Here is a 144,179-nt window from a genome sequence, read left to right as displayed (position 1 = left end):
ATAGATCTGTGCAGAAGCTACTGAATCAATTTCAAAAACTTTTATTCATGGGTCAATAAGTTTTCTGTCTCTGCATGTCTCTCACTTCTACCTCCGCCCCTCTCTGCTGGAATAGTCCTGACAAGCTGAATTGACACTGGTTTTCCAGCAGGGGTCGCTTTAACCGAATATTTTCTGTCATTGACTGAATTTTTTAAACAATGACTGAAAAATCTGAAGTCCGTACCAGAGCCCTGCATGTATCAGGTACCTGATGGGTGACCCACAAATTTAGATGAAAATGGGTGAAAAATACTCTACAGCGTAATTTGCAGGTATGGGTCATGTCGGACACATGCGGACCGCTAAGGCTATTTTTAAAACGCAATTTGTGAAAACGTAAAAATATGTATTTTTAGTAACACATCCACAACAATATGCCCACAATTCAAGTTATTAAAAGCTTTTTTAAATCATGTAGTTTATTTGTTCAAAATCACATCTGCTTACACTGCAGTTGTTGAAATGGATTGTAGAACCTGATAATGAAATAATTTCCCAATAATATATTTTAAAAAACTCATAACTCAATGAAAAAAGTAATAATGTTATTACAATATTGGGAAATCATTACATTATTAGGTTATGCAAAAATAAGGTTAACCCAATAATGTAATAACCTCCTGTTAATGTAATCATTATTATCATTGGTATACAGAGATTGTTACATTATTGGGAAATGCATTTTATTACATTGTCAGGTTTTATTACATTTTTTATTGAGTTATGAGGGTTTTTATTACATTATTGGGAGTTATTACATTATAGGGTTATTATTACATTATCAGGTTCTACATCCTGAGGAGTTGAGAAAAAGAGCAAGTTGAGATTGAGATGTCCAGTTGGTGGCGAGTGTGCATATTAATGAGCTATTATCAGTCTTCTCTTGTCTTTAGTTTCACGTGCACAACCTCATTGTTTAGGTGACTTTAGCCGTCTTTACGAATTATAGCTAAATGCCACGGCAGCTGAGTGTCTGAAGTTGCTTTAAAAAGCCCAATGATTATGATGGCATTGATAAACGAGGTGATAAATGAGGCACTGATGGTGGAGGATGCAAGCAACAGCTGATTACATGTGTTCAGAGAGGAATTGATGAATGTTCCTGCACAGGCGGAGACATGTCAGCAAGTTCTGTGGCATCACGCTCTCGCAGGCAGACTTGCAAAGCTTTTCAATTTTGCACATAGAGTACATCACAGAGGTAACTAAATCTATCAAAAAAAAAGAAAATCATAATGGCAGGTAATAATAGATTATGACAGAATTTTAACTACCCTGTCCATTAAAATGACGGACAATGAGCAAGTCTGACACAGCCGCAGGTTTCCAGAGAGGTGCAGCATAAACAGGATGCCATCTGCATGTCGTGTCCTCAAGTCAAGCAGCAGTATTCAGACCCAGCAGCATGACTGTCCTTGTTTCAGTCCCAGCATTTACATCCTGTACAGATGTTTGGACCAGTCTTGTTTTAGTAGTTTTAATTTGGGAGAAACATACATTTTTTTGGTTGTTAACAGGGATGGAGCCAGCAGCCAGTTCCAATTTAATTAGAAGTTTTTTTTTCTCTTTTTCACTCTGTTGTTGTTTTTCATCCGTTAAATGTTAGATCACATTGTTCCTAAATGCATGATCAAACATATTGATTTTTTGACAAACATCTCCGGCTTGTTTTACTCCAGAGAGAGAGAGAGAGAGAGAGACACACACAGGTGTATTGTATAGCTCCTTTGAGACATGCACCACACTATGAAAATGTGATCACAGTTTTTTATGTCCCGCTCATATCTGACTAAGTGCATGTGTTACTTTCAACAATCTAAGAGCAGTCTTACCAGGTCAGATAGTTTCAACACACACACTAAGATTTCTGATGTAAATGTATCACTTAACTATATGAGCTCGTATGCACAAAGAAACTAGAATCATTTTTATATTATTAGTATTAAAGTGATGAAACACTGTGAATGAGCCCATTTTTAATTGTCAGACAGATCAATAAAAATGAGTTTTTCCTTCTCAATGAGTCAAAAGGGGAGCAAATAAAATTCCAACTTGACTCAAATAATAATCAGACCAGCCGCGTCCCTCTATAAGGTTTCAGTTTTCATCCTTGCCAAGTGGACAGCAGAAGTCTCTTTCTAATAAATGATGATTTCATGAGAAAAATGATTAGGGAAATAACTGCCCAGCAGTGGGTCATTAATTAAGACTTTAATGGCAAAATAAGATCAGTTCCTTCATGGGATTCCTTTTTTAACTCGCTGCTTTTCTCCACTTGCTTGTGCACCATATTCCAAATATTCTACAAGCATTTTGTCCATTTCTGTAAATAAATGTCTGTCACAATGATTATCGACTTATCGTACAATAATGTAATTATCGACATCATCTTGTCTATATATGTACTTATCATATGATACATGGACATGACCTTGATCATTTTTTAACCTAAATAATGCGGCAATTCACATTATGGCTATTCATTATGACAGTCTGTGTTTTTACAGAAGCATAGCGCCCACTCTCCAATCCCACCCCCCACCCCTGAATTATTATGCTATTATATTATCATTATATCAGTGGTATAAAATGATTTTCAAATGACAATAATATCGTTTATCGCGATTATTTCTGGGACAATATATCGTCCAATAAAAGTAGTTATGGTGACAGGTCTAGAGTGAATAAAGTCGAATGACTGAATAACAAAAAGCTACATATTTTATGTAAAGCTAAGAATTCTATGTAAATATGAGAGAAGATATATAAAACAAGACCTTCCAAAACAATGAAGGTCAATAACAAGTAAAAAAAAACACGATCCAACTTTGTGTTGACACGCTTAAATTGCGTGCAAATGTTCCACCATTGCTGTCCAGAGGCCTGGGAACATTAATATGTGGTTACATAACTTTTGGAAATGCAGGTTGTTTTTTGCATAACACAGATTCCCTCCCTAAAAAAAACTCATGAATAATATTTGGCAGAAGTTTCATCGAAACATTAGACCGCAACGACCACATTTACTGGTTGCCGTTTCATATTAATACACATATTGGGGAACATTGCAAAAAAGCAGGTGCTGGTATCCTGCTTTCTTTATCACCTGTAAACAAACATACTGTAACATAAGCAGACTATTATGTTTCCATTTACCACACTTCCCCTCCTCTATAAAGACTATTCCTGCCAGCAGCTAATGATGGCAGTCACCAACTGAGCTTTCCCTTCCTGGACTTTCTCGCTCCCAGAATCACTCGCAGGGGAGCGGACAAGCTTCATTTCATGCCCTAGTTGTGACTTGTGTTTTGGGAGTGAATGGGAGGAGGGGGGAGCTAAATTAACATATCTTTCAGTTTATGGCTGTACCAATACTTCAAAGGCCAAGAACCAGTGAATTTTCATTATGGAGAGGATGGAAAAGCATTTTGAGCGCTGGGGCGACTCTCAGTAGAAAGTGTGGATGATAATCATAGAAAATGTTTGCATGTATTTGTGTGAAATGTTTGGATCTGGGTGAAGAATTAGAATCAGTTCGGAGTTTAATCAGCTCAGATATTTTACCCCTCGCGGTGATAGTCGAACCATGAATGTGACAGCCCCCCACTGCTGAATGAGGTCGCTGTATCACTCGGAAGTTCTGTGTGTGTGTGTGTGTGTGTGTGTGTGTGTGTGTGTGTGTGTGTGTGTGTGTGTGTGTGTGTGTGTGTGTGTGTGTGTGTGTGTGTGTGTGTGTGTGTGTGTGTGTGTGTGTGTGTGTGTGTGTGTGGGTTCGGGGGTGATTATAAAACCCACCCTCAGCCTGAACTATTGGTCTGTTTCCATGGTGAAGTTGAGAGCACTCTCAAGAAGCGGCCCCATCCCATAATAAAGGATGGTGGTCACATTGCCCGACATGGCAGTGATGATGGTGATGGTGGTGATGATGATGATGATGATGGGCCCTTTTCTCCCTCCAGCTCATTTCCATGGCAATGGGTGAATGAGTTTTTGGTAAGAGAGGGGTGGATTAGAGTGATAGGAGGGTAATTTATGCACATGAAATCCTATTTTCTCTCTCTCCTGTTCAATATATTACAGTGTGACTCACACCTGTCATTCTTGTCAGACCCCTAAAGCACTAATCATCATCATTACAGGCTTTATTCAGCGAGCCCTCTTTAACAGCAATTTACAAAGTGATTTAACAATCAAAATAACAGCCGAGCCTCACAAATGACACGCGGGCGTCAAAGGATGGATGGAGGGCGAAGAAATCAATAGTTTAAATTTTAGGGATGGAAGACGCCACAGTCAAAGTAATTCTTGGAAAATGAGTTTCATTAAGTGGTTTTAAAAAGGATGTCGAGTGGTCTTCCTCGCCGGCTCACAGTAAATGATTTTTACTTGTACCCCGCTGTCTGGCTAAAGGAGCTCAGTACTGTTCACACTTTAAAAGCGGCTAAATTATGGATGTTTCATCACTGTGGTTATATAAATGACCTCCGCTGCTCCCTGGCTCTCAAACACAGTTTACTCCCTTTTCCCTTTTCACATACTACACAACCCCTCCTCCTCTTCTGCCTTTCTGCCCCTCCATCACAGTCTCCCTCTCTGTGTCTACCATACAGTAGGACTGTACATTGTGTACTGGGGGGGGGGGTTTCTTCTTCAACGCCATGGAAACAGATCTCTGTCTGGATAACAGTCTCCACGATGATACTGTAGTTTAAACAACTTCAGGATAAGCTGGAATATTACCATACTTTTAATTTAGCTCATGTGTTTGAAGAACAAAAAGACAGTTTACCCATCAGAGATGACAAGAGGCTTAAGGTGTTCTTGGGAAGTAAGGAGCTTTTACTTTTTAGAACAGTAAGAGATTCACCATTTAGGCTGCAGTGTACAGTACTTTTAAAGGACTAGTTTTAACATTTCTGGGACATCTGATTACTTTTTATCTTTTAGCGTAGCTTAGCATGAAGACTGGAAACAGGGAGAAACCTTATCCATAGTCAAACACACTTTTGCTTGTATATTTTAAGTTAAGAGTAATTTCCTTAGATCTATCTGTCTATTTGTTATTAGCTATTACAGTCATTGTGTTTTTGGCATCCCTCATGTGTTGTAAAGCTTTGGCCAACTATCCTATATGTTTAATTCATATGACCAAATTGACCCGGTTTGACTGTTTATAAAGCACAAGGTATAAATTATCACCCAATTCTGTGTTAGACCTTTTTAACCTGCTTCATTCTGACTTATTAACACAAGGTTTTACACGTTTTTGGGAATCATGGTCAATGGGCTTCATTTTAAAGAAATTATACCTCATTTTTGAGTTAACGCCTGTTGTCCTCAGGTCTATTTTGACATGATGCTTACGTCAATTCAGTCTGTTAACATTAGTTTGTTCAGCTCTGTTGCGGTTCATACTCACTTTTACATTATGCTTTCTCATATTTGGCAAATTTGGCAATCAAGAGGTAGATAAAAAGAAGTTGGGCTCATTTTACCTGCACAAAAATCACATGGAAAAATTATCTTACCATTAATTTGTCATGTGATTTCAAAAGTTAACATCAGACTTCTTCACAGCAGACATTTGAACTTGTCAGAGCAGGAGACTTGCTGAGCTTATTAACAATAACGATGGCTCCGTTCCATCTAGATTCACCATGTTAGTGAGTAAACACACACACACCGAGGGCATCTGGCACGCCTCAATGGACTGCAGCCATCATTACTGTCATTAGCTACACCTGCGCTGCCATGACGTGTCAAAAATGTTTTGACACATGTGGAAATATCTAGAGGAAAAAAGGAGCGACTGGAGAACACTGATTCATTTACAGCTTTTAATTGTTTCAACACTGCTGCTGTCTTCATCAGAGGACATACAGTAGTTGGTTTTCTAGTGTCACTCTGACACCCAGCTGTCTAATCAACCCTCAGATTTTTACTGTTGTGGCCATTCTGCACAATGTTCTAGCTTGTCAATCACCAAGTACTTTACATATACTGGTAAAAAAAAACCCCACTCCATTATATCCTTCATTAACATATTGTCTATATGCTGAAATGTCCCTGTGGTTTAGTTCATGTCCAACAAACACAAAGCTGTGCAAAAACACACATCTGAATATAAGACTGCAACACCTACACAAAGCATGGATTATACAATTGCTGGACATTATACACAGACTAACCACGGCTCTGCAGCATCATTAAAGTTCTGGGGAATAGGAAAAAAAATCACCCTCTACCACCCTCTACTTAGAGGTGGTGACATCATCTTCTCACTGCTCCACGTATTGGATTCACACTCTGAACACAATGGAGCCCTTTGGCATGAATGAAGAAGTGAATTTGTCACGTTTCCTCTAATTTGTCACCCTTGACGGATGTTCTCTTGTCCACGGTTTGGCACTTGGACACCGTGGCATCTCCCTCCCTTTGCTTCATTATCCGATAGATTTGAAATCCTGTTCAACCAGTTATCCAATGACGTTTGTACGCCTGGTCTAGGTAGACTATATATGTTCCTCGCCTCATATCTTTGTCCACTTTGGCCCTGTTTACACCAGGCATTATCACGTGTCCCAGATGATCCGATCACAAGTGGACAGCCGAGACACATTGCTGTTCACGCCTGTCTTTATTATGTGTCTCAAGCTGGGCACTTGTGTCCAGATTTTGTTGCTACCTACATCACTTATGCTAGGTCAAATGGCCCGGCTTACAGTTATTACATCAGTCAGACAAGCGCCCGATTAGTTATTAGTGTGGTCTTAAGAGCTAATAAAAATGTTTTAAGAACTAATACTTAATACTAAATACTAATACTAAACTGTTCAGATTACTGCAACCACATACATCTGTGTTCATCTCCATTCTTTCAACCGTTAACCAAAACAAACATGAAGTCCTGCATTGATCGATCAATCAATCAGTCTTAGTTATGTAGCACCAAATCACAGCAAAAGTTATCTCAAGACTTTTTTCACACAGAACAGGTCTAGACTGTACTCTTTCATTTAATTAGATAAGAGATCCAACATTCCTCCATGAACAGCACTTTGCAACAGTAGCATGGAAAAACTCCAATTTAACGGGAAGACACCTCAAGCAGAACCGGGTTCTAGGAGGGTGACAATCTACCTTAACTGTTTGATGACATTTTTTTTTCTTTTACGTCCTGGTTGGTGACACATCTGGACACATCATTAGTGTTTACACTACAAAACATGTGGTCAAATGTGTCCCAGACCACCTAGGCAAGCGGTTTGAGTGATGGGATTACGATGTGTCTCGGAGGTCGTTTACACTTGTATTTAGTGCTGTCCACTTGAGATCAATTCACCTGAGACACATGTTAATGCTCGGTGTAAGCCAGGTCTCTGACTCTGATAAAGACTTAGTAATGTTGAAATGTTGGTCTGTTTATAGAGTTAAAGGCTGTAAATTAATGGGTGTGCTCCAGTCCCCTTTTTCCCTACTGGAAGTTTTCAGTCCTAGAGCAGAGAAGCATCTGCTGCATTTTGCCAGAAGATGCAGGAAGAACCCTGTTTCTACATCTTGAAAGATATTTCCAAAGCTTTTTTATAAGCTCTTTGACATACAAGAAGTGTCTTGTTAGAGTTCTACAATATTACGATCCTGTTAATCCAACTGAACTTTAATGAAAACGTCCAAAATTAAACCAGCACTGTGTCACCATGTCAAATACACCGCGTGTGCAATTACAGGCAATTAATTAGCAAGAAAGAGGGAAAAGAGGAGCGTGAATGAAGTCATTTTTCAACTTGTGAACGAGTGCAGTCATCAGAATTTTCTTGAGGATGTTCTCGTTAACGAGCGTGGTAATTGCAAATTAAACTTGGAAATGTGTGTGAATGCATAAATCTTAGAAATGCAGTTTGCATGTTTATGTACTGTAAAGGTCATATTTGATAATACCTCTTTTTGCCAGCTCTACATATTTTCTGTGTGTATTGACTGCCTTTCTGCATCTCACTCTATGAATTCACCTGACACTGAGTCTCCTAGTTACAAAATGTACAGAAGGTTATTTACAACGTTGGAATGTACATCTCAAGAGGACATAAATAATCACCTGCTAAATAAGAAAAAGGGATTATACAGGGATTATAGCAGGTGTCATAAATATGCAAAATTTACAGCAAATGAAACTCTTATTAGATTTTCTTGGTATTAAAAGAAATAAATCTAATCTCAGCAATAATAAAACATTCTCTGTGTTTCTCTCTCAGATGCTCCAGAGGTTGGTGGGAATGGCTCGGGCGGCGCTGCGCCAATCAGCGATGAACTGGACATCTTTGGGCCAATGGTGTCCAACCCTCTCCCCTCATCTAACAACACACAGCAGGCTCAGGTAACACACACACACACACACACACACACACACACACACACACACACACACACACACACACACAGGCTTTCATCATCTGCTTATCACTGCAGGCAGGCTGCAACACAAGGAGGCTCTAGTGGCTCCGTCGAATATACGTGCAACACACACACACACACACACTCTGGATCATACCAAATCAAACTGTCCTGGATTCTCCTGCATTGAATTAATTTAACTCCTGTCCTTTTAAGACAGAGAGCAGGTCTACAGTATCTGACAGAGAGGAATAATCATGAACTGTACAATCAAGCAGCTGGGATACGTAGAACTGTGGTAGAAACAGTAATACTTGTATTACATTTCTAGTGCTTATATTGTAATTCATTGTATTTGCCTGGTATTTCTTTACAATAAGATTATATAAAAAAAGTTGTGTTGTGGACGCACACATCTGGAATAAAAAACCAGGTGCTGTACCAAAAAGATAAATCTATAAATGCAGAAACAAGTCTGTGTGGTGTTGCTTATATTGGAAAAACAACTAGAGCACTCAAAACTAGGATCACAGAACACAGATGTGCCGTTCGCAATCGGGATATAATGAGCCCAGTTGCTGTCCATTTAAAAAAAAAGCCCATCACAACATAACCACTCTCTGATATGTTGGCATTGAAGCCATTAAATGCCCTCGTAGATGTAGAGGTCTAAATGAAGATTTTATTACCATTCCTGTGACTGTTAACTTATTGTTGTTATGAACTAGACTATGCTCCTGATTGTGTAATGTCTATCATATACTGTACTGTGTAATATAGTATATTCCTAAATGTGAGCTTAATTGGGCAATTTTTCTGCAGAAACTTGGCTCACTTATCAAGTTCACTGATTGGTTTGAAATGGAAAAAAACAAACTAGAAAAGCTAAATAAAATAAAATTATAATCAGCTCTTGTGATAGAATTTTTCCACAGTTTTGAGAACTGATTGAGGGTGATGATTGAGAACAAAGTGAAGTAAAATAAAGTTAAGAATCTGATGGAGAGTAGTGGAGATGGAGGTGAGTGTGTCCAGTGAGTGTCTGCAGACATTATGGATGATATTTTCTGGGTAAACAAAACAGTACAAACATCAGAAAGAACAAAAAATTATTTAAAAAATAGAGCCGATGACGCACATGACTGTATTCTCCTCATTCAGTTTTCCTTCTTTCCTCCCACTCCTTCACTGACTCGTCTCAGGGTGATGAGTGAGGTTGGGTGAATTAAACATTTTCATGGAGCAGCGTTGAGTCAAAAATGCTGCTGTTGTCCCTGAACCGTGGCTTTTGACCTCCAGCTTGACTGAGGACACATACAGTCATACAGACACACACATATATGTACCCTTTCTGTTTGACACACATACACTCAGAAGATGGAGGCGTGCGGTTGCATATTTTGTAGCGGTGGAATCAATATACACTATGTACAGAAAACACACAGTAACGTGATACGCATGGCATATAACTGTACACAACAGCACACACACACATACACATTTACAGTAACCCATACAGTGACTCATTCTTTCCCTTTCTGACCAAATCCCAGGTTTCAGATTGTGGATTTTACTCACACACTCACACACACACACATCTCTTAGCCTCCTGGGACTGGACCAGGCAGTGGCTCGCTGGAGACCCAGGCATGAAGAACAATTACGTGCTGCTTTAACTGCTTTCTCCCCCCTCTGCAACTACCAGCCTCCCACTTACCCTCTAATCTCCCCTCCATGCTCACCTCATCTGTGACTCCATCTACTGCAGCTCTGGGTCCGCCTCGCACCTCCTCTCATCTCCATATCCATTGCTCCTGCAGTCTCCTCCTTTTTTCTTCTCTGTGAAGCCCCAGAGCGGTGACTGGTAATGCAATTTAACATTAAACATGCAGTCCTCCTTTTGACCAATCAGTTGGAGCATGTTAATGACAGTATGTTCTGAGCTGTAGATGAAGCAGCAAAAACAGAAAGTGACAAATTAAGCTTTGTGACATGGTTGCTACCAGTGGTTGTAGCATTTTTGTTCATAGTGCAGCACTGGATTACATAAATTTGGTTGGTGTGACACAACTAATAGCTTCTTACATTTTGGAACGTTTGGTTTTCTCTGTTTCTTCAACAAAGTCCAGTTTTGGGACTGACTCCTGCCCCAAACAGAGAATATCCAATTATAGCTTAGAAACCATAATCAACCACAAGTTTCTGATTCCTCCATATGCCAACGTGATGTTCATGGGGCTTTAGTTGGACTGATGCCTGTAAAGGAGGTCTGATGCCTTTCAAAAAACAGAAATATATAAGCTGAAGTGTAATGCCATGTCGAAACAGGAGGCGTAGCTTGAGCAGCACGTTAGCAGAGCAGCACGTTAGCAGAGCAGCACGTTAGCAGAGCAGCAGGTTAGCAGAGCAGCACGTTAGCAGAACAGCAGTGTTTACACAGGAAGCGTTCAGGCACAGTATGTAGGTTACCCACATTTTGGAAGCACTCAGAGCCCAACACACAATCCTTGTCATATAAAACAAAAGAAAACCTACTTAAAGTGTAAAATTACCTTTCGAGTAACGTTTAGTGCGAGTGAAACAATGTAACTTGAATGTAAGCTGCTAACTTAACTAAGCATGCCTAGCTAACTAGCTTATTACCTACAGTAGTTACCTAGCTTTACTGTCAAGGACATGAGTTAGCATATCATTAGCATTATGTTTCGGGGTAACAGGTTACTTTTAAAAATGTCAAGCACACATTCACTGTGGAAGATGCTGTAAAACAGGTTTCCACCGTATATAAGAGTTTAGGTTAATGTTAGTGGTGGTAACCTGCTTTGTGTTTGACTTGTTTGTGCAAATAAATCTAACCTTTAGCTTTGGCAGTAGCTTGTCCAAGTAACTAATTATGAAATAAAGAACAGTTTGATATGTTTATACTTATAATACTGCACTACATGGCTAACTGGCTTTACCATGCACCCATTATTGAAGTTCATAAAGAGGTTGAATTTTATTATTTTATTTATGTTAATGCTAACAACAACATTTAGTACTCGCTGGCTACAGTAGCTGTATTCAAGTGTCAGTGTAATGTTGTAAAAGTCAATGCAAAAGCAGTGAAAGCTTCATGATTTACTAGCTTGTAGCTACAGGTCAGAAGGTTAATGATTGATGTATTGATGTATCATTCAAGTGGCTTGGTGTGTAAGATATATAATTCCTAAAAGGTATGTAAGTAAGTATTTATGCAACTAACAGTAGTTATTAATATTGCTACACCATAGTTTCATGGACTACATTCCCTGCTCACACTTGATACCCTTTTTACCTTCTCAAATATGATTTCTTTCCTCTCCTCTGCCTTCCTGTTCTTTATTTTTCGTCCCTCTCCTTTCATTCACTCACAAGAATATTTTTTCCCATGAATCTATACATGAATCTCCTGTTCCTCTTCTTGTTGCCCTTCACATGTCCTCTTCCCCCTCTCTTTTACACTCCTTTCCTTCTCGCCTCACCATCACAATGCTCCCACTTACATCTGCTCTTACCTTGATGTTAGAAATATTCAAATATATGTATAAATCAGACATACCGTACAAGCATTTCTGAGCAGAGTGTTATTTGTGAGCTCTGACTTGTGCTTACATGTGCATAAATTCTAATGCAGCCCAAAATCATGTAGGTCAGTTCAGTTCAGTCGGTTTATTATCCCAGATGGGAAACTTGACTTGCAGTAAGAGACACAAGAGAAAAAAAATAACACAAGTGCAAAAATCAAAAGTACAAAGATATTTCCTGTACATAAATATATATACAGAACACGACAATACAACAAAATAAAGAATGAATGTTCTCTTGTTTAGGAAAGACCAGTTATAACGACAGAAGCAAATGTTGAACTAAAAATAACTTACAAAAATATGTTAGTCACAGTAGTGTACAGTAGCTGAGACGTCAATAGCATGTAAATAATTAAAATCTTTTATCATAATCTGCCTAATTTATGCCCCTTTGCTTAAAACTGTTATGAAAAAGCTTAATATTGTTAGTAAGTGGACTGCAAATGGACTGAACCTTTCTGGTCCTCCAAACACTCAAAACACTCTACATGCCATTCACCCATTCACACACACACACACACACACACACACACACACACACACACTCACATACCCATGGCATAGCATTCTGGAGCAATTTGCGGTTGAGTATCTTGCCCAAAAACACTTCAACATGTGTACTGGAGACACCAGGGTTTGAACTGCCAATCTTCCAATTAGTAGACGACCCACTCTACCTCGGTACCCCCCTGGATTTCTGATGCCACTTGTTACACTTGACAAAGACACAGGATTGGAATTTCACACCATAAGCTGCTTTGAACCATAATTTCAGAGGCAAATAGATTCTCTACAGTGCTGCACAACACACAGTAGTGACAAAAAAGAAATATTCGTACAATTTCCAGACTTCCTACCAGCTTTTAATTACTATAGGTTTATCATCATTCAGCAGATAAATATGTTCAACATATATGATATATATATATTCATATTCATCTTTTTATGGCTAAATGGTTGAGAGTGACTCACAGCTCACTTGTGCATAAGAACTCAATCAGTCTCCTAGACAGATGTTCCCAGCTAGAATAGATGTATTCATTAGATTGAATGTTATTATTTATCACTGCATTAGAGCCTGGCTCTGTTAAGGCCTTGGACGGTTACACAACACTTCTTAGCCTGCAAGTCATTGTTCCATAGTGGGTGTTTAAAACCAGACAGGCTGCTCTCACATGGCCGTCCGCCTGTGGCAGCACTGCCTGTCTTGCAAGAGTGTATTATTTGAATGTCAAACAGTACTTTTTTATTTCTGCCACGGTCTATTCAGAAGACAGTGCTCACTGCAGATCTCAGGCACAGACAGGCCTTTTTTTTATATTTCTTTTAATTATCTACCAACAAGGTCCAAAAGAAGTTCTTGGTGATTTACCTTCAGACTCAATCGAAAGTTCTGTTTTTGTATCCGGAAAGATCTTTGCTTCTCTCTGTTTCCGGCCACGTTTAATTGAAGGTAGCTGACATTAACTGACATTTGCAGTAGCATTTAAAGAAAAGGTAGTTAGTTACTTGACAGTATGTGGATGATAATTGCCTCTGCCTTGCAGTGAAGGTTAGCCTGTGATGGCCTCTTTGTATTTGTTAGCCTGCAACCATCAAATCTGACAAACACCTTGTGACTTTTTTGTCTGGTGCCACCATCAGTCCAAACACTCAGATGCATAATGAGTGTTTCTCCTGATCAGACTCACTCCGACATAAAGTTAATGCGTAGATTCATACTCCCAAGAGGAAACACCACGTAGCATCAACATTGTCAACCGTTCTTTCCTCTCCTATACATCCAAGCTATACACAAGGACATAGTTTTGACAATCAATACATATCCACCCACTCTTCCACACACACACACACACACACACACACACACACACGCAAAGAGGGCTGAATTTGGGATTCAGCAGGCGGATATTGCTTTACAGCTGTGATTAGCTGGGTGCGTGAAGAAAGAGGAAGCCGGCAGCCTGCTGATTCGTGCGGCTATTAACCAGCATCGGGGAGCGCTCGCCTATCTGCGCATACGTCAATTATAAAAATGCGATTACAGCCTTGTAGGAGGGGAAGGATTTGTGTTATCCCCAGCTTTTCTTCTCTCACTCTCTCACTCTCTCTCTCTCTCTCTCTCTCTCTCTCTCTCTCTCTCTCTCTCTCTCTCTCTCTCTCTCTCTCTCTCTCTCTCTCTCTCATACACAGACGTGAACACTTTGCTTCTACGTCTTGTCCTCTGTCTCTCATTCACCCCGCCCTGAATAAGGAAATGACAGCTTTTAAATGGGTTTTACCAAAAAAAAAACCATAAACGAATGAAGGGGGGGAAGCATTATGAAGCAATAAACATTTAACCTGAAGTGGAGGGGGAGAAACAGGAGATAAGTAGGGGGAGAAAAATGATTCAAGGTGATGCATGCATGGAAAGAGGGCCGCGTGGGCGGAGAGCAGGTTAGGAGAGGAATGAATGAATAAAGGAAGGTGGAGGTTGAGGTCGGAGGACATGCAGGACGTGGAGCATGAAGTACCACTCGTTCTCAGAGGATGAGCTCAGAAACACCAAAAGCACTGACTTGAATCTCCCTGTTTCTGTCTTTACCCAAAGCCAGCAGATTTTTGTAGTATTCAGTGACATTTCTTAAAGAGGAAAATAATAGTTGGCATCATTCCACAGTCGCTAAATGCTGTCATGTTGTGTTTTATACAGTATTTTAACAACTAGTACCTGATATTGACGAAATCAGAATGATCCTCTGGGCGTAATTCTCACTGCTGCTGCGACTTTTAGGATGAAACATTCATCAAAGCATTAAACATTTCTTCCAGTTGTCTGTAATGATGTAATAAGGAGGTTTAATGAAGCAGTCAGGGACTAAATTGTTCTCCTGAGTGCTGCAAAACTATCCCAGCGCCAAACTGCAGCTATATTGAAAGTTGCTAAACGGGCAGTGCAACAAAAAGCTGAACACATTTTCATTTCAGACATCGAGTCAGCACACCTTTTGAACACCAGTATATCACGGCAACATGTTTTTTTTGAGACGTCTGCTCCCTAAACACAAAGACAACTGATCAAAGAGCGCACCAGTGGAGCGAAAGCACAATCAAAAGATGAGTGGCAGAGAAGCTTCTGCCAAGACAACAAAGAAAAGTCTAATCATCAAATCATATAAAATATCACCGGAGACTAGATGAGAACTCAGGAAGCAAACAAGAGAGGTTAATGCAGCTGTACGTAGAATATGAAATGTTTTACCTGTTTCAGTGTTAGTTTAACAGCAAAAACTCAATTTTTCATATTTTCAACCTGCATTCATTGATTTTCTTTTGGCCAAACACAACATTTCTGGCCATCTTTTGTATGTAGGCCAAATATTATCTCTCCTTTCGGCTCTGTTTGGGTCTCCACCAGCTCCAGAGGTTCTTAATATTTGCATTTTTGGCTGCTAAATGCTCGCCTGTTTACAGCCATTAGCATATAGTATTTTTATAAGAGCTTTGTTGGCTGAAAACACCTCTCTACACCTCTACATCACTGAGTTCACATTGCCCTGGGAGGATGCAGTGGAGGAGGCCTACGAGCACAAGAAGCTAAGGTGCGCAGAGCTGGCAGCTGATGTGAAACAGCGAGGCTGGATAGCAAATGTCAGACCAGTTGAAGTAGGCTGTAGACGGTTCATAGCCACGTCAACATCAAAACTACTCCAGGAGATGGAAGTGCGAGGGATGGTCCACCGGCAGGCAAAGACCTCCCAAGGACCGCTGATTAAGAGAAAGGACTGTGGCAGCTGTGGCTCAGGAGTTAGAGCGGCTGTCCACCAATCGGAAGATCGGCGGATCGATTCCCGGCTCCTTCAGTCCGCATGTTGAGGTGTCCTTGGGCATGATACTTAACCTCAAATTGCAGTGAATGTGTGTGAATGGTTAGTCTCCATCTCATGAGCAGGTTGGTGCCCCGCATGGCCACCCTTGACATCAGTGTATGAATGTGTGTGAATGGGTGAATGTGACATGTAGTGTAAAAGCGCTTTAGTAGTAGTGATCAAAAAGGCTAGAAAAGCACTATATAAGTACAGTCCATTTACCATTTACTCCACCTGGGCCCCCAAGTGATGGTATCTTAAGGGGTGAACCCTTGATGCCGGAATTCACTGCTTCAACCCTCTGGAGGTGTTGTGGGCCTATTTGCGAAACACAGAGGAAGGAGGACACCCATTTGACAACCCAGAGGATGCCATCACTCATTTGGCCATCCCACAATGTCCTGGTAGCAACTGTGCAACTAAGGGATCATAACATCTAGTCCTACACAATCGATTTGCTGGGTGAGGCTTAACCAAAGCAATGAAAATAAAAGATGTGGGCCATAAATCTAAAACAGCGGGCTTAAAAAAGCTAAAACACCTTTGCAGACCTGAGGAGGGTCATAAATCTCTGTGGATTTGGTACCAAAAGAGACACATTTCACATTTTGTGCAGCTTTAAATTGATGAGGGTTAGGGTTAGGTATGTTTTCTAATGTAACAGCCAAGTCCGGAACATACATCTATGTCGTAACCATTATTGAGGTCCATGAAAGAACTAGGACTCTGCATGGCTTTCAGTCCACTGCAGAAGAAAATACCTAAGACACTAAAACCTTACCAAGTGTCCACATGCTGCAAATGGTCTCAGTAAGTGGAAGTGTAGGCCATTATGCAAGGACTCTCTGTCTCTGTTTTTTCTGCACGAAACAGAATGAAAGAGAAAAGAGGACCGTGAAAGGACTAGGAAAGGATGCCATTGAGGAATGAGAGTGAGAGTAAGAGAAAGTGAAGGATAGAAGAAGGGAATAAAGGCAGTGGTGTGAGACAGGAGTAAGAAAAGAAAGGAAGGGCGTGCAGTTAATTGCTGAGAGGATGTAAGAGCTGAATGTAGTTTGTTGAGCAGAAGGAAAGGTTGAGAGAACAGAAACCAGCAAAGAACCGGTGAACGGCAATTGATTTGTTTCTTTGTTCTTTCATTCCTTCCTCCATTTCTTCTTTTGTTCTTTCTTCCCCTGTTTTTTTTTATGGCGCAGCCCTTTCTCTAATTCACATTTCCAAGGAAAGTGTTGCTTTTGATTTCAGTAAATGAGCACAAATTCTGCAGCACAAACAACACGGAGCCTGGTGTGGTTTTAAAGCCACAGATGGTCTATCAGAGGGGAGTGTATGAGTATTTCAAGCAGTGATGGAAAACCGTGCAGAGAAAGATAGTCTAGTTATTTTGTGTGTGTGTGTGTGTGTGTGTGTGTGTGGGGCGGTGGGGGGGCCGTGGAGGTCTATCAATAGCGACAGTGAGGAAAAGGCTGTCAGAGTGGTAATTCAGAGCTCTGGCTGCACCCATCAACACCAACATTGGGTGAGAAGAATGGAGCCTTGTTGAAGAGGCTTTCTATTACACAATGTGCTGCTAGGATCCCTGCAACACATCACACACTATGTGGCCTCTGTGTGCGTGTGTGTGGCTAGGGTATTAATGTCAGCGTGACCGGGAAAGACAAAGAAAAGGAGGGATGCACATGTAATATACTCTGCTTGAATTTCTCTTCCGTTAGATGTGAGGTTAGACTGATGTATCGCCACATTTCGCATTGTGTGCCACCTGTTTGGATTTGGCATGAATTCTCTTGGACTGCTTCACATTTTTTTTTCAGTGCAAATAGAGCTAATGCTGCTGGAGTGTCTGGCAATCACAGGAGATGGAGGAAGTGAAAGGGCAATGGAAAATGTTTGGTGTCCTCAGTCAAACTGAAGCAAAATGCATTCATGCCCTAAGATGCTGTGATTTTAAGAAGCACATAGTGAGGTTATCATCTTCACTGTCGTTTCCTAATAGTTCATTTCACAATTATATTTTATATTTTAAAAGGCAACAGTCTTAAAAGGTCAAAGTTCCAGAAACACTTTAAGTATACAGAACAAATCTATTATTAGACCAATGCATGTCGGTTCGTGGCCCTCGTTAGGGTCACCATGAAAGACATTACAAAGAGCTTTTAAATAGGGTAGTTAAGTAAAAGTAAGTAAAAAAAATATACAAAAAATAACCAATTATGTGCATATAGACGTATGATCCAATGGGTTATCTACCAAGATGGGTTGGGTTCATGGTCATGTGACTTCAGGCCAATAATTATCCCAGCAGGCAGAAGGGGGGAAGGGGGGGTATCCAATGCCTAAGGTCTGTAACATTTACCTCTGATAATGCAGTTTCATTGTCCACATACTGTATCCCAGATGATAGACTGGGTACATTAATTGTAGGATGAATGGTTCCTTCTTACATACTCATACTTTAAATGATTTTACAGTTCGGCTCTTCTAGACTTTTCAAATGTTCTCGGACCGAATGGATCAAATTCTGATAATGAAACGATAGCGAAACATCATTTTGTGCAGGTTGTGTCAAAACAATGTATTCATCACAGTGTAGGCTACTGTGGAGCCTGCGACGTTAGCCTCGGCCATTATCGGAGAAAACTAAACAAAAAAACGTATATTAATATTGTTATTATTTGCAGCCGTGTTTGACAAGTCTAAATGTCTAAAAAGGTCGAGTCAAGTTCACACCACTAAATCTACTTGAAGTTAAACATTGAGTTTTTTATTACATTTTTAATATTGGTTAGTTTCCTGAAATGTTTCATTTGTATAATTTCTATCAGGGCTTTCACCTTTTCAAAAAAAATCTGGTTCACACAAATTCAAACCAACACACTGTTTCAAATTAATTTGTACTCACATCACCTGTCCCGAAATACATTGTGACTCACACTGAATTTCACCCCCCATTAACTTCTGTGAGGAATGGAGGTGAATTTCAACTTTGTGGAACAGTGTTATCACACTAACCATGATAGCTTCCACAGTTGATGCTTTTTTTCCCCTTCCCATCTTCATTTTGCTTCATCACTTCGGTCAGTTTCACCTGGCAAAATGCGTTCAGGTCATTTAAGGCGCCTCGGCAGCCTCACGGTGACAGCCCAATGCTAAGACTCGCAGTCAGCTTAAAGGATGATTCTTTATTGCAACTCGGGGTCTTATTTTCCTGCAGTGTCCCCCAGATCTCAGTAATTACTGTACTTAGAGTACAATGTTATTACAGCTGACAGAAATAATGACCAAAACTCTAAAAAGAACCATTCCGTCGTCATTAAAGCTGTACACGGTGAAAAGTTACTCGCCGTATCTCAGCGCAAACTTAATTAAACTACCTCCGAGCAACTTCATCCAACATGTCGCTGCTCCCTTCCTTCCTACATCATCCTAGGTGACGGTCTTATCACTGAAGTTCAGAGACTCTGTGTGAGTCACGGCGTCCATCCTACAAATGTGTGCGGAAGCTGGAAGCTGACGGACCACGATTAGAGAAGTTTGTCGAAGTTTAAAGTCTTTTTTTTTCCTTCTTTTTTTGGCGAACAAGCTTAGCGGCAAATAGGCTTAGCTCCTTGATTGAGTCATGTTATATAGCTGGCTGACATCAGACGGATCAGATGAGGATAGTTCTCACCTTCCATTCACTGCTTCTTCTATTCAGGAGCCTGTATGATGCTAATGTGCTGCAGCTATTAATAGGAAGCTCCATCCTGCCTCCGTGAACACCTGACTCACCTTAACTGGCTTCACTTGAGAGAAAATGGACCCCTGCCTCTCCCTCTTCTCCTCTAAACTCCAGGTTTTTTTCTGTTTAACCCTAACCCCCTCCTCATTCTCTTCTTTTTCTGACTCCCTTTTTTTAGCCTTTCATCCCTCTCTCCCCCCTCTTTCTTTATCTTCCTCCCCTACCTCACTCTCCTCCTCTTCTTGCATCCTTCGCCTTCTCTTGCATCCTTCTCCGTCTCGCTTTATCCTCCCGTCCCTCCTCTTCCTCTCCAGCCGTGCCTCCGCTCTCCTCCTCCCTCCTTTTCACCCATCTTCCCCCCCTATCTCTTCATTCACCCTCCTCATCTCTTCCCTCCTCCCCTCCTCCTCCAGTCAAAGAAAGTCAGCAGAGAGAGACAGAGGGGAGCAGCGCTGCCTGCTAAGCAGTTGAGCACAAACACATTCTCAAAGCTTTTTGTGTGTGTGTGCGTGCGTGCGTGTGTGTCAGGAGCACGCACACTTGAGTATTAAGTTTTTGTTTGTGCGTGACTGAGAGAATATATAATTTGTGTGTGTACAAGTGTGGATGAAGTGTACTTTGAATTCATGGTGGGTTTTTTTCACCAAAGAGAAAGAGAGTGTGTGTGTGTGTTTGTATATGTGTGTGTTGCACTGTTTATCACACTCTCTCTCCTTATCTTATTCATGAAGTCCAGCTGACTATCGCCTCCCTTCTCCCCTCTCCATTCTCTGTCCTCTCTCACTTCCCTTTCTCTCTCTCTGTCTCTCTCTCTCTCTCACACACACACAAACACACACACACGCACACACACCTGTACCGAGCTTTTAAGCAGGTGTTACTTTTTTGTCAGCTCCATCCATTAGACATAATAGGTGTGCACCTGAAAGGTTTGTTTTTTTTAATAAAAAGGTGTATGTGAGCGAGACTTTGTGTGCGTGTGTGTGTGTGTCCTGTCTGCAATTGTTCAACTCTACCTCTCTTTGAAGTAGCCTAATTAATATCATCTGTCTCACTTACAGCGGCAACACTTCTCCTCTATTGTCTCCTCTTTTCTTCTCTTTCATTCAACTCATGCTCTTCTCCCTTTTCAGTTTTTTATCTTCTGTCTCTCACCTGCTCTCCTCACTCCTGTTTTCTTGTCCTGTCTTGGCTTTTTTTCACCCTGTTATGTACTTGATGTATGAGCGGAGCTGCCTCCGTATTGATTTCTACCTTACTGTACAAATTAGTGAAGCCATTTTTAAGCCATCGTGCCATAAATAAATAATGATTTAAACCTCAGATGTTATAAAATAATTTGTTCCTATATTTTGTATTGGCTCAAATATAAAGCGACCCTGATTATAAGACAAACTCTGCCTTTTCCAACATCTTTTTTTTTTTTTTTTTTTAAATACTTTTGGAATATAGATTACATCATAGTTTATTTGCATTCTCACACACTCTCCTACCATTCTATAGGCAGCGGTCAAACATTATCATCTGTGACAGTGATATTTGGCAGCTTGAAATATTCCGTTTCTGCAGTAGAAACGTTGAAAGACACTTATGATTATTTTTTATGATTAGTCAGTCAACATGAATTTATTTCCTATTTGGCAGAAAAACACATTAAACAAGCCTTCAGAAACTCATGCAAATTAAACCGGACTATCTAAACACTTTTAGTGCTGTCTGACTTTGTATAGAAGTCATTGTGTAGAAGATGTGATATTCTGAACACAAATATAAGACGACACTTTTTCAGGTGTACTTCCAGGGGGGGAAAAAAGCCTCATATACAGATATGCTAAACATTTCAAATGCATTTATTCCTGTAGTAGTCTATTCATTATAACCTCTATAGTCTACATGTCTATCTTCATGTCCTATGTCTCTAACTGTCTTAGCATGTCATTGAGCACATCATCTTTTATGTCAAGCCTGAGAGAATAACTACTGTCCTGTCACTTTGTCCGCTCACTCGGTGGTGAAATCAGTTTGATTCTGAGGTGTGTATGATGTGATTGTGTTACTGTGGTAATGCAGCAGCTCTATGTATGAGTGAATGTCTTTTCATTTCATTTCACTTCCAGTCTATCTGCAGGTTCATGTCTTACATATCTAGACTTAATGCAAATATAGTAAGCAAAATACAGAACAGCTGTTTGTGAAACTATAAATGAGCATGCATATTTACATAATATAATGTAATATATTATAATATAATTGTTAGGACCACCCTGTTACAATATTGTTTTTTTGGCACAGAATGAAATGTGTCTGTTTGAAATCATTTGAAAACTGTCAACAAGTGAAAGCTGGCATCGAATGTCTGGTCAGATTTTTATTCTAGTGAATAGGATGAATAAATAAATAAGAACGGATGAATAAATAAATAAATGCCAGTTGGATGACATATTTTAAATGTTTTACTCAGTCAGTGTTCTTGTGTGGATGCTTGTGTCTAGACAACATTTTAACATTTCAATTATGATGTCTGGATTTTTTCAGTTACCGGTAAATGAGAAAAAGCTTTTTTATTTTTATATGTTTATACTGCAAGTTCTGAAAAGACTATATTCAAATAACAGCCATTAATACAGCCTCTACTTTGCTGGGGATACAAACCAGAAAGTCCAGCTGTAACAGATGTGTGAATATGACAGCAGACCATAATACTATAGGATTTTAAAGTGGTTGTTGGTCTAAAGTTGGTCATAGTTTCATATCTTTGGAGTCACTTTAAGGCTTTTATTGTGAAACATGTCTTAATAGAGACCTTTTCAAAAGTTTTTTACAGAAATTACGGTATTTCTCAAAGTGAATTATCGATAGAAAAAAAGGATTGAATCCAACCCTGCACTGTATTATACTGTACTTACATGCATAACGTTACCCAGTCACGTATGACTCTGTAAGATCCAAAACACGCTTCGGTGAAACTATCAAATTGATGGCATTTCTTTTCCTTCTGTCTCCCTGACAGTCTGGTTCCAGTACAGCACCCCCGCAGCCGGACCCCTCCACTTCCTCCTCCTCTTCCTCCTCTACCTCCACCACCACCACCACGAGGGCGGAGGAGAAGAAGCTTTTATCTAAAGACTCCATCCTGTCTCTGTATGCCAGCAGCTCAGTGGGCAGTCAGCCGCAGAGCCAGCAACAGCCGGCTCCAGGACAAGGTAACACACACGCGCACACACACACATGCACGCACATGCACGCACCATTTTTATGAACCCTTCATCATCCAGGTTCGGTTACGAAGAAGCAAATATGTTTTAAAAAAGTAATTTACTGCAGTTTCTTTGAGCTGTGCAGCTTTACTCATTTATGACTGAAAACACAAAGTCTGTGTACACAGCAAATTGAACAGCAGTTATTGGGGCTGTGAACATATTCTCTTACTACAATTACAGGCAATAACCACAGTGTGCAAAGGCTTTTTGTTATAATGGTGCAGAAATAACAAAACCTGTCACAGTTTGCAGCGAGAGAGAGTATAACAAGCCACATCCTGATTTCTCATGTTTACGAGCTGTGACATGTTTAAAGAGCGATATTCTTTTACCAGGTTTCATTTGAACACATTTAAGATGGAACAGCGTAAATTATGAAAAATCTTATATATTTCGTTTTTCAGAAAAGCAAAGTTGGTTAAATTAGAGACAAATCAGAATACTGGTACTTTATTTGTCTGCATTTAACCCATCCTAAAACAGTGGGCCACCACTATGCAGCACATAGTGACCAACTCAAGTTCTATGTCAGTACCTTGGACATGAGTACTGACAGGAGAATTAACATAACATACATATTTTTGACAATGGGAGGAAATCCATGCAAACACAGAAAGGCCCCGGCCAGTTATCTAACCAGTGCTAACCACTGTGCCACAGTACCGCCTTACAATGGTTTGTTCCATTTGCACTCTGAAAAGTTCCCAAGTAGGAAATTTCAGCTGGAATGTCCCCAGAAGTTGGATTTCCGACTTGGAAGGTTGGAAGAACCTCACCAACCCCAAACTCGAAATCCAGGATTGCTGCAACAGTGTTTATTAGCAGTTTTGTCTTATTTGTGTCTCATTAAATCATTCGTTCACACAGCACTGTCCAACTTCTATCTGTGGACATGTTGCTGTGGTGTTTGTTACGCGTTTTTATCAACTGTTATTGCAATCAATGGCTAACCTGGCTAGAACGGGTTTTCTGACGTCATTCCCAGCTCCGACTTCCAACTTCTGAGATAAATGGGACGCAGCATAATAAACACATTTTGTACAGCGGATATATGGTTACATATTCCAGTAATCATCTCATGCCCTCCTAGATTTTTCCTGTGACCCACTGGAGGGGTCCTGACCCTCAAGTTGGGAACCAGTGATGTGGTATACCTCCTATTGACTGTTAAACTGTAAAAGAAAAAGTTATATATTGCTATTATATGGTAGTGGTTGAGCAGTGTTTTTCAGTGGCAGGGTTCTGAATGTATGGACTGGCAGGTCAAAGGACTCCGTGTGTTGTACATGTGGAATATAAACAAACACAATACCACAGCCTATCACAGCAGGGAAAATGTACAGAAGCACGAGGGCGCTCACACTCACACATAGGTGTCAGTACACAAACAGAAAAACACACCCACAGACTTTCACACACACACACAAACACACACATCAGAGCGAAGATGCATCATAAAAATGGAGCAGAGTGAAGGCAGATGGAAGGTCAGCGTGCTGGAAAGCAGGCAGGTCCACTCAACGCTGCATTTACCAGAGTCCCACTGCGGCAGTAAAAATAGAGAAGTGAGAGCAGAATCACACTCATCTCACAGTTATTATGTGTAAAGATTGAAGTGCCAGGACTGTTTATACGTGGATGTAGGCGGTGGTCCATACATAACACACATAATACCAACCTTGAGCATGTTCGGAGTGTGTGTGGGAAAGAATTACAGTTACATGTGGTGTGAATGGTGGAGAATAGCAGGCAGCAGATTAGCACAGGAGCCACATGTGCATATTGATTATATTCCTGCGTGATCATACTGATGTGTACGGAGGATTAGGATGGAAATCAGGATGAAGGGCTTTCTGCTGCCTTATTGTCCTCTCTGAGTCCAAATAAATGCTGATGGAGATCAAAGCCAAAAGAACCTTACCGGGCTAATACCCAAAAACGCTGACTTTTATCCTCTGAGTGCGTGTGTCCGTGTCCAGATTGTAACAGAATGGAGTGCATCTAATCACAAAATGATCCAAAATATTAAAAACAGCCCCTCTTTTCATGGCATACATCAATAAAGTGAATTTCCATTTTTACTAGTTGAGTAGATGTAGTGTAGATACAGAAATACTTCATCATCCAGTCGGCTGGTGGAAGTTTCCAACACTTTCTCCATGCTGTGAACACACCAGGCTAATATCAAAGGTTTTTTTAATTGAAATTTATAGAAGTTATCTCCTCTTTGCTTCTTCAGGTCTCTCCACTCAGTAAAAAATGCTGATAAATGAGTGTTTTATTTTGCCACTTATCACTTTCCCACAGCACAGTCTCATGCAGCGATAAACAAGCTGATGGTTGATATATGTTGATTAAAAAATATGACATTTTACAGCTTCAAATAAATCTTGAGGCTGCAATTAAGAAACAGTGTTGCTGTGTGTTAGAATTCCCCCGCAGCAGTCAAACTTATTTTTCAAATATCTTCTTTCCCACGTTTATATTTGATATTTGTCTCTATTTTTACTTCAAGCTGACTGTAAAGCAATTTTTTAAAAAGATGCCCAGACTCTGTTAACATTAAGGAAGGTCTTAAGTTTCACTGTTGGCAGGTTGTGTATTGCTGTGACAACAAAAAAAATAGTCGAACACCAGTTGCTTTCCAAATGAAGGGACACAAAATTGACATATTATAATTTAATGAAATCATTTAGGCAAACATGGAAGCAAACAGTAGTCAGTTTACACGTCTGGCTGACACTGAACAACATTAACATTCATTTAGAGTCTGTTTTTGCTCTCTACCAACTCCTGAGGGAAATATTTGTCTCTCTAGCTGCTAAAAGCTGCATTATGTTCACTAGCTAGTCGCTAACATTGCTTTTAGCGCTCGGTTTAAATACGCTGAATCATAAATAAATGACACACAAATGTGAAAAACGTTGTTGAAATTGTCTCATAAGTATTTACAATCTACCGTGAAGCAAAGTTTAGAGAGCACCTCGCTCTCTGTAGGCTCGTTAGCTTTAGCATGCTAAAAGCTACACTATGCTCACCAGCTAGTCGCTAACATTGCTTTTAGAGCTTGGTTTAAAAAGGCTGCCTCATAAATAAATGATAGAAAAATTTGAAAAATGTTGTTGAAATTGTCCCATAAGTATTTTCAATCTACGGTGAAGCAAAGTTGAGAAAGTTTTCAATCTCAGGGGAAAATCTTCCCCAAAAAATGCATTTAATTTTGCCTTGTGAGTGTATTTGTTTCCTACAACCATGTTTTTAAATGATGTGAATGAAATTTCACTCTACCTTGAGAGTTTTCAAAGTGTCTTAAACCAGCTTGTTTGGCTCCCCAACACTTTTTTTATTAGGTCGTTAAATATATTACTTCTCTATATTTCTTGTAGTGAATCAAAGCGACACTGCATTCATTGCCGTTTGTTAGAAAACCTTTTTATTTATCTTCACCCAGCTCTCTTTTCTTTTATGTTAAGTTTAAAAATATCCACAGTGGTCGGACAGTTACTAACTCTGTGCGTGTGTGTGTGTGCTGGTGTGTGTTCCAGCAGGTATGTACATGGGCCAGCCTCAGATGCCGTTCGCTCAGCAGGGTTTCGCCCCGGGCATGGGCGGTGCCGTCCCCCCCACCACCATGATGGGCGGAGGGACCATGGTGTCCGGCATGGCTATGCCCAACGGCGGCTACATGGGCATGCAGCAGGGCACCATGCCAGCCAACCAAGGACAGAACATGTACAACATGCAGCAAGGACAGCAGCAAGGACAGTGGAACATGAGCCAGGTAACACACAAAAAACATATATTATACACTTGGAATGCTGCTGATTAATCTTAATGTATTTGAATATATTTTAATGGTGATTCATTCATTTTAACATTCCATTTCAGTTTCTCTGCATATTAATCTTGCAGGAAGCCCTCAAATGTTAGCTCTATTTCTAGTAACCTAATGAACAATCTCATAAATAGTGTACTTTCCCTCTGCACCACCTGTGAAACAGCCACAGCCCTAACAGTTAATTTATAGTCTAACACAACGTTCTGCTCTCTAATTCTCTGCAATCCCCCTTCAGCAGTAACGACCTCACCCCATCAAGAAGAGCAGGTTTAATCAACGACTCAATCTTTTTTTTTATAACCAAGGTTATTGCACAATAATATTTAAAAATTCTGTCGTGTCACTCCCTTTTGTCCCTTGTCCCATGAAATGATTAGCGAGTATATAATGAACTCGGCAGCATTAGGAGGGGGGTTTGGTGATGCAGGGGGGGAGTGGTGGCAAAGTCATTTAAAAACTTGGAAGCAGCTCGGGGAGGGAGGCATAACAAGGTAGTGTAAAATAATACTGTTAGTTAACAAGAGGCAGTCAGTTTCATTCAATATGCGATTTAGTTTATTGTTCTTAACGTTGCTCTGCTCATCAGTTTTGTAGCCAGTGATAAAATATGTGACTACAGCCAGCAGGATTGGAACAACATACAGTATGGAGCCAATATTGGCCCTCTAGTTAAAATCCAATCTGCTCCAGTCAGTGCTGCCCAGTTCTGATATGACAGATGTGATGCAGTCTGACTGAGACCTCACCTCCCTTATTCACTGTTGGAACAAGTTGAGTAACAAACAGCACTTACAGAGTGTATTTACATTTGAAACCAGCTGACTTGTTGTTACAGCATCGCCGTCAGCAGGTCAGTCCGTGTCACTGTTTTATATTCATGATCCGTCTCTTATATCTGCTACCAACATGTGTATATACGTGGATAATGATGTCTGATGACCGGCCTCTGCATTTGCATCCGGTATTAATAAGCTTTCTTATTATCGCTCTGCCTGCATTGTGACAGGATGTCAATATGCAAATGAGGGTGGCGAGGCTGGCAGACAAACACGGTGCATTCCAGGTCAAGGGGAGTGATGCAGCTGTATGAGCACTGCTGAATAGTGTTTATTTAAAGACCTAGTTTAATTTAGTTTTAGTCAACTGATGAAAATGTACATTAGTTTTAGTCTCATTTTTATTATTGAGTGTTTTTTTTAATGTTTTCATGACATTATAATGTTGTTTTCGTCTCCCCTTTAGTCTCATTTTTGTCACGCACTTACATTTTTATGTCCTTTTAGCATTTTGAGACAACAAATGTCCACATCTTGTTTTTGTTAATTTACCATGATCACACGTGACACTCTTGTCCATTGCAAGGTTCATGGAAAAGGTTCATTCAAAAGCTGGATTAATTCACCTGTTCACTAAAATACTGCTCGATGTCTGTGTTTAGTTTGAGAGGATTAGCTACTACATTCCATTTTTTTTTTCAGCTGTCATTTAAAAATGTTCACAGAGTCACAGAGACTGCTGACATTAATCTAGGATCTGACTGATTTCTTCTGATTGCAACAGGAAAGGTATTATCATCCACAGCACTTGATAATATTACAGTAGCTTACCTTTTTATAAACATGGCTGTGCTGCTGGCATGTTTTCCTCATCAGTCCAGCTGTTTCGTCTCTGCTTGTCGTCTAATTCTCAGCAGATTGCAGATGAATTTAGTCCATGAGTCAGTTTCTTCCAGGAGAAGACCACCAGATGGTCCAACTGCAATCTGTTCATTGTCCTTTTCCAGATAAGATATCCATATACAGATCACTGATGTTAACACCAACGTTATATTAGCTCTTATTTCATACCTTTCATTTCAATCTGGTAATTAAGCCAAACTCTGAATGTTTTAACAGACTTAGTTTAAAGTGAAGCTGTGCTACAAATTAAAGAGATGCTGATTATTAACCCAAGTGGAACCATAACCTTCTTAATTAGAACATCAGCTTCTCTAGATGCTAAACAAAACAACTAGTTTGTTATTTAGCATGAGAGGAGGAAGCTTCTTTACATATGTGGCATATTCTTGGTTCATCATCTGAAAAATTATGTAGCAGCAGTTTATTCCTTCATTTAAAAAGACAAAAGGGACAGTAAGTAAAAATATGGAAAATATCCATAATACTGAAGAGGTTTGTATTAATAGTACTCCTTATTGTGACCAAACTCACCTGCACAGAGTGACACACAGCTGTATCTATACTGGATCAATGCTGAGACGCCTGTCAGCACATCTGTCTAAGCTTCCCCTTCATAACATACACACACACAGCTTATATCTAGTCCCTATCGTGTGTGTGTGCTTGCACTCAGAGCTGTTGTCAGCATCTTGACAACTAGGGAGGTTAATAAGGGTTCATAAATCACCACTGAAGCACACACACGCACAAGCACGCGCCCTCGCGTGTGCATGTGTGTGTGCGTATGTCACTGCCTTTGAACAGTCAAGGTGGGAGGTGGATGAAGAGTGTTTTTGTGTGAAGTATATCGGGGTGAGGCAAGACAAGAAGACGATAGTTAGGAAAGCAGTAAAGAAAAAAGATAAAAATAAAAGGTTAGAAGAGCGAGACGTGAATAAATGAAAGGAGAGGAAAGAAAAGAAGAGACAATAGAAGAAAAGCATTGTCGCTATAAGTGAGACCTATGGCATTAATTAGGCCACTGCAAAGAGGTAGAGATGAACCGTTGCAGACAGGACACACACACACCAATGCACACACACACAGACACAGACAGACACACACACACACACACACACACACACACACACACACACACACACACACACACACACACACACACACACACACACACACACACACACACACACACACACACACACACACACAGGCTCACTCACATACACTTTTTTATTTAAAAAAAAAAAAAAAAAAAACCTTTCAGGCGAACACCCATTATGTCTAATGGATGGAGCTGGCAAAAAAGTAACACCTGCTTAAAAGCTTGGTACAGGTGTGTGTGTGTGTGTGTGTGTGTGCGTGTGCGTGTGTGTGTGTGTGTGGGCCCGAACATTTTGCACAAAGACATAATGGAATAGTAAGTTGATGAATGAGCGCTCAGTTGCATGTATGTTCTGTCCTGGTGGACACATGTGCATAACCACACACGCGTGCGCGCTCACACACACACACACACACACACACACACACACACACACACACACACACACACACACACACACACACACACACACACACACACACACACACACACACACACACGCAGAGCTCTCAGATGACCAGATAAGCGTGGAGAGCTGCACCAAAGCACATTCATAATGGATAAGCCAGAATAGAAGGAGGAGGGCAAGCAGGGGAGCAGAGGAGGTGGATGGGGATTGGGGGGAGGGGGGCAGGTGATGAAGACTTAGGAAGAGAACGGGGGCGGGGTGGTGGAGGGCCTTTAAGTGCAGAGGAGAAGGTAAAAGTGAAGGATGGTGGTAAGGGAGTGGAGCTAAAGGATGGAGAGTCCACCCCTCCACACACCTGTCTATTTCTGCTCTGATGTATTCACACACTGTCTGTCCTCATCTCTCTGTCTTTCCTTCATTCTTTCTTTTTGTCTCTATTCCTTTCTTTTCCCACGCAGATGACCCAGCAGATGTCAGGTATGGCTATGAGTGGGGGAGGGCCGACGGCAGGCACTTTTAGCCAGCCAGGAGCCCCCGCTGCTGGTTGGCCCACCGCTCCAGCAACGGCTTCCGGCCAAACCCTTAGCAACCAGCTGTGGAAGTGACGAAGAGGTCCAGAGGGTGAGTGGAGGGAGACACGGAGGGAAGTCACGTGGCAACAAAACTGCCAAATGTGCTCCCGTACATCCATCTCCACAAATCTCCAGCGGATAGAACGCACAGTAGGCGCAGTTTAACTGCCCTCCTAAGCCCCCCCACCCCACCATGATTCCTTTAAAAAGCAAAGATGACATCTCACTAGAGAAAATCTCTTGCTGGATAAAAAAGAAAGATTGGCAGCTGTCGTGTCCCATCTTTATTCAAATTCTTTTTTTATTTCCTTTGTTGTTGTCTGAAGAGTAAGACAAACAGCATAACAGACAAAAAAAGAAAGCTGCTGGACTAATAAGTGTCTATTATAATAATGTTACAAATATATCATTACCCAAATGGATAGTTAGTGAATAGTCTTTCAGTACCTACAGTAGATATGGCTATCTTGTGGTTGGTCAATGCGACCCTGTCCTCACCCCTCTCTGCTGTGTATATTGTAACCCCTCCTCCCCTCCTCCCCTCTCTGTACACGAGCAGAGCCTCGTAGCAGTACTGTATTTATGTGAATATGATGTGAACCTCCCTTTTTATCAGAGCCATAGGAGAGTGGTCGATGCTTCGACTAGCAGTGACTTTTGTTTGGTTTTAGTTCTCTCCATCACGTGACACTCCATGAGGGAGAAATGATCCGGAGTCGAGGTTCTCCAGTTTACTTAAAAGTATCCTGTGAAGTTTAGTGTAGCTAAATAGGGTTTGACTGACTTGGGTTTAAAGCTGCTTATACAATAAACGTTATTTTGCACTGATAGTCATCATGACGAAAGTTTCCTACAAAGAACATTCCTAGTATTACATCAAATAATCGTCAAACATATCATTACACTCAGTTTTCTTCCTACAGTAGCTAGGGTACTATGTAGAGATTATAAGATGTTCACTGGTGGTTCCCAAGTTGTTGATCAGGAACCACCAAGGGACATCTGTGAGGGTGAGAAATGATTCACAAGATAAAGAATAAGAAGCCAGGCAATTATGGCCAAAAATAAAAGAAATGCATATTTGTTTTTATCTTTAAGTCATAAAAAAATCTTACAAAGCAAAGAATTCAGTTTCCTAAAAGAAAGGCCTACAAAGTCGTTGATTTTATACATACTTTGATTAAAACACTTATATTTTAAGACTTGCCTGTGAAAAATATTACTGTGAGCAAAAATAATAAAAGAATTACACCACATACAGGGCTTGACTTTAACTTTAGAGAGAGCCAGGCTAGCAGTTTCACCCCACTTTTAGTATTCATGCCAAGCTAATCATCTCTTGGCTCTAGCTCCAGCTGGCTTACAGACTTATTAGTGGTATCAGTCATCTCAGTAATATTTTTCATCACAGATTAGATAGAAACTCAAAGTCTACTCAATAATTTATCTGCCTCCGCAATTTGTGTTTCTTGCCATCAACATGATAGCTATAAGTAGCTTGCTAGCTAGGATAGCTACCTGACTAGCTAGACTGGTAGAATTTATACTCCCATGACTTTATCTCGTTAATAAACACAAACAAAGAGTGCAGATAAGTATTTAGAGTACTTTTTTTAGTCTAGCCCTTGCGTAGATGTGTTTGTCAGATTCACTACAAGATAGCTACACCCAGCTAGCCACACTGAGTCGCTACAACCCTGAAAGTCAGCTGTCACCTCAGTTACTTTTTAACTGAAAGTAACCTTTTGTGCATATTGTAATAAGTCTATTTAAACAATGTAGACATTTTTCACATGCTGTAAAAGAAAGAAATGGCAATTAAGGTGCGCTTTTCTGTTGTTCTATTCATTTTCAGGGTGCCTTTGTAACATCTGTCCAGGGTAGAGCTGGTTATCGTTTAAAATATTACAATACCAGTAGCGATCCAGGTACCCTTAATATGATTCTGATACCAATGGAGTACTTCATTCGATACAAATCATGTGAATAGAAGCATTAATTTGCAACTTCACCAACACAGATCAGTTGTAGCTGCTGTGGCAGTGGACCAATCACATGTCGCATTAAATTGAAAAATGTTTGCGTTGATTGGTTGTGAGCAAGTGCATACAAATAGTCATATTTTATAGCTCTGGGTGCAAAAAGGATCAATTGCAGGTTTAACGGGAGATGTTTCAATTTTACTTAGTATTTATTTCACTCGATACCTTAAAGGTATCAAGTACCGATACCCAGGGAGTACTATGAAAAACAGTCCCTTGGCTAACTGGCGCATTTACAGCAATGTTTATTAATGTGCACTGTCCCTGTATATTGTATCAGCAGACAAATATATATTTATCAGTCCAACCCTGTTTCTCAAACTGCTCGCTGATTAAAAACAACCCCAACCTTCAAATGTCAAGGATTCCCTTTAAGTAGCAGTATTTGCTGGGGGGCCCTCGGGTCCCCAGGGTGTCTTTGGTCGTCACTCTGTGGTGTTTTGAAGTCTTTTAAAACCATATGAGTTGGGTTCAGTGGAAACTGGGCTCTGACCCAGTTAAGAGTTGTTGGAAATTAGCCGTTTCCCCCACATTCCCCGAGGCAAATTACAGCACTACTGGAATCATAGCGGTTTGTCTTACTGCACTTTAAATAGCAGAGCAGGTACTGTATCTCTCGCTGTGTTGCGGTTTTGTCACTCAGATCGTTGTTGGGGAATAGCAGAGATAAGTGAGCTGTCACTTCACTTCCAACTGCAGGGTATATTCACCAAACCATTTTTTTTCTTACATTATTTTCCAATCTGGCCCATTGTGACACCCAAAATGTTGCTCCCTTCATATATGACGCTATAAACGTATGTTCTGCCATCCGCCATCTTTATTGTCGTGTTTTGTTGTGTGCAGTACAAGAAAAGCACAGTTAGTCTGCAGCAAATAAACCTGGACGACCAATCAATCAGAGGGCTAGACCGGCAGGTAAAGGATGATGAGGAAGAACAAGACTGGACAATGCTAGCAAAAAGGAGACCTGTATGAAAACGCTGGATGGGTCCCGTCATCACTGTCCAGTCCTTGTTTATTGCGTTGTACAAGAGAGAATGATGGACAAAGGAGCAGGAATAGAAATGAACAACACACAGAACTACAATCACACTGCCGAACGCCGATGCAGAGATTCATGCCCATATGTACAGGGTCCCTCTGCCATGCAATAACTGTAGAACTCTGTTACTCATGTGGTTAGTGTGAAAGACACAAACATATTCAATAAAGCTAAAGTCCTCCAGGTTTATTTCCAATGTGTTTACATTTTCTGGTGCCTAGTACAGAGGAAAAAAAGTGGTTTCCATGCAGTAAATAGCCAGGAATTTTTCTGTGTACATCTCTTTTAACTGTAAAAGTACTGTTTAATCTTTTGGGAATTTTATTAGTTTGCTCCTTCTTTTTCTGTTCTAAGTTTTACCAGAGGGTTATTGGGAATAAAGGCTGTTGAATCCTGGATTGAATTCTGTTTTTATTTCCTGTCTTTACATCATTCATACCACATATACTGTAACCTTCAATGTTCAGGACATTACTGCTGCTAAAACACAGTGATGAAAACAGTTCTTTACACATTTGCGCTTTGAAACTTGTGGCCTAACTGATGTGGTATTTAAATACCATCTATTCAGTACATTCCTTTTCATTCCTCCGCTGGCAGGTGCATTTTCGTGTGAGGTGAGTTTTCTTTGTTGTCGGCCCATAGGCTACATTATTGATGGCAGCTTGGCAGGAGAGATGTTACTTCAAGTCGACCATTTTCAAACCAGATCACATACACAGAGGAAGGCAAACTTTGCCCCAGTTCATTATATATGATCAGTTCAGGCTGATTTAAAGGAGAATTATGTAGCATTTAGGCATCGATAAATCATTACCACATTAGGTTTGAGACATTAATGTGATTCATTTAAACAAAGAAGATCAGTGCTGAGAAATCTAGCTGCCTCTGTTGGCCTCTGATTGATATCTTGCAGGTATGAGCCACCATGAAAATGTGTAGTGGGCCCTGTTTTTCCAGAACAAATTGAGCTAAAATGTTTGGCAGAGGATAAATGCAGTGAAAAATTCCCTTCCAACATTTTAGTTAGCTTAGTGAAACAGGTGCGGTCTTCCTAAATGTTTTTCTTCCAAAGAGTGATAAGAAAAAATAGGAATTTCATACCTGTACAAGAAGTATGAAGCTGGAGTTGGGATGTGTCGGCCTAGCATAGCTGAAGACTGGAAGCAGGGGGAAAGAACTGCTTTAATTTAAATGTCCAAAGTGCAAGAATGACCGTTAAAATCTCTAAAGCTCATTCTATGTTGTTTTAAATACACAAATAAAAATAAAACAGTATTTTGGGATTATGTGTTGTAACGTCGTGATGAACAGTTTAGCTTCTGTGCAATGTCTGCAGTGGGTTGCCAGATACAACCGTTGGTCACAGGTTTTGTTTTTTTCTTTCTGGACATGATGGTACCACCCCTGGCAAACTCACTGTGATGCTAAGTCATTGGGATACTGTGCCTGACTGTTGTTAGCCAAGGAACGTTACAGCACGTAACTCCCCCTAAAATAACACATTTTACATTTCTGTGTATGTACAGGTTTAAACAAATGAGATATAATGTGTTACTAAGTCCATTTTAGAGGTGTTGTTAGCAATACCTTTGAACTTTGGATAGAGCCATGCTAGCTGTTTCTTCCGGAATCCAGTCTTTATGCTAGGCTAGGCTAACATGTCCAGCTCTGTTCTCTTGTCCTAGTCTTGGAAAAGAAAGCACATAGATGTATTTCCCGGAAGGTTGAAAAAATCCTCTAACATTGTGAAATAATGAGACATAATGTGTTACTAAGTCAATCTTAGAGGCGTTGTTTGCCATATCTTTGAGCTTTGGAGGGAGCCATGCTAGCTGTTTACTCTTGATTCCAGGCTTTATGCTAGGCTAGGGTAACTAGTCCAGCTCTACTAAACATGAGAATGGTATTCATCTTCACGTCTCACTCTTTGAAAGAAAATAAGTGTATTTCCTAGAAGGTTGAAAAATCCTCTAACTTTGTGAAACACCAGCATTATAATACCATTTTAATAAGCAGTTACCAATTACTGTATCTGTACCAGGAGCCTTGATTGCTTATGGTAATTATGTCACGGTATCACAGTCTGAAAATGATGTGTTCATTATTCAAAATGACATTAATAGTTCAAAATGATTGACATGGCGCATTGAAATTCAGCAACATGTTTTTACATTAATACTTCACCTTTTTTTTTTTTTACACTGGCAAGCTGTGGGTGGAGGAAAATGAACAGTCCAAGTCATCCCAGTTTGTAAAACGAGCATATTCAGTGCTGTCCATTTCTCACAAAGCACGTATAACAGACAGCCAGAAGTCTTGAATCATGCAGCTTCTCAGAGGCTCCATCCATCGTGAACAGATTGTATTAACCCGATAAGGAAGGAAAGCAGGATGCTGTCATCAGTCCCGGCCAAGAGAGATGATGAGCAGCCAGATTCGGCTTCTGGATTTGCTCCTCGGCTCATCGTCTCACACCTCGATGACTACAGTGTCCTTCCGATGTTTGGGCTCATTTGCGAGGTGCGGTTTCTCTGTGCGAGTGTGCCAAACCAGCACCTGAAAAAGAGTCAAAGAAGGATGAATTAGACAATCTGCTGACAGTGGAAATGCAGGATACTAAAAAAAGAATTTACAGGCTTGGATAAATACAGCATAGATGCATTTGGATGGCAGTTTTCCTGATACAGTGTAAGACTTAAGATTTAATTTGGTATCTTTTGGATTAAAGCTGCTGATACTGGATATTGTGTGCCAGAGGTTTTTTTGTGAGCCTGTGAAGAAAAATCTTTTAGGAAAGTCACGGTACATTAAAGCTCTTAAGTCTGATTATTCAGTGGCTCTTAAAGGCTCAAAAACCTATTTTCTCAATCAGCTTCTTACTCCAGGCTATGAGGTCCTGCATGAATACAAAGGTTTCTGCTAAAGTTTTGGGGGTGTTTTACCTGACAGACTTTTGTATTTGTGTCTGTGCCCTTTTCACTGGTTTGAAGTGGGTGGGGATTTGTTGGAGAAAAAGGGTTATGTAACTTCTTTCCACTAAGGACTTGGCAAAATATGAATTCAAATGTGCTGATAGTTGTTGGATTGGATGCTTATTTTTCCACCATTATTGGCCACTGTCATTCATTCTGATGAAACAACCCCTTTTCAGCACTAATACGTTTTCTTGAGTGTTAAACATTGAGTAAAAAATATGAACTTTAACTTTTATTTCTGCCTAATTAGTGGTGAATATCTAGTATCATAATACATACTTTAGATTTGTTTTCAGGGACTTTAAAGGTAGGTTAAAGGATAATTCCAGAACTATTACTTTATTCTTCAAGTAAAAGGTCATGGTCCTATTTTGTTTGTATTTTGCACTTGCCAACAACGCCACATGAACAAGTGATATACATTTCTGCTAATGTTTTTACACTAATCAACTGAATGATAACGGTGGTAACTTATTAAGAAACAGAGCAATTCACCAGCAGAAAGCACAATAAGGCTGTTAGCTAGAAAGTGTGTAAACAACGAAGCTTTCAGGATATACGTTTAAAAATCAACTTTGCAAAAGATTTATGCAGGAAAAAAATGCATTCAACTCATTTGTGGGACATCAAGAATAAATATAATGCATTTTGATGGAAAACAATGAATGTGAACATAACTCCATAGTGTACCTTTAATTTTAGGTATGTAGCAGCATCATTAAGACATCCAATTGGTAAAGGGAAGCCAGAAGTAAGATATTCAGGCCAACCCTCTTGTTAATTAATTAAAATGATTACAACTGTGCAGTCTACTGACCAACTTGACCTGATTAGACTGATGAGGACCAACATGACTAGAAGACCTGGATCTTGTTTTGGTAACACTATGAGCTACAATACGAGAGTGTGACGCAAGTTGTAATAAACTGTAATTATCCTTCACGACAAGCTACAGAGCAGACCTGAAACAAAAAAAAAATGGAGTCACTTAAAACACTTTCTAAAAAAATAAAAAGCTTTCACTCCTTGATGATGCTCTGATGAAATATCTGTCAAATGAAAGACTGCTGTACTCTGAAGCTGCTTTGAAACAGATATTGCGTTGTATCGTCCTGCTGTTGGATGTGATGCTCGTCGGTCTGCCAGGAGGGATTCCACACACACACACACACACACACACACACACACACACACACACACACACACACACACACACACACACACACACACACACACACACACACACACACACACACACACACACACACACACACACACACACACACACACACACACACACACACACACACAAACACACACAAGAAGCAGTCTGAAACCTCCAGAAATGGATCAAATCAAAAGCAGCGCACACATCACTGCAGCTGTTTGTCTTGTGTTTGCAGCCAATTTCACAGCAATATACTGGTGAGAAAACACTGCAACAGATGCAAAGATTGATATTTTCCTGGAGCGAGGGATAGATTTCATTTCTCGCAGATTCAACTGAGGTTTTGAGTAAGGATGTGTTTCTTTTAGCCTAAAGCTAATGAACCTATAATTCAGGCGTGTGACATTTCTGTGTCCAAAGCAACACACACACACACACATACACATAGAGTCACATTGGCATGATTTATTGCTTGCTGTGAATCCTGCCGTTGTCTCTGGGCTTCTTCAGGTGGAACATGTCACTTCCTGCACGCTGCGCTGCTAATTGGCCCACTTTGCATATCTAACGAGGCTAATGTAGCAGCCACTAAAGCATCACTCCAGAGCTGCAGGGAAAATGGTACAGTATGTGTGTGTGAGTATGTGCATGTGTGTGTGTGTGTGCACACGCACCAATTATGCAGTCAGAGTTCCCTCCCCGTTCCCCTGGACTCACACTCCTCTCTTTCTCCTTCTGCACCAGTCTCTTTCTCCCAGTTTGCTCTCCATTTTTTCACATTCATCACATCACACTTTTTCCTCTTTTCGACTTTTTTTACCTCTCGTCGTCTCTCCTGCTCTCTCTTTCTCTCTCTCTGTTCCTCCCTGAGGCAACTTGGTGAAAAATTGCTTTACCAGGTTAGTTTTTTCTCCTTAATAGCACAAGAACACAGCCTTGTTTCAGTAAAGAGGAATCTGAGTACTGAAAGTACTGAAAAGACAGTTGTTGGAGGAAGTATTGTAACATCACTCCATTTAGTCCTGAATGAAACTACTGAACCTACTTAAGTAAAAGTACATCAGTATTATCAGTAGAATGCACTTAAAATAAATGTACTCATTACATCTGTATGATGTATGATATTATTAGATTAGCAGCATATTACTGTTGTAGCTGCTGGAGGTGGAGCTGGTTTGAACTTCTTTATATACAGTTAGTTAGTTTAGCCCAGTGGTTCCGAACCTGGGGATCAGGCCCTTCCAAAGGGTCAGCAGATAAATATGACAGGTCGGGAGATGATTAATGGGAGGGGAAAGACCTTTTTTTTTTTTTTTTAGACTGAATGGTTGCTTTGTTTAGAGAAATACTGGATAATTGTATATCATTGGGCCTCAAACAGTAAGGCGGAGATGAAATTATAGATATCTGAAACATGACAAGGTGACTAAACTATACACTACTTTTTTGTTTCCAGTTTTGTCTTGAAATCAACACAGATCTTGGATGAGCGCAGTTTATTTACAGTTTATTGCAACATGGATCTTATTTAGATGCATTATTTAGATTGCACAGAGTCAATTATTGTACTATTTTCATAACTTTGGGCCTGGATCTCATCTTGATTACTTAGAACCATGAACGTTTATAAAAAGAAGAAATCAGCTCTTAAACTGAATAGTTTGGATGAAAAGTTTGGCTTTCCATGGTGATTGGTTTAAAACCTACTCATGTTTCTTACATGTGTTTTAGAGATGTCCATGATGAACACAGTGTTATTATTACCAATGTAAGTTTGAAAGAAAATGTTACATTTGATCTGTAATTAAAAATTCACTGTCTATAAGAACAACAGGCCGCTCTGATCTTTATGTTGCTTTATCAAGTAAATGAGGTCTATACGGATCTCTTTGCTAATAACAAACAGAAGAAACTGCTGATTCGTGTTTAATAAATCTGTGTCAGCTTTTATTTGTTTGTTAAAAAGTGACATCTCCTAATTGAAATCGTGTCCAAACTGACAAAAACAATCTCACCACTTGGTCCATTAATAGCTGTTCTGTAGAGATTTTGATCATTTCACACAATCATCCTCAACAGAAAGCAGATATGGTTTTCCCAGCTGTCATAGAATAATAGATGTTCAAATCTCTGTTTTTCTGACCACTTTAAGGACTTGAGACAGTTTTCGTCAACTGCTGTTTCCAAGGTCAAGATTAAACTTTCAATCTTAAAGACCCAAGTTACATTAAAGCTGAATTATCCTTTAATGGGACAGACGGGAAAAAAATATTTCTAAATGCACTCTAGGTGCACGGCGGATCAGATCACCCAAACCAGACCTAGTAGTGGACCGAGATGCATTCAGGCGCATTAATGAAATAATAATTACATTTAGCGGGAACCCGAGAGCCGATGCAAATGAAATAGACGGCGGGATAGTCTTTCAGTGTGTGGCAGAAGACCTCCTTGTGTCCCTTTTCCCTCTGTGTGTCATTCGGTCCGTCTTCTTTTTTTAACCTCCACCTTCAATCAATCCATCTGCCTCTCCCTTTTTTGCCTCTCTACACATCTCCTCTCCTCCTTTTCTTCTCTGTCTCCTTTTCCTCCGGTGCTATCATCTGTCTCCATCTGTTCCTACCTCCCCCCCCCCCCCCTCCCCTCCCCTCCTTTCTTGTCCTGTCACTGCTGTCTGTTGCCATTACTCTCCCGCTCTAACTACATTACAGCTCCTGTCAGTCGTCTCCAGATACTGACCCCGGCCATCAGATGGGCATTTCTGCCCTACATTGTCAAGGTTGGTATTGAGGGTCTGTGATCTGATCCTAGATACCTTCCTCAAAGCAGACGGAGCTGCCTGGAGTTAGGGTGTGTCACAGCTGCTGGAAAAGGGCATCAATATTAAATCATTTCCATCACAACTGTTCAGACCAGCTAGAACCAGCCAGAAGGGGTCTGGATACATCAAAGAGTCATATTACATTTTTTGTGATCTTCTATCATTTTCATACTGTTGGATTCAAGTTTTAAAACTTGAGGTGATGGTGAAAGATGCTCCCTGCAAGTCAAAAACCAGGGTTTCAACACACGCTGAATGCTCCGTTTGTAAAGTACACGTAGCCTTGGTTACTAAGGTTGTTTGCATTGTCCGCTTTTGGATTCAAACTTGAACATGTACAGGTGTATTTGAGAAGTTGAGTAAAAGTATGGAAATTCTACTACTATAGTTGTTTTTTTTGGCTTTGTAAGCACCCGAGGAGGGGGGCCTTAAAGAGACAGGAGCTAAAACGGCCTGTTTCAGACAGAGGCTGAACTGAGGGGCTGCTGAAAGGGTCAGTACAAGATAAATAAGTAGTTGTTTTTTTAACTTTAAATCATGCAAAGATATTTGAGTAGAGCCCCAGAATATAAATATAGAGCTGGACATGGGCATGATATGTCTATGACAGTTTTGTCACTTAACTGATCAACAAAATGATTTGTGTATTGTCATGTATGTACATGAAAATAATATCACTACACTCTAAATGATGAGTAGTCTGCCTGGTTGTAATTCATTCCCTGGTCAGAAAAGCATTCAACATTGTGGGATATTCAAATATTTTCTTGCAGGTATAAGAGGACAGATACCACTTTCATGACTGTACAGTACATATATAGCAGCCAATTAACACCTCTAAAGCTCAACAATAACACATTATGTGTAGTTGGTTCAATCTGTTCAGAAAGCAAAGTGTAAAAATGACATTGTTGCTTTACATGTAGGGAGGCATATTTCCCTACATGTATAATGTGTACATTTAAACTTGGTCGAGGATATTATTTGTAAATGAGGCTGAAATGACATAATGTTTAAAAAAAATTATTATTATTTTGAATTTGATTTTTTCATCTTTTTTATTCGTTTTTTAGATTGCGTATTTTTAAGCTTAAAACTTACCTCTTCTCTTTAGTCTTTAATTAGCTTTCTATCGGTCATCTCCACACTGATGCACTTCTGAACTTCTTTTCAAATGTTGTATTTTACTTCATTTTATATATTGTATTTATTCTATTTTTTTAGCTACTTTTACTATGTACTATTTTAAAATTATTCCTTTTTAAAAATGTTCCATCTTATATTACACTCGTGTTTTTATTTCTTTATTTTTTGTCCTTTTTTAACATTGTTTCATGTTCCCTTTAGGCCCTTTTAATATGAAGCACTAGGTGTATGTGATTTCTTTTATTGTAAAGCACTTTGAGCTGCATGTCTTCCATGTGTATTATATTACACCATGTCCTTACAGCAAAGCAAGTGTCTAACTATCAGGTAACATCGGACGCTGTCTGTCCACACTGAATCTGTTAATATGCACTTCTGTTACAGCATGTAAACAAACCACATAGCTATCAGCTGTGCACTCCAGTAACCACTCAAGTAAAAGATGGGTGATTACTACTTTTGTTGGTACTTTTTAAACAGTAAACAGGTTTTATATTGTTATATTTGGATGTTAATTTACTAGAAATGACAAACAGTACAGCCAACAGCAACTTAGCTAGAAACCAGCTGCACTGTATTTAGGTTTCTGTAGTTAAATGAGGAGGAATAAGAAATAATAATGACAAATGAATCAGCTGTTCCTCTTCAATGACATGCTTTCAACACAGGTGACAGGAAGTAAACAGAAACAGGGCGTCCAATAAAAGTTCAGCTCATGGCCACTGGGACTCTCCAATAGAAAACAAAGACTGTGGTATTGCCTGTATAGTTATTTCCTGTATTGTTGTTGATATCAATTCCTCCTCACCCAAATCAGTTATCAGGGATGATGTCATCTCTAATTGCACAAGCACATTTCCTGATGTCATCACATTGTCTCTGTTATCTCTACTCCAATATGTTACAAGTCATGAGTTATTCTTTCTCACTGCAAATACATAAATGATAAAGAGTGATGTCATCGCTGCACACACTGTCACTCACAGCTCCTGTCCACACAGCAGTGACCTGATGAGCGATGATGTCACATCCTGCTGCTTTTTTAACTGTGACGTGATGAATGCTCAGATCGCATCCTTTTGTCGGTGTGGCGCTGGCTGATGACTGATGATGTCACAGCCCGTTAATGGCCTGTATTAATATCAGCAGCGAGGCAGCTCCATTATGGTAATGGGGCTGATAATGATGATGATAGTTTCAACACAGAGCTGTCTGCAGCGGCAGCAGCACCCAGCTGTAAATGATGATCCAGCAACACAGGAGGGTCTTTATCCTATTCCCTGCCGGAAACGTTTACCCAGAACCCACCAGGGACTTCCAGTGTGACCTGCATGCATATGGTAACCAGTGAAATGAGATTTTACATTTGTTGATTCCAGGTGAAGCCTCCTGCAGTCTTCTTTACAAAGAACTGTTTGCAATGTTATGAAGGATTAGATTCTACTGGCCCATGACGTCTTTCCAGCGCCCCTACCTGCTGCAATATTCATCAACCCCACCCCCCACCCCCAAAGCATGAAATGACTGGACCAAACAAACAACATCCTCACAGTTGGGTGTTGGAGCTTCACCATCAGCAGCACCATAGAACGAAACTAAAGCCCTGACCATCTGCTGCTCCACTGGACCCACTTCCCCTCTTAATACATCCACTCTCATCTACACATAACTCATTCAACAACTTAACAGAAGCTTAACTTAACTGTTGAAATGATTATGATTAATCAATTAGCCAACTGACAGAAAGTTAGGCTACTTTAATGTGATTATTTGTTGTTTTTCGCTGTTTTTTATCGTTTTAAATTGAACATCTTTGGTTTTTTGGAGCCATTGTTGGATCACCTTAGACTCTGGGAAACTGTGGTTGGCATTTTTATGATTTTTTATGAAGTTTAATTAAGAAATAAGATGATGTTAGCGAGCTGGCTTCAATCTAGATACAATTCTAAAACAGCACTAGATGATGTTGTTCACCCACTTATATTTTGAATCATTTATTTCTAAGTTGGTTTCTTTCTTTTCTCTCTTTGCCTGACCTTTTTCTTTTTCTTTTGGGAAGATATGATTGGCTGAATGATCTCGCCATCAACATTAGTATGATTACATCATGTGAGAACAGACTACTTTTGTCCAACCCATGTCCAGGAGTGGACTAAACCATGTGCATACTCTTAATCCTTTCCATTTTGAGAGTCTGGGTAGTTAGTTCCACTTTTCCCTCCATTGTGAAGCCCCTGAGCAGCAGTGGGAGCATACATGTACAGTCTCATGGAGATCTGCATATTAAATTATGTTTTGGGCAAAGTGTGAAGCAACTTTATATAAATCTGTCATATTCAATCCGGATTTGAGACACATTGGACCAGATGCAAGAACATGTTCGTATTTTTTTTTTTCTTAAATCTGTCGCACTTTTTTCGTGAGGTGGAATTTACGAGTGTGCCACGTCGGATTCACCAAACACTCGTATCACCAGGAAACAGTCGTAAATGACTTTCGTAAACATGATGAATCCCACCTGTTCTAAATGAACGTACAGTGTTGTTGTGGAGGTGTTATGCGTTCATTAATTGATTATCATATCTTGCCTATCTATGGATCAAAGTGTCTAACAGATCTAACCTTGTTCCAGACATCTAAATCACTGCCCACATCACACTGACATTGACCGTCTTCGATGGACCCAACAACACAATCACCAAAATAAACCAAAAACACATTCATGAAAGTCATTTAAAGCAGTTTTTCAAATAAATCCTTTTACAAGTGTTTGTTTGGAACAACTGGTGGGACGTGACATTTTTAGCTCATGCATTGTTTGAAAGATTAAAAAAAAAAAAGTAATAGAATCCATTTCTCACAAAAGTCCTTTATAGCGCCTCTGTGATGGTTGTCAAGAGGATGAGTGGCTTCATAAAACCAAGTGCCAACAGGGGCTGTGGTGATTCGAGATGAGCTGCATCGATCTGAGCTGTCTAAGCACAGAACTAGAATTGATAGCACTATAACGCCATTTCTATCCAATTCAAGCTGCAGCGTGTGTGTGTGTGTCTAAGTTTAGACCACGCCACCAGCTTTAAGCATTCATGCTGCCAATAGAGGGGGAAGAGATGCCCCATGGTTAGTCACTGCTGTGATGGGAGGCCTTTATTATGACTGCAGTTTAATATCTACACACACACACAGACACACACACACAGATTAAGACTGATAAATTGTGCTTTTATTAAACCCTAGTCTGTGTCATCCATCTTCAATATGCAGGTCAGTGTGATCCAACTACATTCTTATTATATAACTGATCTCTGCTGCCCTTTGTAATCAAACCACATATTCCTTTGTTGTTTAAATGGGCCTGACTGTCACCGCTTAAAAGATGAAGGTGAAGGCACGAGTGTGTGTAGAATATAGGCGTGTAAGACAAATCTACTATCTGAATAAAATATAAGGGTCAGTAACAAACAAGGGTGGGCAAGATGAGCAATTCAAAAATATGTTTAAAAATAGTTTTAAAAGCAGCATCAGGTTTGTTAAAATGTACATTTAGTATTTTTGTTGGTTTTATGTCATTTAAAATGACATTTGCACCATTGCTTTTTACCAAAAGTAAGACCGAATGCTCCTGAAAATGTCAAATGGTGTAACCACAAAAGAATGATAAATATTAAATATGTTATCCACCTACAGTGTATTTAAGTGTACTTATACAAATAATTGAGTCATTTAAAAAACAACTGAAATGGATTGGATTGACATGATTCCCCAGGTTAAATGTAATATTTAGAACAATTGTATTCCATTACCTTTATTTAATATAAAAAGTTATAATGTAAGATCATGCCAAACTAGTTGATATGGTGTTTTATTGAGAATGTAGTGTTTTTTAAGCAAGTTGAATTATTTGGTACAAATCTTTTATGGTTACACCACTTAGACAGTTTTGCCATAATCCTCTAATATATTCTCTCAAAATGGATAAAATGTAGAAATTTGATGCTGGGTCCACAAAAAAAGAATGTGTGCAAGTTATTCATACATATATTTTCACATTTTAAGCCCTTTAAATTTGACTTAACCACATGTACACAAAAAACATCACTGACCCATAAACTAAAATATCTGTATTTGAATCTATAGTAGGGCTTAAACTGGAGAATTTTAGAAACCTTCTAGACTGCTTAATTTTCTTTTTAAATTGTTTTGTGTTGGCATTTATACTCCTGTATGTATGTTTAGGTGCTCACCAAATATGCCAATTAACATATCATTTTAACAATGTTCCTAAATGAATCAAATAATACAGCATGATTTGTATTTTATTTAGTCTAAACTATAATTGACAGCTGCATTACAGTAAAGGGTCTGGATGGCAATGAATAATTGAAATAGAGCAGGAGGTTTTAACAGTGGTAATACAGTCAGAAGTGCATCACCAAAATAGGTCATGTAAGAGAGGCCACATGTGAATTGTGTAAGAAACTGGAGGGGGTCCAGATGAGATTAAATTAGTTTGAAGTGTACATAGAATTTGGAAGGATAGTGATGAAAAGCTCCCGTGGCTATTTTACTTGCACTTTTGAGACAGTCACTAACCAGCCTGACATTTACTGTTGCTGTTAAGTCACACTGTACATGCTTCAATGTTGATCATGAGGTAAAAAATAACACTTGTGTAGCATCAGTCAGGCTTTATTCTACATTGGCCAACTAACCACAACTAACAACTAACTAATCTGGTGGAAACTGATCAACAGGAATATCAGAGTTAAGGACAAAATCCTAATTTTTCAAATGTCCTAAACCAGCAGTCAGGTGTCCATATGAACAGTGACAGAGGGTTTCCTCACTGTAATCATCCCTCCTGTTCATACTGACTATTAAAAGATCTCCTTCAAATTTGCTTTCAATGGATGTGATGGAGGACAAAATCCACAGTGTGTCCACTGAGTCATTTAAAAGTAGATGATCAGCTTCTATTGAGCTTCAGCAGTGTGAGTTAGTCATATCAAGTGATATCTGACACATTTACAGTCTTTTTAGCATCAAATTCCCTCTTAGTGTTTCCCTGTTGAGCTGTGGTGGAAGTATAGTAACAAAAAGACTTTGGTACTGAAAAGACTGTAACATTGAAACATAGAAGACTTGATTTGACTCATTTGGACGACTGAAGCTTCATATCAGCATTAGATTCACTTTTAAATACATTTTTACACAGAAGGAGGACTGTGGATTTTGTCCTCCATCACTTACAGTGTAAGTGCATTATGAAGGATCTTCTAATGGTCAGTATGAACAGGAGGAATGATTACAGTAAGAAAAATAGGTTTCGATGCTCACACAACTGCATCATGGATACTTGCAGCTCCAGTTTGCATTGTACAGACATCAATCACCTGAATGACTTTGATACTGAAGAAAAAAAATTTGAATGTGATGATACTGAGCCAAGATTTGAAGATGCTGTCATCACTGTTGAGAGTGATTTAACAGTGTGAGTATGATGTCAGTGTGTTTAGACTTGACTGAGTGATCACTGAAAAGAAGTGTGATGTTTACACCAAAACTGTCTACATCAGGTCAGCGGAGGAAAAAAACCGAATATAATCACATACAGCATGTTCCGATGTTGCTTGTGTGTCCTTTCGGAGTACATTATCTGCTCATATTTAAATAATGCATTCACATTTGGCTGATAGACTATGTGTCTATAGTCTATCTGTGTCTGCATTATAAAACACAAACTGCAAACGTCCTTGACTCCAGCGTGAAGCCTTGAGCTGCTTTCATGATGACACACACACGCTCGCTCATGTCAAAACGAGGCCCTTGACCCGCATTGTCGCGCAGTTAAGAGTAGATCCAATCTGTTGCCATGGTAACATCCATGCCCCAGTTACTCACCCGGGTGCAGTTGTTGGCCTTGGGCTCTAACTCGGTGACCTTGGTAATCTGCTTGAGAAAGTCGGACTCCTGCATCCCCGGCTGGGAGCCTCGCCGCTTGAACTGCGCCCGCGGGTTGGCGAGGATCACCTGGAGGTTCACGGCAAAACCTAAAGGGAGTGGAAGAGGAGAGGGGAGAAAAAGGCAGAGAAAAAGGTGAGGAGGTTAGCCAGCATGCATTAAAAGCACATTATGAGACTATTATAATCACACCAGAAAATGATGGAGTGCGTTAGTGTATCTAATGACTGTGATATGGCTGATATGAAATTCATTTGCCACAGAGGTCTGCCATTCCCCTGTGATAATTGCACTGTAGATGAGAAGGAGGGGTTTAGAGAAGCAGGAGAAAGTCAGAGGGAAGTCAAAATGCTTATGATTGCAAAGCAGAGGTGGGTTTAAAATCAATCGGATTAGAAAAACTGGCAACACAATTACTATTAAAGCAAAAAGTACACTCAGTGTGACAGCCATTAATATGTTTGAAGATTGAAAAAGTATCTATTGCTGCAGTTAATCACCCAAATCATCATGTGTTCGATTTGGAGAATCAAAGACAGCTACACAAAAGCAAAAGCTAACCCCAAACCGCCCGCTGCTGCCTTGTTTTTATTGTGTGTGCGTGTGTGTGCGTGTGTGTGTGATGATGAAGACGTCATTCACACATCCGATGTGTTGTCTGACCCCGAGGACAGAGCTGTGGAGGTGACACGTGATGAGTCTCCTTTACATCTTTTTGCCTTCACTTTTGTCTAACTCTTACTGACAGAGCTAACTGTTCAGAGATGGATATGTTCATCATGCTGAGAAAAGAGAAACAATTGAAGAGGATAATAAACAAATGAATAGAAACACCTCATCAATGAACACAGAGTTAATATTGTATCTCTTTGTCTGGTTTCTATTCTTCTCCAGTCAGTCTGTAGTTTGTCTCTGTGGGATTGTTGTTGCCACATGGATTTCATTTTGCATTTTTTATTGTTTTGTGCTCTTGAAATGTGGATTTCCAACTGCTATCAGTTTTGAAAACACATACAATAGGTGATTGTCAGGCATCTTTTAAAGCTAACTAGTGCTGGTAATTGGCTAACAACTCCACCCAAAGTACATTCTCCCAGTATTTCCCAGTTTGCCCTCCACTCAAATGGCAACTACCAAGACTTGAGGCTGAAGTCAATGCAGAAGTCCCTTAAAGTACAATGCCACTGATGTGTAGATACTCCAACTAACACCAATTCAAAAAGCCTCAAATCCATCTCTAGAAATGCTAAAATAGCTACAGTAATCTACAGCCATGCTAGCAGCTCTGTGAGTTAAGACACAGCTATGCTTTGAGCTAAAATCTCACATCAGCAGCTAACTCAGCTAATAGCATGCTTTGTTTTAGCAGGTATAATGTTTAGCATGCTCACGGTTAGTTTAGTGTGTTAGCATGCTAACATTTTTGTCATAAACAAAAAAGTAAAGCTAAGACTAGTAGGACTTTCATTTGCATAGCACAAATTAGAATTCTAACCAGATGATGGCGCTACATTAGAAGTTATTGGATCACCAAAGTTATCAAAGTTAATCCTGATGGGAACATGACTGTTGTCAATGTATCAAATTTAATGTTACTCCATCAAATATTTGTCAGGATGTTTCACTCTGGACCAACAGATGTCGTTCCTCGTCTCTATAGCATGGCTAAAAATATCTTTGTATGCATATAGATGTGTCTTTCATTCTAAGTGTTGAGAACATCTTTGTAAACCAAAGGATGAACTGTAGGGAAACTAAAAGAGAGATTATTAATAAGCTTTACTATTCTAAACTGAACTTTGGCTTTTTACTCCCAGTCAACTTCCAGCATGTTGAAGGTGTTTCTGTTCATAAATAATCACCAGATGGTTTCAGAGATAGTCTACACAGTCTGTATGCTTTCTTGTCCTGTGTGGCGTTTCCCTTTAATACCCCCACACTCCAGCTTTGGGACACCCCCACTGGGATGAAAACAAATCCCATCAGCACTTTCTCTCCTTCAATCTGAGTAAGTCTCAGCCTTCCTGCTGAGTCAGTAGACAGGAAAGGGAACAGAGGAATAGACCTGCATTCACATAAATTTAACTTGAAATTAATTACCTGGGAGATGAGTTCTGCACCACTGAAACACCCAGGAGACAATTTTTATATTCATACTTCTGCTACATGGCTTGTGTTTTATAGTAAAAATATATCAAAACCTATTAGGGTGAATCCCATGAACAAAACATAAGAAAGCAGTTGTTACAGTAGTTAAGTAATCATTGCCTTGTTCTATCTTTTCTCACAAGTTGAACTTTGAGGCTTATACAGTGTAACATTACTGTAATATCAGCTGCTTAGCCAATAGAGCTAAAGTTCTACTATACTTGAACAGCACACTGATTTGTGGAGAATATGCCTGTTCTCATCTACTAATGTACAACATCACTGCATGTTTGAGCTCTGTTAGTTAGAAGAGCACTTAGAAGAGAAGATCGATACCTCTCTCATGTCAAGAGTGTTGAGAGCAAAGTTAGAAGCGGGAGGCGATTAGCTTAGCTTAGCATAAAGACTGGGAGTGCAAAGTTTTAAAACATATCTGCCTACCAGTACTTGTAATGCTTACTAATTAACATGGTATAGATGGTGTAGCCTAGCTAAGACACTTTCTCTATATATGTTAACCCTGTGATTGACTGATTGGCAACCTGTCCAAGGTGTACCCTGCCTCTCGCCCAATGTCAGCTGGGATTGGCTCAAGCTCCCCCGTGAACCTCTAGGGGATAAGTGGTTAAGAAAATAAATAACAATCAGTAATCTAAAAAATGAATTTGTCCTTTTAGGGGGAGTTACATGTCTTGTTGAACAGCTAGAAGTGATGACTTCCTGGGCTACTAGTCAAATGCTGGGCATTATTTAACACTATTTTACAATTTTCATTTTTATCTTTGTATTCATGTACAGATTAAACAAACAACACACAATATGTTAAACTGTCAGCTTTAGATGTGTTGGTAGCTGAATTTTTACATTTTCAGAAAGAGCCAATCTTGCTGTTCCGCTTTGATTACGGTCTTTCCACACTTCAATCACATCAACAGACACAAGAAATGAATAAGCATTTTTCCTCACATATTGCTATTTCTGTAAACCTGGAAGACAAGGATAAACAAATATGGACGTGTTGGAGCTCCACACTGGGTCTTGAATACATCAAACCAGAAGCTTTTTTAAAATAACATACATTTACCTTTTACAAACACATTGTAAGTTGGGGAAAAATCAAAGTGACTCAGTGAGTTTCTGTCAATCAGGTGTTTCTGCAAAATTCATTTTCTTACAAACTTAAATCAATGTCTGGATGGTAGGAACAGTATAGTGTAATTTACCTGCAATTTGTAGTAAATTGACATGTAAAAACACAGGTTTCAGTCCTTAAACACCACATCAAAACAGTAGAAATGAAAGTGTGGCTGCAGTCAGTAGAAGAGAATTTCTCTGCAGGAGCAGCAGAGATGCTGAAGTTTCTCCTTTTGAGTGTTACGGGAGGATATTTTCCTCCATGTGCACTGCCTCGGCAAATTACTGAATATTTATTTATGCAAATCGTTAGTGGGTGGCACACCTTGGCAATCAGCGCGTTAGTGTGGGAATTCAACCCCAGTAATTCACCATCCTCACCTCCTCTATTTTTCCCTCTCCCTCTGCCTGTGCAAGTGTTTTCTAGGCTGCAGCTATCCTGAGGTACTGACACATGGCTCGCAGACAGCGGTCCTCTGAGTAATGTGAGTGTCAGTGCGGGTCACACAGAGGGAAACTGTAGACATGCAAATGGGATCGGCTTATCGTCCCCTATATGCTTAAGTTTTCTACATTTTAAGCCAGGTCAGCCGTCACAGACACACCCTCCTCTTTACATCCTGTTCTCAGTTATGGACAAACAGACACAAACATACACATCAGGGTGAGGCTGACTGCCAATTTGAGGCTTCATACAGAAGCAGTGTTTATAGACTGGAGGTCATGTTGATTTTTGTGACATTTAAGGGTGTAAATGCCTCTAAAACTTACTCAAATACTAAAGGAGTTACAAAAATAAACACACAGAGAGCTTTGAATAATACCTATACAGTTAGTAGGTTACGCTGATATCCGGCTTATTACTGCTCTGTGTGCGATACTGCAGGCTAATCACAGAGATAAACGCAGCTCAGGTGGTGGAGCAGATAGATACGACAGCAATTACCAGATCTACATCTCCTGACCTGCAGCCAGCCTCAATGATATGGAGATCACAGCTTAAATAAAGCCATGTTTACCCAAGAGGGCTATTGTCCAGACTCTGCACTAACTTTGTCCCACTTTACTCCTAAACCTACGCCAGCTGACCAATATGACTGCATGTACTGTATCTATTGCATGCAGAGCTTATCCACAAAATACCACACTGCCATTTTTTGGAGAATATTTTCCTCCAGTTTATAATTACATAGAATTTTAAGTGTTTTTTACAACTCCCCTTGATGTGCACGAGTGGGCACTCAATTCCCACTTACACCTGTTATTAACATGCAAGATGCATCTAGTTATTTTATGGTGCATTTACATTTACAGCTGGTATTATTAAGCATTCAGCCTGCATTTCGATAGGATATTGATATGAAAGTGATGTAGGCGTAGCTGGTGGACGTATCAGCAAACACATTGTGGTCAAAGTCCACAGAAGCGATGCAGGGTAGTCTTGAGGGACCAGTTCAACCAGCGCTGTAGGCAGGATTTTTGAAATACTGAGGTCATGAATCCCCCCCAAGCAATTTTTATAATAACAATGCATGAGATGCCAATGTGTAATGTGTTGTGCATGGCTCTTCATGGTTAACCTAAAGAGAATAACAGAAGCTCTGCAGCTTCCCTCAGCTTTAACGAGTTTTAAAGTAGAGCTGCAGAGCTGTAAATTAGGACATCATAGTTCCTATACGATGATTGAACATTATATTGGAGGCCCCTTTAGCGACACCACCAGGTCAAAATAATCTATGAGTTGAATCTCAAAAAGTAATGTTTTTCAAATCCTGAAATGATTCACAGAGAATTGTTAATAAGGTTTTTAGGGATCCCCTGACTTTCCTTAGGCACCATCACCAGCGCAGAATTTACAGCTCTACACAAGAGAGATCAAAATTTGATGTCCGAGTTGTCATGAAATTTATTGGGCACCTAGGAGGATGATCATGTTTTTGAGCTAAAGGAGATGAAGGAGAGGAAATAAACATTTTACAGTCAAAAGTTTGGACACACTTTCTCATTCAAGGGAATTGGAGAGTGTGTCCGAACTTTTGATCGGTGCTGTAAATGGTCATACAACATAAACTCAGACATGGTATGAAACCTGCAGTACATGATAAGAAAATGGTAAATAGATTAAAAGGAAAGCAGTTTGAAGAAGAATAAATTAAAAATGGAATGAGATTGAAAACACTGCCTGGCTGACTGTGCTGTATTGATTTATCTTATTCTAGTGTAACCTGAAGCTTTTATAGCTTGAGGGAACCATAAGCTTGCACTGCTGTCTTCTAGGTTTACATGCATGCATGCAGCCAATTTAATTTGCCTTCCTCCCCTTATACTTCCTCTTTGCCTCTGTTGCTGTCCATCCCTCTGTGATTCATTTTCATTTCAGAGGCATTAAATTCAATCTGGCATTAAATCATACACCAAAACTAAATGAGCTGTTTAGGTAACCTCTATAAACAGTGGGATCAACTCCATGTGTTTGGTAGAGCCTCCAACAGACAGGCATCTTGTTTGTTTTAAATAAAGACAAGGACAACTGAAAACCCAAGGAGAGAGGTGTCACAGTGCCACCCACAGTTTGATTGACAGGTGACCGCTGGGACATGCAGTGGAAAAACACCATGGCAACATCACCTGGCACCGACAACCGAGATAAAATCAAGCAGGAACCACATCAGAGTAGTGAAGCCAGTATTTATCTAATGGCCACGAGGGTATGGGTCCAAAAAATCACTTATTGTATTGAAATCTATTTAAAAACTGCCCCAACTTCTCTCTGAAGTCACTTCAAAGGGTCCCCTTAGCAAATTTTACATCTTTAAATGTGTCTGTGTGGTGATTCCAAAGATCTTTTGCTCCTTTAGCTTAGCTCCATTCAGACTCTGGATTTAATAGCTCCAGGATGGTAGAAGGTAATACAACAATGCCCCTTCAGAAACCTAGAGGCGACATGACAGACACTAAATCTGTGTTTTTCTACAGCGTACATGGACTGTACTTATATAACACCTTTCTAGTCTTTTCGACCACTCAAAGCACTTTACACTACATCTCATTCACACACATTCACACACTGATGGCAGGCAGCTACCACGCCAACCTCATCAGGAGGAAGCTACCCATTCACTCGCATTCGTACACCGTTGGCACAGCAACGGGAGCAATTAGGGGTTAAGTGTCTTGCCCAAGGACACATCGACATGTAGACTGGAGGAGCCGGGAATCGAACCGCCAATCTTCCAATTGGACGACCGCTCTACTTCCTGAGCCACAGCAACATGATGTAAAATGAAGGAAGATTCTTACAGATTTGATTCAAGTATCTCAAGATTTTGTTCTCAAGTGAGGGTAAGATCTACAGGTGGACTGATGAGGCATCAGCAGTAATGGGGTGCCTGTAGACTACCGTAATTACTGTAGAAGCAGCACAACTAAACATTTCGATTTTGTAACTTGCTCAAATTTAGTTGATTTGCTCATTTTCTTTCAGATTTTTGTACTTCTATCGTCTTCATCTGTCCGTTTTATTCGTGTTTGTTGCTGAAATACGATCAGGAGGTTTCAGGTCGTGAGTCCTTGGAGAATATTGGTGTAAAACAGGTTGTTTTATTTTAACAGTTGGCCGGAAGTTGTATGCTTATTCTGTGTCTGACTTCCTTTCTGGTGCAATTTGATCTTTTGAACTTGACGCGACTTTGAAACAGTTCCGTCAAAAATAGACCCGCCGCGAAACCATACTGCTGCGGCGCGGAGAACCACTTCTGGGATGCTGTTGAAAGGTGCTGCGGCGCTCCCGGTGAGGTCACACCCATTGATGAGAGTAGCAGCGATCAGCTCTGGTGATCTGGTAACAGACCCAGTGGAAATGAACCTTTAAGCATAGTAATTTGTTCTTAACTCAGGTCTACTTACTACATTTTTTGTATCGCCACATCTCAACATTCTATACTTCGGCCATGGGATGTGGCTTAAAACTCTGGAAGAAATGTACTAATGTAATGACTTAAGATTTGCCGCACATTTTTCATCTGTTTACACTCACGCTGACCTCAACATCCTTGCTGCTTCACCAACAGCTTGCTTTCAACATTAACTCCCTTCGCTCTTCTTGCTTTCAGTTGTTGTAAAATGTTGAAGGTTTCCGTCCATCTGTTTTTGTGAGCTCAGGGACAGTCTGTGTCAATCCTGCTCAGATTTGTTCCAGAGCATCGCACGAGCACAGACAGAACAAAATGCGTCTTGTTGCGATAAACACTTTAAGCCCTTGATATGAGTGTTCTGACTGAAATACACCAATATTCTCCAAGGACTCACGACCTGAAATTTTTAGTTTTCTGTTCGGTTGAGCTTTGCTAAACTGAGCTTACAGTACTTGAGCACAGGATGATAGGTATTTGCTTTGTCTTTAACTGCTCCTGCACACTGTCTCTATCCTCCTTCTCTCTCGCTCTCATCTAGCCATCTCAGGAGCAGGATGTAAGCACCGGGGGTTACTGGGGGTTAAACACTTTCATGTCCCCCTTCTCAGGAACACTCCTGAGGCACAAGTACCACTTCAACGAAAGTACAACCATCTTTACATTGGTGTGTATATCGTGTGTGCATTTTTGTGTTTGCTGTGTGTATTGCTTTGCTTCTAACGTGCATTTGGAAAAAACTGCATGTAGGCATGTGTGTACATGTCTGGGAACATGTAAGCTTGTCCACTCAATTCAAGTGCTGGCAGGTGTGTGCTATCCAATAGATGCATGATGAAATTGTGTGTGTGTGTGCGCACATGTGCATAATCACAGACACCACAAACACTGAGGCGAATTGTACTCCACACCATCATTGTCCTGGCTCCATTGTGTCTGGCTAAATGAGACAGAGCGGTAGATGGGAGGCTTTAGTGGTCCGCTAACAATACAGCGCTGTATAACACAATACTATTAGGACACGCACTGGCACTCACTCAGCACTCGGCAGACACCCCATTGTAAATCCTATGAATAATAATTTAAGAGTGAATAAAGTTTGGGTCGTTTGCTGGGTACAGCCATTGTTGTTCTTGTGGGATTTAAAGCAAAAAAAATAAAGCTCCGTAATATCGTAGTGGCAGTAAATCTTACTGGTGCAAATTGACAGTGTAATTATATAGCGTGGTGTGTAAAAGTAAGGCTGATAATTACAGTGTGTCTATGTGCATGTGTGTGTGTGAGTGTGTTTGTGTGTGTGAGAGAATGAGATTAGGTGGAAGGGGGTGGTTGGGGGGAGGATGCAAGGATGAGATCTTGCCCGTGGTGGAGCGGAAAGGTGGAAGAGAGAAATAGAGAGGCTAACTCTTGATATCACGGTTTAATTAACAATAATCCCAAGGGCAGACCTGTGCATGTGTGTGTGTGTGTGTGTGTGTGTGTGTGTGTGTGTGTGTGTGTGTGTGTGTGTGTGTGAGAGAGAGAGAGAGAGAGCAAGCGCATGTGTTCTCAGCTGTTTTCAACATATGTGTTTGGGAAGATACGCAGTAGGTTTGCAATCATTCGCATCTATGGTAAAAAAAAAAAAAAGGAAACTAATCTACATTTAGTACTGTTTACTAACAAAACAGGCTGAATTTAATATGTGTGTGTGTGTGGGTGAAGTAGAATAATGAGTGCTGACTGACAGGGTATTATTTGGTTAGTGTGATGAATTATTTTCTCTCAGGTCAGAGGGAACCCTGGCGCTCAACACTCCTCTGATTGGATTTTTACACTGGAGATATGGAGATGTAAATAGATTTATGATGATGTTTGCTCAGTCTTTACTCTCCATTAGGACGGTAATAACTACAAGACAAATTTGGACACCATCTCAAAAGCTGGCTATCCTGACCACATGCCTTAATATCACTGCAATATCTTTGTGGAGTTTGATTTTAGATTCACCCTGTCCTAAAAGTTGGTCACAACTTGTAGAAATTTGGTTTTGTTTGAGTGTGAGCATCTTTTGTTTGCACTGCCCTTACAAAAAATGATTCATATAAGCTTTTTCCTAATATGTCACCTCCATTGTGAAGGTTTGTTTAAGTTGAGGCAAGTAAAACTACTTGTTTAAAGGAGCGTTAATAGATTTTCACATGATTGTCACAACTGAAAATCATGAAAACATTTTCCTTTCATAGATCCAGTCGACATAAAGAAACATTCACTTGAAGTCTTTGTCTCAGTTTTGTACTTTGTCTCAGTTTTGGTCCCCTCCAGCCTTGACGGAAATCTGGCTTTTTAGCTGTAAATGCTGCACTATGTTCACCAGCTAGTTGCTAACAACAATCAGCTGAAAGTTGCTAAAATGTTAAGGGAAATTTCAAATTTGGTCATTTGATTTATTGTTCATACAAAACATAATCAGTGCAGCTTTATGGTTAAGGAGAAAACGTGGTAGTGGTTTTGTCTCCTGCCAATATTGACTAGGTAGACAATGGCGTCTCCTATGTAGAAGTGGATGTTTTGTACACCAAACCAGCCTCACCTCCTCAGTTTTGCAGCTGTATAACAATGTCGCACTTTACCTCTGAGTGGTCAGTTATTCTCAAGACAGCGGGTCACTTACCAGGAAAACCACAGGTCATGTTAAGCCTTGGACCAAACAATACAAATGCTGTTGTATTTCTACTGAGAACAGTCTCAATAGAGCACATGTAACTCTCCCCTGTACATCATGGATCACATTGATGCAATTCTAAACTAATATGATACTTATGGCTATGGTTTTGGAAGCATTGGAACACATGTAATGTGTTTTAACCAATACTGCCATGACCCTGTATATATCGGTACTGTTCTGTCCTTGTAATTGTAATTTAATGTTTCAATTTTTCTATTATTTCTTATATTTATTTTATTGATATGGACCTGTGGATGTATCTGAAATAAAGTTTTCTTCGTCTTCTTCTTATGTAATTCATTTCTACAAATAAACCAAGTGGCTATTTGTCAGCTTTCCTTATTTGAAGCCATGCTAGTAGTGTGGCTGGATTGCAGTGTCTCTCTTCCTTTCTGTTGATTGGTCCACTACTTTGGTTTCAGACAGAAAAATCTCAACAGCTATTGGCACAACATTCTATGGTGAACATCGCTGCATTATACATATGTTTTTTGCACTAAGCACCACTATACTGTTGCCACATATAAGCCATCAGTAGGTTTATTGGGTTAATTTAACGCTAATCGTCATTTCTGGTAAATACCCAACAGCCATGTTTGATTTGAAACAACACTATCCTGTTGAAATGTGCACACTACACAAGTAAGTACTGAGTGTACACACAGTGTACTATACAGAAGTGCACTAACAGAAGTATGTGATTTGAGACACACTGGTTACATCAGCCTTTTAGCATTGTCACTGTGAGCGTGTTAGCATGCAGACATTAGCATTTATGCTGATGTTAGCATCCATGCAGATTTCATTATGTTTTTATTATAGCTCAAAGCACTGCTGTGTCTATAAATGCAGCCTCACACAGATGCTAACACGGATGGAAGTAACAAGGCTACGTTGTATCTACACTCAGGAAATGGAACAAGAAGAACACTTTATTGCTCTCTTTATTACATGTTTAATGATGCCTATTTTCTTTTTTCCTTAACTTTGAGGTTGATACTTAAATGTATGTTTTTCTGTCAATTCAAAATGTGTATAGAAAAAGCTGGATAGAAATACAACTAGTATAATGTACTTCTCAAGATAATGTGATGAAATAGTGGACGAAATCAATATGTATAAAACAACGTCGTTCGGTCAGATCACACAATGTAAAAGCCTTTGGGCTGAATTTCATAAAGATAAGTTGTAACATGGTGACATTTTCCTGCAAGAGTAAACACTACATTTATTCTAGAAAGCAAAAGCAATAACAGCAAGGCAAACAAACATTAAATGAAGTTGTCGTATGAGGTCCAAGATCATTAATAAAAAGTGAGTCTGGAAAAAGAAATCATTTTAAAGTTGATTCTAAGCCTCTCGCTATAGATAGAAGTCACTGTTGGACTATACTGAGGCCTGGGGAGTCTTTATAAGACAATAGGCTGTATTCAAAACACATAAACTCTCATTTGAAGGCTGCAGGGTTCCTTAGACTCTGATTCCATCTAATGTGTCACCTCTCAGCACAGTTTTACTCAACAAGACAGCCCGCTTTGTGATTTATATCAGGAGTAAACAATCAAGCAAAGTAGCACAGGAGCTCCTGTGTGGAGGAGTAACTGAACATTAAATTGGAAAGATCATATCACATTTTATGGCAAATTAATCCATGAAAAAACACAGAAGCTCTATAGAAAAGCTGTATGATCTCTTCAGGTAAACTCATAGAAAGAAAAAGACCTGTTTATTGTTTTCTGTTTGTTCTCTAGTCTGATGAAAGCCAACAGACCGAAACAGTCCAGTTGACTTTAACTGCTGTGTAATCAATGGCTGATCAATAAAGGCTTTTTTACCAAGCACTGAGAACAAAAACAGGGAACAAGATTTCATTCACACCATTATTTCCTACACAGCAGCTTTGTAGTACAACAATAGAAGCAGAGCGACTGCAATGAGCTTTCTAAACTGTCTCTTACAAACCAATCACCTCTTCTTCACTGTTTCACCTACTATGTTTGAGCCTCCAGATATCAACCAACCCATTTTAAGGATTTTAATACAACACCTAAAATCAGATTTTTAATGAAAAGGAACAAAAAGGTGTGCAGGCTGAGAGAAATAATTTCATTTGTTACAGATACAAATCAACTTCTCTTTAGCATTGTCTTAAATTAGCTTAAGATCCCGCTGCAAGGTTCATTGTTATGCATTAGCTTTTGAGTTTTGAAACATAGTGTTGAATTGAGGGAGGATTAAAGTCATCATTGCCTTATTTGAAGGACTAGTTTGACAATTTGGGGAAAAAATTAGAAGATCGATAGCATTCATGTCTGTGTGCTAGAGCGATGCCAAGCTATTCACTTAGCATAAACAACAAACTGCTGTTATACATTTTTTCTTGTGTACAGATTAAAGAAAAAGACAATCAATAATTAATAAGCTTTAAAGATGTTGGTACGTATGTTTTTGAACTTCAGGCTAGCCATTTCCTTCTGCTTGCTTATTATGCTAAGCTAAGCTAATCTTCATATTTAGCATAAAGACGAGAGTATCGACCTTCTCATCAAACTCTCCACAAAAAAATACATGTGAATCTCCCAAAATGACTGAGTATGCTTTTAAGCACTGTCTCTTGGACTGACACATATATTTTCAGCACATGGTTTGTGTGTTATGTGACAACGATTTAAAATGACTACGACAAACATGCTGAAAAATAGTTATCCCTCATTAAATATTTGGATTATGAACATTTTTAATTTAGTTGAACAAAAAAGAAAATCTAAAATGCTGGTTGTTTTTTTGTTTTGTCACTCCTTACCTGCCATATCTGTGGCAAAGGGGCGGTCCGGTCTCCAGCCGGTGTACCAGCCCACGACTTTTCCCCCTGACACCAGAGGGCGCTCATACGCTCTGCCACCCACAAACCCAACAGGCCACACGGACACACCTCGAGTGCTCCGCATCTGCAAAGAGGAAGAAGAAAAAAGGGTTAGTTTATGGGTGCGTTGTGAAATAAGCAAAGAAAAAAAGACGAAGTATCACTGCTGGATAAGAGAGGTCAACAGAACAGTGTGCAGGTTCAGTTTGGTTCAGTTTGTCTCTACCTGCTGGTTAGCTAACACTGGCTAGCAGCAGACTGCAGATATCAGGCTGCTTTCAAGAAACATAAACAGCAGGTACAATTAAATTAATGTTTTCTGCTGTGTCTGTACTGAAACTGACTATTACAAAGGGATATCCATGTTATGCTTAGTTAAATCAATAGCAGTGCAAGGGATAAACTGTGAATATGCATAACAATGACAGCCTTGCAGTTGGTGCAGGTCTATTATTATTCTTGTTTAACTGTCTTGTGTACACACATACAGTATACCCAAGCAAACATGATATTTAAATTATGTTGAAATGTCAAATATGTGTTAGTCTTCCTGCAAAAATTATTTAACCCTTACATACTGTTCAGGATAAAATTGTGTTTATTACACAAAGTCAAAAATCAGCATTCAAACGTGTTCATCAGCCCTTTTCACCTGTATAGGGAGTGGGTCTCCTTTCACAGAGTCTACCATGTTGCACTGCCATGTTTCTACAGTAGCCCAGAGTGGACAAACTAAATACTGGCTTCTAGAGAGGGCCTTTTGTGGCCACCATAGATTCCCATGCACATTCGGAGAGGGAAGAGGGGTATTCAGTTTATTGAACTTTGCAACCTCATGGCTAAGTGCCACAAAATCCTACACTGCACCTTTAATTTCTTTTTTTGGCCATATCATCCATCCCTAAGAACCACACCTATTTTCATGTTTCATATTTAAATTTGGCTGGTTATTCCACATGTAACATGGTCCATCACAGTACAAGTTCTGCAGAAGCAAACTGGATATGATGTCTGAGCCTAAGTGAAGTGATGGTGGATTCCGTCAAAATCAAAGTCCCCAGAAAGTCAGTACTGGCGACGTTGACTCTGAAAGGAATTACTTCTGTGTCAGTTTGCATGAGTGATTAGAGATCTTTAATTTCAACTGAAATGTGGGTGAGAGCAGCATGCAGGCACTCTGCGCCTAACTGAATATAAGACTAAATGAAACTGTGCAGCGTGGAGCTGCCTTCCATTTTCACAGTGAATGAATTTGCACACAGCCGGAAGCAGTGCGACAAGAAATGAGACGGAGAGAGGGTGAGATAAAAGACGGGGAGATAGAGAGGGGGGTGGACTGAGAGAGGACGGCAGAGTTTTGAGTGTTGCGTTTTTGTGTTTGGTGTATGAGACATGTGTATCTTGTCTTTGTGTGTGGATGCATATATATATGTGTGTGTGTGTATGTACATGCTTGTGAATCTATTTTCCAACCCTGACCACCCTGAAGCCTGTTGGTTCAGACGCTGTTCCTCATCGCTCACTTAAACAGCCTCCAGTCAGTCGCTCATGACAAAACAACAGAACAAAACCAAATCAGTAGGCTGCACTGCATTACTGCGCCCAGATATCACACTGACTTCTAGCTTTTAAAGCCATTGGAAACCAAGTATACTGTGTATATATATGGCACAAAACATGGAGAGGATTTACAGTTCTGTTGCAAACTTCTTTTCTATTCTTCTCTCATGGACAGAGGTATACTGGAGACCTGGATGTAGAAAGGCTGAGTGCATTAGTTACCCCAAAACAGAACCAGACAGCCTATTAATGTAATTATTGGTCCATATTTCTTTATATTTCTGCCTGTCTTTCCAGTTTAATGAACGTACAGTAAGCAGAGCCTAATGATAGCCCAGTGAGTGGTGAGTTTGTCCAATCGGGTGAAGGAAGGGTTCATGTTGGTCTAACAGTGATGAGGAGAACTGTCAATCTGCCATTAACAACCTAATTAAATGATACCGCCTCCGGCAAAAATGCATATTGAGCCTCGTCAGAGATCAATGAAGAAGCAGAGCTGTAGTTTGCATTTAGCAGACTAGCAAATGTAAAAGACTGCTGATATGAACATGCAGCTGCAAATCATTTGTGACTGTAGTAAAAGTCTTTAGTAGATATGTTAACTCCTTTGCAAATGTGCAAGACGGTGACCAAAATGATAAGTAAGGAGGGAAGAAAACATGAGTTTATTACAGACACGAGGTTTCAGCCATGGTTCTTTTCAGGCATCAAATGTGAAACAGCAATTTTTTTTGGCTGTAACATCCAATCAAATAGGTGAACCAAACTCAAATCCCTGAAACAATGATTCCATCAACAGGCTGATGTCAGATTAGGTCTCACTGTTGCTTCACATTAAGAATTTGATTCCAGATGAAGGTCCATGACTGAAACACTTTGTATTTAATAACCTCAGTTCTGCAGGATTTTATCTCCCCTTTTCTGCACATAATTTCATCTTCCTGCACACATTAAATAACACTTAGCTTCAGTATGTGACATGTTGAAATTATCCAAATCTATCCAAAATCAGTGGAGATAATAAAGTTATTTATTTCATTCTGCTGATACTAAGTCTCAGTTTTAGAAACACAGTACGCTTCTTACAGCTGCTGAGACCGGAGACATATGCAGTATTATATACTTCAAATATGGCAGCCAAAGTGTATGTTACATAAATGAAGATCCATGTCATACAGTACTCTATTAGACCTGATAACAATATGCAGCATTGTGTGATGTATGGTAGTTCTTGTATTTGTACATTTCACTCCTGGAGAGAAAGTATGCTAATTTCCTAAACTGTTAAAAGATTACGTTCAGCTCTTTAATTAACTAACTATCCAATTTGTCTTGTGAATTCAGAGCAATAAACTACAGGGAGTTTTTCCCCAGCACATGATGTGAAAATAAGCAGAGTCAGTGCTGTTACAGCAGTGAAAGAATAGGAAATTGTCATTTATTTATATAAAGCTGTCAGAAATGATAACTGTAATAAAGAGCATGAAGTGCAGGAACTTCACCTCTGAATCCTGCAGAATGAAGGGAAGTGGATAAACTGAATTTTGAATTCTGAATCCCGACCTCGCTGCTACCTCTAGAAGAACAATGAGTATCTTCTCCTTTCCTTCACCTCTTTGCCTCCCTTTCATTTCTCTTCCTCTTTCCGCTTCTTTTACCTCGCACCCCGGCACCTCTTTTCCTGGCTAGGCCCCTGAGCATCGCCAGGAGCTTTGAAGCCCTTTTCCCCGTTAATGCAGCGGCCCCCTTGAGTTCACCCATGTGACGCTAAAACCCTTCCCCCTCGTTTCTCTTTTGCTGCTGTCTGCCTTCCACTCTCAGGTCATTTTTCAAAGACTCCGGCTCCTCTTGCTTTGTGAAAACACAAATGGAAAGAAAACAAGAGGAAGAGGAAGAAAGAGACTCTGTGCGCTGGTCGTTCCCAGATTATTCCTGGAGAACTAATCGTTATTTTGGCTTAGCGTTTAAGACCTAGTTTGACTGCTAATGATCTTTTGGTTTGAATGCTGTGCATCAAAGCTCAGAGTAGTTTGACACATTATTAGAGAGTTAGAATGGAGACAGTCCACAGGAGTGCAAACATATTCACCAACTGTGACTGGATTTACAGGGGGGGGGGGGCAATTTTCAACACTTACAAGACCAACATTTGATTTGGACTTTGGAATATTTTTTTTTCTCTGGTTGTCTTTAGAAAGTAGATTTGCACTGTGAAAGGCTGAAAATGCAAGCAATTTCCTCCTTAAATGCATTAACAGCTATCTTTGTTGTCTTCAGAGGTTTTCACAAGTCATTTTCAGGCACTTTCAAAGTGTGATTATCAGAGTTTTTACAAGCATGTTGCAGTTTCCGGAGGTATAATTTAAGTCAAAATATTCAGATTCTTTTTTTTTTATGTTTCTCTGCAGTGAAGAAAATAAATGATTGTTTGTTTATATCCTCTCAAAGGTAATAGCTTCCTATAGATGAAATTGCCTCAACATCTCCACAAGAAAACCTCTATGAAGATCAAAAGAGATCAGAGAACAGCAGCAGAATGTTACTTCCTACTGAACGTTATCGTCATCCATGTAAGTAGTCTGAGTCATTCTCATGAGTTCATGTAAAGCTTTACTTGCTCATGACAGCATAATGTAACACTAACACATGAAAATTAGATCTGCCTTCTGTTTTATTGTTTAATGTCAACCTGTCATCTATTAAAGTGGCAGATTAATGTACAACACTTAATGAAGACCATCTTAAAGAGATATAATTCAATATGAATGTTCTGTCAAATATGTTGAAGACAAACATTCACTGTGAGTCAACCAAGCTCTATCAGAAATTATGTTGGACCAATCAGAGTGATCTGTAATATTAAAAGCACCATATGTAATTTTCTGTTGCCAGGGGTCTCTCAATCAAAACCATAACAAAAGACTGAGTTTACTGATGTTGTCAAGTAGTGTGGAATTATGGGAGTTGTTGTCTTCACCATTGCTGTTTGGCTTCTCCTGGTTAGGATTCTTTCAGTGTTCATCATTTAGGAGATTTCTACCAGGAGACAAATTATCAGCGGAGCTCTCCTCTTCTCCAAAACAAACGGACCTAGTGATTAAACTCAGTAAAAACACTGAATAAAGCAGTTCCATGTTAAAAATCAGTGTTTCTCCAACACGGTTCAGAAGAGAGAGGATGTCCAGTGTTTCGGTTTAACGAGTGATCGTATTAATTGGTGACTCTCAGCTGGTTGTTTGTAGTGACACCAACTGGCTCCTAAAAGCCTAACCAAATAAATGTTAATCCATATCTATTATCTACACACACGCACATTTACATAAGTTAAACTGTGCTCAGCAAGAAGCATTCACCTCGTAATGTTTCTTATAATGTGTGAAACAAAGTGTAACCTATAAGTTGGCAGTGCAGCTGAAGTCTGTCTGGATTTTATACAGTTATCCTCAACTGGAAAGGGCTCATATTCAACCAATTAACCTGCTTTGGCATTGTGTACACACAATATGTTCCGTTTTTGGCTAAATATTGTGTAGACTGTGCGGTTGCCCAATTTGACTAGCCTACCATCTGTTTAACTTGTGACTATCCGTTTGGATACTATAATAATAATAATAATTATGATAATAGTCCAATGACTAAAATCCTTCATCTGGTTTAAATATAAAAGATAAAAATGACCATTATCTGAAGAATGTATTGTAAAAATGTGGCTTAGAACTGGATAAAAAAATCTGTTTCTGGTGTATATGATGCCACTACCAAGCAACCTAATGAAACAGAGTATTAATTTGATTCAAATTACAGATTTCTCTGGGTTTGATATAATCTAAGTACACAACTCAACAAAATATATTACAAAGTCGTAGTTGTTTTTAGACATTTTAATGTGAAAATGTTACATATTGTGCCTTTAAGTCAATGCCATGACTAATTGCCTGTTTTTCCCTAGCTACTTATGGCGCTTTTCCACTACACAGTTCCAGCACGACTCAACTCGGCTCGACTCAACTCGGTTTTTTTTGCGTTTCCACTAGAGATAGTACCTGGTACCTGCTACTTTTTTAGTACCTGCTCTGGTGAGGTTCCAAGCCAGCCGAGCCGATACTAAATGTGACGTCAACAGACTGCCGGCCACTGATTGGTCAGAAGAGTTGTCGCTGGAAGAGTCATGAGCCGTCCCACACAAGAATTTTCTTGCTTTGTGTGTGAAAAACAGCCACAAACAGCAGCAAGTACACCACTGCCTCAATGTCCTCCATGTTTTATGTGTTTGTGTCGCGTATAAAACGAAGTCACGGCAGTTTTGCGGAGCCGTGCTATGACGACCCCGCCCACGTTGAGTATGTACTTTTTTGTAATGGAAAAGTCGTTCCTGGTACCGAGTCGAGTCGAGACGAGCCGAGTAGTGTTAGAACTGTATAGTGGAAAAGCGCCATTAGAGGCTAGACTCCTCAACAAGCTAATAGTATGGCCTTAAGACTAATGTGATAGCAAACAATTCTTCCTATTAAGCATCAATGAGCTGAGAAATGCTTAAAAGCTCCACTGCAGAGATTACACAGTCATTTGACCCACTGGTTACACAAAAATATTTTAAATTAGCTGTTAAAGTTGTAAACCAATTTTGGATTTAGCCATTTTCAGCTCCAAATGATTCTGAAACGTTCTAGTGATTAGTGTAGGAGAAATCATTTCCACATAATACAAATGACAACTAAGTGAATTGTGCATTTGAATAATCAGTTATAGGAAGGATACATCCTGGAAATGTCTGATTAAAAGTGAGAGCTGTCCATTGCTTCAGCATTCAGTCTGTGAGCCGAAAACTGTGGGGGAAGTAACAGCCTACCCTATTACTGCTTTCCCTCTTGTCTTCACAGCTTTCATTTTGTCATTATAACTGCACTGTGCCCAGGTAACAAAGTTATCTGTGCACAATGTGAGTCTGGCCAACTAGGGCTGAGGTGTCATGAGATTACAGAACCAGCAAAATCACACCCAGAGGCTTCCAGATGTTTCTGTTACTGAATGTGTGGATAAAAATCACATTAAAATGCCATGAACAATCTCAGCATACAGAGTATCATTTGACAGGCAGAGATGATGATGAGGTGTCCAAATTCAGCTCATCAGTTTGATCAAGTACAACTATTTATTAAAATTATATTATAGCATGATAAAAAAAAGCTATATTAAACCAGTTTTGGAGAAAGTTTAGCTGATATCAGAAAGATACAGTATGTAGGTCCTGATGCATGTAGCAGCAGACTACAGATGTTGTCTCAGTTTTCATTTTCAACATTGGTAGCAGGCCATCTTATCAACAACTCAATGTCAAAATGTTTGCTGGGAGCCAAACAAAGCTGTGGGGGTGACAGCGATTCAACAGATGGTACATTATTCTGCTCGGTGGCGACTGATTTATACATGCTGGTCCTCGAGCCACCATCTGCAGATTACTGCTGGCACAGGAAAAAGTTTGCAGCATAAACCCAGTGTTATACCTTTATTCACCCAGGGAGGGTTGCAGGAACCTACAGTACATGCTGTTATATAGTGATGTCCTGTTGGCAGTTACAATAAAAAATAAATCAAATAAAGGTTTTCTGCAGACGTCCTGATGTGCTGCAGCTCATTTCCGGTTAGCGGCTGTGTTACTGATAGTGTTATTTGTGATACTGTGGAAAATGACCTGCTGTACATTTAAACCTACACTAGTTCTGCACCTTTCTCGCTAATCCCACAGTTGGTTACACGCTATACAGATCTGCTAGCTTTAGCTTAGTAGTTAGCAGTTGCTCTTTCTTGCTTTCTCTCTTGACTCCTTCAGTGATAATGGTATATGTAATAAATATATATGGTATGTTGTATATGTAGTGGTATATGTAATAATAATATGTGTAACAATTATAATAATAATATTACGTAATAATTTATTCTAGCTGATTTAGCTTAGCAGTTGGCGATGGCTAATATGTCATAAATGTTGATTATTTGCAGTGTTGGAGGCCAGACTCAGTAAATTGGAAACCAATCATTAGCTACTGTATTTAGCCAGCCACTTATAGGCGGTGTGGGCCCACCCAACGTAGCTCCTAGTAGTTCCCAAGCAACCATGAAACCAGGGTGGCTGGGTGACTGTTCAAAGAAGCGTAACCCTAAGCAGAAGCCCACAGCTCACTACCAACCAGTTTCTAACAGGTTCTAAACCAACTGACTATTGGCAGCTCAATAGTGAGACAAGTTAGTGTCCCCAGCCACCATAGTAAAATGTATCCCTGGGGCCTGAATTCTCAAAGTTTTTTTCTCAAACTTAGTCCTAAGTACAGAAAAAGTAATTATAGTAGTTGACTTTTAATACTCACATGAACGTTGATAATGACAGCTTTAGCACTTTATCTTTTATCTCTCTCTCAGAGTGTAAATAAACCCACTCACTGTCTCAACTTCACTCTTGACCTTGTTCTGACACAGGTATGGAATCGAAATTGAACACTTAGTAGTCTTTCCGCAAAACCCCTACTTTATCACATCATCACTTAATAACTTTTGAATTCCTATTACTGGACTACACGCCATTAGACAATAATGTCTTCAACTAGAGGTCTATCTAATAGTGCTGTAGATTGGGTAGATTGGGAACCCTTCAGCTATCAGGCTCCTCTCTTGTGGAACCATCTTCCAGTTTGGGCCCAGGAGGCAGACACCCTCTTTGCATTCAGGAGTAGGCTTAAAACTTTTCTATTTGATAAGGTTTATAATCAGGGCTGGCTCAAGCTTGCCTTGGAGCACCCCCTAGTTATGCTGCTATGGGCCTAGACTGCTAGGGGACTTCCAAGGATACACTAAATTCCTCTCTCCTCCTCCTCCTCCTCCTCCCCCTCTCCATCTGTACACATACATGTACAATTAATTACTAACTTGGCATCTTAGCCCTAGTTTTTTGCTTTCTAGTCTCGCAGGAGACCTTTGGCTGCAGACCACCTGCTGTCACTGTGGTCCGGCCATAACGCCCACTGCTGCTGCTATTGTTATAAGTTATTTTTGCACACTGCTACCACTATTGTTACTATACTCTCTAATTTTCTATTATAATTATTGTTGTTATTGTTATTATTGTTGTTACTGTGCTTCCCTATTTCTTTCTCCCCCTTCTCCCCCTCCATCTTTCTCTCTCAACCCAACCGGCTAAGGCAGATGGCCGGGTTTTCAGGGTTACGAAAGTAGTTCACTTCTAGTCGGGATACATAACCATGGTAACTTATGCTGAACAGTTAACCTGCTCTGGAACAGGTTAGCTTCAGAGGATCAGATCACAATCTATCAACACTCCGGCCACTGACCAGTCAAATCAATAGATCACTGGAAGAAAGGTCATTATTCCTATAGGATCCCAACATAGACAAAAATCCTGAATTTAAAATAAAGTGACAAGTAAAAAAAAGCAATATATTTTCATGGGCTAGTAGAAACATTGTTTTGCTCCAGGCTTGGTTTTAAAACAAAATTTCTACCACGCTCATAGATGATTAACAACACTAAACACATCATTATTTTAGCTGAATCTTAATTGCGCAAAGTTTATTTCGTCCCAGGAGTGAATAGCTGATAGCTGATAGTGTGGATGATTTACATTCTGACTCTATCACTGCAGTCAGAATAACATGACACAACTGTGAGATGATAACTGGAACCAAAAATGAAAGACTCTCTTTTATTAGAAAAAGAATCCACATACTCTTAATTGGCTCCCGTGATTATAAATGCAACATCCGTCAGGTGGACATCATCAGTCATACTTTTCCACTCTTTGCTTCACTAGCAGAAACAATCTGACATTATTTTATTTTTATGTTACATATTCAGAATGGTTTATCATCAACCAATTAAATAAGAGGAAATATTCACTCTATACTTAAGTCATATGTAATATTGCCTACAATTATTTTAAGCCATAGCTGACATCTCATATCACCATTTCATCTCATATCATACAAAGTTCTTCATTCATGATTTTGATTATGCTGCTCATAATTAACAACCCTGCCTCTCTCACATGAACGTGCCTGTAGCTGAATAGGAAAACCCAGAGTTAACTGAACTAGTTGATAATCAGCTTTGTAGTACTGGTTATCTGTACAGACAAAGTTAGGCTCAGTGAAACCAGCTAATGAAAAGATATTCGGAGTATGTTTAACTTGCTTCGTAGCAATGGCCCCGGTTATGTGTGAAACGTGCCCCTGAGGTAAGTTCTGTTGTATTTTGGCTCTATAGAAATAAAATTGACTTGATGTGATTTAACACATAGAGAATAAAAAAGAGAGAATGGAGGCTCAGCAACAGGCAGACGGGGGTTGTTATTAAGAATAGGCTGAAGTTTAGACTTTCCTAAATCAAGTCCGGTATAGTGTTCATGAAGCATCAACTGAGTCCAGTATAGAGGAGCATAAATGAGATAGATATAAGATGGCAATTTTCAGACATTAGGTCTTTTATAATACCAATGGTTATTACATTTGCACGCAACAGTGAGTGTAATTATCTCCAGTAATCAACCTTAGAGCCCAATGACAGAGATTCTAAATGTGGGGGCAGCAACATATCTTAAGCAATGTCTAAAAAATATAAACTGAGAGAAAAACTGCTTCAAAAAGCTTCTTGTGCAGGTTCTCTTAAGATATTTAAATGTGCATTTCTCATAGAGCCAGATGTCAATATATTTATATTCTCTGACCCTGTCACAGTGGAGATATGCAAATGACTATAGAACAGAATTAATTTTCTTTTACTGGCATGAATTGCCAATTTAAAGTTAATAAGAGCATGCTGCATTACCTTTATGGAGTTTTAATTTATCCATGGTTAATTTAACAGACTCTGTTGCACCGTTCAAAATATATTTCCTGTAAATATGAATTGGCCTCATGCAAGGACCGCTCATATAAACAGATTTAACTCAACTTAACTATCAACTGATTTAAGAGAATTTCTTATTCTGAATTTTATTTTAGGTTTGAACAAAATTCACAAGTTGTCTGATCTGTTGTGGGAGACTTTTCCAACGCAGTGGGAAAAACACTCGATCTTAAGAATTATACTGCCTTATTCTGTATGAAAAATACTTGAAGTAAAATCTTGCCAGTTTACTGAGACTTTGAGACTACTGAAAAAAAGGGCTAAAAACAGCCCAGTTTACATGCAGCACAATGTCTCGTTTACTGAGAATATCTGTTAATAAATGTTCAGTTTTACGAACAGGGACAGAAATAAAACACGGACATGCCTGGTGTATTCAGTTAACACGTTGTCATATAAGATTACTGTCTGTTTTCTCTGAACGCAACTCATCTCAGTTTCAGTTTAAGGTAGCTAACAGCTTCATGTTAGCAGTCTCAACTAGCTAACAGCTTCATGTTAGCAGTCTCAACTAGCTAACAGCTTCATATTAGCAGTCTCAACTAGCTAACAGCTTCATGTTAGCAGCATCAACTAGCTAACAGCTTCATGTTAGCAGTCTCAACTAGCTAACAGCTTCATATTAGCAGTCTCAACTAGCTAACAGCTTCATGTTAGCAGCATCAACTAGCTAACAGCTTCATGTTAGCAGTCTCAACTAGCTAACAGCTTCATGTTAGCATCAAGCGAGCTATTAAGCCAGAACATGACAATTAGAAAAATAAAACAGTAAAAAACTCAAATCAAAACATAACTTAAAATGTACTGTTTTTTTCATTAATGATATGTTCTTCTCTTATGTAATGTATTATGTATGTATTTTTGCTTTGATATCTCAGCTACACATTTTTAAATGCTAAAGTTATTATTTTACCTGTTGTTTGTTGTGTTTGTCTCAACTTTGACCCTGATAGTAAGATATCAATAAAAGTATAAAGAATTACTTTTATTAGTGCTTAGTGTTTAGAGCAAAGGGTTGTACCTAGTCATATTTTATTTACAATTCATCAAATGATATCAGATTTTAAAGTCTATGTACACACGTGTGAACCCATGGCAACCCTTTAACCAGAGCCATCCCCACTTAACAAAATCCCCAATTTAACCCCTGTCTGTGATCCCCTTGACCATCTAAGTCATGGACTGCTTTACTTTATTGTTTTTATTATCTAATTTTATATTAACGCATGCCCTCTTCATTTGTCTCACAAATTCAACAGCACTGCTCTGTTGACAGCTGTATTAATATTTTCTAATTATTTCAGGTCCCACAATACCACTACTGACACTGATACATTTGTTATGTTTTCATCTATTGATTTCCGACAGTTAGACTTTGGTGAGGTGAAAGCCCACTTTTTTCATTCTTGAGTAACATTTTTGTGAGAGTAACTTGCCTTTTGTTGCAATTTAGGGATGTTAATTAAGCCAATGATCAAATCTCACAAACATACCTACTCATGAACAAGTGGTATTTATCAAATTGAAATGTTTCAGTTTAAAGACTTGAGTACTCATAATAGCAAACTCACAGTAGAAAATAAGAGATTTAGGATAAGAATACAAAAATAATCTTGTATTATCATATAAATGGCGCAAAGCATTTATTTTGACTCCAAGACAACTTGGAAAAGTGATGATTGAATTTACCTTGCAGCCACCTTTATAACAAATGCTGTTAACCATGCAAGATGTAATAAAACAAATTAAAATACACGCAGTATACTTTTGCAATGTACAGCATTATCAGCAAATGACCTAATAGAACTATTTTTTTTTAGAAAAAACCTTGTGTGTGCCATCGGCAGCAAACTGTCTGCTGAAAGCTGATTATATATCATTATGGATTAATGATAAAGAGTTTTCAGATTTCATATCTGGAGGCCATGAAGAAAGTAGTATTCTGACTCTGCAGCTCTATATGCACTAACCAATGGGCTGGTCCCTTTGCCTCTGGCCTTTATACAGGCTTTCTTTACTGCCAATACAGGGGTAAACCAGGAGCTCAGTCTATCTTGCATCCATTGATTTTAGCATAATCTTGTTTTTAACACTCACCAGACCAATTTCGAAACAGATATAGTTACTTTGATTTTTGTTTTTACTATAAGGCAATATTATATCGCAGAGAAGGTCTGTTTAGGTTTTTACAGAATCGGAACAGCAGAGTCTCAAACACACTCCAACACTGCAACAATCTTGGGAAAGTATTGAGTTGAACAAAAGAAAAAAATCAATACAGCCTCGAATGTAATCCTCCTGCACAGAAAGGCCTCTATTTTGGGAAATGTGTGAGTGTGAGTGTGTGATTTTTAATGCTTACTGTATCACTGGAAGTTGAGTAAAAATCTATATTTCTTCAACAACATACAAATATTCGTTACAGTGGGAAGGAAAGTGTACACCCCATCTTTTTAGGTAGGTTGGCATACAACTCTAATAAATCAATGCAGTGTATTCATCACAGTAAAGTGATTCTGTTGTGTGAAGAAATGATTTTATAGGGAAGAATACAAATATAAGTAGAAAGAATGTCAACTTTTCAGGCAAAGACATATTTGCGACTACTAGCTGCCCTGCATGATTTCTTCAGTCCTACATGTTATTCTTACAGTCTGCAGTAAATCCAGTCCATATCTGACAGAGAGGCTAGAAACCCCCAGACCTCAACCTAGTGATCAAGTTTGTCATCAAGAACAAACTGTAGCTTTGGGGACTGAATTGGGAAAGCAGAAATAGTAAAGGTTGCAGCGAGAGTACACAGTGGGATTTGGTGGTGATAAAGTTGAGTTCAGGAGTACCACTGCTCCACAAGAATAAATCTTGCCTTGGGGTGTAAAAACTCAGCAGACTCTGTGGGTCCATACAATGAGACAGATAGATGCACTGAAGAAGAACATACAGTCGCTGGACGTTGTAAAATTTAACCTTGTCTGCTTTCACATCCTGTTTTGTTCAAATTAGTTCAAAGAGAATCCTGAATAATGTCTTGACACCTTAGCTACAGGAAAGATATTGAATATATTGATGTCATTGTCCTAACTGTATCATAATGACATGCTAAATAGAAATGTAATGCTGGTTGGGTCTTTGTACTCCTGGCTGTAGACTAGAGCCCGACCGATATATCAGTCAGCCAATATTATCAGCTGATATTGACTTATAACAGATATATTGGTATTAGAGAATATGTTGTCCAATATGTGCCATTTTGATGATTTTTCTTTATTCAAATTAAATTAAAAATTAAAAGTTTTTTTGTTCTTTGTTTATTATTATGTTTTTATTTTTTAAATTCATAACTAATTATAATTATTAAATTCCCAGTTAAGTTTACTGTTTCAGTGCACAAATGTAATTTTGGTGGTATAATTTGTATCTATCACATTTAGTGTATAACCCTCCTGTTGTCCCTGATTTTGACCAGTGAGGACAACAAACTCAAAAATGAGGTATAATTTCATTGAAATGAGGCTTATTGACCATAATTTACAAAAATGTGTGTAAAACCTGTGGTAATAAGTTGGAATGAACACACAGTAAAACCACAGTAAAACCAGACCGGGTCAATTTTGACCCATGAAGACAAAAGTTGCACAGTCAGCAGTAAGACAACAGGAGGTTTAAACTGTGCTCTTGTCTTATATCTAAAAGTGAATCTTCAACAGCAGGCATGTCATCCCTGTACTGTATATCCAGGTGTTAGTTTGACCAGGTTTCTCTAAGGAGAACAAAAGAGTGTTCAAAAATTGAAGATTCTGTGATAGTAACATACGACTGATTCACTTAGATCCGCAATTCATAAAAGGCACATCCTTTGATCTTATTCTGCTTTGAATAGGGCCTTACCATCTGTTAAAATTAGACTAACTTGTTTAATAAAAGATATTACCATGTAGACTTGGCACATTGTGCATAGTCATGGTGCTTGCTGATAATTTAATTAATTATCATAATGAAAAAAAATAGAATAATCAAGTTGCTGATAACATGCACATAATGGAATATATCTTTAGTTTTGCCAATGTATTCCACTCAGATAACTTCATGGAGTTTGAAAACAAGACTAAATGAACATCAAGTTTGCATATCACGTCATCTGTGGCGAGACAATTCATGGGCGTTTCAATTTTGTATTTAAAATTGAAGATTTAAAATGCATTGGTGTTGAAAATGAGACACATAGATGGTGAGGTAGAGAAATTTCTATGATTTAGGATATACTCCCTGGAAACGTCTCACCCTTATGGCCTAAATCAAGAATACAATTAGTTCTTCTGTTATTTTTTTTTGGCCTTACACTTAGTATTCACTGTTTAATTAACAGCTTCTTGCCTGCTGTCCAGAGTGTACCCTGTTCCAACCCTTCTTTATATTCTGATGCAGACACTGAAAGATCCTGCTTTAAGCCGTGTCTGCCTTTTTATTATTAGAATGTGTATTAACATTTGATGAGTGAGTCTAGTGGATTCTGCTCACATTTTTAGTTTCCACCTTCTCCCTTTGTTCCAATGTTGGATGCTGATTGATTGTTATGTATTTGATTGCCTTGTTAGGTGCAATGCCAATTATCTTAAAGTGGATCACCTGCATAGTTCCTATTTAAGAGACATCTATACTGCATGATTTTTGTCCAATGTGAATAAAATGACTCATCATTAGTCATCATTATAAGGACAATGCACCACATTTTCCAGCACATAACCCTCTAGTAGTGGCATTTAGTGGCTTAACACCCAGAGAGATAGTGACACCAACAGCTACTAAAAGCAACTAGCCGCCTTTTATACTTTGTTGCTGCCGGGAAAAAGTTGGATAAAACAATCTGGGTGGGACTGAAACCATATAGAATAATAAATATTTACAATAAAACCCAGAAGAGGAAATATTTCCATAAATACATTTTCCCTATAAATAATTAAAAGCCAAGTAACAATCAGTCTAATTATAATAGCGCAGTTCTTAAAACGTACATTCTGTTGTGCTAATCATTCCGTTTTTCAATTATAGTATGTTGTGCTATATCCCTGATTTTCACTGCCGGTGTCCTCCCCAGATGTTTGTTGTTGACGTGATTCAACAATAGGAATGATTCCCATTTTCTTCTGCTTCTACTTATCAGACCAGATCGCAGCAGGCTCTCCGCTCTGACCCTCCACAGTCTCTTCGCCTCACTGATGAATCTGTAATGCTCGTTCTGTACTATACACTAGTTTAAGGTATATAGTGCAGAACCACCAGCGGACACTGTTATATGTTCAGACCTCTCTGTAGCTACTGTTTCATTATATCAATATGGATATCTTCACCAGAGGGCAGACGCTGCTCTGAGATAACAAATAATTCATCTTTGCCACACATGAAAAATCATTTCGGATGCAGCCGACTGCACGACAACCTGTAAGTCCTGACAAATGATAGCGTCGGCGGCTCAGTCAGTAAACGCCTGCTATTTACAAGTAAACAAAAGAAAAAGCTTGGGGTGAAAAATACAGTGCTGAGAGGAATCACATCTCATTTGACTCGCAGCCAGGACACTGTCTCGCAGTGGCGCTGGCTCAGTTGGGTAATCAACTCTGTCTCCCTTCCCTGCAAACAAATAGGTGAGAAGTGAATTGTGTGTACACACAAAGAGACTCTTAATGATGAAGTATATGAAATCCATTATGGATGTTCTCGTTTCCTGCCACCTGCCCCGGAGAAAGAGCCGTCATTGTTTTGTTTGCGCACTGGGATGAGTGTTCAGGTGGCTGGGTTGGGTGTGATTTTAATCAAGCGTATTTTTTATCTGTGCGTTATTAATATGCATGGCAGAGGCAAACTGAGAAAGGGAGGGAAGAAATGAGCTGGGAGAAAATGAATGAATCAAATTAGGGGGGCTGGGGACGGGCTATGAAACTGTGATGCAATGGTGCGTGATATGTGTGCAGGTTGAATGCTTTATGGGTTTATATGGAGAGAAAGAGAAAATGAAAGAGATGAAGGTGCTTGCATATTGAGTGTGTAGATGTGTGTGTGTGGAGGTGCATGAGAATAAATGAGTGAATTCAGAGAGAATGCCTGCAAACCTGAACACATATTGTACTGTAACGTTGCAGTGTTTCTTGTTTTGTTCACTGTATGCGTGTTTGTATGCTGTACATACATTTGATTGTGTGTATATATATATATACTCATTTTTTTAAATGAAATCCTGGAGTCTTGTCACCCAAATCATGAAGTTGTGCTGCAACAGGAGCCTGTAACTCACAACAGCTGACTTATTGCACTTCCGAAAAATATTTATTTTGATTGTTTGGACAATGTGGGGCTTTAAAGGGAATAGTCCTTTTTTAGAAATAAGGGTGCATAAACTCCTTGTGCCTGTTATATAATGTGCATGCCAATTAAGCATAAATAGTAGTTACCAGGATGTAACTCTAGTTCTATGAGTACATGCGTAGCCCTCTAGCCAATTGTCACAGTGAGGGAGGAAAGGCGATGTGGTTTACGGGGATAACTGTGCATATTTTAATAATAATAATGGCAGCGACACTACTGGCTACACCGGTGAGCATACATCCATGAGCATGCTACTGGCATGCTACATGAACATGTAAATAGAACTGAATACATTTATGTTCATTCCTTTGAAAGTTGTCCAGTGGCACATGAAGCCAAAAAAAAGCAACTTTTTCTGAAAACATACTGCACACGCTCTATGGGTTATGCGCCATGGAGCATGCTCAATAGAGATTTCCAATGTCCAAGATGGCTAACTTCAAGTCTAGCCCTCTGGCTTCAAGTTTGTTCCTCTACAGGCCCAATAGCATCCCATGACATTGTAATAACACAGTTTGGCTGCTATATCAAACTGGTTTCAAAGCCAAAATAAATCGCTCTCCTTATATCCTGTTGTGTATTCATAGATCCATGGCATGCTACAACTAGGTGAAACACTGCCAAAAGGTTCCAGGTAAAACTCAAGTGCTAGAATTATTGTTCCACATGTTGGAGTAAGGGGATTACTGGTACTGCAGTAACACAAATTTAACACAGCAATTTAACACTTTATCAAACAGAGGGAATTAGAAATAAAGTCTTATCTCTAATATAAGCCTGCTTCTAATAAAGGCATGGCACACTCTGTAGGGTACTTAATTAAGGCCCTGGCCACTATTTGAGGAAATATGGTATTTGTTTTCCTTCTGATACTGAGACAAGAACGACCATTCTCATGTCTGTGAGTTATGTACGGAGCTGGACTCAATATGTGGTTAGCCTAGCTTAGCATAAAGACTGGATGCATGGGAAAACAGCTAAAGCTAAGGAGACTTTCAATATGAATAGTCTCTGACATTAATTTTTTAATTTTTATTCATTCATTTATGAAGACAACACACATCAAGATTTCTGAAAATGTTGTTGCTAATTTTCAACCATAGCCCTTTTGGCAAGATGTTCTAAGACGGTCAAAGTGATACATTGCATAGATTAGACAGCCTTTGAGTTATAAGTGTATTTTTTCACTTCAGACAGCGCCAGGCTGGCTGTCTCCACTCCTAAAACTAGACTAATCCCATCTTGACTAAATTTCCATACATAAAACAGACGAGACCGATGTTAAAGTGTACTTCCCAGGATGTTAAATTATTCCTTTAAATCTCCATCTACTGTCGCACACATCCTAAGTCAACATGGATAATAGCCAATGATCAATGTGTTACAATTACTACAACATCCATATTCAGCCAATGACAGAAACCCCAGATATGGGTCCAAAAAAAGTTATTCTGTGGGAATTTAAATTTCTGAGATATAAATAACCTCTTTGATAGAAGTAAGAAGCTGTAAGAACAGGTAAACTGATGATGCAGGTAAAAGACATATTTTTTGGCACATGGCCTTCGTCACAAGGCCCGTTGATGAAAACGCCAATTTTATTTCAATTAGTTTCTATGAATATGAGCTTCTTTTAAATGTGTCCCAGTCACTGTTGGACACAGTGGGGAACGAGGGAAAAAAGGGATTTGATGAGGGAGTAGAAAGCACAGGAAAGGAAAGGTGTTCAGTCAAACTGCAAACTGAAAATAGACGGCTGTAGACACAAGAGAGCTGGTGCATAACACCTTTTAACATTTACATCGGCCCTTAAAAGACTTCAACCTTTCCGTCACCTTCCTTTCTCCTCCATCCTTATCCTCCCACCAGCCCGACTACGAACAATTTCTCTCAGCGAGGTTCTTCTCCTTTCTGCTTCGCTTCCCTGACATTACAACACCACCCCCCTTTGCTTCTCCCACTACACTATGTAATTATGATAATTGCTCATAGGGGTTTGAGGAAATTGAATTTCCCATTTTGCTCTGGTTCTTTTATCCCACCAGTTTCTCTTTGTGCTGCCTCCCCATTGCCCTGCGATTCTCTACAGGCCTGGACTCTGCTGCTTGGACACTTGATCAAATACATCCTTAATGTTTGCATGTGTGTCTTTGGACCATTTCCTCTAAAAATAGAAAGTCTTTTACCCAATCCCTTACCGCCAGCTGACTCCCCAATGAGATGTATAACTTAGAGAGAAGGAAATATCCACACTATGAAAGTATAATGAAATTCTAATTTAATTGCAAAGACGAATTATCAAAGATATTGAATGTAAGCACACATTCTTAAAAGTTTCAACGCCTTCTGACTTGAAATGGAAAAGAGCTGCATTTCAGCGCAGCAGTGGATTTCCACCACTAATATACAATCTGAGAAGCCATCACACCATATCAAAACTAATAAAGGAATACTAGACCAAGCATGGCACCCTTCAACAAAAAGGTATCCTGAGTCACACTTCAGCACAGAGCATTTGCCACAGTACCTGCTCCCTAAAATAGTCAATGTGACTGCTGTGGAGCTTTCAGGGCCGGGGGGAGTTCAATTATTCAAAAAAGGTCTGAGGAAAGTCTTGCTGGCTGACAGGCTGCTGCAGCTGAATCAAACAGCTCTGCCATGCTGCCGTCAGCTGAAAAACCCTCCATCCCCAGAGTCAGCTTTTCAGGAATGAGGAGGAGGAAAAAGCTCAACTTAATTTTCTTGATTGCTTGTTACCCCACCGAGTCAGAATGGGTTCCTTGGCTGTGAAAGTGACCCAACAGAGTTGAGGTCAAAACAATGAACTCAGTCTTGCAAAAATCATTGTCTTCTTTCAAATCTCTTCTGAAAAGTCATTTCTTTCAAAAGGCTTTTGAATAATCGCTTTTAAATGATTTATTCCAAAAATTTATTACGATTTGGAAAACTTTTTTGCTTTTTCATTTTGTCCTTGTAAAGCACTTTTGTCATCTTTGGTTTTGTAATCTTTGATAGATTCATCATTTATACATCAACAAAGAGGCATTTCATGAGTTCTTTTAAAGGTATTGTTTGGTTTTCCCATGGTTGCTTGAAACAGATTCATCTATATACAAAGCCTACATACTGAGACAAAGATCATCAAAACAACCAGCGAATCACCACATAAGAAATAATAACCAAACCACTGCCAACAAAGGAAAATCAATACTGAAGCAAATAACCAACACACAAAAAATCCAGATCTAGTGGGTTTCGCCAAACAAACTGTACTGCACAGCCTTGCCACACACACATGCTCGCATCAGTACATTTGAAACTAATCACTAGTGATGACAATATCGACCAAGCACAGAGCTTCATTTTTGGGATGACTCACCATAGGTGACTAGGATCCACTGCCGGTGTCACCCACTGTAACTGTTCATTGTCTTTTCAGCTACTGTACAGTTATTGTGCGCTTGTTTAACACACATTCCCCTAGAGCCAGTTTGGTCAAGACAGCTGGTTCAGTGATGCAAAATGACACTGTTTATATCACTGGGTGAAGAGGTAGAAAACTGTAAGACATTTACTGATGGACACAAGTTAAGTTTGACACTATATTCTTTCCTTTTTATTTAGCTTCTTCTTCTTGAATGTTACCATTCATTTGATATGGTCACCTCAAAATATAATTTCCCATGGGAGCCAAAGCTTCCCGACAACCACCTAATTGGTGTCCATGGTTATGATAACTGGCACTCGTCAAAGTGAAAGCTGAGACCTGGGAATACAGTGACATTACTACAGAGACTTTTGATAAGTGGTAAGACTATTTTAAGTGTCCACCCAAACTGTGATAGTCTCCTCATTGTGTAAAAAGAAAGTTCAACTACACTAAGAACAGTACGGGTCAAAGTTGGGATGGACAGTGAGGGGTAGTTTGGGTAATAATTTGACCGTTTGCCTTATGGAGATTTGTTTAAAATCCATTGGATAATCTGACTGCTGGTCTTTCTTACCACTTTAAACTTCTTTTTTTAGCCTGTATATAACACTTGACTCACCAATATTATAACACATTAGGAAAGATGGACAAAGCAGGCATGAATCTGGCATTGTTGTTCTCCCTTGTTCGCCTTTTACCACATAAATCCTCCCACTGTGCTTTGGGAGATATTATACTAAAATAACCCAAAAGCCATCACTGAAGCCTCACTCACTGTGGCTTAGCGAACTTCTAACAATCCCATTATTCTGGGTACACTGTCCAATGATGGTTTAAATGCTGTTTAGCAGGCTTGTCTGTCCTCAAGAGAATACATTTCTGGAAGAAATAATAAGTACCCATAACCTTTTAGCATTTCTTAAAATAAAATAAAATTTAAAATCAGTACACAAAACCTGTATAATTCAAACTGCTTAAACACTATGTTAGTTTAGCCTAAAGCGTGGGATGCTCCCATGATGCCAGCACTCTGACTCCTGAGGGCAGAAATGCAAAATCACTTTAAAAAACCAACAGGAAGCAGTGTGTGTTAAGGGGGGCAATCAAGGCGTAATTGCGTGGAGGGCATTAAATGAGCAGTCTTGCATTTCCTGACACCTTATTGACTGCTGGGAGGTGACTCAGCCGGAACATGTCGCGTGAATAATAAACCGTGCCAGACCTGACTAACGTGCGGAAACGGAGCGCGCGCCTCTTAAAGTCTCGTCTTGATGCAAAATGCCTTTCCACCTGACTTCTCTGCTGAAAGAGGAACGTGGGGAGGCTTGTTAAACATTTGCTACGTACCGATGTTTTTTTCATAGGGGGGTGAAAGGGGGGGGGGCTTGTAACACATTTTGATCATCGCTCTGTGATAGCTTGTATCCCGCTCTTGAAGCTAAACAGCTCAGGCAGCTACATCATGTAATCAACAACCCGGAGTCAAGAATGAGGCTGATTCTGTCCCAGCTGGGGTTGCTCATTTGTTAATTGGACATCTGCAGGTCAGAAATGACTTGTCTTTACTCTCCAGTAGATATTAGAAGATATTAGATAAATTAATAGAATATTAGTGAAATTGGTTCTTTTAGGTGGTTAAATCAACATGGCTATGAGTCATAATTCTTACCTGTGTTCATTATAAACATATAGAACATAAATTATCAGTTACACAACTATAATGAAAAAAATGAGGTTGTACATGTTACAATTATCTCTATTCTGTTGCGTCAGTGCATAATCTGGGAGTTTAAGAAGCAGTGTTTCTACAATAACAACATGTATTTCTCTATTTGAGTTATCTAGATCATTTAGTATTTTCCAATGTTACATTTTTTAGTACTAAAATCCATCTTTGTCTGTCCAATAACAGCGTTTTACCCTCTGAGCTGTGATGTGGTGGTGGATACTTGCTGGTAGTAGGTTTTGATGCCAGCACACACCATCGGAAATAAACTAACACACAGCTGCCAGGAGGAAGATATGCTTGATTTGGCTAACTTACATGTACCCTGTGGAGTTGCTGTATAAAGCAGAATTTCTATGAGTGGGTCCATGTTTTGTCTGTATTGTGCACACGCAACAAAAATCAACAATGCAGGATTTAAAATACTTTTTAAATGTGTTATGAGGAAAGAAATGAATTCAACATCTTTGTTAGACCTCAAGGACACAATGAATGTATCGTGTGTATGTGTATGTGTGTGGTGAATAATACTCAGTTTAAATAATGTTTACTTTTTTTCTTTTTCATGGAACATAGAACAAATGGCTTCAATTTGAAACATAAAGGCTATTCTACACACAGTTTTAGTCACATTTTTCACTCCATCTCACACATAAAGTATCTTACAAAACCACTTTGTATTGTAATCAGTACAGCTGTCTATACCAGCTGTGGAATGCTGCTGAAGCATATTTTCACATATTTAATTCTGTTTTCTATCATTCTTTTACATTAACTACAGTGTTTAGGTATTATGCTACCAACATATGGTGATACAGTTTTTACCTCTGTTGCACTTAATTAAGAGATATAAAGTATGGCATGACTGTGACATTTATGTAGTCAGGCTATATGAAGGTATTGTTTCAATGAACAGTATTGTATTAAGATTGGCTGAGAAAATCTAAACGTAACCTTTTAGTGAAAAAACCTATTCTGTTCCTACAAAAGCATTGCTAGTACAGTGTGAAAAATCCACAATGAATTACTGTAGAAATATTACTAAAATAATATTTTAGCTGCTTGAATTCCACTTCAGTATTTTTTCCTCCCAGAATGATGTGAAGGTTTCTATTAAGGAGCTGCCACCCACTATAAGCACAGTAACTGCCATCAGTCTAAAGCCTGCAGACAGTTTCTGCAGGTTATTACTGCCGTATGACAGCCTATTATCTCTCTATGACAGGCCATTACCTGCACAGAGGAGCTAGGTAATGAAATAGGCAGGAGGACAGTGAGAAGACAGTGTGCTATCAACAAATCGAACAGATGCTCTTTACACTGAGCCACAGGCAAGGAATCTAGAGTCTGCGTCAGAGTGGAGTCGACTACAGCACACTGGCATGACAATGATGGGTATTTTTACCCAAGTGTTGCATTCAAGGGTTGAAATGGAGGGAAACGCCATCGAAAGACAGGATGAGGTTCTGGATAAAGCTGGATTTCTTTAGCCTGAAAAAACATTTTAATTACACCTGCATTTGTTTTGTTTGATGCAGCATAATCCTAAGAAAGTAAAGATATTGGAATCTATCTGCCATTATTTTAAGATAGTCTACTAAAGTTAGTTTTTACATGCTAGGCTGTAAAGTTCTCTTTTGCTGGTCAAAATAACAGGCACCCATAACATACTCCACAGTCTATACTATCAAAATCCAATAACATTTAAATGGGATATAATTGATCAGGCGGATATAAGAGAAAAGCTTCTCTGAGAATGCAAAGTTTCATCTTACTTTGTTTTAACAAACCAAATAAAAGGGAGTTATGATATAAAAATTCAACTACATTAAAGGGAATTTTGCACATTTCCAGGTCTATATTATACTGTAAATCTGGAGCTCTACTGGAATATCTTTGCATGATTTACAGTTCAAAAAACTCCTTTTTATACTCATATTGACCCTTTATGCAGATCCTCAGTTCAGCTTCTGTCAGAAACAGACTGTTTTAGCTCCTGTCTCTTTAAGCCCCCCTCTAAATGAGCCCACTCTCTTCTGATTGGAACTTTGACCATGTTTAATATTGATATCTAACATCAAAACAGCATACAACAGAACAGAAACACAACAGAAAACCACAAAAAGCAGAATGTGACCTCTGTTTCTCTGTTTCTACCCAGATTTGGGTGCTACTGCAGCTCTAGATAAGCATGATGGACTTTTCTCATTAAAACCAACCAAGACCAGCAGTTTGTGCTCAGTTCATGTTGCTGTTAATTTCCTTACACTGACTACTTTTTTCCACAACTTACCCTCTCTCACTCTCTCTCTCTCTCTACTGATGAACAGCAACAGTCTTCTCTGGTCTAACAGTCACATTTTCAGTCAGCGGGCTTTGTTCTCTTTTATCCAAACAAGTAAAAGGAAGGAAAGCAGCAGAGCTCAAACAGAGTGCATCAATCACACTTAATCTAAATGCGCCCTCGCTTTACCCTGCTGTTTTCAGAACACATTTTAGATGCAGGTGGAAGACGCATTAGTAGACAAAAGGAAAAGGCCTTCTCAAAATTAACATGCTGCAGTGAAAACATGTAATTTTCATTTTTATAAAGAGGCAGTAAAATACTCAGATAGAGGAGAGCAAATTATTTTCTCAATGGACTCCTAACCCTAACCCTAAATTGTTTTTTTTAATACTACATGTAAATCAAACACTTCAACAATCAATATTCTTCTAGTTTTCACTGCATTCTTCGGTGCAAAGTTCCCAGCTTATTTATGTAAAAAGAAATGAATTAACTTTTTTATTTTTTTCTCGAAAATGATAGCAATTTCAGATTTCCATCTTTCAATGGCCGTAATCAGAGTGAGCAATCAGCAATCAGAGAAGCATTCATTCACTGTGTTTTTGTGCTTTTATTTAGAGGGAGAGGATTGCTTTGTTGCTTCTCCCTTTGTTGCTATCGACTTGTCTTTCTTCATTACCTGGAAGACGACAATGTGGTTTTAACATAAATGGTAGCAGGCGTTTACCCCACCCCCCACCCCCACCCCAATGCACACTCTCAGACGAAGACTCGACTTACATTACACGGATGTATCAGCTTTCCAATGCTCAAGGTTGTTACTGGCTTGTCATCCAGTCTGTTGTTCAACTCGCAGATTCGCAGACTACAACCAGTCGATATGTTTTTATCAGTTCTTCTCATCAGTGTGTCTCGTACTGGTCTAAATGTGTCTTCAAATACTTTTTATGGAGGTAAGAATTTCAGGGCATGAAAAGGATCAAATTGGACATGGTTGAGAATAAGAAAATAAAAATATATCATTTGTTTTAATCTAAAAGAGACACACATCTTTATCAAGCCATGTCATCCCTACCCTTGTATAAACTCACATACACAGTCACACTCACAGAATCCTGATTATCAATCCTAAACTGGACAGTGGATCAGTAGGAAATTGGACAGTGGTGCTACTGAGATGAAGATTTGAAACTGGCAACCTTAGTTCACCAAAACACCCTGAGCACCATCATCTCCACATCCATCTCTGTCACTACTCTCCCTCACACACACTCCTCTCTTCATTTTAGCCTTCACTCAGCTCCCACTCTGTTTCTGTCATTCTCTGTCTGTCTCTCTCTCTCTCTCTTTCTCTCGCACACATAGATTTACTCCTTTAACACCAAACATCCATACAGTTTTACCAGTTTTACTAAAATACATTGGCTTAATAAAAACCAGGGTCTGGAGCCTCCTGCAGGGTTCCAGTGGGATCTCATCAACATGAAAAATCTTTGAATTTCTATGTTTCGGTTCCTTTGAGATTATCCCATTTGGGGAATGCCTGCAAATGATGTCTCCTGTGCGGCTCAAAGCACAGCAAGAAAAGCGGGAAATAGACCCTTTACCCTCATAGTGTTGATGCTGTGAATAAAGGTGACTGAATATCACTTGTTATAACATCAATACATAAATCTGAGGGACAAAATCCGATGTAAGGTCTGTCTATTTACAGTGGAGGGATGTTTCTGACATTCATCAAGGTACCAACACAACCAGTGGTGACATCACCTTCATTTCAGGTACTTAATTTGAGTGTTTTCCATTGTCTACTACAACTACTTTACAAATTAATAATTTACATACAAAACATATAATAAACAAATATGATTATATGATAGATGAAACATCCCAGCAGTATGTGGAGCAGTTAAATTTAGCTTCATGCACATCAGCATAACAGTTACATTATTACAATGCTGTTGGCATGTTAATGCATTAATGTTAATCATAAGGCTGTATAATTATATGACTTTGATAGCGGCCATTCTGTATAACGAGTGTTTTTTATGTCTGAGGCTTTAAATAGAGCCTATGTTACTTTTGCTGAAAGGCAGCCACTGTGAACACAAGTGACCACTATGAGAGAATGATGATTGTTTTAAAATGTGGATTATCAGTGGCACAAGTAGCCAAAAATCCTACAATCAGTGAAGTGACTCAGTAATATCTGCAGCACTATATCTAACCATCAGCTATTGATCATAGCAGACCATGTAAGATTGTTGCAGCAAAACTGACTGTTTTATCACTTTTTTAACTTTTCATTTGTAAAATATATGTATATGTATTTCGTCTTTCTGAAGTTAGTGTTGCTCCATTTTGCTGAAAGTAGGCTGTGTAAGTAAAATTCTCATTACAGGACTTTAACTTGAAGCGTAGATTTAGCTTTTACTAAGTTTCTTAATAAACCTCATGGCTTATTATTACACTTATTATTATTAGTAATATTAATTATATATTGCTAAGGTGAGTAACCTTGGCTTTTTACTTTCTCTTTTTACTTTCTCTTTTATTCTAATTTAGTTTTTGTTTTAAATTGAGTTCTTATTATTCCTTTTATTGTTTTTATTTATTATTATATTTGTGCATGATTATATTATATTTTAATAACTGTACAGCTGTACTTTGGTCAACTGAGGTTGTTTTTAAATGTGCTTTACAAATAAATCTTGACTTGACTATTATTAGTTTAAGATGACTGTAAGTTAAAGGTGAAGCGCACATATTGATGCAGTGGTGAGTGATGACCGAGCAGGACAGCAGTGTGTGTTACCTCTTCAAACAGCTCCAGGCTGTACGTGTTGTCGTCATCCGCGAAGAAAACCACCCCTGCGTCCCGTTTGCTCCGGTGCTGCCGGAGCCACGCGAGAGCCGCATTCCTCTGTTCGGTGGCGCGTGGCATCCCGGCGCGCTTGAACCTGCGGGGTGTGAACACATGCAGGTGCGTGTATGGCACGCCGCACCGGGCCAGGAAGCGCGCCACCAGCTCCGTGCGCACAGTGGAGTCCTCCACTACGATCCAGTGGAGCCGGGGCACCTGACGGAAGGCGTGGGCAAGCCGGGTCAGCTCGGCTTTCTGCACCGGACGGGTGTAAGTGGGAGTGATGGCGTAGATAACCGGCAGGGCGGACTGGTTCTGGGTGCCACCTACCCCCGGTGCGCCGGTACGGGCCGCCCGCTGCGCCCTGTTGGTCCGACCGACGGCCGGAACCCGGATCGTCCTTTTACTGTCGATATCGATCATGATGATGACAATAAGGACCCAGGGCAGCAGGATGAAGAAGCGGCTGAAAAACACTGATTTCATGGCGAGGCTGAAGTTACCGTGCGCCCTCTCTTTCACTCCATCTCAAACGGAAAAGCGCCGATCGCAACTCCTGAAAGCCCTGCTTTCTAATCCTCTTCTTTATTTTTCATGACCAAACAACAAAAACCAGTACGATGAGTCCATTTCAAACTATGTAAAGCACAAAAGCATCCGCTGTGGTCCCCCCCCGTCCCGACGGGACTGTTTCCCCGGAGTCCCCCTCTTCCTCCTCCTCCTCCTCCTCTTCTCTCGGATGGGACTTGAGCGCTTCTTCGCCGTCCTATCCTCCTCCAGCTCACTCTCACCTGCCCCGTTAAATTCCCATATCCAGAGGTCCGTCAGTGTGTGTTTCCAGAGGAGAAAAACAAGCCGGAGAAGTCCTCCCTGCAGCGGCCGGTGATAACCCACCGATGTGCGCCGCCGAGGAGCATCACTTGGCGAGGACGGAGCGCTGCTCTGAGTCTGAGGATAATAAGGCAGGAGGGGAGGAGCAGGTGCAGAGCAGAGGAGGAGAGACGGGATAGAGGAGAGGACCTGGGGAGAGAGAGAGAGAGAGAGAGAGAGAGAGAGAGAGAGAGAGAGAGAGAGAGAGAGAGTGCATGAGAGGAAAGGGAGAGAGAGAGAAGGATAGGAGAAAGAGGGAGGGAGGGAGGGAAGGAGAGAGGAGGGGAAAGGGAAAAAGGCCTTGTTATGTTGTGCGCATCAGTGTCCGCTGAGGATAAAACCAGCTGATAGAGAGGCATGGAGACACACACACACACAGCAAGAGAGAGAGAGAGAGGGAGAGAAGCTTGTGTTACTAAATCTCATGCTGTGTTTGTTAAGAATAAATTATTGTATAAAAAATAGGAGGACTTGATATGAGGACTCAAGGGACCCAAATACCTCCAGGCGTCCTTGAGTGGGGTTCCAAGGGTCCACACACTGATAAAACAAAAAGAGGAATAATTTAATTTGAGAAATACATTAATTGTATACATGCATTTCACTTTCATCTTTTCACATTAAGTTTAGGTTATGCTACACTGTAAAAACTATAACCAAAAGGACAACGAAACATCTTAACTAAATGTGTCCTGCATACATTCAAATACATATTGTAGGGTTTTTTGTGGCATTTTTTGCTTTATTGTATATATTGCAGTATAGATACAGGACAGGAAACACGAGGAGAGGGAGAGGTGACATGCAACATACTGTACTTAAGGTAACTGAGGCATATTATATTAGGAACTTGTGGTAATGTGGCATGAATCCTAAACCACAATAAGCTACATGGACATCCAGAGACCTCATAACATTAATATGAATAAAGCTGAGGCAATTAGCTGTGTAACTGTGTGGCAGAAAACTTCATCTGTAACAATTTCAATACTTTGATTAACCATTTATATCATTTTTTAAGATAAAAATTGTGGGGTAACAAATGTGATCCTTGTTTTCTCAGCCTTACATAATAGTATAAAACAGAGTATCTTTGGGTTTTAAAAAAACTGTTGTTCAGAGAAAATGAGCATGAAGACCTTGGGCTAAAAGAACGTATGATATGCAAATTATGAATCAATGAAGTGAGAAAACATTTGGCAAATTATTCAATAATAAATGTAGTATGTATGTAGTTGCAGCCCTAAATATAAATCCTTTAAATGAAGCTGGAATTTTTCAAACTAGAAACTGTAGATCTATGTATATAGTATATACATGTATAAAACTTTCCACATAGCAAGACAGGGAAGAAACCTACAACGCTGGGACTACAGAAAGTAACACAATGTCTAGTACAAAAACAATGGGTGCAACGATTTTATTTATATCGACTGTAACCATTGTAGTGCGCCACAATGGAAGACTCAAGAAGCATTTGGGACATGTCAAAGCATCCCAGTAAAAAGACTACTATGACAGAATGTTTACGCCTTCTCTCATCTACTTTGACAATTTCTACAATGTGCTCTATGACGTTTACCAAAAGAGAACAACTACGAACATGACAAAGCAAAAGAATAGCAAAATAATGTTGTTGGTGCTTTCGGGTCTAACTTGTTGTCCACTGTGTCTCTCTCTCAAAAGACAAAAACATTGTCTAGTCTGATCCTTTCATAAGAATACCTGATGATGATATTATATAATTACCAATTCCCCATGTGTCATTATCACCTTATTTGATTGTACAAGGTCATACTTAAAAACAGTTGATTCTCAGACGGGGTTCACCTGAACGGACCTGGATCGATCAGGGGTCTGTCGTCTCCTGTGGATTCATTTACAGGTCCTTGAAATAGGTATGTGCGGGAACTTCCTCCCGGTTTACTGATGTTCTCCACTTCAGCCGAGAAGCTGATCATTGACGGTTAATTATGCACGCAACACGGATCAAGAGATCTGTCGGGGGGAAAGAGAAGAGAAATCACTGAGCCACACTAATAGAGTTGGTTCACACCAAACTAATTGCAGGCAAACAAGCTCATAATTTCACAGGATGAAAGCACCTTTGATTGTTTCGGGGCCGCTGTGGCTCGGGAGGTAGTGCGGGTTGTCTATCAGCCGCAGGGTTGTCGGTTTGATTCCCCGGCTCTCTCAAGCCATGTGTCAAAGTGACCTTGAGCAAGAGCCCAAACCCCATGTTGCTTCTCCAGGCACCCACCATGGCTGCCCACAGCTCCCAGTATACAGGTCGAGTTTCATTTCAATACAAGTGCTACAAAATGACAATGAAGAGTAATGCCCCGTTCTTCTTCGTCTTCTTGGATCGGGTAGCTGCTTGGAAATGGAGGTGGATGGGTGGGATTTGTTGGTAAGAACCAATTGTACTTTTTAGCATTCTAATATTTGGCTTTTTAAGAGTTATCTGGTATTACAATGTCCTCAAACAAAATTACTGTTAGAGGCTTAATCAATCTCACGCTCTGTGATTTGAGTGAAAACCAAGTAATGGGCTTACCAAAGATAAATCACTTCAAGAGACTGATGTGAGGATGGCAAACGGTTTAATAGGCTGTATTGCAATATTAAATTGTCATGCTTTATCAACCTTGATTGAATGTTCGTCCATATGCTCACACACAATGAGCACTGTGGCAGTGAAGATGACTCATCAAGCAAAATGCAATTTTTAAATGAGATCATTTTGATCGGAATTGCTTTAGATAATATTAGTAACTAACATTTTCATTTCATGTAGGATATTAAAAACAGGAAGTCGAACCTCAAGAGGATTGCTGTCCGTAAATGGAAATATTGGATTATCTTTTCAATTTATGTCTGAGTAGGATTGGAAAAAAGAAAAGTGTTATGATAATGAATTCTTTTTATTTGACCTGGGTTGAGTGAGTTGAAAGTAAGATTTCATATTTGAGTAATTGGTATCGGTCATCAACTCTATACACTACTGCAATTTTATACCATGGTATAAGAAAAATCATACTGCTCTATTAAGGCCAACTGTCAAAGTTTGTACTCATCATCTCATTCCAATGTCAAGTCATGACATCCTACCTGATGCAATAATCTTTGTAAAATCTTCTCCCATCTCCTCCTCCTGTCATGCTGTCACACCTGTCAATCAGCTGTCACGCTGCCCTGTCAATCACCTTGCTCCACATTATGAATGCTGTTTTATTCATGGGAAGTAGGTCTGAGTGTGTGTATGTATGTAAATGATAGACATCTGCAAGGACAGTTTGGCCAAAAGTGGATAAAATATGATATAATGTACTTAAGTATACATAATTGTAACTTTTTGTACAAAAGCAATCCTGCTGCAGGTAGTAGTACAATATGTTCCAACCACTTCGTATGTAAAGCACAAGGCGCTGAAAAGTAGCTCTCTAAAGAATTACCTCAGCGTGAAGTTAATTGTCACTGCCAAGGAATCATTTTCTAAATTAAATGATAATTTACAAAAACAAAAAGCTTTGCCAAAAACAAAAGATTTGTCAGTGGCAGAATTCTCATGGAGACTGAAACAGGCAGAAAACAGTGTTAGAAAGAAGCCTGGTAAAAGTTAAGGGGGAATAACAGAGACTAGCTGATATAATGAAAATGCACTTTTTGGGTACTTGCTGAAATACTTAAATGTAGTAATCCTCCATTTGTGTTTTAGCTATTATTATAGGCTACATTTGCAAGTATAAACCATTCACTCTAGCTGGTTATTTGCAAGCTGGCTAATCCACATATATCAATAAAGTCATGTTTATGGATTAATGAAAAAGAAGTTATTGTCTCTTATATTTTTTAAAAATGCATTCATTTATTCATTTTTGGCCACTTGCACTTACATGTCACAACAGCATGGCGGTTATGCCAAATGTTAGCTAGCAGTTGCATGTCAGTTACCTGGGGCAACATTAACATTCATTTGGAGACATGTTTCAGTCCAACTAACCAATATGAGTCCAAATTCACTCTACTTTGAGCTCTATGTTGGTCTCCACCAAACCCTCTGAAAAATATCAGCGTCTTTTGCTTTTATATGTATAACTGTGTTCACTAGCTAGTTGCTATTTTTGTTTGGCAGACAAACAAAGCTAGCTAGTAACTAAGTAGGGGTTTCTACCGTTTGGTTCTGGGCAGGTGTATTTGGTGGGTTTGTCAGAGCTTTTTTATTAACAAAAGCTTCCTGCTCTGACTGGAAATAAAGCTATTAAGGAAAAAATTGTCCAAAATAGACAAGAAAGCTCCGTAGAGCTGAGGGGACCTGCAGAGTTAGGCGAAAAATTAGCAATACCTACATTGTCAATTCAGTTTTATTTAAAGTGTTCCTAATATTTTGTTTAATCCATTAACCTACATGAGTGGGGCAAAATATTAGGAGCACTTTTTAATAAAAAAATATATAAAGTACACTCCAGTACATCCCCAACAACCACAAACTCAATAATAAACATATATTAGAATTATCAACTTTCTGATGATGCCAAAAATACTGGAAAAACTTAAAAGTAGAATTGATGGCAGAGCTCTTGTATTAGATTGCACAGTTATTCCTAATAAAGTGCTCACTTAGTGTAGTACAATTTGTATATGTGACACACTTAATGTTTAAACCCTGATTACACTGAAACCACCTTACCCTGATTAAAATTAAAACACTGATTAGTAGTTTGAATTTGCAGTATACAGTACATATATCAAGTTCATTTGCCATTAATGTTTGCCAGTTTGCTAACTTGTACCTGTTCCTTGTGTTCTGAAGGAGCTGTTAAGGGGTTTTTACCAGCCAGTTTTTTTCTATTTCTGTCCCCAGGGCATGGCAGAGAATTGTTTGTACAGCTTAAAACTCCAATCTGCTCAGCATTACCTGAGCAGTTTGTCACACAGTAAAAAAAAAACTAAAGCAAAGTTATTTTTCAATAAATCCAGCCCATTAAATGTTCACTCTCTCAGTGTGTACCGTAGCCCTGGCCGGCTTTCTATATTGTGGCTATTGAAATCATCATGTACCAGTAATCAAGCTGATCCGAGTACAGTCAGCCCTGATGATGTATTTTCCAGCGGTATTACCTTTGACACAGACTTGAGTCAGCTGCCTGTCACTGGTGTAGGGTTAGATTTGGAGATGCTGTTTATTTGACCCCGAAGGCCTGGCTATTACGTAACATCATGTCAAATGTCAGCAGCCTGTGTGATTGAGGGGCAGCCAGGGACTCACAGTGAGGTGACACACAGCGATGTGAAACACAGCGAATTGGACGGCTGAGGCCTCGGCTGCTCGTGGTAAAGCGCTGCTAGAGGAAGGAGAGCAAGGTCTACAGAGGTGACAGTGCACCACTATCGAGACAAACTGAAGGACTAACAACCAATGCACACAAGTACACATGTATAGGATTTATTTCTATGCTGATATGAATGCAGATGCAGCAAATATTTTTGATATAGAAATCTGATTTAAAGACCCATATCTGTTGTGACACACACACACACACACACACACACACACACACACACACACACACACACACACACACACACACACACACACACACACACACACACACACACACACACACACACACACACACACACACACACACACACACACACACCAGTATATATTGTATTGTATTGTATTGGCAAGATGATACACTGAAGCCTATAGAAAAAAAGAGATGGACAGGGAATGTGTCAATGTATTTTGCTGGAATAGACAAAAAAACAGCCTGACACAATGACAGAGAGTGTGTGAGTGTGTGTGTGTGTGTGTGTGTGTGTGTGTGTGTGTGTGTGTGTGTGTGTGTGTGTGTGTGTGTGTGTGTGTGTGTGTGTGTGTGTGTCTTCCTGCTATGAAAGAGGCAGAGCTACTATATAACCCTGAGGGTACCTCACTGTCATCCCCTTCAAATACAGCCGCGATAGATGGCGGAAGATGGAAAGTATAAAGGAGCTAGTGAAAGCATCACCAGGCAGAACGGGTAAGAAAAAAAAGCAAAGAATAAAAGAATGAAAGCAAGGAGGACAGAAAGAGAGAACGAAAGAAAAGTAAGAACAAATGAATGAAAAATGAAAGCAAGAGCAGAAAAGGTGGGGAGGGGGGGGGCAAGGAAAAAGATTGATGTTTACTGGGAGAGAAACATCCTGCAGCGTTCGTAGTCACACCAGCTGCAGAAATGCCACGAGCAATTAACTGGAGCACACCGGCCCCGATGTGCACATAAATCACGGCTGAAAATGTAATTATATGATAATTCACAGTACAATTCAATTCGGGGGGACAATTCAAATCCGCTCAAAAATGGCAACCAGTTCACAACACATTTGTCAACACCATTAGCATAGAAATAAGTTTCTGTCCAGCACTTCTACAGATTGGTGGGCGACCTGATACATTCTGCTCTGCGATGAAATTCATCGGTGCTGCTTGACATTTGATGGCATCAGCACTATAAAAGTCAAGAGTGTAATATTCCATTAGATGTTAAAGGGGTCGGGCTGACTCCTGACATTCTCTTAAATAAAAAGGAAAACAACAGACATAGGCTAGATTTAAAATGTGAATGTTGTATAAAAAGAAGCTCAGTTAAGATACTGATAATTAACATCCTTGCATTTGACAACTACTTTTGTTGGACGATATATTGTCTCAGAAATAATCGTGATAAACAATATTATTGTCATTTAAAGAACATTATTATTGTGACAGGCCTATTGACCACATGTATCAGCTGCAACTCTGACTGTATTTATTGTGTTTAATTAAAACAATTTAAAAAATTAATTGAAAAATTAGAATCTTGCCATGTTCATTTATTTCTGTCTGTCGATTAGCATCCTCTACTGACTATACAGCAGTACAGCACTGCCACAAGTTACAAAATAACTCAAGCAGTCCTAAAACTGTGGGTGGAGAGACTTTTGGAGGGGGAGTGTTCATACTAAAAAACTAAAATTAAATGAGAAAAAGTTAATTTTTTAATGTACAAACCACAAAAAAGTATACTTTCATGCACGGCTAGCAGGATTTAGGTAATCAATAGCTTTAAGACAAGAAAACGTTTTAGGAAAACAGTTGATTACACCTTTTTTTAGTTTTGCAACTAGCCAACTAGACAGGTTGTATATAAACCAATAGTTTAGTTATTTTATTCAGAAGAGAAAAAAAGGTAACAGTTAAAATTTCTGCCCAAATTATTAATTGTAAATATCCATCAGGGTTTCTTCACTCGTCTATTACCTACAGTACTTGACTTAGTTGTGTGCATGTAATGAGGGATTATTAGCAATATCACGGATATATGCACACTTTTACATCTTAATAAAGTAGTTTGCCCTTTTACAACATGGGTGATTCAGTTTATATATCTCGTCCTATTAGACCTATTTTTAGTAATGTTGCAGGACTCGGAGATCTCAGCCATTACTTTGGTGAGGACCATGTTCAAAATGATGCCTGCAGCCACAAAAGGAAAACTCAAGTTGTAATACATTGTAACTTTCCTTACAAGATGGACAGATTTTTGACAGGTCTGTCTTGCTATCGGGTTTAATGTCAGTGTAACCGGGCAGCCTCAAGTCTTTCAGATGAAAATCTCTGGCAGCTCAGGGAGTGTTTAATCTCTACTGAGGTAATGGTATTTCAATAAAATAACATAGAAAGTTGCTCATTTAGTTAGTGTATTTTAGTCACATAGTTATAATGACAACTGGGTCTTAGACACTACATTGATGGCTGAAGCTTATTTACAGAGAAACAACAGGGTTTCCTATAATAAGAAGACACTTATGTCACAATAATAACACAGTCATTTCTTTAATTACAGAGACAAATTTGCCATCATTGACTTTCAAACTGAGCTTTCAACTTTCAAATTTGCATGGACAAGCTCGCCCACACTGTGACTGCTTGATTGTGATAAGTGAAGTGGGTTTCAAATTTTTCTTTGTGTCAACTTGACAGACAGATTCCACAAGAAATGGCACTTGGAGCCATTAGATAAAGTCTGTCGGTTGCAGGATTAATTGTGACTTTGAGAGACTGGCTGCAGAAGGTACTTCTAGGTTTTCTTGATTGCCTTGTGTGCTTCCTCCCAAAGTCTGGAACACTTTTTAGTTGCAAATGTCTGCTGTTACCTAAATATCCATCCAATATTGTAGACGTTGCTTTCCATTTACTATATCTTACTGTGAGTGACTATAAAAATAGAAGCCCCTGTATGCTGTGATGCAAGTTGTTGATTCAGCTCCATGGGAAATTTTCAAACAGTAGCTTGTGGAGGTGTTGCTGTATATAACTGTCTTACATAGAAAGTTTAGGTATAATTTATAACAGGACTGTTGTATTGGATTGCATTACAATGTATTTTATGTACTGTAGACATTGTTTCTGTATTTATACACTGAGTACATTTAATGACAAATAATGTGATAATATATCAGCTAACTGAGGGGACATGGCTTGTATATAATACGTTTCATGAATTTTCAAGTGTTTCATGTGACAGCCATTTGAATTTAGAGCTTGCCAGGTATGTTAATGACTCTGCTACAGTATTTATTGTGATCCTTTATGTTGTCAAATCCAATTATCGTACAGTATGTATTAGAAAAAAGGGAGCCAGCTACTGTCTATGATGTGCACATCTGTAATCTGTGTGTGGCTGTTAAAAGCCAAGCCAATAATGGTGTTGAGAAAAAAGAGCATTGCCAAGTTGTCAGCAATAACACCACCACCATCTAAAACATTTACACCATGATCAATGTGTTTTAAACCAAGTGCAGCATCTGAAACCTCCTTTCTAATGGTAGAATCGATCGATGGGGATAACTTTATGTAACAGAGAATCCAACAATCATGCCCACTTTCTGCAGAGATTCAGCAGTTGGCAAAATTGCAGGTGTCTTAAGACTAGGTTTGAACATCTCAATCAAGCTGTTTTTTTCTTTTTTTTAACAGATCTACCTCCCACCCAAGTCCTCCAAATACAACGACAAAATAGGTTCATGCACTCCAAAATGACACATAGGAGTGTCTTTTTGAAATTTTGTTTTTTATGCCTTTTTTTTTACTCAAAAGAGACACATATCAAATCAAAAGAGATCGTATATCATATGTTACTAGTAGAGTAGGGTATCTGCAAAAATCATTCCTTACGAGCTGCTGATTTGCAGTATTTATAATAGCGTCCACTGGGAGGCAGTGTTTCTGAGGTCAGCATTTTGTAATCGTTCTCTTGCTGGCTGCCACAAGGACTTTAAGGAGGTATTAATGACTTGGATTCAAATCCTTTGGAGTCCAAGGTGCAGGGTGGGGAATTACATGCAGCCATTAAAACCAAGTGTTTTGTAAATTATTTCAGACACCTCCTCCCAAAATGGCTTGATAAGGGGACCAGAATATATGCATGTGGTCAACCATTGTTGTCCCACACTCCCTCCAACATGGCACTGCAGTCCCCATTTGTTTGGATTCCTGCTTAGGGGTGATGAAGAAATGACTCATGTTTTTCCAGCAAAAGTCTCTTCAGGGTAAAGAGTCTGTAGAGGAGAATTGGGCTTCCCAGGCATCAGTCCACATCAATATCACATCACATCAATAAATATTTGGTAAGCATTGACGTTTCTTTTGGATCCTTTTATCTCTTTCCAAAAATAGCTACGAAGCTTTAAGTATCTATAGAAATTCATCCTGTCTAACTCATATATCTGTATATATTCTAAAAGCTATCCAACTCCCAGTTCATAACAATTCTATGTCTGTATTTCCATGTTGAGAATATTGCCTGTATCCAGAGTCTTGGGATGCTCGTATGAAATCTGGGCCATATGCTGGCCAACTGAGTAACTCGATCTCTATTTGAATCTGAAATCTCTTTACTACCTCCCTCAACACATTAAGTGAAGGATTAATCCATGGGTTTGAATTTGATGCCAACTCATCTTTCTCTTTAGGGCAGCCAAGGAGTGACTGTATTGGTGTGTCTATATTTCAGTATTCTTCCCCTTAGCTACATAGGTGGGAGTACAGCAGTTTACTAAAGGTCGCAGCTAGGGATGGGCATTTGAAGAGATTACCTTTATCGATCATCTGGAAAATTAACGATCAATTATCGCTTGATCTTTTTTTTTTCATCTTAAAAATGCCATGAAAATATAATATACAGTGTGTGTTTTCCTCAGTTAAATCGTCATTCCAATAACTTATAGTCCAACAACAATCCTCTTAGACAAGGCAGTTAAAGTTCTGTTTGACTGAAACAAAAAAGATACGCGGCACTAGTTAAGCAGCTATCGCTACGGCGCTCTTAAACACAACTATAATCCAACAACTTAATCAAAAAACATAATACTACTCAGGACTGACAGTTTTTGCCAAAATATAACGTTAAACAAATCCAGAATTCACCCAGCTGAGAGAGAAAGAGGGAGAGTGAGTGAGAGAGATAGTGTTACTTCACAATTATGCTTATTTAACTAGAGTCTCATAAAACAACAAGAGTGACTCATTTAAAGGCTGCAGTGCTGACTGTCCACTCCTAACAAAGTAAAGTAACTCCAGCCTACTGGAAGATTAGCATGTCAGCATGCTCAGGGGTCAGTGAACGCAGCCTTGTGACAGTCAGTCCAGCAGCTGAAAACACACCACGCTCTGAGGGAACCGAAGAAGCCGGGATGCAGAGGCATTGCGTATTGTTTACAATGAATTTTGTCGTTTTTTAGTTTGAAAGGTCCAACGCAAAACTTCGCCTTGACCTCTTCATGTTTATGTTTCATATCTACAGCAGCTCGTGGGTAGCTGAGCCGTTTTGTCAAATATCGTCCCCCATTGGTAAGACGTCTCATTGTTGCCACAAAGTGTATTTTTATAAATCCTGTCCAGTCTCCTTCCAACCTTGTAGACAGTATGGAGCAGTTTTCTCTCATAGCCTTGTACCATCAGATGGGAACACATCGGCACCAGTTGATGCTTTGTCAGATTCTTCTAATGTGCTTCTGGAGTTAAGTGCCTTGTTCTGTTCTACACTAAATGAGTGATCTAAATAATTTAGAATGTTTTCATCTGTATATTGATTGGTTTTGTCTAATCATATATATAAGGATTTGTTATAGGTTTCAAAGGCTCTCTGGATCCCATCCAGAATGATAGTTATCCTATAAGTAACACAGTCTCTAATTGTATAGACTGTTCTGCCTGCCTGTTGTTTCCAAAGTCTCCAGGCTGTTAATTAAGTAGGTTTTGGACCGCTTCATAGAACCTCTATTTCATATACCTTTTTCTTTTTCTCTACTTCTTCAATAAGTATTTTGGTCAATTTTCTGTTTCATTGGTTTAATTTTCAGTAAGATGGTAGAATGGTTACTTGTCAGCTTTTTGTTCTTTTAGAGTGATTTATTAACTATAATGGATCATCTAAGAACTGCCTTGGCTGTGTCCCAGAGTAGGGTTGGTTTTATGTCCCCCAATGTGTGGCCATTTCAGTTATGAATGTTTGATCGTTTAACATACCGGTATTCATTCTCCATACTGTGTTTTTCTGTTTATTTTACCATTTTTGTAAAAGGAGAACATATTTCTAAAACCCATTCTCCTTAGTTTCTCATGTTCAGAGTCAAATGTGTTTCTTGCCAGAATACAATATCTACCTTCTCCCTTTTCATTTTTGCTACCATTTTGCTCCTCTTAATTGAATTATTTAGCCCATTCACATTCAATAAAAGTACATTACAGTATAGACTGTGCATTTATCCCATTCTAAGAACACCCAAATCCTGACCTAAAAAAAAGATAGAACAAAGAAACCACACGAACCATAACAGTAAACAGTATCAAACAGTACTTCAGGTATAAAAGGTGACATATCACCTTTGGAAAAAAGGGGACCAGGCCACAAAGTGGGGCACCTTAATCAAAAAGAAGTGCGGAAGAAAAGAAAGGGGAAGTGTGGCTCACTTTCTAAGAAATGTGAGCAATGTCCTTGTTATGTCTTAAACAGTCAGTTAGAAGAGGGTAGTTCTTTCCTTATGTTAGAAGATGTTAATTGGTTATGTTTAAATCTCAACACCAACTTAACCACAGGGAATAATACTGACTTACTCCAGTCCCGTTAATGAGGAGTAAAAATGTTCACACCTCTGTACAGCTGTATGTTATTTCCAAAGTCCAGTGAAAGGGCTCATCAAATACAAAACCCAGTTTTTTAAGTCCTCTGTTGCAGGTGACTGTGCCGCTAATGAAGTGATCGTGCATCCTGGTCAGTGGAGTTTGAAAGTGAATGACTTTTTCCTTAAGCTTCTTTTCAATCGGAATGTATTCTTCTCTCTTTTTCAGCACATCATCCACATAGATGTGATTGAAGTACTCTTGCTTGTTCGTGAATCTCTTTCTTCAAGGCTGCATTGAGGATTTTCTCTTTGACTGAGAATCATACAAAGCAGGCCAGAATGGAGCAAGGTTGTTGTCCTGTAGGTGGCTGTGGGATGAGTGATAAATGAGTACATTTAATACAAAAGTTGTCCTTATGTCCATGTCTGCCATTCTGTCCTCCGTCTCACCAATGCGTAAGACAACTCCCTGGATTTGTCCGGTTTCTTCATTTGTTTTTTCATATCCTCATGAAAACTGGTATTCGAATTCAGCAAGTTCCTTTTTCACCTATGATTGGAATTTACAAATTCTCTAACAGGACTTTGTTCATTAAATTCCAAATGGAGTCGAGTGTTGAAGTGGTATTTCTCCATGGTCATCATCTTTTTGAATTTTGTTTTCATCGAGTCGACTTCTTTGTCCATGTCCATGTGTTTTTCCTTCGTGCCAGACCATCCTTTCTTTGTTTTTCCCCGCATATTTCTGCCATAACCTGCCTCGAACCACGGCTAGTCCCACATATAAGCATTTTCTGATCATCATTGTTACAATAACAACAATGTTGTCAAGATTAGGGGACAATCATGGTAATGGTTGTTTTTATAAAAACATGTTGACTTTTGGTTGGAAAAGGGAATTTTGTGGACCAATCCATCCACCACAAACTCTTCCTTATGTGGACATCACTTACTCCTTTACTCTCGTCATAATTACTACAGCCGTTCAAGGTTTTCTATCAGTAGAATGTAAATATAAGTCACTTCTGTCACTTTTTGTGCGTACGAGTAAGTGCAGCTTTGACAAGATTTACAATTATTGGTGTCAGATTGTGTATTATCGTAGCCAGTCAAACTGCTTCAAAGGCAGTACAAAATATCCAAACCTGGGCAGAATATTGAGGTTATGGTATACCAGCTGGTTCTGGCTGGTTCTTTCTTTTTTGGGTTTCAGTAGACTGTTCACTGTTGATTTTGACTCTATCCATGAACAAAACACATTTATGAGTTTGTGACATTAGTTTTTTCGTTCTAATGATGCATTTAGCCATTTGTTGGAAAGCTGAACAATATTAGACCATGTGAGAAAGGCCATAAAGAGCAAAATTGCTTCTTCTTGTTTCCCAGCAGAGAGGGAGAACTTGGCAGCGTACTGATTTTATTCTTTGCTTCTAAAATCAAATCTCCAAAAGAATAACCCTGTTTTTGAGCATCCTTTCTCACCAGACAGACTGAATGAAAATGCAATAAAGATTTTCTCTCACTGTCTTCCCTGTTTATCAATTTTCTCCTTTTTTCTTTATCTTTTTTCCCCTTTGTGCCTTTTTAAGGCTTGTCTTTCTTTCCCCACCTCCTATTTCATTTGGTATTAATCTTTCTGTCTTGCTCTCTCTTTCTGAGAGCGCTGAAGCAATCTAAGCTGATTTGTTTGAGAAAACTGTGCAGTCTGAGGAGACAGTACAGTGCATAGGTTTGGAACACACACACACACACACTCCAAAAAGGGAGCTGTGAAGGCATCGATTTGTGTGACTGACATTGACCGAATGTCTATCAGCAGCCTTCAAGTGTACATACCTGAATGTGGCAAAATCTCTCCCTCCCTCAACTTGTCTCACACACATGCACACATTCAGCTTATGCACTCCATGCTTTTGCCTGTGACTACATTCATTGCTGGCTCACCGCCTGGCTCTTTCTTTGTGTACAACCCAAGGCTGGACTGGGAAACAAATGCTCTACCTCGCGCTGTCTGTGCAATGACATTGATGGCTGTAGCTCTGCCAGCATGTTGTCGAGCCAGCACAGGAAAGTCTGTAGAGCGTGCCCGGCAACCAAACAAACTGTTGTTTGACTAACCTTGAATCACTGGCAATATCTGCCCTCATGAGCATAACAGAGGAGACCTTCCCTTTAGAAACACAGCGTCAATGTAAACTCTGTGCAGTGCGTGCATGCAATGTTAACTACATGTTGGGACAGTGAATAAGTGTTTCATGGTGTAAGTTGTGACTGTTGTTCTTCGTCAAGTTAGCAATGCATTTGAGGTTTAGTAGTTTGCTTGAGGACACTTTGGCTGTCTATTTTTAGTGATGGGACAAGGAAGGAAGACGCTTAAGTGTGTGTATTTCAGTGGTTATAAATAATAGATGCCTTCCAACATACACTGAAGGTGCTGTTAAACGAGCTGGCATGCTTAAATGATTTAAAGGCCTTCGATATAGGATTTGAAAGATTGTGACTCTGGTTACTCCCAGTGGTAGTATCAAAAGTCAAACAAAAGAAGAATGAACGCATCCTACTGACAAGTATTGTATGTGTATCTTAGCTTGATCTATCGTATTCCTCTGTGCCATAGACCTCAGTTGTCAAACGCTACTAAAAACACATCAATGAGTCACACTGCTGCACTGGGTAACTTGTTCCTTCATCCATAAAGAAAGTGGTTGCGCAGCTTTTTTAGAAATAGCTCTAAAGAGTAAAAATTGCGATAAAGGTAGTAACCCGCCACTGTGCATTACCGGAAACACACTGCTATTTACAGAGTTTGAAGTTTTTTGAGAAATGTATAATTTAGTACAAAGTCAAGAAGTTGTGCTTTTTTGGAACAACAACCTAGAGAAGCTCTGTAAATGGAATCATGTTTCCGCACACACACACAGTGGTGTCTGCCCTGTTAAGAACGTCACTGCTGAGGGTTACTGAGGGTGGTGTGAGTAAGATGCATCAGGCTTAGGATACAAACACAATACTTGTAAGTAGGATGACTTCATTGTTGGTTGGGCTCTGATTTGTTGACAATATGAAAAATATAGAAAAAGCCAGCCTTATCCATTAATCAATCAAACTTAGTTTAACTTCCACCCACTATGGACCAAACAAGCACTGATTTGCCTTCAGAGTCAAAAGGTCAAGAGATGATACCATTAACACAGCACTCCATACTGCACTGGCACATCAGGGAACATATGTAAGGACACTCAGCACTGGAGCTCCACTGGGCTGCGTGCTGGGTCCCTTTTCTCTATTCACTTTACACATATGACTGAACACCAACCAACAGCACAAATACCGTAATAAAATTTGTAGATGACAATGCGGTGGTGGGACAGATGCAAAATGGTGATGAGTCTGCCTACAGGAATGAGGTCCACATGCTGTCAGAATGGTGCTACAGTAACAATTTGGCACTCAACACCTCCAGAACAAAGGAGATCATCATCAACTTCAGAAAACAGAAAGAGGAACCTGTTCTCTTATACGTCGAAAGAGACGCGGTGGAGAGGGGGACCAGCTTAAAAATTCATAGGCACACACATCTCCCAGGACCTCACATAGACTGTCAACACAACTTCTCTGGTGAAGAAAAGCGCAGCAGCAGCCCTACTTTCTAAGGACACTGAGGAGAGCTAATCTGTCCCAGCCACTGCCGTTGCCCTTCTGTCACTACTCCATAGAAAGCATACTCACTTATAGCATCTTAGCGTGGTGCGCCAGTTGCACTGTGACTGATAAGAAAGCTCTGCAGACAATGATTAAATCAGCACAGAAAATCACCGGCACACAGCTACTTTCACTTGAGGACATATATGGGCCACAAACATAATCAAGGACTCATCCTTGGCACCCAACTTTTCACTCTGCTGCCCACAGGGAGGCGCTATAGGTCTTTCAAGACCTGCACTTCCAGACTTTTGAACAGTTCCTACCAAAGTGCCATTAAAGAACTGAGCTCTGTTAACTGAAGCTGCAATCATTAGCATAGGACTCTGCAATAACAGCAGTATCATTTTTAATAATGTGCAATAATATATGCTGACTCTGGTTAGTGCAATACAATGGCAGACTATTTTATTACTCCCAACCTATATTAGACTTGTTTTTAAAAGTATACATATGTTTATTTATATGTTGATTGTGCTGCAAATGCATGTCTATTTTTACATTATTTTTAAATTTCATTATACACCTGTGCAAAGGTATTCTATTCTATTCTAAGACATGTGATTCAAGTTCACACTACTGTATTCACCAGAAAACACTATTCTAGACATGAGCAACATTTATTTAAGCATAATCTCCTTTATGAAACAATGACCTAAGACACATATCTGAGGCAAAACTACCTCTTGAGATGCTAAATTCCTTGAAAGAATATATTTGTTGACCTGTATTTCCTTGAGTGACCAAGGTTAGGGATGGGAAGTTGAGTTTTCTTTAGAGCCATCACCTTGTGGCCTTGAGTTTTTCTGGCATTATACGACAATTGGTGCAAAAGTTGCCCACTGAAATGTACCCAGCCAAATAATAAAAAAACTCTCAATGCCAGACAAAAGATACAAAAGATTGCCCAATAAGACATTACAGAGGATGGCGATTTTAAGAAAGCTGCATTTTCATCTTAATTATCCACAGGTAATAATAGAGACAGTACAATTCACTGTTCTGTTTACCACACGCTCCGGTCCCCTGGTTCCACTCTTTTTGGTTTTATCTCAAAACTGTGTCTTGATATATATCACCTTCCAGCTGTCCGTGTGTTTCGCTATGCTTTCACTGTGAACTCAGAGTAATCCATCTTCACTCTGACGCCTGTCATTTCGTCTGAGCGGAGAAACTTCCCTCCGAGAATTCAATTTATCAGTTTAATATTCTAATTCAAATATTAATCAAAAAAAATAAGGCATCAAACTACAAAACGCTATGAGATGAATGGCCGGAGGAAACCAGAAACTAAATGATGTCTTCCACCACCCTGCTACATAGAAAACACTGCTGTTATATAAAGGTGTTTGGATTTAATTCTGTTATTCTTAAACCACAAGCAAACCATATTTTCTGTTGTCCCTAACTTGAATTCTACATTTGATGGGATTCATTTGATTCATTTACTGGTTGATGTATTGATTTAGCAACATTTTGAGGTGGTGGCCGATGTTTATTTATCCACGGGTTCATCTCTTAGCCATTGTGGATACACGATTTATCATTAGTAACATTCACGCCTGTAGCTTTTAGTGTCTGTAAACAGGTCAGTGTAGACAGCCGCCTCATCCGTTACACTGACACTTAGTCGTTAGCCATGAGCTCGACTGTCTGGCTGAGAGATTAGCTGTTTGCGCACTGCTACTTAAAAACTCCGGGGGAATAGAAAATAGAGGTGAAATTCAACAAAACGTATTTGGATGCGACATGGAACTGTTACAAGAGTGTCTGGAGTAGTGTTTGGATTGCGTTTGACAGATTTTCTAGTATTTATTGGAAGGAAGTTGAGTGAGTACACACACACACACACACACACACACACACACACACACACACACACACACACACACACACACACACACACACACACACACACACACACACACACACACACACACACACACACACACACACACACACACACACACACACACACACACACACACTACTTGAGATGGGCTAGAGGTTCTAATTACCATAGTGGAGAGATAGTGATTTTTTTCATGAGCTGTAATCTGCACTGATTGCTGATTGTTAATCCTAAATGACTTGAGATTGTGACACTCATTTGTGTCTGTTCTGCTTGATGATAATGGACCAGGTGTCTTTCACTAGAGCGAAGACTATTTCCCTCTGTACAGACCGAAAGACACTCTTCTTGTAGTTGTCGGCATCATAGTTACAAGTTACATCCTCTAAAAAGTACATTATGCTATGGACTAAGAACAATTATTTGTACCATGAAAAGGAGAATTCTGAGATGAATAGGTCAGTAAAAGCGGAAGTTGCCATTTATTTTTACTCCACCTCCATCGTTGGGTCAATTTAGATTTGGTAATGTGAAAGGGGTCACTTTGTAGAGCATGTTAGCATGTTCAAGCTCGTTGTTTTGCTGAGTTGACCTGCAACGTTTGTGTTTTGGTTCAAACTCACTGTTCCTATTGACTACATTTCCGGTTTTTATTGGAAAAGCTCAAATAAACCCTCAGATTGCTAACTGCTTATTTGCAACTTGCTACCGGAGTATTTAGTAGCTACTGAGTCAAAGTGTGTGGTGACCCAAAAAGAGGTAAAAGGAGAATGAACATTGAACACAACTTGAAATTAAACCGAATGTTGCCCATAGCCAACTTAATTAGGTGATAATACATCAATGTTGAGTTTGCAACTTGTGTTGCTTGTTCCCAAGAGATTCAAATGTGTTCATTCTGCTTAAAATTATAGCTATACCTGCAGAATGGCTATGTAAAGACTAATTTGGGGGCGGTCGAGGCCAATGCTTCGACAGAAATACCTTAAACATACTGTAGATTATTACAGAAGCACATTGCATTCACCAATAAAAAAAAGAAAATTGGAGGCCTTATCTTATAATTATGACTTAAGTGTCTCATAATTACGATTTACTATCTCATAATTACGATAATTATAATTTTGAGATATGGCCTCCAATTTTTTTCCTATAATGATTTAATAACTTCCGTAGATTACTGTGAAATTTTGTAAAAACATTTGTGGACCCTAGGTGATTAATCATAATGCCTTTATTACTGACCAAATGCAAAACTGACATTCCCATCAGCCTCAGCTGTACTTTTACTGTTTCTTAATGATCAAATGTGTTGGGCATGTTAAAATAAGACAATGAACATGGTTAACATTGCCTGCTAAATAAGCATGCTAGCTGGCTGAATGTTAGCACTTTGCTCAAAGCAACAGTGGTGCCTTAGTACGGTTTCACAGAGCTGCCGGCATGCTGCTTCATGCTGCTAATTTAAAAAATGATCACCTTTAGTTGATTTGTCCTTGTCCCTTCAACAGTCTTAAGGGGAAACTTAGGACTAAGACACAATTAACTGACAATGTATGTGTCAAGGGTGTGCATGTATGGTTTAATGTATACAGCGACTGGCCATTAACAGTATCTCATACACTGGCTGGCCTCCGTTATGTCCCATTCCCACATAATTTGTAAAAGGCTTGACATGGAGACAACACTGGGAATGAGATTTGTTGTAAAAGGGTCTGACACAGGTACCACAGAAGCCTTTTTTCAGGGTACATAATACAGATGTGTGTCCTGTGAATGAGTGGGTGGAGGAACAAGGCAACTATAGCTGCCGGAAGAAATACTGTCCACCTTGAGTGGGAGGTTAATTTATTTCAAAGATTACACACAACTACAGACTATGGAGTGCCTGGAAAATGATCCTTTTCACCATTTCATGGGATATTCTGAAAATCTGCCAGATAGGCCTTGGCTGAAAAAATACTTGTAGTCCATTTCATATTTTCAATTATTTTTAAGAATGAGAAGATTACGGTAGGCAGGTTAGGCACTACCACTTAAATTACCAGCATCAAGGTTGATGTTAACAGCAGCCCTGTCAGGAGGAGCTCCACTCAGCAGGCAGCAATGTCACTGCAGTCCTTCATGCAGGCAAGGACTTAGCCACATCTCTGAGTGAATCCCCAGACTCAGAGCCACAGGTCTTATTCCTGCCAGCAAGAAAAACAGCAGCATCACAGCACCCATTGAACCAGCTCAAAAAGGACACTTCTGAATTATCTAGGCGACTGAATTCCTGTGTTAGGATGGACAGAAACACATTTTTCTCTGTGACATCGATACAAGGATAACTTTGCGGAGGACATCTAAGAGCATAATAAGATTATTTAAACTGTAATAGGAACAGTGAGTTATAGTGTTGTATTGACTATTTCATTTGCCATACAGTTACTCAAGTACATCTTCTTACGGAGGCCCTCTTGGGTCAGCTGAGAAAAAAAGATCATTTGTAAATCTGTACTCTTGGTTTGGAAATCTGTGTACATGGTTTATAGTTTGTGCCCTCAAATTACAAATCCATGGATTTATAAACCATGTTCTTGGATTTGCAATCCATGTGCTCAAACGTCTTTTTCACAGCTTTCGTTGTGTCAAGTTGTATTTATTGCGCTATTCACTTCAAAACCAACCCAGGGTTTGACATAAGCCATGGCCCGGGGTCAATAGAAGTTAATGCAGGGCAGGTTGAGAGTCTGCCACATGAGTGCATAGAAGATGTCATTTTACGTTTTTAAAACATGTGACTGATGAGTTGCATCATAGTTTGCTGAGACAAATGTGGGGAAGGCTGCTCTCTTAGCCCACCAGCTTCTTACTAGTGTATCTGATGGGTCACAAAATACGGTGTAACACCGGAACTCAAAGAAAATGTCAGCAAAAGGCACTTACAAGACTACAAAAAGTAAGAGGGACTCTCAACTTTCATGGAAGCAACAATTCTCCTGGGTGGAAAACAGCGACTGTGGCATGTTTTGTACAGTTTGCCTATCCATTGTGTAGTTATGTGCATGTCATCTGTTTGACTTTGACAGCAGCAGTCTCTACAGAAGACACACAGCTCTCTGTTTAAGTGTTGATCACCAGATTTATATAGGACAACATATGCAGTTTAATTAAAATCAATGAAATACTTCCTGCTTATCACCGGGAGTTTTTTATGACATTATTGAGGTGTAGCTTCATCTCTGTGGCTCCTACCAGCGTTGTCAACCGTCTATCTACCACAGAAATCTCTCTTGAAGTACAGATATTGAAGCTACTGCTCTGTCTCCGTCTGTTTAACTTGGTTTAAATAATAGAAAAGAGTTGTTCTCAATTTTTGGCTGCCGGGACAATGAAAATATACTAAGGGCCAGTAAAACTCTGATCTGCTGCCCAAGTGGGCCCGTGGGGAAGAAATGTTACAATGAACTCTGCAACCTGTCAGTATGAGGCTAGCGTGGGGACGGTGGGAAACTTTGTATCACGACAATGTGGGGGACTTCAATTTACAATGAGACTTACGAGGCATCAAACACGGTGAAGACAATTTAGAATCTAAAAATTATTAACAATAATATTACAGTTATATTATTATATTTAAGAATACTTTTCAAATCTAAAGGGCACGGTTTACAATGTGCGCATGGTTTATAAAACCATGCGCGATTTCTAAACTGAGAGTACGCGTTTACAGACTTGCACATGGATTTTTTTTAGTTTTTTGGACCCCATTGGGTCTCTGTATCATCTGCCCTGTTCTTTATTCCAAAACAGTCAGAATTATTTAACGCCTCGCTTCCTATCAGGTTTTCATTTCCCTGGCAAAGTGTTTAAAGAGAAAATCTGTCAACATTTATAATTTCTCTCTCCGTTTGTTTAATTCAGTGAGAGAGTGTGGCGTAGATTTTCACATCATTAGTGGACCAAACTTATGTTTAATTTGCAGCATTTAGAGGCAACGGTGCTCTGTTTTACTTCTAAATCCCTCTAATGGGATTTATTTATGATTAATGCTCGATTTGAATATTAATAGAGTGGGCTATGGACCAAAATCTGTGTGCTTTGTAGGTTTACTAGTAAGATTTTTCCATATATTGAAATAAACAGCAAAGTCAGTCGTAAAATGTAAGATAGTATTATTCTACTTTTCTCAAATTCTCAATATTTTATATTATAGCAGTTTTTGAGCATTTGTACCATTCTCTTAATTGCTCTCACCAATGTTACACTGCTGGATCGAAAACTCTTGTTTGACAGGTGATCTCTGGGAAACCCGGTGATAAAAACAACCGGGATAAGAGGTCTCAATAAAAGCAGCTACCAGATTACCACTTAAAGACATTAAACTGTGTCTGCCTCCTGTTTAGATGCACTTATACCTGACAGCAGAGAAAGTGCCTTTTTCTTCATTCTATCCTCGACCTTGCCGTCTTGACACTCCGTCACTTTATTTCTGCTGTCACCCAGAGAGAGACAGCTGCTTACACACCATAATTGCAGAAGTACAGCCATTATGGTTGATGGTTGGTTTCTCATGTAACTAACATGCTGTTAATGGATGGCGACACACCCGAAGTTAATCCCTCGAGGAACATATCAGCTTTTAAAACATGCACTCACACACAGACTGTGCTTGATAGGAAGGGAACATTAAACTGCCCCTTAGGTCTTTTCATAGCACAATGCTTCTCTGCAAGCAGCTACAGCTCAGTAGTTTGTGTATATGTGTGTCTCTATATGTCATCAACCTCTCTCCTCTTCTGGTTACTTGGTCACAAGCAAAAATACCTACAGTACATACAGGAGCACTGACACACATTTGGGATGGGTTGAGACACTCGGTATTACATATAAAACACTGCCCTCTGGTGGTCATTATGCTTCACATGTTAAATCAGCCTTGTTATTATAGTAATTTGTCTAAAGCTGCAGCGATTAGTCAATTAATTGATTAGCTGCTCAACAAAAAAGTAAATTACCAACTATTTTGACAATCAATTAACCTTCATTTTTTAGGATGTTCGTCTGAATGTGAATGTTTATTCTTTCGTTATTCTTTTATGACAGTAAACTAAATATATTTGGGTAGTGGACTGTTGATTGAGACATAAAAAGACATTACACAAGGTTACACTTGGGCTTTGGGAAAAACATTTCTGGCATTTTATGGACAGAATGACAATGGATCAATAAATAATCAACAGATTAATCGAAATTTCAAATATTGTTAATTGCAGCCCTATATGTAGGGGTGCCGCCAGGGATTTTGGGCCCCATGAAAAGATATTCGTTTGGTCCCACCACCACACACATTGGCCACACCAAACATGTGCAATTGCTGTAACCACCTGCTGTAACTACCTGCGCAGGCGTGTAACTCTCCTGCAGTCTAATACTAACTGCAAAATATCTACTGACACTGAGCTGTGAAAATATAACACTGTGCAGACATGCATGCAACAGTGAAATTCACTATTTGATACAAGACTGACACTTTCTATAAGTGATGTGCTAAAGGCCAGTTTTTACAGTCTAAATGTAATCTTAATGTTAAAATTCTTAAATGGGAAATTCTTTCTATAGAATGGTATAACAACAAAATAAAATCAGCCGTAAGAGTTGTTAACCAAGTATACATACCAACTACGTATACAACCAATTCTTACCATTGAGACAGACTTAATAAGAATTATTTTTCTCACTCACAATTTGCTGTAATATAGTGCCACACCTGGTTTTGAGACAGGACTGATTTGGGTAATACAGAGGCTTTGGGTGGTTAATTTTTAGCCAGAAACAAGACAAAAATATTATATTCACATCTATTAATGATGATGAGTTACTAAAAAACCATAACTAATGTTCTAACATTTTTAAGGCCCCCTGTCAGTCATGGACCCTTAGAATTGTCCTAACTTCCCCCCCCCTTACGGCACCCCTGTGTGTCAGATGTGAACATCCTGTACATTCTACTTAAATTGGATGAATATGTTTTTACATGTGAAATACCTGAAAATCACACGTGCTTATATGATGAGAATTTATTTTTTTCTTGTGTAACATTAAAGCTGCATTTATCAAGGCGGAACTGAAAAAAAGACTGAACATCACACACACCAAACACAGCAAACAGTTGCGTATTTACTCATCCAACATCACCATTCATTTGGAGTCATTCTTGATGAATTTAAGTCCAATATTCCCTCTCTTTTTAGCTCGGTTTTGTCTCCACCAACTACTGAGAAACATCTGGCTACACAATGTTCAGCAATAAGTTGTTAACCAGCTAGTAGCTTGGGTAATCATTTTGTGAGGGTTTGTCAATATGAGCGACCCCTTCCACATTACACATAGACATTTGAGCCATTGTTGATGGTCCAATTTTGGTTGGTGCAGCTTTAATTACTCTCCTTATGTAAATGTCCATGTGGAGCCCGGTGTTGAGAATGAAAAGATGTAAAAAAGCAGATAAACAACATGAAGTTATTCTCTCGTGTCTGAAACCAACAGTGATTCGGACATATATGTGTTGCAAATCCAGCTGCCTCGCAAAGTAAGACGGCTATAGACAGATGGTTCATCCAATCACCTGCCAAGTATTTTGTGAAAATGTCTACCCTTTGTCAAACAGTCTCCATGATTCTCAGATGGTTCTGTGTACCAAACCATCTGGCGCGTCAGGTTACCTAAACATCATAAAGGACTATAAAAATATATAATGAATCTGTGCTGCTCTGCTTTAATTGCATCTGAGATGAGCTTGTTTTTTGCTATTCTGGATGCATCCTGTATGTAGTGTGTGTCCACGCCTGTTCAGCTTAGACCTGTGCTACTATACAATGTTTTTTGTGACCTTCTGCAAACATTTGGTCTCCTACAGTTACATAATTGTTTATAATGTATGTGACTTGTACAGCATATTATGTATGAGGAGATTCCTGTAAATACATACTTATTGGATTACATTTGAATAAAATGGTGCTTAAAGTGGTGATTTTCCTTCATTTTGTTGGTGCCCTTATTTAAGCCACTGTTAAATGTCATTTCCATTAAGTGTGTTAGTAACTATTTAAATAAAAGCAAGGTTAACCATCATGCTATATATAACAGAGGCAACTACAGCACATACAAACATGTTCATACCCTAGCTATTTGTGCCATTAATGTAAAGCTCAGATTTAATACATTAATAAAGACTAGTCTAAATTAATCTAATCAATTCATCACTTAAGTTAATTTTCATTTAAGTAATGCAAAAAATGCAAAATATTCTCTAGTTCTACCTTTGCTATTGTGAGGATTTGCTGCTTTGCTTTATCTATTTTGACAGTAAACTGAAACTCTTTGGGTTCCCACTTGTTGGTCAGACAAAATACAAGTGATCTGAAGTTGGGTTTAAAAAAATTGTGTGGGTTAAAAATGATTTGTTGTGGATTTAGTGGGTCAAATATGTACAGCCCTTATGGCCAGATTTTGTGGAAGTATCAAGCGAATTACCATGTAATGCTCTCATCTCCCTGCCCCTTCATTTTTAATTTTATATGGATATGCATGTTGAACCCCCGCACCAAAAAGGAAAAAAAAGATGATCCAATTTTTTCTTTTCTAACCTCACCCGGCCTTATTTGTCATACTTTGTATTGCTTTCATGTGCACAGTTAATCTTTTCTCAAATTGTACAAACTTCATAAATCTTGGAAATGTATGGATGATACTGCCTCTGTTTGTTATAAAATTAAAATGATTTAATTAAAAAATGTTTTAAAAAATGACTTTTCACTATTTTCTGACATCTCACAGACCAAATGATGACTTCATCAACTGAGAAGAAATATGTTAATTGCAGCGCTACATTAATGCTTGCTTCTTACACGGTGTGGCAGTGTGAGTATACACTGTCACCACACAGTATGAGGGTCATTATTTCCCAACAGGATTATGCACAGCATTGCCAGAACACATTAGAGGAAACAGACTGGGTGAAAGCAATAAAAATGCCTGCTGGCAAGAAAAAACTCCTTTGTGACAGAGACAATATTGGAGCAATAAAGGGATAAGAGTGTATAATGGAAAACACAGCAGGGAAGTCGCGCCGGTTATTTTGTGCTTTAGCAAGAGGCTCATATTTAGATGAAATGTTTACATACTCTGAGCCTCACAGGTGGTTTCTCAATACTCAGATTAGGAGAAGATTTAACTTTAAGTCAGCTGTTTTCAACCTCTATAACAAAACTTTTTTTATCATTGACTTCCATTGTTCGCCCATCTAAAAAGTTGTGAGTACTTTTCTCTGAACTTCTCTGTAACTCAGCTGTTTGGGTTTTAGTGGTCAATTGATCTGGAATTTCCACCCTTTAGAATAATTGATTGATGGTAATATGATATATGATGCGTACATGGTGTTTGGAAGTCAAACACTCACAACCTCCTCATTGGCTGCAAGCCTGGTATTTACTTCCATTTTCATAGAGATCTCACACGCATCACACATTCACAGAACGACATACATTGTCACAGAGGTCACACAAACAAAAGCACCAACACTTCGGTTCCTGTATTTGCAAGACGGTCGATACCATACTACTGACTCTCGATTGTCTAATTCCTCAGTTTCACTTGACACTGACATTTCACACATTAACTTTTTAACTAGAAAAAAAAAGACTTTTACGCTGACCTCTGCAACTCAAATGAACATGTTTCAGCCACAGCTGGAGCACTGGACACACCTCATAATCAGAGTCACATCAATGTCACAGGTGTTGTTCATGTTGGCTGTAGTGCCTCCCCTCCAGGTGAGTCCTCTTCCCAGTGTAAAGGTGGCTGACATACAGTCTCATTATATAATCATTTTATTTGGAATGAAGTTGTTTTTAAACTTGTGGTGATATTTCATCAGAACTTTATTTTGAAGAAACCTAAACTGTGAACTATAAAGCCAATATGATACTTAAATACTAATATATATAAACTACTACTTGCTAAAGCCAATTTAATAATACAGTTTTTAAAAAAGGACTTAAATCAAATTTTACATTAATGACTTACAATATGAAACAATGCATCAAGACAAGAGCCTCTTGTAATAAATGGCAAACAGTAGCTCCATACTGATACTTACTGGTTGAGGATTACATCATAAAGATGTTATCACACGTTGTGAGTATTTTTTTTGTAAATGAGACTAAAATCAAACAGAATATACTTTAATGAACCCATGGGGAACTATGTCCTGGACTCTGTACTGCAGTTCAGTTCAAACAACAATAAATGACTGTTTTATTGTCTCACTTCTTTCAGTATCTTTATGGAAAGTCCTGATTTGAAATGACAATAAAAAAGGTAAACAAACTGGACATTTGCAGGATTTTTTTCTAACAAGAGAAGTAGCCTAACAGTGATTCTATAGCTGCTGTGATGTAAGAAAAAGGACAGGTGTAGGTAATGAAACCTAACACAAGTCGAGTGGAATCTAAAATAGGAAATCCCGCCTTTACCCCAACATGTATTACTCGCATCTACCAAAGACTACTGAAAAAAAACACACAAACACACACACACACACACACACACACACACACACACACACACACACACACACATTAACTATTCCATTATACTGCTACTTATAATGTATTATATGTATATTAATAATGTGAGAGTTAAAACAATGAAGTATAATTGAACATCTCGATCAAAACTAAAATTTAAAATGTACCAGAATAAAACTTGTTTCTCTTATCAAAGCAGAGAACACATTATACAGTCTACCATATTGTCCATATTGGATTAGAGATCTCCTGTATGCTCTCATGCTGCTGCCACCACCTTTAATGATGATCCAAAATTCCCCTAGAGCGAAACACCTGCAAGCATAGAAATGAATGGAGCAGCCATAAAAGGATGTTAGAGGCATCTTTAGGACAGGTGCCAAGAACGTGAGTTCATGTTGGGGTGGAAGAAGCGGATTGGTTGAAACTCACTCTACCGTGGGAGGGGGTTGAAACTTTTTGCAAGGGTCAGCAATATAGACAGAATAAAAGAGACCCCAGTTTTGAGCTCTTTGTATCATTTATACATAGATTCTGTCTGTGTATGTTGGCTCCGGGTTTTGCTGTCGACAATAAAACTAACTGCATTCAGCTGGACGACTCCTGGTGATTTTTGACTGAGTCTTTTTGGAACTTCAACATTTTTTGAACAACGATACTTAGAAAGAATTAGACACAACACCATCTACAACAGCGTCATATATGAAAAGGGTCGGATCGTTGTCACTGACATGTAGAAGGCACCAGCAGACCTGTGTTCTCATTTATAAAGCCTTGCTATCTCCAAATTATTTAACATCACGTGTTGTGCTCGGAGTTAATAACCATGACACAAGGTCACAGAGCAGGTTGGCTTTAAAAGCTCCTCATACAAATTTTTTTTTTTAGGTTACTATGCACCTTACTAATGGAATGAACTGCAACATAGCTTAAAGTTAGAGACACAAGTTGCTCTGAGGGCCTTTACTGGCAGATTTTCCTCATAATGTTTGTGATTGTTTGTGTCTGAGTGTGTATGATGACTGTTAGTGACTGTGATGTGAATGAATGGTCTTATTGGGATCCTGTGTATATGTGTGTAAGCTGTTCTCAGGTCTCTGAGAAAGACACTACTAACAAATTATTATAGTGATTCGGTTCACCCGACTTTCAGTGACAATTTTAATTCAATTTTTAGCCATGTAGGAATGTGATCAAGCATTATATGTGGCCTCAATAACTAGATTTAGAAGTAGTAAAGCCATAAATTAGGTGGAAAGATATATTATCACCTTCTTTTTAGTTGAAAGCTTGATATCTCAAAATTACAGGAAAGGTGAGACTGTCCTGAATGTGAACCTCTCCCTTTGTTCCTGGTGTGACATTGATCATCTCAGGAGGGGGTACTGTAACCTCCTCCTGTCCTGGTGTCACGTGATGCAGCTCTGGTCCTGATGCTGCTGTACTGGGACTCTGTATAGGAAGTGATTAATGCCACACGGTAGCCGGATGAGGAAAAGCAAGGGATCTGTCAGCAGCATTATTGGATATAAAAACAATGGGTTGAAAACAGCATCACCTTCTTGAGCAAGCGCAATGCCTCTTTTAAAATGAATAATGCAAGTAAATAAATACAAACAATTGCTTGGTTTAATGTGTTGCGAATTAAAAGGACTTTTAGGGTTGCACATTACGATTTTGTATGATCAGACACAATAGACGGGAGCGTGTCTATGTTCCCACAGCTCTATGTTCCCACAGCTCTATGTTCCCACAGACATGTGGGGTGTCCTGGTACCTCTGTGAGGTTACGAGGTAAAGTACCTCATGAGCAATAATTTACAAATTAAGCACTGGGGCGGGCACAATGCTGTCCTGATTGGGCCGTCTTTTTGCACTAAGTAGTAATGTGGGAACATAGAGCTGTGGGAACATAGAGCTGACCCCCAATGGACACAGCCTTTCCATATTAAAATATATTTGATGTGCTAAACATCAGATTTTCCAAAAAACATCAAATAACTGCTTAAAATAAAGAGAAATGCAAATCCTGGTGAATCAGGTTGCCATAGCCTCACATTAACATTAAAGCGTATATGGTTATAGTGAAGGTCATGGAAAACTCTGTATAGTATGAATGATGGACCTAAAAAACCCTAACCAAAAATATATCATTCTTGTTCCGCACCATAAGTAGCTGAATGGAAAATGAGCTAAACTGGGTTGAACACTGACAGAATGTGACAACAGTGAAAAAAAGATACTGCTCACACTTTTAGCTACAAGAATGGTACAAAAAGGTCTGTATTTTTATGTTTGTGTGTGCATGCATGTGCAAATTTAAGCTGGAGGGAAGGAGATGGCCACACATAATGATGCTACCAGGATGATCTGTGTTAAGCATAAACCTGGAGGTGATCACATGTGATTGTGGTTGCATGTGTGTATCTATCTACAGCTTATCTCACATAGTACTGGACCCATCAACATCTTATAATCCACTAAAGTTAGGCACGATATCCCTGTTTGTGTTATCTTAGCTGACATATGGACCGTAAGGAAGCCCAAGAGGAACAATTGAGTGAGATTAAATTCTTCTTTTTGTTTTGTTTTGGAGGTTTGAGGGAGGTAAGGAATGGTTTTATATTGTGTAGCGTGTTAAAACAAAATTGTAATAACAAAAAGTTCCAAAGATTTCTCCATAGAAATAATGTTTAAATTAAGAAGTTTGCACTTATCTTATTATTTATCCATTTTTAAATTCATACAGATAGACAAACCCAGGATGCTTGGTTATAGTAGCCCAACATTACACTAATCTATGCATCTTAAAGAAAACTGACACTATACTATAGAAAAACAAAATGTAGCATACTGGGTGCACTCTTCTACATAGCTACAGTTCATTGAATATTTTTAGCAACTATCAACACAATTAAAACGCATTATTTAGTTGATAATTGACTGTGTGCAGCTTTAAGACCTCTTCCCGTTTCTCTGCGGCACTAATCACCCCTCATACAGAAACGCGCATCATCGTTGCTGATCTGGAAATTCCCTTTTCTGCCATTTAAAAAGCTCAGCAGAGTGCAGTGTGAGTCCAGCGCTCTACAAACCGATAAACGAGGCTGTGAGCCAAATGATGTAGTATTTAGTGGAAACAAGAGAACAATAAAAGAGGGCAGGTGTTGCATGTTTTTTAAATGGGAAATTTGTTGGGCAGCTGGCGTTTCAAGGAGCCGAGCACCGTTGAGGAATGCGACTCGACGTGGGGGTCGGACTCGGAGAGCGACGAGCCGGCGGGTGAAGATGACAGCGGCATCTCTGAGACCGTCAGCCCGGCGGAGAGCGACCGGGCCGCGGGAGTCCCCGGAGACACGTCCCCGCAGGTAAAGACGAGGGTTAGCTTTGAAGCATTTGGTGCTATTATAACATGTACAGTGTGCCACCGGCTGCGAAATAATATTGACAAGGCCAGGACACAGAAAGGGCAACCGAGCAGCCTCCAGACATGCTGCTGTCATGCTGGCAGAACATACAGCTCAAGCCAAACTTCATTCAAAAATATGTCACTTTTACCAAACCCTGGTTATAGGAGAACATACACACTGTCATGTTGTGAACTTTACTGGATCGCTTCAAAGTGGCATTCAATTCACCAAATAGTGCTTCATTTAAATAGTTAATGACTGAAATGTCTGATGAATTAACATAAATTGTTTATTATTGGCCCTAAAAGGCTGAGAAAAGTTAACTAAATTATTATGAGGTGTGGTGTAGTGATGTTAAGCTTGGCATTATAGCCGAGCTTCACACATTATTGTGTTGTTTAATTAGTAAAGATAGTTAATTATTCCAAATATTGTTTTTCTAATTAAAGTTACTCTCTCTGCCCGCTAGAGTATGTAGGAAATAAAAGCGCTTCATCAACAATGGACTCAGAATGATGTCATAATTTATTATTATAGTGGACTGGATGGTTGTTATTAGACTACTTCACACAGTTTCAAATTATTAAAGTCAGCAGGTTTTATCAGACTGTAGGACTATTTGAGAAAAGAAAGAAAATTAAGAAATTTTATACAGCGTACGGCTCTAATTTTTACAAACAGTACCAATTGGTTGCTGTATACTCTATACACTGTACAGTATATGGTGTAGATATAATATATATATAACAGGATTAGGCCCTGTGTAATACTGTGAGCCTTTCTGACCAGTGTAAATTAGCATGACCCAGATTTCATTTGAGAATCAGATCTAGTTTCCAGCGTGCTTTTGTAGCGACTGCACAGCAGCGCTGATGTGAATTGTCCTCCTTTGCTAGAAAGAAATGGATGATGACAGCCCTCGACCTCAAAGCAAAGTCAGTGCTTTCAATACGGCTGAATGGCAGATGAGCGTTTCACTGCATCTGTGAAAAACACTGGATGTGAACAGAATGTCTTTGTTTTAATGTCTTACTTCACTCTTTCATTCCTTTCTTTCTCCCTTCAGCTGACTGACTCCCCGGAATCTGTTCCGAAGATGAAGAGGAGTTTCTACGCTGCCAGGGACCTCTACAAATACCGACACAGTTATCCGGTACATACAAACACACACATACATGCACTGTTACAGGAACATCATGTATAATTATGGTGCCATTTATAGACAACAATGTGTGATTTCTCTCATCTGTGTGATTGCAGAACTTCAGAAAGTCCCGGGAACCCAATGAGTACCGTAATCTGCGCTTCTACATAAACAAGATCCCTCTAGTGCCTGACGGTGAGATCATGTTCACACACTCTCTGTCTCTCACTCACACACACACATACACAATCACACACACATACACTATGCATGCAGACCTCCTGACTGTGTGGAGAGAGGCAGTGTTGGCTTTGGGATTAGGGAGTTTTGTTTGGCTAAAGGTCATGTTTGACTGTGGAAGAGTAGGAGATTAGTGCATTGATCCAATGTTTAAACACGCTTGCTTACCCACACACACACCCACACTATGGTACCTGTGTGACAGCTAATTAGCCCCTGTCGTCTTTTCTCAGGTATCTATATCGAGGAGATTCTGACAAAGTGGAGAGGCGACTATGACAAACTGGAGCACAATCACACCTACATTCAGTGGTGAGACATGTCGTCGGTCTATTTTAATTTTGATACATATCTTACATGTGACTGCACAAGCTCGTCTTAATTAACTGGGTTGTTAATTATATGGTAATTGACTTGTCTGAGCTTCTTTTTCCATCAACTTGTCTGAAAACCTGAAAAACTGAATTCAATCAGCTGCAAATCCTGAATCTAAAATGTAGGAAGTCTTAGCAGGAACGTATACAGACAGTTTTTTTAACTGTTAATCATGTGATTTAGTTTTTAAAGAAAGGCTTTTCATGTCATCAGGGTCAGGAGCTCTGTTTAAATGTGTTCTTGTGGTGTTTTGTTCCTTTCTTGTATGACAGGCTGTTCCCATTAAGAGAACAAGGGCTCAACTTCTACGCACATGAACTGACTCAGGAGGAGATCAAAGTAAGACTCGCAGTGGACACACACATACAAACTGTCTATCCTGACATCATTTTTATTTATGTGTTACTGTCAGAGCTGCTAAGTGATTTTTTTGCACTTCCTCATGACACAAGACACGAGTTAGTCATGGTTGAGTAACAGATTGTATACTCTGTTTTTCCTGTGATAGAGAACAGTCCTTTTATCAGAAGGGATACTATATATGTTAAAGGACAGGTTCACATTTTTTAAAGTTTTTTTATGTGCCTAAATGAACACTGAAACCTGTTTTTCATGCTGTAATCATTCCTCCTGTTCATACTGACCATTAGAAGATCCCTTCATAATGCACTTACAATGTACGTAATGCTAAGTGACAATATAAGTGATTTTTGCACTAAATGACTGTGTGGACACACTGTGGATTTTGTCCTCAATCACTTCCGTTGAAAACACATTTGAAGGAGATCTTTTAATAGTCAGTATGAACAGGAGGAATGATTACAGAGAGGGAAAACCTCTTTCATTTCATTAATTTGTTGCTTGAAGACAGGCTTGAAAATTAAATTGTGAAACTGTATTTTAAATGACAGTGTACTGAAAGCTGTTGTTAACAAAAATCAGCTTGTGGTGTGACCTGAATAGTAAATGGGCTGTATATATATATATATATATATTTATATAGAGCTTTTCTTGTCTACTGACTCCTCAAAGTGCTTTACATCACATAGATCTATTCATACACACATTCATACACTGATGGAAGAGGCTGCCATGCAAGGTACCAACCTCCTCATTTACAGATGTTTCTAAAGCTCACTCATCCATTCACACACACCGAGCAATTTGGGGTTGAGTATCTTCAATATGAGGGCTGTTGAATAAGGTGATCAAACCACAGACCTTCTGATTAGTGGAAAGCCTGCTCCAACTCCTCAGCCACAGCCCCTCAGCTACCATCCTTGGCATAGACTCTACAAGTCTGTGGAACTCTCACTTAGTAGTTAGTGTTATTTACTAGCAGTTTTTCTATGGTTAAATCAGTTTTTATTTGTGTAAACTTGTCTTTGACCAAACTGATATGTGGTTTTGGTGATCCAATCTTAAATGTGACATGGTAACGTTTAAAATGATTGTACAATTTTGTGCTCCGTCGTGTGATCGCCCCAAACGAAGCGTTAATGCCAAACACAGAGGTGGTCTTGTACCTGTCAGTGGGTTTCTGATCCGCTGTGTCGAATCCTCTCAGGAATTCCAAAGCACTCGGGAAGCCAAGCGGAGATTCCTGGCAGCCTATTCCCTGATGTTGGACTTCTACGGCCTCAAGCTGCTGGATAAGAGCGGGAATGTTGCTCGGGCTTCCAACTGGCAGGAGCGCTTCCAGCACCTTAATGAGTAAGCACACACACACACATTATGCAGCAGCTTAGGGGAATACAATTGCAGCCAGGATTTGTGTGAACTTAACGCTTGGTTGCCAATCGTTGCTTTTGTGTGCTTTAGTGAGGCCATTATTCGAAATCCTGTTCAAACTTAATTGTTTCCTCTATCAGCAGCCAAACAAGAAACATGTTTTAAGTCAACAAACAGATGGTTATGGGTAGTTAAAGAGGTGAATTTATTTTCTTTTTTTTTGTCACACACATCCTATTGCTATGTTTCTGTGGCCTGAGAGAAGTCATATCGTTTAGTTACCAAGGAACCACCTGAATGTCATATGTCTACTTTAAAGTTTTTTTTTTCTCCTTGTACCCAGCATGGTCTCACTGCCATTACAATAGTTCCTCATGTAACAGACCTCCTTTAAACCCTACCATCTGATGCTAATTGTTGCCATTATCCCAACCACATGAAAAACAACAAATTTGTTTCCATGAAGCAGCTGTTCAGTACAGTTTTGTTCCCTTCTCTGTCTCTTAATACCCCATCAAATATGCAAGACGACTTTTGCGTCTGGTGATTTGTGGTTTGTAGATCCCACTCAGGCCACATAACCATCAGAAATAAACAATCCTTATTCCTAGCACCGTTTGAATTATGGGTATGATTTCTGATTGTTCCTTTTACTGAACAGGCCTCTTTTCTTTTTTGGGAATAATAGATTATTTTGGTACCCAACCCTTAAATACGATAATGTGATTATACCTCTTCTTCTACTACTAAGAGATTGGAGGACGGCCTAAAGAAGTGGCCTTTCATAATGTACAATGGTAATAAAATCCACCTAAAAGTACCTCTAAAGCTCCAATTAACAAGTTGTATCTCATTTGTTTAATCGACCAAAAACAACCAATCGCCACCATACAGATTTTAATACCACTACTACTATTGCTATTTAGTGGACAGACATGAAAGAGGTTCAACGTTGGGATAACAGTATATTTCCCAAAAATGTTGAACTTTTCCTTCTGTTACTATGTTTATTTCAATAATTTCAAAGAAAAGTGAGGAAACCCATTGCATATCACAAACTTTCACAGATGTCGATGTAATAAAAGGAATAAATGAAAGCTGCACACATAATTCCCCCAATGTGTCATTATGTTGAGACAAAGGTAGATTTACCCTCTGCTTTGTTTCTCTTGAAGGTCCCAGCACAACTACCTGCGGATCACTCGCATCCTGAAGTCCCTGGGTGAGCTCGGCTACGAAGCCTTCAAAGCCCCGCTGGTTCGCCTGTTCTTAGAAGAGTCACTTTGCCACAACACCATTCCCAACATGCAGCACAGTGTCTTGGAGTACTACGTCTACACCATCCGCCTGCCAGCAACCCGCAGGCGCCTGCTACGCTATGCTCGCCAGCACTACAAGCCTGCCCACGCCTTCCTCTGGGGTCCGCCACCGAAGAGACGGGGTGGTGCTGGTACTGGAGGTAGCGTGGGTGCTGGAAGTAGTGGAATCAGAGCGCCTGCTCCAACACCAGAACAACTGAGAAGGGGGGAGGAAAGCACCACCTCCACCTCTGCGAATAGTGGGATTTTTGTGTCTTCCCATGATGGTATGGTATGCCAGGACCTGGCTGGAGGAGGACTGCAGGGATGCGCAGGACTGGGCTCCAACATGGCTGGACGGGAGGGAACGTTGATGATGGTGGGAGCTAGAGGAGACAGGAATGAGTATAATTAGATTGTTTCTTTGTAGGTAGCCATTGTGTTGAATAAGGTTTGAATGAAACTTCCAACCAATTCAAATGCGGGGGGAAAAAATCATTGTTTATGCCAGAACTTAGCAGGGTTATAAAGGTTCTGGAAGACCCCTTGGGCACTCAGACCCAGGATTATGACAACAATAGTTAAACATATTCATAGATCTTTAGAATCTGATAAACATGTTATTAGAATCTCTTAAGGTTAAGGGCTTACCATTAACAGCTTTGACATTTCAACTGTATGAGGCATGGTGGGGTGGAAGGACGTGTTTTTGAGCCAAGCTAACGAACCTCGCCTAGGACGAAATCCCAAAACCATCTAAACCAGTTGAGAGCCAAATGTGTATTGCAAGGCTTTTCCTCACCAGGGCTATGAACACAACTTAGAAGATTGCCTTATTTAATGTTGTGGGCTGGAGCTCTGGCTGATGTGAAATGTGGTTTCTGATACTAGACACCATGTTCGAACCAAAGGTGTCCGCTGATTGGTATTTAGGTCTTAGGGAGCAATAGTCCTGCCTACTCAAACAATGAAGCTGATGATCCACTGAGCCACAAGCTGGACTGAGCTCACTTTGTACAGGCACTGTAAAGTTAATATTGTAATGTGAAAAGCGAGATCAGGGAGATTATTATTTTTATTTTTCAGATTCTGAAAAAGAAACATAAGGGGCAGAAATAGAAAAAGAATGAGTTAAAAAAAGGGCAGGGGAGGGCTAGTTTGTAATAGCAATACTTTTAAATCATATCTTCTGAACTTAACTTGAAGTTCTGTTGTTAATCTCTGATAATACTAGCAGGCACAATGTAATATTTACCTATTCTGCAATTGTATTATTCTCTGAAAGTTGATAGTTGTCACTCCTTTTGAAAATTGTACAGAACTGTAGAGAAAAAATAAGATTTAATGACTTGTTAACTATAAAGACAAAGTTAAGAATAGAGAGGCTTTTTAGTAACAGGTGGGACGGGCACCATGGAGGAACGAATGTAGTGAAATGTAGTTCATAACAAAAAGTCAAGGGGAAAGATTTCTGCTGTTGTTTAAGGCAAAAGAAGCAGATCTGCTTACATGACACAGTAATCTATCTTAGTTTTGCTGTAGTGTTGACTCCAAAAGGACAATATCAAACTCTCAGTTTGACAACTAGCCAACAGGCTTATTTAGCTTACTAAAAACAATTGGTAGTTTCTGATACAGTAGATACATTTTCTAGTGATAATGTAGCCACATTAGCTAGTATTAACAGAGATGTGGTTAGCTAACTGGTTTAAAAGCTGTCACTATTTTACTAAAGTCAGTTTGAACGTGTTACGTAATTTGAACGCTCTTTGCGCTAGCCAAATTGTTAACGTTGCGGAATTGCAGTTCCATTCATTTATGGTGCTTCACTGAGCGACAAACCAACACTTAACTTTAGATAGATTGTAAGGTTACAGTAAGAAAGTTGTTTTTTTTGACATTTTTTCCAGCTGTTGTGTTACAGCCAAAATGCTTCCGTTTTTCTCAGACTGTTTGGTGTCATTACTTTTTCAGCACAGTTAGTTAGTTTCTTCTATTTTGCATTAAGGAAGCTAATCAGTTGAGTAGGTGACTTTGCATTTTACCAACACACCCTGCTGGTGTATAAAGGGCAGCCTGCTATTCTTACAGACTGATAACAGATTAAACACTGAACGCCCTCTATACTTAACTCCACACGATGATTGGATGTGGTCTGTGACTGATGTAATGTGATCAGACTGGTGATGTGTGTTGCACTTTTTTGACAATCTGCGTCTTCCTGTTGAAAGTGCTGTAGGTTTCTCCAAATTGCTCATTTAGAAACAAATCTACATTTTCAGGAACTAGCTGCTTCATGAACATGATTGATTCATATCTGGTATTGTCTTACCTTGCAATATATTTTAGCTAAATGATAAGTGAAATTGTACAAACACCCATGATATAGTATGTATATGTGTTTTCACCAGGCTACATATAGTAGGTAGTGATACTGCTGACTTTATCCCTCTGAATCTGTCAGTTCAAAGCTTCTAGGTGTAAATGAGCAGTATTTTTTTTCCATTTAGCTGTCGAAAGCTGGTCTTCAAAAATAATGCCTCCCCTAGAACTGCACTCCTCTCTAAATAAGCGCGCATTAATCTACTAAATTAACTCTCCACTGAAAGGCAGGGTTATTATAGCAGCTGTCAAGTAGCTGTGAAGCAGGTTTTACTGCAAGATTTTACTCTTACCTGAGAAGCTGTTAAGTATTATCACATCTTCCTCAGATGTTGACAGCATCACCTTTTTGTGTTCAATTTTTATTAAAAAGGCCAACATTAGCCTGACATCAGGAAGCATGTATCGGTCTTGTTCAGTCCGCCGGTAGAGACAGACGTTCGCCTTCCTAGTTGCAATAGATAGATATCTGTGAAATTAAAAGCCATGCGAGGTGTGAGACAGTACTGGTGCATATGAGCGGGATTTAAACATTTCTTCCTGACTTTTGTCAGCTGTTCTTCCTGTTGAGTAAGGCCTTGCCTATAATTAGCCGACAAGGTCTCTACATTGCTACCCAGCCAAGTGTATCTGATATAATTGTAAAAAATACACAACTTTTCAGGTGAATTGTGTGACAACATGGGCTCAATATTTGAATTTCTAGTATATTGTAAGTGTACATATATGTATGTGTGTGTGTGTGTGTGTGTGTGTGTGCGTGGGGGGGGGTGTATGATATTCTTAAGTGCCTCTTTTGTATTTTTTAGGTTTATCTGTATGCTGTATCCTCAACTTATTTCCTGTACATCCTGTTTTTTGAACAGCATTTTGATATTTACATTATTGTTTGCATTACAGTCATATACCGTATGAGTATTAATGTACAGTAATAGCAGGAATAAATCCCATTAGAGTTGGTTTAGAGGAGAGTTTAATAATATAATAATAAGACTTGAAAATGGTTTGTATCTGGCTTATTAAATAAAAATGTGATTGTTCCGTTCATGATTCACTATGCTTGCTGGATTTCAGAGGATTGTTCAGCATAGACGAGCAACAGCAACTGGACGTTTGCCACTCTTATGCCCTACAATGTGAAATTCGCCACAATTAACCAAATAAAAATGGGGATGTGGATTAAAGGAATTTGTCATGTGGAAGTGTTTGAACAAAGTGCATTGAAGTTCTCTCCTGGAAGCAGAAATAAGCCCATTGGTTGAGGTAAACCCAAGTGTATTTGGAGCCAAAAGAACTTAAGTTTGCGTGCTAAAAGCTGAACAGATATCACAGTTAAATGAGCTCACAGTTGTGGATTAGACACGCAAAGAGATTCACTTTCAAACACTTAATATAACTAAAGATTATCTCCGACTTGTGAAACCTCAGTAATGTCAGAACTTCTAATCTGACTGGAACTGATGCAGTATTAATGTGCATGTCTATGCTGCATGCAATAATAATGTGCCGCAAAACAAAGGAGAAAAAAAAAGCTCCATCAAGACAAAAGCGGATGACAGATGAGTGCTTATATAAAACGGATGTTCAAAGAAAAAATCCAAAGCAGAAGTGATACTGAATGTATGAAAACCTGGTGCTACTGGTATGAAGTGGATGATTATATTAAAAGCTGGAAACACAACTGAAGTTTATTGAAACCTAGAAAGACAAACCTCCTCCAGAATACACAGATAGTTCAGTTTTGACAGTTTGGAAGAAGCATGCTGAGTGATACAGTGACAGGAAACCTTTCAATCCCACCACTGTACCCACACAGCAGTGGGCATCCATTTATTTACCTCTGTAACGTTTGTTGGACGATATATTGTTTCAGAAATGATCGCGATAAACGATATTATTGTCATTTGAAGATCGTTTTATACCACTGATAATAATAATATAATAGCATAATAATGCAGGGTAAAAACACAGACTGCCATTATGGTTGTGAACAGAGTTATTTACCTTTAATTCTTCTACAGTCTCCACTCAGGACGTACACAGTGAGGAATGGAGGACACTACTTGCTTAGCCAATGTGACATGAATAGTCTCTTAGTTGCTAATGTGAAGTGTGGCAATATTGAGGTAAAAAAATGATCAAGGTCATGTCCATTTATCATATGTAGACAAATATGATACTGTTGATAATTGTTACATTATTGTACGATAAGTCTTATTTAGTTTAAAAATAGTTTTATTTTTCATTTATTGGTTTATTTAACTGGGAGAGTATGTCACAATAATTACGTTATCAACTTATCGTACGTTAACATACGTACATACATCATCAACATACGCTATTTATGCATTATGTTACTATATTATCATTATATCAGTGGTATAAAATGACAATTATATCATTTATTGCAATTATTTCTGAGACAATATATCGTTTGACAAAAGTAGTGATTGTGACAGACCTAAGGGAGAGTACACAAATCATACAATAATTGCGTTATAAAAGAAACAAATAAAAACTATTTGATGAGTATCAATGTAGAAAAAGCAAGAAGAGACAAACCATATTTAAAGGAAAGAAAATCATATCTGTATCCTGTACAGATGTTACGAAATGTTACGAAAACAGCAAAAAATAGAATATAGCAATTTCCAGTGGAAGTTATTTATATTTAAACAACCTATCAACAACAACCAATATCACACTCAGGTATGTTATTATCATTCTGACAACACCAGTATTCCTCTTGTACATACTGTTACTATTTATTTCCCATTGTTCATATTGCTTGTTTACTTAATGCTCTTTTTTTTATTGATCCACTTTGCTGCTGTAATGCTGTAACTTTCCCCATCATGGGACTAATAGAGGATTATCTTATCATGCATCACAACACTTGAACTACAACCCACCCCACCTTTCTGGCCAATGTCTCCTTATCTACAAATAAATAATATGACCTGCTTATGTCAGTTTGCTGTCTAGTTTATAAAGTGAACATCTTTAAACTATGCCTGCAAATGTCAACATTGATCAGCCCAGATGCCAAATGGTCTTATTCTCTAACACCACTGCTAACAAAACACTGTGTGTCTTTATAGACTGATAGCATGAGTTTGCTTACTTTGTGTCTCAGTGCTTCTGCTGGTTCAGCTGTCATTGCCTTACACACACTGCCTGCTCACTCTGAGGCTGACAGACACCTTTCTTCACTGCTTTCTGTAAGGAAAAAATAGATTAGAATGAACTCACTGTGATTTATGACTGAAGAAAGGCAGGACTAAATTTCAGCTGGAGCTTGAGCTTCTTTTTTTTCCTTTTCCTTTGTAATGTGTTCTTTATTTTTGCTCCTTCATCATTCTTATTCCTTTTCTTTATATTGTCCTGTCTACATTTGTTGTGTTTTATTATCAGCTTGTCAATCAACTGTGAAGCACATTAACCTGTATGAAAAGTGCTATATAAATAAAGTTTGATTGATTGATCCACAATATTTCCACCACTTAGGTAACCATTAATGTTTTTTCATCATCATGTACAGCATGTGACGTATAGGTTTTAATACTGATTATTATTACTCGTCTTACACTAATTAATTCATTTGGAAGAGCATATAAAACACCTGCTCTCACATTTACACTGTTAATCTAAATATACAGTCTACATACATATACAGTGTATTCAATAAAGCTGCGACAAGCCTCCCACCTCCTCACTACAGCTTTTGTCTCAGAGATTATGTGGTGTGAAGAAACGACTGCAACGATTTAACACGTCACTTTAAATGTACCTGACAGCCTGAAGTGAGACTCAGTACTCCGTGTTCTCATTGTTCTCCTTTGTGGTTTCACACAACCACAAAACCACAAACACACACACACACACACACACACATACATTAACATATGGAACATTGATGGGAAAGCTGATCATTTGTGCATTGTTGTAGAGCCTTTAGTTTGTTTCTATATGAGAACATTTTATTCCGAAACTGAGGTTAATAGTGAAGTTACATCAGTTGGTTTTCAGAAGGATCTCCAGCTGATGTCCAGAGGTTTTTCACTGGGAACTAAACCTGGTACAATCTGAGCTGATGCAGGTACAAATCTTTCAATCTTTCGACATCACAAATCCTTTTCTCCTTGACTGCTTTCCCTCTGACAACCCCACCCCACCCCCCGGCCGCAACCTTCAAGTCTTATGCCACTTCAGCACAGTCAATTTCACAGCCAGAGTCACTGAACAAGCACAGGTGAGGATAAAAAGATGATGTGCTCCTGATGAAAATGTCAAGTCTCTGGGGGCAAAGTCTCTCCATGTGTCCATAGAAAAGAGTCCAGAGGTTGGAGTAAGTGGCACCTACAGTAACTCCACCTCAGGTCAAATGTGTTCTTTAAGAGCTTTACGGTTTAGTTGGACAACCCCCTGCCCTGTTTAAATAGAAACTGACCAGTAAAAGTAATGTTTGTTCATATGAAATAACATAACCTAATAAAATGCTGAGTCATGTGTGTTGCAGTGTATCTGCACGTTTTTTAAACATCCTTAACCAACAAATACCATTGCTATGTAGATCCTTTGCTCAAGTAAAAAATACTAATAATACTTCAGTAATAGTATGCATTACTACATGTGACTGTTGTACTCATACAGAATATATTATGAGACATAATGCAAAAGCAGGATTTTACTGTTCTAGTGAGTTGAAATGGAGCTCATTTTAAAGTCATTTATATAGGAATGCAACTAATGATTAGTTTCATTATAGTTCCAACTGCTGATCATTTTTTACTTTAATTAATAAGTTCACTGGTTGGTTTATGTAACATATTCAGAAAAGAATGATAATAATGATAAATAACATGACAGGTGACACCTATTAAAAAGAAGGGACACCTGAACACACTTTTCACTTACTCAAAAAAGACACTTAAATAAAGATAGTTTCAGTCAAAGAGCTTCTTCAGGTATATGCTGACAAATGGAAATAGGTATGTTGCGTGGAACGTGTGAAAGGGGCTTTGATGATGAAATGGTCGAAGTGACGATAGAAAGAAATGTAGTTTACGTTGAACTTGTGAAAGGGGGTCATCTCAGCTGGCCATTTGGCGGAGAACAATCATCCACCATGGAACCCCCAAAACTGGCTTGCATGGTTCTGTCTGCTGAAGTTGCAGGAGTGGCCCTTGGGGGCAATGACATCCCAGTGTCACTGCCCGGGAGAGATGAGATGCAGGGATCAGTGGAGCTACGAATATGGGTGATCCTGGTACCTCGATGAGGAGACAGCGGGGGCGCTGGTATCCCAGTGGCGGATGTCCCGGCTGAAGCAGAGTGCTGGCTGCCCTCAGTGCCAAGAGCCTTGACTAGAGCAGGCTGCTGTGGCAACTGGAGCCAGATGTCCCAGATAAAAGCTGCCTGCTGTCGAACTAGGCGAGGAGCCAAGGTTGGATTGAGTAAACGTCGGGGTCGCTGACATCAAACATCCTGGCCAAATTGAAGTGGTGTGGATGGAGTGAAGAAACAGCAGGGGTCATTGGCATCCTGGTGCTGATGTTCTGGTCTAAGCGAAGTGCTGTGATTGGAGTGAGGAGACGGCAGGGGTTGCGGGCATCCCGGTGCCCAATGTTCCTGTTGGAACGAAGTAATGTGGTTGGACAGAGAAACAGCATGGGTCGCAGGCATCCCGGTGCCTGATGTCCCTGTCTAAGCAAGGCGCTGCGGTTGGAGTGAGGAAACGGCAGGGGTAGCTGGCATTGTGGTGCCCGATGTCCCTGTCTAAACGAAACGCTGCGGTCGGAGTGAGGAAACGGCATGGGTCGCTGGCATCCTGGACCCGATGTCCATGACTAAGGGAAACGCTGCGGCCGGAGTGAGGAAACAGCAGGGGTTGCTGGGATTGTGGTGCCCAATGTCCATGACTAAGCGAAATGCTGCGGTTGGAGTGAGGAAACAGCAGGGGTCGCTGGTATCACGGTGTCCGATGTTCCTGTCTTTGCGAAACGCTGCGGTTGGAGTGAGGAAACAACATGGGACGCAGGCATCCCGGTGCCTGAAGTCCGGTCAAAGCGAATTGCTGTGGTTGAAGCAAGAAAACAGCAGGGGGCGCTGGCATCCCGCAGCTAGGTGCTTATGACGCAGATGATATAGAACCAATTTCAGGTTAGTTGTATTTGTGATAAGTTGTGTTAGTAGTTTGCGATCCGGTGCTTTTAACGTGGCCGATACAGTGATTTCGGTTAGTATTTGTGATAAGCTGTGTTAGTAACGTGCGACATGCGTTTATTAAACGCATGTCTACATTGACTTGTAGTCAAGACCGCCTAAACCAAGACCAAGACACTACCAAGACCAGAGAGTATCAAGACCAAGACCAAGACAGACCAAGTTAAGACCAAGACCAAGACAGACCAAGTCAAGACCAAGATCGAGACAGAAACCCCCCCCCCCTAAAAAAAAAAGGAAACAAACAGCCAAAGAACCTTTCTGGACAGATTTTAAAAGACATAGTTTGTGCAATTTTTCCAAATAAAAAGGCAAATGTAAGTAACTGTGGTTATCTCTTAAAGTGCAACGATTTAGAACAAAAATTATCAAAAATAATATAATATAAAATAACTACTATTTATAGCACTGATAACTGAAAACCGTTATAACCGTTATAGAATTGGCTAGCATAATGCTAACGAGTGCTATAACTGCCGTTTAAATTATATAAATGCAGTCAAATTTACATAAATCAATAAAGAGGTTATGGTCAAACAAACAATCAGTGAAACATCACTTGACATAACTTACTTATCATTTAAGGACGCAATTTAGGGAGTTAGCCGGCTTCATAGCGTGTAACGCATTAACCGGACAGAAGGAAACCATGGCAACAACAAACTTAGGTTCCGCCCTCAGTCTTTCTAACAATGTCTATAACCTGATTATTAAAAATCCAGCAGCTTTAGAACATACTATTGTTCAGACATTGTTTCTATTATTTTTGGTTTAACACTAGCTGTTGCCTCTGGCTGCGGTGTGGCCAGTCTGCAAGTAGTTCGCTATGATTGGTTGGTCAGGTGGACGTGAAACTTCTGATGCGTCTGTGCGTCATCATAGAACTGCAACATATAGAATGTGGCCCATAGACGATTCTACTATCTCTATGCTCTATGTCAGATCGTCGACACGATCTTATCCTTCACGATCTAATATCGTCATATCACACACCCCTAACTACAGGCACAACAATACAGAGACAGTACATGTCTTGTGTAGGATGAGCGCCAACACGTTTGAGTCACAAAATGCATGTCATTGACACAAATCCCCTCGAGACCACTCTGCCGGTCCAAGACATGGCGAGACCGAGAGACCCGAGACCAAGACAAGACCAAAACCAAAGACCGTCGAGGCCGTGACAAGACCAAGACCATGGAACAGAGGGGGAACAGTATCTGATAGTAATATTCCAAGCTGTCAGGATGCGTTCCCCCTGTTTTAAATGGTGAAATTTAATGATATCAGCCTGAAAATCACAGGACTTATCTGTTGTGGGGAAAGAAGTCAGCAGTATGAATTTGAAAGATGTGTGAGCCTCCTTTCCTATGGAACAGAGGGGGAACAGTATCTGATAGTAATATTCCAAGCTTTCAGGATGCGTTCCCCCTGTTTTAAATGGTCAAATTTAATGATATCAGCCTGAAAATCACAGGACTTATCTGTTGTGGGTAAAGAAGTCAGCAGTATGAATTTTAAAGATGTGTAAGCCTCCTTTCCTATGGAACAGAGGGGGAACAGTATCTGACAGTAATATTCCAAGCTGTCAGGATGTGCTTTACCTGTTATATGGAGCTGCATTTAAGACAAATATGATAAAATAGCTATTTAAGTTTAGCCTATAAATGAATGAGCACACTTTCTTTCAAAAGTCCATAACATTCCAAATGAAAAGTCTCTCACAAAAATAATATTTTTTATTGATAGAAATAACAGTCGTTGGTTGTGTTAATAAAGACATAAAAACGCAAACATATGTGCAGTTTAAAAATATAACTAGACAGTCATGAAATTTGGATTTCACTTCTACAATACAACATCTTCAGATAAAACTTGCTAAAAAAAAGTCAGTTTTGAACCTTAGCTCTCTCCAAAGCGCCTCTGTGGTACGAGCACAGCAGCTCGTGGGCGAGCTTTTTGTGAACGCGCGCTTCCTTCGCCCTTCGGGTCATTTCGGACGGGGGCGGGACTAGGGGAAACATCTCGACGGGGAAACAGAGTTCGATACAACACCGGTCTCGGGACCAAGACCGGTCTCGAGACCTACAAGTCTAGCGTTTAATGGCAGATGATGCTTAAATGAAGATTGACTAGATGTACTAGCAATGTGCAACCCGGTGTTCGTAATGTGCAAGTGCGTGTAACGGTCTGTGATAGCAAAGTGACGTTACCGTAGCCGCACGAGGAACTTGTAGCTGGTGAATGGAAAAAGTCCACATTGTGGAAGGGACTTTAAATTAATTATGAATTTATTTACTACAAAGTAGTGGAGGTGGATAATGTATGATGCAGAACTGATGTCTCATGCCGTTGGTATAAACACTTAGAAGTTTGAGTAGAATGAGGAACTATTGCCATGCAATACTACCTGGCCCCCGCCAGGGGGGGCTGTGGCTGTAGGGCTACGGGGCCCTGTGACGTCATGAGTGCCGATCCGGGCAGTGATTGGCTTTGGCGAAAACCTTTGGCGGCAGTTCGCTGATGTCAGGGTCCGTTTGTGGATGTAAAGGCGGCCGGACAGAGGGCCGTGAGTTCGGTGTGGTAGAGAGTTACCTGGACTGTTGAAGCAGCTGAGGAGGGGAGATTTGAAGCTGCTGCTCCAGCGGCTATGCCCGTTGCTTCCCTGGTTTTTTGCCCTTGTTGGTGGAGGAGAGGAAGCCGCAGATCCACCGGGAGTGTCACGTCTGTTAATGCAATTATGCGGGAAGTACGATCTGTTTCTGGGATGACCATGAAAGCTTGACTGAGACTGCCTGCACGTGAAACGCAGAATGCGAGACCGGAAGCCAAGTGGTATAGGAATGGCCGGAGGCGGGGCAGTTGGCGTGGTCCCGCTGCTGAAAATACACTTAAGCTACTCAATGTACTTGACAATAGACAAAAACACACACATAACAACGACCATGTATATTTCTGGTGTTTATTTGTCATATCATGCGCTGTGAGCTGTAGCATAAAGTCATCAGCTTGTGTTACACTGTTAAAAAGAGTTAGGATCCATAACTGACCAATAATGTCATGTTTTACTTCATAAAGTCTTCATAAAACAATTATACTGTTATTTTCAATGGTGTTCAGATAAGAGAGAGTTATATTAGAATGACAGCTAAACACAGAGCACATATTCACTAATATTACACATTACTTCATTATCAGGAAGTTTGACAACCTTTATTTAAGGTCATAATATAGTTTGGGGCTGTTGCTCTTCATTCATTAACTACATGGTTGGTTGTGAAACTTCTTACAGTGAGTCATGTGATGCCTGTGCCTTCCAGAGCCGATACAACAAAGAAAGAAACACACTGATTCTCCAGTACAAAGGAGGCATCTGTTGCAGCAGATCTGCCAGCTGAATAACAGGATTAAAGTTCTCAGTAAAGAGAGCTGGAGACTGTTGTACGTACAGCAAACCCACTGAAGAACTCTCCAACAAGTGTTTTCTCCACAATGAAGTTAGGAGATGAGAAGAGGGATAGGATGAGAAAAGCTTCCTGCCCGCCAGGAGCGAGAGGGAGAAAGAGAGAGAGAGAGGCTTAAGCAGGAAGATGTGACGGCCGCAGTCTTCAAAAGAACATCGGCTCTGCTGTGGTGCGACTCATCTCGTTCCCACTCAACCTTTCTTCTTTTTTTCCCCCCCCCCCATCGGTGATGAGAGTCAATCCTTCCACTCCTTGCTTCGCTGCCACTGATGAGCTTTGATGAGACACGAGTGTCACGAGAGCAGCTAGCACAGTTCTCAATGTCACTGCTGCAGTTAGGTGTGATCAAAACATGAAGCATGGTGTTTCAAATGGCAAGAAATAATAAAAGATGACTGTTTTTCAAGAGTAAAAAAGACAACCGATGACTAAAAGAACGGCCGCCTTTGGAAATGACCTACCATACTACTATATTTGAGTCCTATGAAGAACTGTGATGTCTTATATGTCGTCTTTTCAGCAAAAAAACAGAAAATTACAAGTTTATACTTGAAAAAGAGAAAATGAGTCAGGCTTCAATCGTTGCTCCAGTAGTGATTGGTATTTTTGTGGTGTGTGTGGTACTATTTCAGATCTCCTTACACCTCACTCTGCACCGAGATCCATCAGATCACAAAATCAAATGTTAAAAATGTGCCAAGGTCCAGGCTTTAAACTAAAGGAGACCATGCTTTTACTGTTGTTGCTCCAATGCTGTGAAATCACATCTTCTGAGTAAGCGCCTCATTTTAAAAGAAAAAGAAAAAAGCGTTTAAAAGACCCACCTGTATACAGACTGGCATTTCTGTTATTAGAATTGTTTTTTAATTGTTTAATGTGTTAATTTTGTGAACATTTTCTTGTCCTGCAGCTGTGTGTAATTACCAAGTCAAAACATATAAAAAGATGTAAGTGGATCACATAATGTGTGCCACTGGAAACTGTGGGCCTGGCCCAAATAGTACAAAAAAGTCACAACAAGAAAATACATCTCTAGTAAGAAGGCTGTACACAAAAGGTTGCAATCAAACAAAGAACAAATGGGTGACATCACCAACCATCCATCCACTGAAGAAGACAAAAATATCTTAGTCTTGTTAGCTTGAGTTAGGTTTCTACTCACAACTGAATACTGAACTGATATTTATGACACAAAAGGTGGCAATAAAAAAATGGGTGACATTACCGTGATCCCCTCATTCATCCACCTCCGCCTCAGGAGCCTGGGTAGAATAAGAGCAGAGGAGAACATGAGAAAAACTGCAAGAACAGAGCCAATAGTAATAGTTTACTACTGTATTAAAAATCAAAACCTACATTTATAAAGTGCACCCACAAAAGTCAGTCATCACTCTGTTATTTACTTTTTTATTTCTGCCGTTCCACACTGTTCTCCTGCTCTTTTCCTCTTCTCTCCTTCACTCTGTTGTTTACTTCTTTATTTTTGCCTTTCCACGCTGTTCTCCTGCTCTTCTCTCCTTCACTCTGTTGTTTACTTCTTTATTTCTGCCTTTCCACACTGTTCTCCTGCTCTTTTCCTCTTCTCTCCTTCACTCTTTACTATCAGTCTCTCCTATACTTGTCTTCTCCCTAATCTACAACAGAGCAACATAGAGATAATAACTTGGGTAAAGTTAGAAAGAGATTGGCAGATTCGAACTTCAGCGATCAATAGCTCACAAACGAAACATTGTTAAAACATAAACAATGCCTCTTTCCTATCGTGGTAAGGTAGACTATTGACTACAAACTAATTTTCGCCAAAACGAGTCGTCCTCCAGGCTGCAGGAAATATATTGCTCTCTATGCGCTGCGGGCGGAGAGGCGAGCGCTTAGGGACCGTCTACAAAGTGCAGTACCAAAGCAAAGAATATTCAATATCTCCACTTTTATTTACTGTAGTCTCACCAAATTCACTCCACATACCAACGGTCACCTGATAACCACACTACAACAGTTATTTCATAAGAAAATCTTTTTGTTTATTTTTGGGGAATTTTATTGTGAAAAATCGTCAATAGCGTTAATATTATACACTGTATACTCACCAAAGTCATGCTATACTACAAGGGTCACCTGATAATCATACTACAACAGTTATTTCAGGAGAAAAAAAAATTGCATATTTTTGGGGAATTTTATTGTGAAAAATCATCAATAGCGTTAATATTATACACTGTATACTCACCAAAATCATGCTACACAACAAAAGTCACCTGATAATCATACTACAACAGTTATTTCAGAAAAATGTGTTTTTGTTTATTTTTGGGTCAATAGCGTTAATATTATACACTGTATACTCACCAAAATCATACCCGATCCTGAGGAGGGCGGAAAGGGCGCAGCTCAAGAGATTGGTTGGTGTGGGACTCAGACCAGACCTTAGGATGGAATGCAGGATTAGGGCGCAGCAGCACTCCAGCATTCCCAGGCAAGAAGCGGCAGCACTCTTCATGCACGGAAAGGGCATGTAGCTCACCCACCCTTTTTGTCGACACAATAGCCAACAAGGATGTAGTCTTGAGCGAAAGCCATTTCAGCTCAACCGTTTCCAGAGGCTCGAACGGCCCATGCCGCAAGGCTGACAAAACCATCTCCAAATCCCACGGGGGTACACCCGACCTCCTGGGAGAGGGAGCAACCCTACAAGCCCCCCTAAAGAACTGAGCAATAAGGTCACAACAACCCTGTGCCAGTTTACAAGGCCCAACATGGGCCGCCTTTATGGCTGCCACCGCCCCCCTCAACGTCGAGGGAGACTTCCCCCCTGAAGGAACTGAAGGATACCAGGGGCCATACAGGAAAGGGGATCCACGTGTCGTGAGGCACACCATGATTGAAACACCCCTCAACGATAGGAATAAGCAACCCTGGTCGAGGGAGCCCGGGCCCCCTGCAAAGTACCCACTACAGACTGGGGGAATCCCAAGGCTAGAAATTCGGCCCTCTCAGGGGCCAGGCCCAAAGCCTGAGGCCCTAGGGAAAAGGATGAAAAAGAGTTCCCTCGGCCTGGGACAGGAGGTCCTGGCGAATGGGTAGCTCCCACGGTTGTCCCTGAAGAAGGGGCGGAATCTCGGCAAACCAAATCATCTGGGGCCAATTGGGGGCCACCAGGATGAGGCTGGACTCTCTGTAGGAGTTGGTGCAGGAGGAGGAAGGGAAGGAAGGCATACAGGAGGCCCAGTGGCCACTGATGTGCCATCAAATCCGTCCCTAAGGGAGGATTGTCCCTCCCCATGGAGAAAAAGAGGGGACAATGAGTGTTTTCCCTGGATGCAAAAAGATCTGCCACGGCTGTGCCGTAGTGATCCCATATACCGCTCATAACCTCTGGATGCAGCTGCCACTCTCCGGGGAGGGGTCCCCCCCTGGAGAGCCGATCTACAGCAAGGTTCTCCCGACCCGGCATGTATGTGGCCCTCAGGGACTTGAACTGGGGATGAGCCCACTCCCATATTGCCCGAGCCAATCTGTACAGGCGAGGTGAACCTAGGCCCCCTTGCCTGTTGATATATGCCGCCGCTACTGTACTGTCTGTTCTCACCAGCACATGGCGGTCCTGTAGCTCTGGCAGGAAGTGCAGAAGAGCCAGATGGATAGCCTGCAGCCCCAAAACATTTATGTGCTGTGACCAGGGTCCGTGCCAAAGGCCGCTGATGTCCTTGCCTTCGTGGACAGCCCCCCAGCCTACCAGGGATGCATCTGATGACACCACCTGGCGACGCAACACAAGCCCCAGTACCGTCCCACGTGCCAAGTTGGTCGGCCGCCGCCACCAACGGAGAGCCACACACAGTCTGCGCATCACCAATACGCTGGCCTGCAGATTCCTCTGTGGGCAAAATCCAAGGCCCAGGAGGCAGCGCTGCACTGGGCGCATGTTCAGAAGAGCCAGGGGTATGACATGCACTGTGGCTACCATTAACCCCAAGAGGCAGAGACATAGCCTCCAGGTCACCCTGGCCCCAAGCCGGAACTGGGACAAGCAAGCCCTGAGGGCGGCCTGTATCACAGGAGTTAAGTAAAGAGTCCCTGCCCTGGCATCCAAACACATGCCTAGGAACTCCGTGGACTGTGAGGGCTGGAGACTGCACTTCTTCCTGTTGAGGTGCAGGCCTAGGTACTCTAAGTGCTGCTGGAGACGAGCCTCATCTCTGCGGCACTGCCCCTCCGAGCGAGCACACACGTTGGCTGGCCTCCAAAAGGACCCGTAGATCACTGGAAGCAGCAGAACCTAATTGAGGTGGTATTGGGTATGGCCGGAGCATACCAGACATCTGTGTGACCGGCAAACCGGTGTCACGAGCCGCCACGCTTTCACCAGCCCGGGTAGCAAAGACAGTCGCAGCAATCCAGAGAGGGGCCCGTAGACCAGCTCTCCCAAAAGTAAGTGGATATTGTGCACACAAGCCGTCTAAACACCCCCCCACCCCCACATATGGAATATGTAGGATGGATAGATAGTCTTGACATGATATAGAACATATGTTAGAATATATATTAATAATTTTTCCTCAAGCAATTTTTCTATATTCAAAGTCAAATGTTATCCGCCAATAAGAAAATATAGTAGACCTAAGGAGAACACATATGCCCATGTTGCAAATATTTAAATCGCTCAAATATATAACCAGTTCTGAAAAAAAGAAAAAGTTTATTGTTTCAGACAATACTGTAAAAGGAGCTCACACCGGAGTCAGAGTCCTTTGAAAAGCTTAATAAATGGTTAGATTGCCATCACCTATCAAATGATGAAAAACTATGTACAGATGTTTCAGTTGTGCAAATGTAGCATGATTTTGGTGAGTATACAGTGTATAATATTAACGCTATTGATGATTTTTCACAATAAAATTGCCCAAAAATAATAAATTTTTTACCCCCCTGAAATAAGTCTTGTAGTATGATTATTAGGTGACCCTTGTTGTGTAGCATGATTTTGGTGAGTATACAGTGTATAATATTAACGCTATTGACGATATTTCAAAATAAAATTCCCCAAAAATATGCAAAAAGATTTTTTTTCTGTAATGACTGTTGTAGTATGATTGTCAGGTGACCCTTGTTGTGTATCATGATTTTGGTCATCCTAAACTGTATAATATTAACGCTATTGACGATTTTTCACAATAAAATTCCCCAAAAATATGCAAAAAGATTTTTTTTCTGAAATGACTGTTGTAGTATGATTATAAGGGGACCCTTGTTGTGTATAATGATTTTGGTCATCCTACACTGTATAATATTAACGCTATTGACGATTTTTCACAATAAAATTGCCCAAAAATATGCAAAACATTTTTTTCCTGAAATGACTGTTGTAGTATGATTATCAGATGACCCTTGTTGTGTAGCATGATTTTGGTGAGTATACAGTGTATAATATTAACGCTATTGACAATATTTCAAAATAAAATTTACCAAAAATATGAACATTTTTTTCTCCTGAAATAACTGTTGTAGTATGATTATCAGGTGACCCTTGTTGTGTAACATGATTTTGGTGAGTATAAAGTGTATGATATTAACGCTATTGATGATTTTTCACAATAAAATTCCCCAAAAATATGTAAGAAGATTTTTTTTCTGAAATGACTGTTGTAGTATTATTATCAGGTGACCCTTGTTGTGTAGCATGATTTTGGTGAGTATACAGTGTATTATATTAACGCTATTGACGATTTTTCACAATAAAATTCCCCAAAAATATGTAAGAAGATTTTTTTTCTGAAATGACTGTTGTAGTATGATTATCAGGTGACCCTTGTTGTGTAGCATGATTTTGGTGAGAATACAGTGTATTATATTAACGCTATTGATGATTTTTCACAATAAAATTGCCCAAAAATAGTAAATTTTTTACCCCCCTGAAATAAGTCTCGTAGTATGATTATTAGGTGACCCTTGTTGTGTAGCATGATTTTGGTGAGTATACAGTGTATAATATTAACGCTATTGACGATATTTCAAAATAAAATTCCCCAAAAATATGCAAAAAGATTTTTTTTCTGTAATGACTGTTGTAGTATGATTATAAGGGGACCCTTGTTGTGTATCATGATTTTGGTCATCCTACACTGTATAATATTAACGCTATTGACGATTTTTCACAATAAAATTGCCCAAAAATATGCAAAAAGATTTTTTTTCTGTAATGACTGTTGTAGTATGATTGTCAGGTGACCCTTGTTGTGTATCATGATTTTGGTCATCCTAAACTGTATAATATTAACGCTATTGACGATTTTTCACAATAAAATTCCCCAAAAATATGCAAAAAGATTTTTTTTCTGAAATGACTGTTGTAGTATGATTATAAGGGGACCCTTCTTGTGTATCATGATTTTGGTCATCCTACACTGTATAATATTAACGCTATTGACGATTTTTCACAATAAAATTGCCCAAAAATATGCAAAACATTTTTTTCCTGAAATGACTGTTGTAGTATGATTATCAGATGACCCTTGTTGTGTAGCATGATTTTGGTGAGTATACAGTGTATAATATTAACGCTATTGACAATATTTCAAAATAAAATTTACCAAAAATATGAACATTTTTTCTCCTGAAATAACTGTTGTAGTATGATTATCAGGTGACCCTTGTTGTGTAGCATGATTTTGGTGAGTATAAAGTGTATGATATTAACGCTATTGATGATTTTTCACAATAAAATTCCCCAAAAATATGTAAGAAGATTTTTTTTCTGAAATGACTGTTGTAGTATGATTATCAGGTGACCCTTGTTGTGTAGCATGATTTTGGTGAGTATACAGTGTATTATATTAACGCTATTGACGATTTTTCACAATAAAATTCCCCAAAAATATGTAAGAAGATTTTTTTTTCTGAAATGACTGTTGTAGTATGATTATCAGGTGACCCTTGTTGTGTAGCATGATTTTGGTGAGAATACAGTGTATTATATTAACGCTATTGATGATTTTTCACAATAAAATTCCCCAAAAATATGCAAAAAGATTTTTTTTCTGAAATAACTGTTGTATGATTATCAGGTGACCCTTGTTATGTAGCATGATTTTGGTGAGTATACAGTGTATAATATTAACGATATTGATGATTTTTCACAATAAAATTCCCCAAAAATATGCAAAAAGATTTTTTTTCCAAAATGACTGTTGTAGTATGATTATAAGGGGACCCTTGTAGTGTAGCATGATTTTGGTCATCCTACACTGTATAATATTAACGCTATTGACGATTTTTCACAATAAAATTCCCCAAAAATATGCAAAAAGATTTTTTTTCTGAAATGACTGTTGTAGTATGATTATCAGGTGACCCTTGTTGTGTAGCATGATTTTGGTGAGTATACAGTGTATAATATTAACGCTATTGACGATTTTTCACAATAAAATTCCCCAAAAATATGCAAAAAGATTTTTTTTCTGAAATGACTGTTGTAGTATGATTATCAGGTGACCCTTGTTGTGTAGCATGATTTTGGTGAGTATACAGTGTATAATATTAACGCTATTGACGATATTTCAAAATAGAATTCCCCAAAAATATGCAATTTTTTTTTTCCTGAAATAACTGTTATAGTATGATTATCAGGTGACCCATGTTGTGTAGCATGATTTTGGTGAGTATACAGTGTATAATATTAACGCTATTGACGATTTTTCACAATAAAATTACCCAAAAATATGCAAAAAGTTTTTTTTCTGAAATGACTATTGTAGTATGATTATCAGGTGACCCTTGTTGTGTAGCATGATTTTGGTCATCCTACACTGTATAATATTAACGCTATTGACGATTTTTCACAATAAAATTCCCCAAAAATATGTAAGAAGATTTTTTTTCTGAAATGACTGTTGTAGTATGATTATCAGGTGACCGTTGTTGTGTAGCATGATTTTGGTGAGTATACAGCGTATAATATTAACACTATTGACGATTTTTCACAATAAAATTCCCCAAAAATATACAAAAAGATTTTTTTTCTGAAATGACTGTTGTAGTATGATTATCAGGTGATCCATGTTGTGTAGCATGATTTTGGTGAGTATACAGTGCATAATATTAACGCTATTGATGATTTTTCACATTAAAATTCCCCAAAAATTTGCAAAACTTTTTTTCTGAAATGACTGTTGTAGTATGATTATCAGGTGACCCTTGTTGTGTAGCATGATTTTGGTGAATATACAGTG

The 144,179-nt window shown here is 39.4% G+C and overlaps 3 protein-coding genes across 3 annotated transcripts in view; 2 read left to right on the top strand and 1 right to left on the bottom strand.

Moving 5' to 3' along the window:
* The window catches only part of smap1 (small ArfGAP 1), a 114,001-nt gene extending 83,495 nt beyond the window's left edge, over positions 1-30,506 (top strand). Inside the window, exons 8-11 of the mRNA XM_062430984.1 lie at positions 8,295-8,416; positions 22,624-22,816; positions 26,419-26,654; positions 30,369-30,506. Coding sequence (XP_062286968.1) covers positions 8,295-8,416; positions 22,624-22,816; positions 26,419-26,654; positions 30,369-30,506 — 689 coding nt within the window. The remainder of the gene's footprint in view (positions 1-8,294; positions 8,417-22,623; positions 22,817-26,418; positions 26,655-30,368) is intronic.
* A 5,526-nt stretch (positions 30,507-36,032) lies between these two features.
* Positions 36,033-88,022, bottom strand: b3gat2 (beta-1,3-glucuronyltransferase 2 (glucuronosyltransferase S)). Its single transcript, XM_062430591.1, has 4 exons — positions 87,489-88,022; positions 60,335-60,479; positions 47,572-47,720; positions 36,033-36,119 (listed from the first exon to the last, which is right to left on the bottom strand). Exons 1-4 carry the CDS (start codon positions 88,020-88,022, stop codon positions 36,033-36,035), a joined length of 915 nt encoding a protein of 304 aa, XP_062286575.1.
* Positions 88,023-118,867: 30,845 nt separating this feature from the next.
* Positions 118,868-124,298, top strand: ogfrl1 (opioid growth factor receptor-like 1). Its single transcript, XM_062430769.1, has 7 exons — positions 118,868-119,053; positions 120,162-120,248; positions 120,356-120,434; positions 120,713-120,791; positions 121,127-121,193; positions 122,422-122,567; positions 123,761-124,298. Exons 1-7 carry the CDS (start codon positions 118,868-118,870, stop codon positions 124,296-124,298), a joined length of 1,182 nt encoding a protein of 393 aa, XP_062286753.1.
* Positions 124,299-144,179: the final 19,881 nt, after the last annotated feature.

The sequence above is a fragment of the Scomber scombrus genome, chromosome 12 (genome assembly GCF_963691925.1).
Source record: "Scomber scombrus chromosome 12, fScoSco1.1, whole genome shotgun sequence".
Taxonomy (NCBI): Eukaryota; Metazoa; Chordata; class Actinopteri; order Scombriformes; family Scombridae; genus Scomber; species Scomber scombrus.
This window is presented reverse-complemented; position numbering and strand designations above follow the sequence as displayed.

What these genes read in the sequence shown, in the direction of transcription:
- b3gat2 (XM_062430591.1), bottom strand. Translation starts at nt 88,022, where the DNA reads ATGAAATCAGTGTTTTTCAGCCGCTTCTTCATCCTGCTGCCCTGGGTC. An exon ending in GCCTGGAGCTGTTTGAAGAG is followed by an intron (nt 60,480 to 87,488) that starts GTAACACACACT and finishes TCCTCTTTGCAG; the next exon opens with ATGCGGAGCACTCGAGGTGT. An exon ending in AGGCCAACAACTGCACCCGG is followed by an intron (nt 36,120 to 47,571) that starts GTGAGTAACTGG and finishes ACTCTTTTTCAG; the next exon opens with GTGCTGGTTTGGCACACTCG.
- ogfrl1 (XM_062430769.1), top strand. Translation starts at nt 118,868, where the DNA reads ATGGGAAATTTGTTGGGCAGCTGGCGTTTCAAGGAGCCGAGCACCGTT. An exon ending in AATCACACCTACATTCAGTG is followed by an intron (nt 120,792 to 121,126) that starts GTGAGACATGTC and finishes CTTGTATGACAG; the next exon opens with GCTGTTCCCATTAAGAGAAC. An exon ending in CGCTTCCAGCACCTTAATGA is followed by an intron (nt 122,568 to 123,760) that starts GTAAGCACACAC and finishes TTTCTCTTGAAG; the next exon opens with GTCCCAGCACAACTACCTGC.